Source organism: Schistocerca serialis, chromosome 7 (genome assembly GCF_023864345.2).
Source record: "Schistocerca serialis cubense isolate TAMUIC-IGC-003099 chromosome 7, iqSchSeri2.2, whole genome shotgun sequence".
NCBI lineage: Eukaryota > Metazoa > Arthropoda > Insecta > Orthoptera > Acrididae > Schistocerca > Schistocerca serialis.
The window spans coordinates 619614782-619758960 of record NC_064644.1 but is presented as its reverse complement, the minus strand read 5'-3'; the positions used below and the strand labels follow the sequence as shown (position 1 = coordinate 619758960).

Here is a 144179-nt window from a genome sequence, read left to right as displayed (position 1 = left end):
GTCTGGTGTACTTCTAAGACAAGCAAATTAATTTCTGATGTCACTGTACAAATATAGGTGTACCACATAATAAAAACAAAAACAAATGTTACCAACCATGAAAATGGGCCTTACTTTGGGCGTTTTGCTACACTTTCTGCCTCCTAAGACACATTTTCTTTCATCTAGCACCTGTGCACCTTTCCTTTCTTCCTACTGTCCCTTTCCTCCCAACAAATATGCTCTTTCGATGTATATTAAAACTAGTGATTTAAATTTAAAACATAAATGTGTAATCCATCAGCATATTATGGGTGCACTATTTTATTTTGTAGAATTTGTTACACATATTAAATAATTTATGGATTTTAGTATTAGAGCAACTGAACTCATAATTAAGTGAAACACTAGTGAACAGCAGAACTTTACAGAATTTCTTTGTCATATAGCAATCACAGAACACTTCCTAGATGAGGATCTGGTGAGACAGGCGGGGCTCAAGCATAGTACCAGGGGCCGGGTTTTGTTTCCTTGCCTGCAGCACTGGAAAGGTAATGAGTCGCTCTCTTTTATGTCTCTTTGTTGTTTGTAAGCAGTTTTATGATACGTATCTTGACCACAATGACCCTTCCAGTTCAAGTGACCTAAGATTTAATTTCTCACTCTGAACTGAGTGTATGCCAATATGAAGGTTGCTAGCAGATTAAAATTGCATGTTATACTGGGGCAAAAACATAGAAATTTTGCATTTTGTGGACAAAATGAGCTATGGTAGAACAACTCAGAAGCTTTCTTCAGTTTCAGTTCTGCCAGTACACAAAACCAGTCATAGTGTTAAATAAAATGGGCTTTAAAAAGTATTCCATTTGTTTCTGATCATACTTTAGACATTTAGATATATCTGCCCTAACAGACAAAGTAATTTCTGTAGCAGGAGAAGGAGAGAGGCTAATAAATTATGCAAGAAGAAATACTGCTGTTCAAAAGCAAGTGAGTAGCAATACAAAAGATTAAGTGACCTAGAATTTATCACACGCTTTAACTGTAAATACCATTTACTTCCGTTTCTTGCTACTTCAAAATGACTTAGTTCCATTTTTAGTCATGTAAAGTCCACAGAATCTTTGCATGAACCATAACCCAATTTGAAATATTTCTGAAAGAAATTGCAGAAAACTTCTCTCATACCATTGTCCCTGTTGGAAAAGAAACTACAAAGCCACCACTCATTCATCTGATCTATTACCATAATTGAAACTATTTCTGAAAAAGCTTTCAGAGAGCTCCTCTCACACTTCTCTCTTTTGTTACAGTGAATAGAAAGCCACCATCATCACATTCGATCCACACATCTATGTGAAATATTTATGAAAGAGGCTGCAGAAAGCTTCTCTCACACTGCTGTCTATATTTACAGTGACTAGAAATAGAAAGTCATCACATTCGATCCATTAACCAATGTGAAATATTTCTGAAAGAAGCTACAGAAAGCTCCTCTCACACTGCTCTCTGTACACAAAGAGACTAGAAATAAAAAGTAATCGCATTCAATCCATTACCGTATGTGAAATATTTCTGAAATCAGCTGCAGAGAGCGCCTCTCGTACTGCTCTCTATATTTACAGTGGCAAGAAATACAAAGTCATCACATTAGATCCAATACCCCATTAGAAATATTTCTGAAAGAAGCTGCAGAAAGCTCCTCTCACACTGCTCTCTATATTTACAGAGCCTAGAAATACAAAGTCACCGCTTTCAATTCATTCCCCCATGTGATGTATGTGGTGTATGTGGTGTCACCGCCAGACACCACACTTGCTAGGTGGTAGCTTAAATCGGCCGCGGTCCATTTAGTACATGTCGGACCCGCGTGTCGCCACTGTGTAATCGCAGACCTAGCGCCACCACCAAGGCAGGTCTCGTGATACGAGAGAGCACTCGCCCCAGTTGTACGAGAACCTAGCTACCGACCAGATGTACGAAGCCTTTCTCTCTCATTAGCCGAGAGACAGAATAGCCATCAGCTAAGTTAATGGCTACGAACTAGCAAGGCGCCATTAGCCATACAGTGATTGTACTTAAAGTCTCCTGTGTATCGTCAAGATCGATGTACTACAATGATATTAAAGATAAGTATTAATACAGCTACGTACTTTTCTTAATAACATTAATTACGTAGCCTGTTCCAGTACTTCACGCCCGTCTGCTTTAGTCTAGCGTGCATTTTCAGCCATCTCAACTTCACGGTGTTGGCCCAGCTACCGACACAACATTGGCGACGAGTTAAAGTTTTCTTTCTGATTGCTTACATTTAATTGTGTCATGGCTTCGCCACATTCTCCAGATGTACTGTCCGAATTTTATCGCTTGCAGAATCAGCAGACGCAGGCGTTACTGGATGCCCTTGGACAGCTCGTCCAGGGTCAACGTACCATTCAAACCGATGCGGCCGCCGCCGCTTCTTCGCTACCGCTGCCACTAAACGCTGTTGCACCTCCCTTTCGACCATACGTGGCAGCCGATGAGACCTGGCACGAGTGGTCTCGCCAGTTCAACTTTCATCTAGCAGCCTACAGAATTCAAGGTAATGAGCGGCAGCCGTTTTTGCTTTCTTGTGTCGGTGTGTCCACATACCGTGTGATAGTGAAATTGTTTCCCCGACGCGACGTAGCAACTCTGTCCTACGAGGAAATTTTGTCTGCATTAGATGCCTATTTCAAAGAAACAGTTAATGTGGTTGCAAAACGGTATACGTTCTTTCGTACAAAACGTACGGCCGGTCAAACTAATAGGGAGTGGGTAGCAACATTGCAAGGACTTACTAGGGACTGTGCCTTTGAATGTGACTGTGGTCTTTCTTATTCAGATACAATGGTGCGTGATGCAATTGCACAGAACGTTTCTGATGTTCGCATAAGGGAGCAAATTTTGAAACTAGTTAATCCCTCCCTTCAACAAGTGATAGACATATTGGATAGACAGGACACACTTGACTGTGCTCAGGAATCTTTTGAAACTTCGCCAGCCGTGTGTAACATTAACCGGCCCGCTGGACGCGCTGCGCGGCCCGGTAACCGGGCCTCGCGCACGTCGACACAGCGGCCGTCGCGTGCTAAGCCAGGTGTGCCGCGCCAGCACACAAATGCAGTGAAATCATGCCCGCGGTGTGCTACTAGACATTCGCGTGAACATTGCCCGTCACGCCAAGCTATTTGCTTTTTCTGCAATAAGAAAGGACATGTTCAAAGTGTTTGCCAGAAAAAGCTCAGATCAGACACTCACAATCATTCCAGGCCCTTTGCTTCGCGCCGGAATCGAACCAAGGACACTCAGGCTCGTGGACCTTCGCCTATGGACATTCATGTCGTTAATTCCACTTCGTCCAGTGACAGTTTCTCTAACGGTAACTGTGTTGGTCCCACAAAAACTGTGCGTCGACGTCGCCGGAAATCACGTCAATTAGCAAGTGATTCTGTACCAGTGTCTGTTCCAATTGCACAAAACAGTCGCTCTTGTCGTCAGCAGGACAATAAACTGTTTGTGGACTTAGACTTTGAAGGCAAAGTGATACCATTCCAGCTCGATACCGGAGCTGCAGTTTCATTGCTCAATCACGACACGTACAAACAACTGGGCAAACCTCCGTTGCGTTCCGCAAATGTTAAGCTAACTACATATTCCGGACAGAAAATTCCTGTGTTAGGACAGTGCAGCCTTCTTGCAACATACAAGGGACAAACAAAACTTGTGTCATTTTACGTTCTTCGTTCTTCTTCTGCCGTGAACTTGTTTGGTCTAGATTTATTTAAGTTGTTTAACATGTCTATTGTAAATCAGGTCCTATCAGTGAATCAGACTGTGCCTACAGACAGTGTTTCTAGTGTATGTGAAGACTTTGCAGACATTTTTGCACCGGGCTTAGGTTGCGCTAAAAACTATGAAGCACATGTGGAACTGGAAGGAAACGCGCAACCGAAATTTTTCAGAGCGCGCAATGTTCCCCACGCATTGCGTCAGGAGGTCGCAAGAACATTGAACAATGTAGAATCACAAGGTGTGAGTGAATGTGCGCAATGCCTCTTTCATTTCAGCTCCGCTTCATCGCTTACGCCGTAAAGGTGTTCCGTTCGTCTGGACGACGGAATGTGAACGCGCCTTTCGCCAGTTGAAATCGGCGTTGCTTTCTAATACTTGCCTTACGCCATTCGATCCCCAGAAACCCCTTTTGTTGATGGTAGATGCATCGGATTTCGGGATCGGTGCTGTGCTTGCGCACAAAGTTGGCTACCATGATCGCCCTATTGCCTTTGCGTCCAACTTGCTCTCGTCTGCGCAAAGAAATTATTCACAGATAGAGAAAGAAGCTTTGGCTCTCGTGTTTGGTGTTACTAAGTTCCATGATTTCTTGTATGGTCGTCACTTTACCATCATCACAGACCACTAACCTTTGACATCGCTTTTTCATCCGACCAAGCCTGTACCTCCACGTACAGCGCAGAAATTCATTCGCTGGTCTATTTTCCTCTCGCAGTACCGCTACGATATCTTGTATCGGTCCACTGCTAAGCACGGAAACGCCGATGCGTTGTCCCGTTTGCCTGTTGCTGAGGATAAAGCATTCGATTCTTCCGAACTTGCTTGCATGTTCATTGATTCGGAAACCGATGAAGTGGTCGAATCGTTTCCGATTGATTTTTCGTCGTGTCGCTACAGCCACAGCTGCTGACCCTGTCCTTGCTACTGTTTTACGTTTTGTTGCTACGCAATGGCCTTTGTCAAAGTCTCGGATCGAGGATCCGTTGGTTCGCCGATTTTTTGCTCACAAGGAGAGACTTTTTGTTCGACGTGGTGTTTTGTTGTTGCGTTCTGATAATGATCAGTCCAGAGTCGTGGTCCCACGTTCGTTACAGTCCTCTGTTTTACGGCTTCTTCACCAAGGACATTGGGGTATAGTGCGAACGAAACAACTTGCTCGTCAGCACTGTACTTGGTTCGGAATCGATGCTGCGATTACGAATATGTGTTGTTCTTGCATGGCGTGTGCCGAACAACAGTCCGCACCGCCGCGGAAAGTCTTTGCGTGGCCAAAAGCCACTTCCCCTTGGCAACGCTTGCACATTGATTTTGCTGGTCCCTTCTGGAATGCTCGATGGTTGGTTCTGGTCGACGCCTTCAGTAATTTTCCTTTTGTTGTCCGGATGTCTTCCACGACGTCCTCCGCCACCATCCAAGCGTTGTCTGCTATCTTTTGCATTGAAGGTCTTCCGCAGACTATTGTTTCCGACAATGGCCCACAATTCATGTCCGCAGAATTTCAGTCATTCTGCCAGACCAATGGTATTCAACATCTGACATCCGCGCCGTTTTCGCCTCAGTCCAACGGTGCCGCTGAACGATTGGTCCGGACTTTCAAGTCACAGATGTTGAAATTGAAAGAGTCGCATTCTCGGGAGGACGCATTGTTGCTCTTTTTGTCTTCGTATCGCTCTCAGCCCCGAGATGGTCGCTCGCCGGCTGAGTTGCTCCACGGTCGTCCTCATCGCACCTTGATGTCTTTGCTGCATCCGCCGCATCAGGTGCCTGTGCAGCGGCAGACTCCTGCTTTTGCTCCAGGCGACGTTGTATTTTATCGCAACTATCGAGGTTCACGGCGTTGGCTCGCAGGGCGCATTCTTCGCTGCCTCGGCCGCGCGATGTATTTGGTTTTGGGGGCCTCTGGTGAGGTGCGTCGGCATCTCAATCAGCTGCGCCTCTGTCGTCGCTCGGGTTCTGCCGCTCCCCGTCTGCTTTCAGCGACGGTGCCGTCCGGTCAGCGCCCTGGGGACCCATCTACTGGCTCGCCTCATCCCCAGGTGTTACCGACGATGCCTTCCATTTTGCCCCATGGCGATGCGCCGCCGCCGCCGCAGCAGCAGCAGCAGCCGCCGCCGCCGCCGCCGCCGCCGCCGCCGCCGCCGCTTGTTCTCCCGCCGGCGCCGCCCGCATTCGACGCTTCGTTGCAGCCGCCAAGCACCTCCCAGGGTCACGCGCCGCCGATCGCTTCCCGTGACCAGCTGTCCTCCGCCATGGAACTCCCGCCCGCTCCGGACCACATGACGCCATCGCGCGTCGGCTACCCCGACTCAATGGAGGTTGATCCTTCAGTCCCTCCTGTCTCTTTACGGGCGCATACACCGCATGTTGACGTGCACCCTGGACTAGTTTTTCAGGCGTTTCCTAGCTCCCCTCGGACCGAATGGCCGGGTGCGGGTGGCACAGCCTCGCCTGTTGTTAGGCTCCCCACCTCATCGCATACGTCAACATGTGGTCCTCCCCACGGCGGGCGGAAGCCTTATCACACGACCGTTCGCCGATTTGCGGGGGAGGAATGTGGTGTCACCGCCAGACACCACACTTGCTAGGTGGTAGCTTAAATCGGCCGCGGTCCATTTAGTACATGTCGGACCCGCGTGTCGCCACTGTGTAATCGCAGACCTAGAGCCACCACCAAGGCAGGTCTCGTGATACGAGAGAGCACTCGCCCCAGTTGTACGAGAACCTAGCTACCGACCAGATGTACGAAGCCTTTCTCTCTCATTAGCCGAGACACAGAATAGCCATCAGCTAAGTTAATGGCTACGAACTAGCAAGGCGCCATTAGCCATACAGTGATTGTACTTAAAGTCTCCTGTGTATCGTCAAGATCGATGTACTACAATGATATTAAAGATAAGTATTAATACAGCTACGTACTTTTCTTAATAACATTAATTACGTAGCCTGTTCCAGTACTTCACGCCCGTCTGCTTTAGTCTAGCGTGCATTTTCAGCCATCTCAACTTCACGGTGTCGGCCCAGCTACCGACACAACAATGTATTTCTGAAAGAAGCTACAGAAAGCTTCTGTCACACTGTTCTCTGGACACACAGTGACTAGAAACGCAAACTCATCACATTCGATTCATTGCCCTATGTGATATATTTCTGACAGAAGCTGCAGAAAGCTCCTCTTACACTGGCATCTGTACGCACAGCGGCTGGAAATACAAAGTCATCACATTTGATACATTACCCTATGAGAAATATTTCTGAAAGAAGCTGCAGAAAGCTCCTCTCGCATGGCTGTTCGAACCAACATGACTAGAAATACAAAGCCATCACATTCAATCCATTACCCAATAAGAAATATATAGGAAAGAAGCTGCAAAAAGCTCCTCTCACACTGCTATCTGGACACACAGTGACTAGAAATACAAAGTCACCACATTCGATTCATTACCCTATGTGATGTATTTCTGAAAGAAGCTACACAAAGCTTCTGTCACACTGCTCTCTGGATACACAGTGACTTGAAATACAAAGTCATCACATTCAACCCTTTACCATATGTGAGGTATTTCTGAAAGAAAGTACAGAAAGCTTCTGTCTCACTGCTCACTGGGCACACAGTAACTAGATATACAAAGTCATCACATTCGATCCAGTACCGTATGAGAAATATTTGTGAAAGAAGCTGCAGAAAGCTTCTCTCACACTGCTCTCTTTATTTACCATGACAAGAAATACAAAGTCATCTTATTCGATCGATTACCCTATGTGAAACATTTCTGAAGGAAGCAGGATCTTGTTCGTGTAACACAGCTCTCTATACACAGAGTGAGTAGAAATAAAAAGTCATCACCTTTGATCCATTACCCTATATGAAATATATGTGAAAGAAGCTGCAGAAAGCCCGTCTCACACTGCTATCTATGTTTAGAGTGACAAGAAATACAAAGTCATCACATTCAATCCATTACCCTATGAGAAATATTTTTTAATGAAGTCGCAATAAGCATCTCTCACACTGCCATCTGGACACACAGTGACTAGAAATACCAATTCATCACATTCGATTCATTGCCCTATGTGATACATTTCTGAAAAAAGCTGCAGAAAGCTTCCCTTCCACTGCTATCTGTACGCACAGTGGCTGGAAATACAAAGTCATCACATTCGATCCATTACCCTATGAGAAATATTTCTGAAAGAAGCTGCAGAAAGCTCTTCTCACACTGCTATCTGTACGCACAGTGGATGGAAATACAAAGTCATCACATTCGATCCATTACCCTATGAGAAATATTTCTGAAAGAAGCTGCAGAAAGCTCTTCTCACACTGCTATCTGTACGCACAGTGGATGGAAATACAAAGTCATCACATTCGATCCATTACCCTATGAGAAATATTTCTGAATGAAGTTGCAGTAAATTTCTCTCACACTGCTATCTGGACACACAGTGAGTAGAAATACAAAGTCATCATATTCGATCCATTACCCTATGAGAAATATTTCTGAAAGAAGCTGCAGAAAGCTCCTCTCACACTGCTATCTGTACACACATTGGCTGGAAATACAACGTCATCACATTCGATCCATTACCCTATGAGAAATATTTCTGAAAGAAGCTGCAGAAAGCTCTTCTCACACTGCTATCTGTACGCACAGTGGATGGAAATACAAAGTCATCACATTCGATCCATTACCCTATGAGAAATATTTCTGAATGAAGTTGCAGTAAATTTCTCTCACACTGCTATCTGGACACACAGTGAGTAGAAATACAAAGTCATCATATTCGATCCATTACCCTATGAGAAATATTTCTGAAAGAAGCTGCAGAAAGCTCCTTTCACACTGCAACCTGTACGCACAGTGGCTGGAAATAAAAAGTCATCACCTTTGATCCATTACCCTATGAGAAATATTTCTGAAAGAAGCTGCAGAAAGCTCCCCTTCAAACTAATATCTGTATGCACCGTGACTAAAAATACAAAGTCATCATATCGATCGATTACCCTATGTAATATATTTCTCAATGAATCACCAGAAAGCTCCTCTCCCAATGCTGTCTTTGTTTACAGTGACATAAAAAACAAAATCATCACATTCGATCCATTACCCAATGAGAAATATTACTGAAAGAAGCTGGAGAAAGCTCCTCTCACACTGCTATCTGTTCACACAGTTACTAAAAATACAAAGTCATCACATTCGATCGAATACACTATGTGAAATATTTCTGAATGAAGCAGCGGAAAGCTCTTCTCCACTGCTGTCTATGTATACAGTGACAAGAAATACAAAGTCATCACATTCGATACATTACCCTATGACAAATATTTCTGAATGAGGTTGCAGTAAGCTTCTCTCACACTGCTATCTGGACACACAGTGACAAGAAATACAAAGTCATCACATTCGATCCATTACCCTATGAGAAATATTTCTGAAAGAAGCCTCAGAAAGCTCCTCTCACACTGCCATCTATGATTATAGCGACAAGAAATACAAAGTCATTACATTCAGTCCATTACACTATGAGAAATATTTCTGAAAGGATCTGCAGAAAGCTCCTCTCACACTTCTATCTGTACACACATTGGCTGGAAATACAATGTCATCACATTCGATCAATTACCCTATGTGAAATATTTCTGAAAGAAACTGCAGAATGCTCCTCTCACACTGCTATCTGGACACACAGTGACTAGAAATACAAAGTCATCACATTCGTTCCATTACACTATGTGATATATTTCTGAAAGTAGCTGCAGAAAGCTCCTCTAATACTGGTATCTGTACGCACAGTGACTAGATATCCAAAGTCATCCCATTCAATCCATAACCCTATGCGATATACATGTGAAAGAAGCTGCAGAAAGCTCTTCTCACACTGCTATCTGTACGCACAGTGGATGGAAGGACAAAGTCATCACATTACCCTATGTGAAATATACCTGAAAAATTCTGCAGAAATCTCCTCTCACACTAGTAATTGGACACACAGTGACTAAAGATACAAAGTCATCATATTCGATCGAATACACTATGTGAAATATTTCTCAATGCAGCAGCGGAAAGCTTTTCTCCACTGCTGCCTATGTTTACAGCGACAAAAAATACAAAGTCATAACATTCGATACATTACCCGATGACAAATATTTCTTAATGAGTTTGCAGTAAGCTTCTCTCACACTGCTATCTGGACACACAGTGACAAGAAATACAAAGTCATCACATTCGATTCATTACCCTATGAGGGATATTTAAGAAAGAAGCTGCAGAAAGCTCCTTTCACACTGCTATCTATGTTTAGAGTAACAAGAAATACAAAGTCATCACATTCGAGCCATTACCCTTTGTGAAACATTTCCGAAAGGAACTGAAGAATACTGCTCTCACACTGCTATCTGGACGCACAGTGACTAGAAATACAAAATCATCACATTCGATCCATTAGCCTATGTGAAATGTAAGTGAAAAAAGTTGCAGACGGCTCCTCTCACACTGCTATCTATGTTTAGAGTGACAAGAAATACAAAGCCATCACATTCGATCCATTACCCTATGCGAAGTATTTCTGAATGAAGGAGCAGTAAACTACTCACCCACAGCTGTCTATGTTAACAGCGACATGAAATACAAAGTCACCACATTCGGTCCATTACCGTATGTCAAATATTTCTGAAAGAAGCTGCAGAAAGCTTCTCTCACACTGCTATCTGGACACACAGTGACTAGAAATACCAATTCATCACATTTGATCCATTACCCTATGTGAAATATATATGAAAGAAGCTGCCGAAAGCTCCTTTCACACTGCAATCTGTACGCACAGTGGCTGGAGATACAAAGTCATCGTCTTTGATCCATTACCCTATGAGAAATACTTCTGAAAGAAGCTGCAGAAAGCTCCCCACACACTGCTATCTGTACACACAGTGACTAAAAATACTAAGTCATCATATCGATCGATTACCCTATGTAAAATATTTCTCAATGAATCAGCACAAAGCTGCTCTCTGAATGCTGTCTTTGTTTACAGTGACATTATAAACAAAATCATCACTTTCGATCCATTACCCAATGAGAAATATTTCTGAAACAAGCTGGAGAAAGCTCCTCTCACACTGCTATCTGTTCACACAGTGACTAAAAATACAAAGTCATCACATTCGATAGAATACACTAAGTGAAATATTTCTGAATGAAGCAGCGGAAAGCTCTTCTCCACTGCTGTCTATGTTTACAGTCACAAGAAATACAAAGTCATCACATTCGATACATTACCCTATGACAAATATTTCTGAATGAGGTTGCAGTAAGCTTCTCTCACACTGCTATCTGGACACACAGACACAAGAAATACAAAGTCATCACATTCGATCCATTATCCAAAGAGAAATATTTCTGAAAGAAGCTGCAGAAAGCTCCTCTCACACTGCTATCTGGACACCCCGGACTAAAAATACAAAGTCACCACATTCGTTCGAATACAGTATGAGAAATATTTCTGAATGAAGCTGCATAAAGGTTCTCACCCACAGCTGTCTATGTTAACAGTGACCTGAAATACAAAGTCATCACATTCGATCTATTACCGTATGTCAATTATTTCTGAAAGAAGCTGCAGAAAGCTCCTCTCACACGGCCTCTGTACGCACCCTGGCTGGATGTACAAAGTCATCATATTTGATCTATTACCCTATGAGAAATATAACTCACAGAAGCTGCAGAAAGCTCCACTCACACTGCTATCTGAACACACAATGACTAGAAATACAAAGTCATCACATTCAATCCATTTCCCCATGTGCAATATCTCTGAAAGAAGCTGCAGAAATTTCCTCACCCACTGCTGTCTATGCTAACAGTGACATGAAATACGAAGTCATCACATTGAATCCATTGCCCTATGTGAAATATTTCTGAATGAAACAGCGGAATGTTCATCTCCCACTGCTGTATGTTTACAGTGACAAGAAATACAAAGTCATCACATTCGATCAATTACCCTGTGAGAAATATTTCTGAAAGAATCTGCAGAAAGCTCCTCTCACACTGCCATCTATGTTTAGAGAGACAAGAAATACAAACTCATTACATTCAATCCATTACCCTATGAGAAATATTTCTGAAAGGAGCTGCAGAAAGCTCCATTCACACTGCTATCTGTACACACAGTGGCTGGATAAAAAAAGTCATCATCATATGGATCGATTACCCTGTGTGCAATATTTCTCAATGAATCAGCAGAAAGCTCCTCCCCCAATGTTGTCTTTGTTTACAGTGACATGAAATACAAAGTCATCACATTCAGTCCGTTACCCGATGAGAAATTTTTCTGAAAGAAGCTGCAGAAAGCTCCTCTGACACTGCAATCTGTACGCACAGCGGCTGAAAATACAAAGTCATCATATCGATCGATTACCCTAAGTAAACTATTTCTCAATGAATCAGCACAAAGCTCCTCTCCCAATGCTGTCTTTGCTTACAGTGACATGAATATCAAAATCATCACATTCGATCCATTCCCCTATTAGAAATATTACTGAAAGAAGCTGGAGAAAGCTCCTCTCACAGTGCTATCTGTTCACACAGTTACTAAAAATACAAAGTCATCACATTCGATCGAATGCACTATGTGAAATATTTCTGAATGAAGCAGCGGAAAGCTCTTCTCCACTGCTGTCTATGTATACAGTGACAAGAAATACAAAGTCATCATATTCGATACATTACCCTATGACAAATATTTCTGAATGAGGTTGCAGTAAGCTTCTCTCACACTGCTATCTGGACACACAGTGACAAGAAATACAAAGTCATCACATTCGATCCATTACCCTATGAGAAATATTTCTGAAAGAAGCTGCAGAAAGCTCCTCTCACACTGCCATCTATGTTTAGAGAGACAAGAAATACAAAGTCATTACATTCAATCTATTACACTATGAGAAGTATTTCTGAAAGGATCTGCAGAAAGCTCCTCTCTCACTGCTATCTGTACGCACAGTGACTAAAAATCAAAATTCATCCCATTCAATCAGTAACCCTATGCGATATACATGTGAAAGAAGCTGCAGAACGCTCTTCTCACACTGCTATCTGTACGCACAGTGGATGGAAATACAAAGTCATCACATTCGTCCATTACCCTATGTGAAATATACCTGAAAAATTCTGAAGAAATCACCTCTCACACTTGTATCTGGACACACAGCGACTGGAAATACAAAGTCATCATATTGGATCCATTACCCTATTAGAAATATTTCTGAAAGAACCTGCAGAAAGCTCCTTCCACACTGCTATCTGAACACACAGTGACTAGAAATACAAAGTCACCACATTCGATTCATTACCCTATGTGATGTATTTCTGAAAGAAGCTACACAAAGCTTCTACCACACTGTTCTCTGGACACACAGTGACTTGAAATACAAAGTCATCACATTCAACCCTTTACCATATGTGAGGTATTTCTGGAAGAAGGTACAGAAAGCTTCTGTCACACTGCTCTCTGAGCACACAGTAACTAGATATACAAAGTCTTCACATTCGATCCAGTACCCTATGAGAAATATTCTGAAAGAAGCTGCAGAAAGCTTCTCTCACACTGCTCTCTTTATTTACCATGACAAGAAATACAAAGTCATCATATTCGATCGATTACCCTATGTGAAACATTTCTCAAGGAAGCTGGAGAATGTACCTGTAACAGCTCTCTATACACAGAGTGAGTAGAAATAAAAAGTCATCACCTTTGATCCATTACCCTATATGAAATACATGTGAAAGAAGCTGCAGAAAGCCCGTCTCACACTGCTATCTATGTATAGAGTGACAAGAAATACAAAGTCATCACATTCGTTCCATTACCCTACGAGAAATATTTCTGAAAGAAGCTGCAGAAAGCTTCTCTCACACTGCTATCTGGACACACAGTGACTAGAAATACCAATTCATCACATTCGATCCATTACCCTATGTGAAATATATATGAAAGAAGCTGCAGAAAACTCCTCTCACACGGCATCTGTACGCACAGTGGCTGGAAATACAAAGTCATCACATTCGATCCATTACCGTATGAGAAATATATATGAAAGAAGCTGCAGAAAGCTACTCTCAAACAGACTCTGTACCCACAGTGGCTGGAAGTACAAAGTCATCACATTCGATCCATTACCCTATGAGAAATATTTCTGAATGAAGTTGCAGTAAGCTTCTCTCACACTGCTATCTGGACACACAGTGAGTAGAAATACAAAGTCATCATATTCGATCCATTACCCTATGAGAAATATTTCTGAAAGAAGCTGCAGAAAGCTCCTTTCACACTGCAATCTGTACGCACAGTGGCTGGAAATACAAAGTCATCACATTTGATCCATCACTCGATTTGATGTATTACTGAAAGAAGCTGCAGAAAGCTCCTCTCACACAGCAGTCTGGACACACAGTTACTAAAAATACAAAGTCATCACATTCAATCCATTGCCCTAAGTGAAATATATGTGAAAGTAGCTGCAGAAATCTCCTCTCACACTGCTATCTGGACACACATTGGCTGGAAATACAACGTCATCACGTTCGTTCCATTTCACTATGTGATATATTTCTGAAAGGAGCTGCAGAAAGCTCCATTCACACTGCTATCTGTACACACAGTGGCTGGAAATAAAAAGTCATCATCATATGGATCGATTACCCTGTGTAAAATATTTCTCAATGAATCAGCAGAAAGCTCCTCCCCCAATGTTGTCTTTGTTTACAGTGACAGAAAATACAAAGTCATCACATTCAGTCCGTTACCCGATGAGAAATTTTTCTGAAAGAAGCTGCAGAAAGCTCCTCTGACACTGCAATCTGTACGCACAGCGGCTGGAAATAAAAAGTCATCATCATATGGATCGATTACCCTATGTAAAATATTTCTCAATGAATCAGCAGAAAGCTCCTCTCCCAATGCTGTCTTTGCTTACAGTGACATGAAAAACACAATCATCACATTCGATCCATTACCCAAATAGAAATATTACTGAAAGAAGCTGGAGAAAGCTCCTCTCACACTGCTATCTGTTCACACAGTTACTAAAAATACAAAGTCATCACATTCGATCGAATGCACTATGTGAAATATTTCTGAATGAAGCAGCGGAAAGCGATCCTCCACTGCTGTCTATGTATACAGTGACAAGAAATACAAAGTCATCACATTCGATACATTACCCTATGACAAATATTTCTGAATGATGTTGCAGTAAGCTTCTCTCACACTGCTATCTGGACACACAGTGACAAGAAATACAAAGTCATCACATTCGATCCATTACCCTATGAGAAATATTTCTGAAAGAAGCTGCAGAAAGCTCCTCTCACACTGCCATCTATGTTTAGAGCGACAAGAAATACAAAGTCAATACATTCAATCTATTACACTATGAGAAATATTTCAGAAGGAAGCAGCAGAAAGCTCCTCTCACACTGCTATCTGGACACACAGTGACTAAAAATACAAAGTCATCACATTCGATCGAATACACTATGAGAAATATTTCTGAATGAAGCTGCAGAAAGCTCCTCACCCACAGCTGTCTATGTTAAAAGTGATCTGAAATACAAAGTCATCACATTCGACCTATTACCGTATGTGAAATATTTCTGAAAGAAGCTGCAGAAAGCTCCTCTCACTCTACTACCTGGACACACAGTGACTACAAATACAAAGTCATCACATTCGATCCATTACTCTATGTGAAATATATATGAAAGAAGCTGCAGAAAGCTCCTCTCACACGGCCTCTGTACGCACCATGGTTGGATGTACAAAGTCATCATATTCGATCGATTACCCTATGAGAAATATAACTCACAGAAGCTGCAGAAAGCTCCACTCACACTGCTATCTGAACACACAGTGACTAGAAATACAAAGTCACCACATTCGATTCCTTACCCTATGTGATGTATTTCTGAAAGAAGCTACACAAAGCTTCTGCCACACTGTTCTCTGGACACACAGTGACATGAAATACAAAGTCATCACATTCAACCCTTTACCATATGTGAGGTATTTCTGAAAGAAGGTACAGAAAGCTTCTGTCACACTGCTCTCTGAGCACACAGTAACTAGATATACAAAGTCATCCCATTCGATCCAGTACCCTATGAGAAATATTTCTGAAAGAAGCTGCAGAAAGCTTCTCTCACACTGCTCTCTTTATTTACCATGACAAGAAATTCAAAGTCATCATATTCGATCGATTACTTTATGTGAAACATTTCTCAAGGAAGCTGGAGAATGTACCTGTAACACAGCTCTCTATACACAGAGTGAGTAGAAATAAAAGTCATCACCTTTGATCTATTACCCTATATGCAATACATGTGAAAGAAGCTGCAGAAAGCCCGTCTCACACTGCTATCTATGTATAGAGTGACAAGAAATACAAAGTCATCACATTCGATCCACTACCCTATGAGAAATATTTTTTAATGAAGTTGCAGTAAGCATCTCTCACACTGCTATATGGACACACAGTGACTAGAAATACCAATTCATCACATTCGATTCATTGCCCTATGTGATACATTTCTGAAAAAAGCAGCTGAAAGCTTCCCTTCCAATGCTATCTGTACGCACAGTGGCTGGAAATACAAAGTCATCACATTCGATCCATTACCGTATGAGAAATATATATGAAAGAAACTGCAGAAAGCTCCTCTCACACGGCCTCTGTACGCTCAGTGGCTGGAAATACAAAGTCATCACATTCGATCCATTACCGTATGAGAAATATATATGAAAGAAGCTGCAGAAATCTCCTCTCACACAGACTCTGTACCCACAGTGGCTGGAAGTACAAAGTCATCACATTCGATCCATTACCCTATGAGAAATATTTCTGAATGAAGTTGCAGTAAGCTTCTCTCTCACTGCTATCTGGACACACAGTGAGTAGAAATACAAAGTCATCATATTCGATCCATTACCCTATGAGAAATATTTCTGAAAGAAACTGCAGAAATTTCCTTTCACACTGCAATCTGTACGCACAGTGGCTGGAAATACAAAGTCATCACCTTTGATCCATTACCCTATGAGAAATACCTCTGAAAGAAGCTGCAGAAAGCTCACCTCACACTGCTATCTGTACGCACAGTGACTAAAAATACAAAGTCATCATATCGATCGATTACCCTATGTAAAATATTTCTCAATGAATCAGCAGAAAGCTGCTCTCCGAATGCTGTCTTCGTTTACAGTGACATGAAAAACAAAATCATCACATTCAATCCATTACCCAATGAGAAATATTTCTGAAAGAAGCTGGAGAAAGCTCCTCTCACACTGCTATCTGTTCACACAGTGACTAAAAATACAAAGTAATCACATTCGAACGATTACACTATGTGAAATATTTCTGAATGAAGCAGCGGAAAGCCCTTCTCCACTGCTGTCTATGTTTACAGTCACAAGAAATACAAAGTCATCACATTCGATACATTACCCTATGACAAATATTTCTGAATGAGGTTGCAGTAAGCTTCTCTCACATTGCTATCTGGACACACAGTGACAAGAAATACAAAGTCATCACATTCGATCCATTACCCAAAGATAAATATTTCTGAAAGAAGCTGCAGAAAGCTCCTCCCACACTGCCATCTATGTTTAGAGCAACCACAAATACAAAGTCACTACATTCAATCCATTACACTATGAGAAATATTTCAGAAAGAAGCTGCAGAAATTTTCTCTCACATTGCTATCTGGACACACAGTGACTATAAATACAAAGTCACCACATTCGATCGAATACACTATGAGAAATATTACTAAATGAAGCTGCAGAAAGCTTCTCACCCACAGCTGTCTATGTTAACAGTGACCTGAAATACAAAGTCATCACATTCGATCTATTACCGTATGACATATATTTCTGAAAGAAGCTGCAGAAAGCTCCTCTCACACGGCCTCTGTACGCACCCTGGCTGGATGTACAAAGTCATCATATTTGATCTATTACCCTATGAGAAATATAACTCACAGAAGCTGCAGAAAGCTCCACTCACACTGCTATCTGAACACACAATGACTAGAAATACAAAGTCATCACATTCAATCCATTTCCCCATGTGCAATATCTCTGAAAGAAGCTGCAGAAATTTCCTCACCCACTGCTGTCTATGCTAACAGTGACATGAAATACGAAGTCATCACATTGAATCCATTGCCCTATGTGAAATATTTCTGAATGAAACAGCGGAATGTTCATCTCCCACTGCTGTATGTTTACAGTGACAAGAAATTCAAAGTCATCACATTCGATCAATTACCCTATGAGAAATATTTCTGAAAGAAGCTGCAGAAAGCTGCTCTCACACTGCTATCTGCTCGCACAGTCCCTGGAAATACAAAGTCATCACATTTGATCCATCACTCGATTTGATGTATTACTGAAAGAAGCTGCAGAAAGCGACTCTCACACAGCAGTCTGGACACACAGTTACTAAAAATACAAAGTCATCACATTCAATCCATTGCCCTAAGTGAAATATATGTGAAAGTAGCTGCAGAAAGCTCCTCTCACACTGCTATCTGTACACACATTGGCTAGAAATACAACGTCATCACGTTCTATCCATTTCACTATGTGATATATTTCTGAAAGGAGCTGCAGAAAGCTCCATTCACACTGCTATCTGTACACACAGTGGCTGGAAATAAAAAGTCATCATCATATGGATCGATTACCCTGTGTAAAATATTTCTCAATGAATCAGCAGAAAGCTCCTCCCCCAATGTTGTCTTTGTTTACAGTGACATGAAATACAAAGTCATCACAATCTGTCCGTTACCCGATGAGAAATATTTCTGAAAGAAGCAGCAGAAAACTCCTCTGACACTGATATCTGTACGCACAGTGGCTGGAAAAACAAAGTCACCACGTTCGATCCATTACCGTATGTCAAATAATTCTGAAAGAAGCTGCAGAAAGCTTCTCTCACACTGCTATCTGGACACACAGTGACTAGAAATACAAATTCATCACATTCGATCCATTACCCTATGTGAAATATATATGAAAGAAGCTGCAGAAATCTCCTCTCACACGGCCTCTGTACGCACAGTGGCTGCAAATACAAAGTCATCACATTTGATCCATTACCGTATGAGAAATATATATGAAAGAAGCTGCAGAGAGCTCCTCTGACACGGCCTCTGTATGCACAGTGGCTGGAAGTACAAAGTCATCACATTCGATCCATTACCCTATGAGAAATATTTCTGAATGAAGTTGCAGTAAGCTTCTCTCACACTGCTATCTGGACACACAGTGAGTAGAAATACAAAGTCATCATATTCGATCCATTACCCTATGAGAAATATATATGAAAGAAGCTGCAGAAAGCTCCTCTCACACGGCCTCTGAACGCACAGTGGCTGGAAATAAAAAGTCATCACCTATGATCCATTACCCTATGAGAAATATTTCTGAAAGACGCTGCAGAAAGCTCCCCCTCAAACTGATATCTGTACGCACAGTGACTAAAAATACAAAGTCATCATATCGATCGATTACCCTATGTAAAATATTTCTCAATGAATCACCAGAAAGCTCCTCTCCCAATGCTGTCTTTGCTTACAGTGACATGAATAACAAAATCATCACATTCGATCCATTACCCAATTAGAAATATTACTGAAAGAAGCTGGAGAAAGCTCCTCTCACAGTGCTATCTTTTCACACAGTTACTAAAAATACAAAGTCATCACATTCGATTGAATGCACTATGTGAAATATTTCTGAATGAAGCAGCGGAAAGCTTTTCTCCACTGCTGTCTATGTATACAGTGACAAGAAATACAAAGTCATCACATTCGATCCATTACCCTATGAGAAATATTTCTGAAAGAAGCTGCAGAAAGCTCCTCTCATACTGCCATCTATGTTTAGAGAGACAAGAAATACAAAGTCATTACATTCAATCTATTACACTATGAGAAATATTTCTGAAAGGATCTGCAGAAAGCTCCTCTCACACTGCTATCTGTACGCACAGTGACTAAAAATCAAAATTCATCCCATTCAATCAGTAACCCTATGCGATATACATGTGAAAGAAGCTGCAGAACGCTCTTCTCACACTGCTATCTGTACGCACAGTGGATGGAAATACAAAGTCATCACATTTGTCCATTACCCTATGTGAAATATACCTGAAAAATTCTGCAGAAATCTCCTCTCACACTTGTATCTGGACACACAGCGACTGGAAATACATAGTCATCATATTGGATCCATTACCGTATGAGAAATATTTCTGAAAGAACCTGCAGAAAGCTCCTTCCACACTGCTATCTGAACACACAGTGACTAGAAATACAAAGTCACCACATTCGATTCATTACCCTATGTGATGTATTTCTGAAAGAAGCTACACAAAGCTTCTACCACACTGTTCTCTGGACACACAGTGACTTGAAATACAAAGTCATCACATTCAACCCTTTACCATATGTGAGGTATTTCTGGAAGAAGGTACAGAAAGCTTCTGTCACACTGCTCTCTGAGCACACAGTAACTAGATATACAAAGTCTTCACATTCGAACCAGTACCCTATGAGAAATATTTCTGAAAGAAGCTGCAGAAAGCTTCTCTCACACTGCTCTCTTTATTTACCATGACAAGAAATACAAAGTCATCATATTCGATCGATTACCCTATGTGAAACATTTCTCAAGGAAGCTGGAGAATGTACCTGTAACACAGCTCTCTATACACAGGGTGAGTAGAAATAAAAAGTCATCACCTTTGATCCATTACCCTATATGAAATACATGTGAAAGAAGCTGCAGAAAGCCCGGGTCACACTGCTATCTATGTATAGAGTGACAAGAAATACAAAGTCATCACATTCGATCCATTACCCTACGAGAAATATTTCTGAAAGAATCTGCAGAAAGCAGATCTCACACTACTATCTGCTCGCACAGTCCCGGGAAATACAAAGTCATCACATTTGATCCATCACTCGATTTGATGTATTACAGAAAGAAGCTGCAGAAAGCTCCTCTCACACAGCAGTCTGGACACACAGTTACTAAAAATACAAAGTCATCACATTCAATCCATTGCCCTAAGTGAAATATATGTGAAAGTAGCTGCAGAAATCTCCTCTCACACTGCTATCTGGACACACAGTGACAAAAAATACAAAGTCATCACATTCGATCAATTACCCTATGAGAAATATTTCTGAAAGGATCTGCAGAAAGCTCCTCTCACACTGCTATCTGTACACACATTGGCTGGAAATACAACGTCATCACGTTCGTTCCATTTCACTATGTGATATATTTCTGAAAGGAGCTGCAGAAAGCTCCATTCACACTGCTATCTGTACACACAGTGGCTGGAAATAAAAAGTCATCATCATATGGATCGATTACCCTGTGTAAAATATTTCTCAATGAATCAGCAGAAAGCTCCTCCCCCAATGTTGTCTTTGTTTACAGTGACATAAAATACAAAGACATCACATTCAGTCCGTTACCCGATGAGAAATTTTTCTGAAAGAAGCTTCAGAAAGCTCCTCTGACACTGCAATCTGTACGCACAGCAGCTGAAAATACAAAGTCATCATATCGGTCGATTACCCTATGTAAAATATTTCTCAATGAATCAGCAGAAAGCTCCTCTCCCAATGCTGTCTTTGCTTACAGTGACATGAAAAACAAAATCATCACATTCGATCCATTACCCAAATAGAAATATTACTGAAAGAAGCTGGAGAAAGCTCCTCTCACACTGCTATCTGTTCACACAGTTACTAAAAATACAAAGTCATCACATTCGATCGAATGCACTATGTGAAATATTTCTGAATGAAGCAGCGGAAAGCGATCCTCCACTGCTGTCTATGTACACAGTGACAAGAAATACAAAGTCATCACATTCGATACATTACCCTATGACAAATATTTCTGAATGATGTTGCAGTAAGCTTCTCTCACACTGCTATCTGGACACACAGTGACAAGAAATACAAAGTCTTCACATTCGATCCATTACCCTATGAGAAATATTTCTGAAAGAAGCTGCAGAAAGCTCCTCTCACACTGCCATCTATGTTTAGAGCGACAAGAAATACAAAGTCATTACATTCAATCTATTACACTATGAGAAATATTTCTGAAAGGATCTGCAGAAAGCTCTTCTCACACTGCCATCTGTACACACATTGGCTGGAAATACATTGTCATCACATTCGATTATTTACCCTATGTGAAATATTTCTGAGAGAAACTGCAGAATTCTCCTCTCACACTGCTAACTGGACACACAGCGACTAGAAATACAAAGTCTACACATTCGTTCCATTACACTATGTGATTTATTTCTGAAAGGAGCTGCAGAAAGCTCCTCTCACACTGCTATCTGTACGCACAGTGACTAAAAATCAAAATTCATCCCATTCAATCAGTAACCCTATGGGATATACATGTGAAAGAAGCTGCAGAACGCTCTTCCCACACTGCTATCTGTACGCACAGTGGATGGAAATACAAAGTCATCACATTCGTCCATTACCCTATGTGAAATATACCTGAAAAATTCTGCAGAAATCTCCTCTCACACTTGTATCTGGACACACAGCGACTGGAAATACAAAGTCATCATATTGGATCCATTACCCTATGAGAAATATTTCTGAAAGAACCTGCAGAAAGCTCCTTTCACACTGCTATCTGTACTCACAGTGGCTGGAAATGAAGAGTCATCATCATATCGATCGATTACCCTATGTAAAATATTTCTCAATGAATCAGCAGAAAGCTCCTCTCCCAATGCTGTTTTTATTTACAGTGACATGAAATACAAAGTCTTCAAATTCGATCCATTACCCAATGAGAAATATTTCTCAAAGAAGCTGCAGAAAGCTCCTTTCACACTGCAATCTGTACGCACAGTGGCTGGAAATACGAATTCATCACATTTGATCCATTACCCAATTAGAAATATTTCTGAAAGAACCTGGAGAAAGCTCCTTTCACACTGCTATCTGTTCACACAGTGACTAATAATACAAAGTCATCACATTCGATCTATCACCGTATGTCAAATATTTCTGAAAGAAGCTGCAGTAAGCTCCTCTCACACGGCCTCTGTACGCACCCTGGCTGGATGTACAAAGTCATCATATTCGATCTATTACCCTATGAGAAATATAACTCACAGAAGCTGCAGAAAGCTCCACTCACACTGCTATCTGAACACACAATGACTAGAAATACAAAGTCATCACATTCAATCCATTACCCTATGTGCAATATCTCTGAAAGAAGCTGCAGAAATTTCCTCACTCACTGCTGTCTATGTTAACAGTGACATGAAATACGAAGTCATCACATTGAATCCATTGCCCTATGTGAAATATTTCTGAATGAAACAGCGGAATGCTGATCTCCCACTGCTGTATGTTTACAGTGACAAGAAATACAAAGTCATCACAATCGATCTATTACCCTATGAGAAATATTTCTGAAAGAATCTGCAGAAAGCTCCTCTCAAGCTGCTATCTGTACGCACAGTGGCTGGAAAAACAAAATCATCATATTCGGTCGACTGCCCTATGTGAAATATTTCTGAATGAAGCAGCAGAAAGCTCCACTCCCAATGCTGTCTTTGTTTACAGTGGCTAGAAATACAAAGGCATCACATTTGTTCCGTTACCCTATGTGATATATATCTGAAAGAAGCTGCCGAAAGCTCCTCTCACATGGCTATCTGTACGCACAGACGCTGGAAATACAAAGTCATCACATTCGATCCATTACCCCATGAGAAATATTTGTGAAAGAAGCTGCAGAAAGCAGATCTCACACTGCTATCTGCTCGCACAGGTGCTGGAAATAGAAAGTCGTCACATTCGTCCATTATCCAATGTGAAATATTTCTGAATGAAGCAGCGGAAAGCTCCTCACTCACTGCTGTCCATGTTTACAGTGACAAGAAATACAATGTCATCACATATGTTCCATTACCCTATGTGATATATTTCCGAAAGCAGCTGCAAAAAGCTGCCCTCACACTGCTATCTGTTCACACAGTGACTAGAAGTACAAAATCATCACATTCAATCCATTACCCTATTTGATGTATTACTGAAAGAAGCAGTAGAAAGCTCCACTCACAGTGCTATCTGGACACACTGTGACTCAACGTACAAAGTTATCGCATTGGATCTATTACCCTATGTGAATTATTTCTGAATGAAGCAGCGGAAAGCTCCTCTCCCACTGGTGTATATGTTTACAGTAACAAGAAATACAAAGTCATCACATTCGATTCATTGCCCTATGAGGGCCGACGCTCGTTATCGATCGTAAGGGCGAAACATTCAAGAGATTTGGAAAACGGCAATGTGGACACCCCCAGCAGCAGCTGTGTGCCAAATCCGATATCTGGTCGAGGGCTGCAAGATTCAGTATGATGAAGTAACAATTTGATACAAAGTCATTACTTTTAATCCATTACCCTATGTGATAAATTACTGAAAGAAGCTGCAGAAAGCTCCTCTCACACTGCTATCTGGACACACAGTGACTAGAAATAGAAAGGCATCACATTCGATCCATTACCCCATTTGATATATTTCTGAAACAAGCTGCAGAAAGCTCCTCTCACACTGCCATCTGGACACATAGCTACTAAAAATACAAAGTCATCACATTCGATCCATTACCCTATGCGAAATATATGTGAAAGAAGCTGCAGAAAGCTCGTCTCACACTGCTATCTGTACGCACAGTGACTAGAAATACAAAGTCATCACATTTGATCCATTACCCTATGAGAAATATTTCTGAAAGATGCTGCACAAAGCTCCTCTCACACTGCTATCTGTACGTACAGTTTCTCGAAATACAAAGTCATCATATTCGTCTGATTACCCTATGTGAACTATATCAGAATGAAGCAGAAGAAAGCTCCTCTCACACTGCTATCTGTACGCACAGTGGCTGGAAATACAAAATCATCTCATTCGATCCATTATCCTATGAGAAATATTTCTGAAAGAAGCTGCAGAAAGCTCCTCTAACACTGCTATCTGTACGCACAGTGGCTGGAAATACGAAGTCATCATATCGATCGATTACCCTATGTGAAATATTTCTCAATGAAGCAGCAGAAACCTCCTCTCCCAATGCTGTCTTTGTTTCCAGTGACATGAAATACAAAGTCATAAAATTCGTTCCATCCTCCTATGTGACTTATTTCTGAAAGAAGCTGCAGAAAGCTCCCCTCACACTGCTATCAGTACGCACAGCGCCTAGAAATACAAAGACATCTCATTCACTCTGTTACCCCATGTGATATATTTCTGAAAGAAGCTGCGGTAAGCTGTTCTCACACCGCTATCTGTACGCACAGTGGCTGGAAATACAAAGTCATCTCATTCGATCCATTACCCTATGTGAAATTTACGTGAAAGAAGCTGCAGAAAGCTCATCTCACACTGCTATCTGTACACACAGTGGCTGGAAATACAAAGAAATCACATTCGATCCATTACCCTATGAGAAATATTTCTGAATGAAGCTGCAGAAAGCTCCTCTCACACTGCTATCTGTGCGCACAGTGACTAGAAATACAAAGTGATCACATTCGATACATTACCCTATGTGAAATATTTCTGAAAGAAGCTGCAGTAAGCTCCTCTCACACTGCTATCTGTACGCACAGTTGCTGGAAATACAAAGTCGTCACATTAGATCCATTACCTATGTGAAATATATCTATGAGAAGCTGCAGAAAGCTCCTCTCACACTGGTATCTCGATGCACAGTGACTAAAAATACAGAGTCATCACATTCGATCCATAACCCTATGTGATATATTTCTGAATGGAGCAGCGGAAAGCTAATATCTCACTGCTGTCTATGTTTACAGTGCCTAGAAATACAAAGTCATCACATTCGCTCCATTACCCTATGTGATATATTTCTGAAAGGAGCTGCATGAAGCTCCTCTCACACTGCTATCTATGTTTGCTGTGACAAGAAATACAAAGTCATCGCGTTCCATCCATTACCACATTGCATATATTACTGAAAGAAGCTGCAGAAAGGTCCTCTCACTCTGCTATCTGTACACACAGTGGCTGGAAATACAAAGTTATCACATTCGAACTATTACCGTATGTGAAATATTTCTGAAAGAACCTGCAGAAAGCTCCTCTCACACTGCTCACTATATTTACAGTAACAAGAATAACAATGTCATCACATTCTATCCATTAGCCCATGTGATATATATCTGAAAGAAGCTGCAGAAAGCTTCTCTTACACTGCTCTCTGTATTTACAGTGACTAGAAATACAAAGCCATCGCATTCGATCCATTACCCTATGTAAAATATTCCTGAAAGAAGCCGCAGAAGGTTCTCCTCACACTGTTCTCTACACACACAATGACTAGAAATACAAAAGTGATAACATTCGTTCCATTACCCTATGTGAAATATTTGTGAAAGAAGCTGCAGAAAGCTTCTCTCACCCTGTTCACTGTATTTACATTGACTAGGAATAGAAAGTCATCACATTCGATCCATTACCCTATATGAAATATTTCTGAAAGAATCTGCAGAAAGCTCCTCTCACACTGCTATCTCGACACACAGTGACTAGAAATACAAAGTCATCACAATAGACCCATTACCCTATGTGAAATATATAAGAAAGAAGCTGCAGAAGTCTCCTATCACACTACTATCTGTACGCACAGTGACTAGAAATACAAAGTCATCACATTCGATCCATTACCCTATGAGAAATATTTCTGAATGAAGCTGTAGAAAGCTCCTCTCACACTGCTATCTGTGCGCACAGTGACTAGAAATAAAAAGTGATCACATTCGATCCATTACCCTATGAGAAATATTTCTGAAAGAAGCTGCAGTAAGCTCCTCTCCCACTGCTATCTGTACGCACAGTTGCTGGAAATACAAAGTCGTCACATTCGATCCATTACCTATGTGAAATATATCTATGAGAAGCTGCAGAAATCTCCTCTCACACTGCTATCTGGACACTCAGTGACTAGAAGTACGAAGTCATGACATTCGTTCCATTACCCTATGTGATATATTTCTGAAAGAAGCTGCAGAAAGCTCCTCTCACACTGCTATCTATGTTTACAGTAACAAGAAGTACAAAGTCATCACATTCGATCCATTACCCTACGTGAAATATTTCTGAAAAAAGCTGCAGAATGCTGCTCTTCAAGAAGCATCTCTTACTTTATATATTTGTTACATAGACAGGCTTGTCATATTTTATCCATAACCATAGATGAAGTGTTTATGAAAGAAAGTGCTGAAAGCTTGTCTCCCACTAATGAATTTTTTATTTGGTGTAATTGCTACAATTCCATTCTCATTAAAGTACTTTATGACCACCATTTTAATAACATCTGCAGCCCCATGTAATGCAGGAGGGATTTAGCACAGTCTCATCTTGTCTAGTGTTTCTATGGGTAGGACAACACCGCGTCTTCAAAAATGCATGTTTTTCCATTTCTTAGTTGTGCATTTTCATATACTGGTATGAATTTGTGTTCTGAACAGGAATAGACTTCTCTAATGATGAATTTTTAGTGTCCCTCTTTCAGGGGTGCACAGGTGATACCCAAAAGTACCATAGAACTTCCATTAGTTTTGTATCAGCCAAATTTATTGGTATTAACTTCAGAGTCAGTTCATTATCTTGCTCCACAATTTCTCACTTTAGCTGGTGTCTGGTCTCTCAACATAGACAAAAATCCTGCTCACTAACTTTCGTAGTACAGTAGAGTGTCGATTATCGGAACGTCTGTCAACCGAACGACCGCTTAACCGAACCGTGTACTCGATTGCACCTGTTACTCTCCCACCCTACCTTCCATCTTCCCCCTCACTCCCGAACCAAGTTTCCCCACAGTAGTCTTCGCACTGGGCCACCACTCTATGCTCTGCCTATCTAATGCAAACGTCATGAGTTTGAAACAGCAAATTTTAGTGGTGATCTGCTACAAATGACCACTCTTGACAATGTACACCCAACTGACTGCTTTTATAAACTTTGCTTTGTGCCAGTGCTATATTCTGTCATCAGATCTGCTATAGGCTGCCACCTCTTTTTCTCTACACAGTGGGAAACTATGTGATCTCCAAATTTTATGAAGATGCAAGGACATGCGGCACTTCACCACCAACTCGACCACTTTCCACAGACACAACAGCAGCACACATACAGCACACGAGCTTCACTATTTATGAGAATTTGTCCCATGGGCCAGCCACAATAAACTGCTTTCTTTTGAAGTCACTTTCTCCTGACAATTTCCTTATTTGCGACCCCTTTCACCACCAGAATAATCCCTCATTCATATCTGCCATCCTTGTATACTTCCCTTGCCATATTATGCGCCAGCAATACCACCAGGCAACATTCTATGTCACTCTGGACAGTGATCATTACGTTTTGCCTTATCTGTGCACAGATAGCGGTGGACCAACAACTCTTGTGGAACTAAAGTTTAATGAAATAGTACATATTACACAATAGAGATTGCTGCAGCTACTCACCATCTGTGTTAGCTGCTCCTACGTGAGTCTGATCTGTTCAGTTGTCTCCTGGATGAGCTCTCTTTCCTTGTGGTGCTTAGCTCCAATTGTCTCAGCCCCCTGCTGCAGGGAGTCCAGTTATGCCCAAATAGTGGCCAGATCACACTTTATGCTGGACAGCGAATGCTGTAATGAGACATGTCACATGGTAATCTCAAGGTGTGTACTGAATGAAAAAGTCACTGTTTTAACTGCTCTTATTGTATCCTAAGTGTACTGAAAATCCAAATACCATAATTAATAATTAACTTGGAAATAGCAGCCCAGCTAAAGTAATTCACCTGAATACTGCCCCCTGTGAAAGTCATTTATCCTAGTGTATTTTCCCATTTGCAACCCATATCATCACTAGGGTGATCCCAGATATGCATCTGTGCCCCACTTACATACCCTTGTGAGTGTGTCGTGTGCCTGTAATGCCATCAGGTGGCATCCAACATCACGATGGGCAGTGGTCATGATGTTTTGGCTTATCAGAGTGTAGGGGGTCTATACAAGGGAGATATAATTGAGGGCAACATTATAGAAATGGAAGAAGAGACAGATGAAGATAACATGGGAGATATCCTGTGAGAAGCATTTGACTGAGCATTGAAGACCTACAATTAAACAAGGACCAAGGGTAGACAACATTCTGTCAAAACTACCAATAGCCTTTGGAGAGCCAGCAATGACAAAATTATTCCATCTGCTGTGCTAGATGTGCGAGACAGATGAAATACCCACAAATTTCACAAAGAATGTAATAGTTTCAATGCCAAACAAATCAAGTTGTTGTTGTTGTTGTTGTTGTTGTTGTTGTTGTTGTGGTCTTCAGTCCTGAGACTGGTTTGATCCAGCTCTCCATGCTACTCTATCCTGTGCAAGCTTTTTCATCTCCCAGTACCTACTGCAACCTACATCCTTCTGAATCTGCTTTGTGTATTCATCTCTTGGTCTCCCTCTACGATTTTTACCCTCCACGCTCCCCTCCAATACTAAATTGGTGATCCCTTGATGCCTCAGAACATGTCCTACCAACCGATCCCTTCTTCTGGTCAAGTTGCGCCACAAACTTCTCTTCTCCCCAATCCTATTCAATACTTCCTCATTAGTTATGTGATCTACCCATCTAATCTTCAGCATTCTTCTGTAGCACCACATTTCGAAAAATTCTATTCTCTTCTTGTCCAAACTATTTATCGTCCATGTTTCACTTCCATACATGGCTACACTCCATACAAATACTTTCAGAAATGACTTCCTGACACTTAAATCAATACTGGATGTTAACAAATTTCTCTTCTTCAGAAACGCTTTCCTTGCCATTGCCAGCCTACATTTTATATCCTCTCTACTTCGACCATCATCAGTTATTTTGCTCCCCAAATAGCAAAACTCCTTTCCTAATTTAAGTGCCTCATTTCCTAATCTAATTCCCTCAGCATCACCCGACTTAATTAGACTACATTCCATTATCCTTGTTTTGCTTTTGTTGATGTTCATCTTATATCCTCCTTTCAAGACACTGTCCATTCCATTCAACTGCTCTTCCAAGTCCTTTGCTGTCTCTGACAGAATTACAATGTCATCGGCAAACCTCCAAGTTTTTATTTCTTCTCCATGAATTTTAATACCTACTCCGAATTTTTCTTTTGTTTCCTTTACTGCTTGCTCAATATACAGATTGAACAACATCGGGGAGATGCTACAACCCTGTCTTACTCCCTTCCCAACCACTGCCTCCCTTTCATGTCCCTCGACTCTTATAACTGCCATCTGGTTTCTGTACAAATTGTAAATAGCCTTTCGCTCCCTGTATTTTACCCCTGCCACCTTCAGAATTTGAAAGAGAGTATTCCAGTCAACATTGTCAAAAGCTTTCTCTAAGTCTACAAATGCTAGAAACGTAGGTTTGCCTTTCCTTAATCTTTCTTCTAAGATAAGTCGTAAGGTCAGTATTGCCTCACGTGTTCCAGTGTTTCTACGGAATCCAAACTGATCTTCCCCGAGGTTGGCTTCTACTAGTTTTTCATTCGTCTGTAAAGAATTCGTGTTAGTATTTTGCAGCTGTGACTTATTAAGCTGATAGTTCGGTAATTTTCACATCTGTCAACACCTGCTTTCTTTGGGATTGGAATTATTATATTCTTCTTGAAGTCTGAGGGTATTTTGCCTGTCTCATACATCTTCCTCACCAGATGGTAGAGTTTTGTCAGGACTGGCTCTCCCACGGCCGTCAGTAGTTCCAATGGAATATTGTCTACTCCGGGGGCTTTGTTTCGACTCAGGTCTTTCAGTGCTCTGTCAAACTCTTCACGCAGTATCATATCTCCCATTTCATCTTCATCTACATCCTCTTCCATTTCCATAATATTGTCCTCAAGTACATCGCCCTTGTATAGACCCTCTATATACTCCTTCCACCTTTCTGCTTTCCCTTCTTTGCTTAGAACTGGGTTTCCATCTGAGCTCTTGATATTCATACAAGTCGTTCTCTTATCTCCAAAGGTCTCTTTAATTTTCCTGTAGGCGGTATCTATCTTACCCCTAGTGAGATAGGCCTCTACATCCTTACATTTGTCCTTTAGCCATCCCTGCTTAGCCATTTTGCACTTCCTGTCGATCTCATTTTTGAGACGTTTGTATTCCTTTTTGCCTGTTTCACTTATTGCATTTTTATATTTTCTCCTTTCATCAATTAAATTCAATATTTCTTCTGTTACCCAAGGATTTCTACTAGCCCTCGTCTTTTTACCTACTTGATCCTCTGCTGCCTTCACTACTTCATCCCTCAAAGCTACCCATTCTTCTTCTACTGTATTTATTTCCCCCATTCCTGTCAATTGCTCCCTTATGCTCTCCCTGAAACTCTGTACAACCTCTGGTTCTTTTAGTTTATCCAGGTCCCATCTCCTTAAATTCCCACCTTTTTGCAGTTTCTTCAGTTTTAATCTACAGGTCATAACCAATAGATTGTGGTCAGAGTCCACATCTGCCCCTGGAAATGTCTTACAATTTAAAACCTGGTTCCTAAATCTCTGTCTTACCATTATATAATCTATCTGATACCTTTTAGTATCTCCAGGGTTCTTCCATGTATACAACTTTCTTTCATGATTCTTAAACCAAGTGTTAGTTATGATTATGTTGTGCTCTGTGCAAAATTCGACCAGGCGGCTTCCTCTTTCATTTCTGTCCCCCAATCCATATTCACCTACTATGTTTCCTTCTCTCCCTTTTCCTACACTCGAATTCCAGTCACCCATGACTATTAAATTTTCGTCTCCCTTCACAATCTGAATAATTTCTTTTATTTCATCATACATTTCTTCAATTTCTTCGTCATCTGCAGAGCTAGTTGACATATAAACTTGTACTACTGTAGTAGGTGTGGGCTTCGTATCTATCTTGGCCACAATAATGCATTCACTATGCTGTTTGTAGTAGCTTACCCGCATTCCTATTTTTCTATTCATTATTAAACCTACTCCTGCATTACCCCTATTTGATTTTGTGTTTATAACCCTGTAGTCACCTGACCAGAAGTCTTGTTCCTCCTGCCACCGAACTTCACTAATTCCCACTATATCTAACTTCAACCTATCCATTTCCCTTTTTAAATTTTCTAACCTACCTGCCCGATTAAGGGATCTGACATTCCACGCTCCGATCCGTAGAACGCCAGTTTTCTTTCTCCTGATAACGACATCCTCTTGAGTAGTCCCCGCCCGGAGATCCGAATGGGGGACTATTTTACCTCCGGAATATTTTACCCAAGAGGACGCCATCATCATGTAATCATACAGTAAAGCTGCATGCCCTCGGGAAAAATTACGGCTGTAGTTTCCCATTGCTTTCAGCCGTTCGCAGTACCGGCACGGCAATGCCATTTTGGTTATTGTTACAAGGCCAGATCAGTCAATCATCCAGACTGTTGCCCTTGCAACTACTGAAAAGGCTGCTGCCCCTCTTCAGGAACCACACGTTTGTCTGGCCTCTCAACAGATACCCCTCCGTTGTGGTTGCAAGTAGTAAGAGGTGTGAATATTCCCAAACTGTTGGTTTGGGAAGTTATGGTTGCAGAATATGAACACAAATTCTCTACAGAAGGAACAAAAAACCAGCAGTAACTGACTTCAGAAAAGATAACTTTGCATTCTGGAGAAATGAAGGGACACGTGAGACAATAGTGACCCTACAACTTATCTTACAAGATGCATTAAGGAATGGTGAACCTATGTTTCTACCATTTGAAGACATAGAGAAAGCTTTTGACAATGTGGACTGGAATACTCTCAAATTCTTAAGCAGGGGTCAAATACAGGAAGAAAAAGGCTATTTACAATTTTTACAGAGCCAAATGGCAGCTGTAACAGTTGAGGGGCATGAAAGGGAAGCATTGGTTAGGAAGTGAGTGACACAGGTTTATAGCCTATCCCCCATGTTTTTCAATCTGTATATTGAGCAACCAGTGAAGGGAACAAAAGAAAAGTTCAAAATAGGAATAAAAACCTTTGAGGTTTGCTGATGACATTGTAATTCCGTCAGAGACAGCAAAGGACCTGGAAGAGAGCTGAATGGAATGGACAATGTCTTGAAACGAGGATATAAGATGACCATCAACAAAAGTAAAAAAAAGATAATGGAATGTAGTTTAATTAGGTGTTGCTGAGGGAATTAGATTAATGAATGAGACAAATAATTAGTAGACAATTTTTGCTACTTTGGCAGCAAAATCACTAATGATGGATTAAGGAGATGATATAAAATGTAGGCAGACAATGGAAAGGAAAGTGTTTCTGAAGAAGAGAAATTTTGTAACATTGAATATAAACTTAGTTTTTAGAGTAATTGCAACTTATGCAAGACACCTTTTTTGTAGCTTTGTTTTCAGTGAGATGTGTTTCAGCACTTTTTTTGCTATCTTGACATAGAACAGAAAGTGCTGGAACGGCTTTGTGTGAAAACAAAGTGACACACATGCCCGGAAAAAGGGGAAATTTCTCTCCAATTTTCTTAGACACAGAAATAAAGAGAACTGCAATATTCACAAAATGTTTACAGATTTAGGTGTTGCAAAGATTTTTCTGGAAATATTTGTATGGATTGTAGCCATATATGAAGTGAAACATGGATATCAAACAGCATAGACAGGATGAGAATAGAAGCTTCTGAAATGTGATGCTGCAGATGAATGCTGAAGATCAGATGAGTAAATGGACTTGGAGAGAAAAGAAATTTCCTGCACAAGATGACAAAAAGAAATGATTTGTTGACAGGATGCATTCCAAGACATTAAAGGATCACTAGTTCAGCAATGGACTGAGGCATGAGGTGACAGCACCCCTCCCGTATCAAGTATTAAGATCCACATAAGCCTTTTGGTAATTTTATTTTCAAAATTCTGATGAAGATGTTCATACATTAAGCGAAGTCTTATGAGTTAATAGGTATATTTGGAAGGAATTATCACTTTCAAATTAAAGTGCTATTTTTCCTCTTTTCAGTAAACATAACTATCTTAATGGATATTCATAAATTGAAGCTAAACTTGATCCACAATATTAGTGTCAGTTATAGACATATTGCTCTAAATTTCCAGGACCTGTTGATAGACTTTTGATTAATTAAAGGACACTATACTGAACGTGTTGAGGCTGCAGCATGCCAGCCGGTTGCCTGCGTTGGCAAACATGTGTGGAAGCACACTAGCGCACCACAAGCATGATGCAGTTCGCCGCCGGACGCAAGCCGAGGAGGGTTCGCGATGCAGTCACGCCCGCCGCTGCCACCGCCGTCATAGCTGCCATGGGTCACCACCTGCGCCAGGGTACGGGGTGTGGCACTCGCGCTGCCCTGCCATCTCAGCTGTCCATGCCATCACCCGCCGCCTGCTGCTGCTGCTGCTGCTGCTGCTGCTGCTGCTGCAGCCCCTGCACGTGATCAACGCACCTGCTGCCACCACTCGTCGACACTGCCGCCGTCCGTTGTCTGCATGCCACCAAATAATGTAAGTCGCTAGCAATGCTATGGTGGTGTGGATGCCCACACTATTGTAACATTCCAACCACCAGGTAGCAGTTGGAGACAGAAGCAGCCGAAGAGAATAAAGATCCCCCTCGACACTGCAGACCCAGATAAATCAATTAATTTTAACTGACGCAGAGCTTAAGCAACAGATAGATGGTCTTCAAATGGCTTCTCCACAATCTAATGTTGTTAAGCAAGTGCTGGTGGAGGAACCACCGAAGCATGTGACTCCACCACTCACTAGTGCAGAATCAGCTGTGGCAGTAGCCACCTCTACTTCGGTGCAAAGCTTTCCAGCAGTAGCGTTTATTCCGGCATTTGCTGGAAAGCCGCACGAGAATATTCAAACGCTTGTCCAGAATGTCCAGGACATCGGAAAGCTTTTTGGTTGGCCAGATGAATTTCTCTTAAACGTGATGAAAATGAAACTCACCGGCGAAGCGCAGAACTACGTGCAGTCTGTCGAGAGCTTGAAAAAAATGCCCCTACCTTCCAGTCCCTTGCAACAGGGTTGATTGAAAGATATACAGACAAACATAGTACTAGTTACTATTGTGACTTGCTTTCCAACCTTAAGCAAAAAACGGGTGAGGATTTAGAAGCATTCGCAGGCAAGATTACAAGAATCGCATGCCATACATACGCACTAAGTACCCATTCTGCTCGTAACAAGTTTCTGTTGGAAGAATCAGGATGTCGTGTGATAGACATTTTTATTCATGACATAAACCCTCAGATAGGGGTGAAATCAAGTTGCTTCCCCCTCACACCTTACAAGAAGCCATGGAATTAGTTCTCTCGAGAGAGGTGGTGAGCCAATTTGCGGCTGTCTCCATGCAGCAAAGTGAGCCCTGACGTGTCTTTTCAAACGACACCAAGTGTGGGCACTGTAATAGACAAGGACATGTGGCAGAGCAATGTCGCGTGCCATATTGTCATCGGTGCAGGAACATGGTCACCGAAGCGTGCATTGTCCAAATAGTAGGCCACAACAGCCTGCAAACTCCAGGCGAAATGCAAACCAAACGCAGAATTCGGGAAATGGCTGCGTGGCAGGAAGTGGCACTCCTCCCAGCCCCCGTTAAAAATAGTGACGCCACTAGCTTATAAGGGAATCGCACAGGTGGCAAGCGTGGTTGTCGATGGTGTTAGAGGCAACAAACCAATATGCGTGCTAATTGGCACAGGCACACAGATCAGCTTCGCATTTTTATTGAAGAGAGATAAAAGAACATTGCAACCACCATGGTACCATATCAGTGGTATTGGTCCCAGCATAGTGAAACCTGATGGCAGCAGTTGCATTGAGTTCATGTTGGACTCCACAGAATATGCTTTTATGATGGAGATTGTACGGAACATGTGCACAGATTATGACATCATCCTGGGAAGTGACTTACTGCATAATTTCCAGGGGGTTATTGACTATAGGTTAAATACCATCCAATTCGGCACCAATGTGCACTGTTTTGGACGAGACTGCACGTTGCAGGTGAGTGAAACTGGGGAAAAAAGGATCCGTTTCCCAAGTTTCAGAGTCTCCTGTAACAATGCTAAAAGCCGATAACCCCATGGAGATACCAGAAGGCACAGGAAAGATCCTTTGGGTGCCTGTCGGGGTACATGAATCTGAAGAGTTTCATTTCTTGGTAGATCCACTCTGCCAGAATGAAGCTCTTGACCAGATGCAGGTCCACGTAAAACATAGCCTGTGCAAAGCACATCAAGTACAAATAGAAAACTGTGTACCTCTGTGTTTAGACAATTTTAGTCACAAGCAAGCTTTAATACCATGTGGTACAGTATTCGCCAGCTTACAGGTTATCACAGAAGATGAGTTGCCAATGAAAACCCCTTATCTGAAAAATAAAAAGGAAAAAGACTGCTGCTGTCTCTCAACACCTTTTGACAATCACGTCACATCTGACAGGTAAGTTTAAACCTACGCTTAGTCACCTACCATTGCATGAACAAAAGCTAATAAATGAAGTATTGAATGAGTATTCATGTTTGTTTAAAGACAGGAAATATTTACCAGCAATAGATCTAATCCAACATGAGATTCCATCTGGAAATGCTAGGCCAATAGCTCAAGATGGGTACCGAATCCCCTACCATCTTCAGTCAGTGGTAGAGGAAACTATACAACAGCAACTAGAAGCAGGAATAATACAACCCTCTTCTAGTGTGTGGTCTAGCCCAATTGGAGTCGTTCCAAAGAAATCTATAGACAGAGAAAAATCCTATCGCCTCTGTGTAGACATGCAAGCAGTAAACAAGGTTACTACCCCACATCATTATCCATTACCCCGGATACATGAAACACTCAATCATCTGGGCAATTGCCGGTACTTTACAACATTAGGCATGCGCAGTGGGTATCATCAACTTTTGTAGTTCCTGGTTGCTTATATTAATTCTTAAGGATGCCTTTCAGGCTTCACAATGCGACAGCAACCTTTCAGCGACTTGCAGATCTGTTATTATGTGGGTTGAAACCTATTATGTGACTTGTGTATCTTGATGATATAATTATATTTTCTAAATCTATTGCTGAACATGCTGAACGTCTACATAGTGCACTGTTGCGATTGCAAAATGCTAATTTAAGCTTAAAATTAGAAATGTGTTCTTTTTCTCAATCACAAGTGCAGTATTTAGTTCATGTCATCAGTTCCAGCAGAGTCAAACCAGATCCACGATTAACTGAATCAGCAGACACTTGTCCTGTTCCAACAAATTTAAAGGAATTACAATCCTTCCTTGGTCTTGCAAATTATTACTGCTGTTTTGTTAAAGATTATGCTACTATTACCAAACCTCTTACTAAATTGTTGAAAAAGGATACTCCTTTTGTGTGGATGGATGAATGTTTGACCACCTTTCAAACAGTGAAAACTATTTTAACCAGTTAATCTCTACTTGTTTACCCAGACTTCACTGAACCTTTTATTTTAACTTGTGACACATCTGATTTTGCTGTAGGATGTGTTCTAAGCCAAGTGCAAGATGGTGAGGAAAAACCCATTGGGTATGCCTCTCATCAACTAAATAAAGAAGAAAGTAATTACAGTACTACAGAAAAGGAATTGCTTGCCCTTCTTTTTGGAATTAGTTATTTTAGATGTTACCTTTATGGTCACAAGTTTACAGTTCTTACCAATCACTCTGCTCTGCAGTGGTTATTGAATCTTAAGGACCCTAGCAGCAAACTTATGCACTGGGCCATGAAATTGTCAGAATATGATTTTGAAGTTGGGCACAAGCCCGGTCAGTTGCATCAAAATGCTGATGCGTCAAGTAGAAAAGTGCATGTCATTCAATCAGATGATTTATCAATTGAAGAGTTAAAAGAAGCCGAGCAGGTGGATGTTCAATGTCAAAGATACGCCTCATTGCCAGAATTTGAAGTAATAGACGACCTTTTGTATCAAAAAGCTCCCCATGGAAATCATTTGGTAATACCGGAATGCTTGCAGCAGCATATAACACGGCAATGCCATTATGCCATTATACCATTATACAATCCAAGCATATCACAGCAAAAAACGCACTACGAGCACTCAAATTGCAACACATTATTGGTGGCAATACTGACAATGTGACGTGGACAGGTATGTAAGATCTTGCCTGCCATGTGCACAACAAGAACAAAATATGAATCCGCAAGTGTCACTGCAAACACTTCCTCAGGCATCTCAACCCTTTGAAATTCTTGCTTTAGATATCCTAGTTACTTTTGCACAGTCACAACAAGGTAACAAATACATTTTGGTTCCCCTTGCCAACACGACAGCTGAAACTGTGGTGAGATAGTTTGTAAATTGTGGGATACTACCTTTTGGGAGTCCTGATGCCATTTTAACAGACCAAGAAACCAATTTCATGTCTGCTCTATTTGTACAAGTTTGTAAATAGCTAAGAATCAAAAAATGGTATACAACTCCCTTTCATCCTATAGCCAATGGTCACGTTGAATGCATACACCTTACAATTTGTAAAATGTTATCCTATTATGTTGCAAAAATGCATGCTGATTGGGACAGATATGTACTGTATATTACTTCTACATACAACACCTGAATGCATGAATCCACGGGGTATACCCCTTACAAAGCTGTGTTTGGACGGCTGAAAAATTTGCCGTTCGAAATAGACAAACTACCTCAGGGTGTAGAAATAAAGGAAGTAAAAGGTTTAGCCAGCTGGCTAAAAGTGATCTGGTATAATGAAAAGAGGAATAATATCAAAGCTTCTAATACACAGTTGCACAAGCAGAATAAAAACGCTGTTTTACCCGACTTGTCAAACAGGTGATTTAGTGTTCTTACGAAACACGGCAATCAAAAAGGGACGAACTAAAAAGTTCTCTCCCCGCTTTGAAGGCCCATATCGGATTTTATGGTTGACCTCACCAGTCAATGCAGAACTGCAATTAACCGATCGTACAGTGATAGTGCACTTTGACCACCTGAAACCTTACCACGGTAAGGCTGTGTCACCATAACAGGTCGCAGCCCTCGATCTGCCTGTGTCACCTCCACCTCAAGTGGAAAAAGATGAAAGAAAAAACGGAGGAGATTACCTCCAGAGGGTTGTCCTAGATACACTTTGCAGAATCGACACCCTTATGCTTTGAGATGGTGTGATTAATTATGCCTAATTAGTGTTTTATGTTATGTTTTATTGCAGCTTAGTTTAAGTCATTTTTTCCTGGGACTTTGAAGCAAGACATGCCTGGCCACCACGGAGTTCCCAGCCATTCTCAGTTGTCAGTTTCCGGTCTTGTCATGTATTTTTGCTCATTTTTATATGTACGATTATGTTTTATGATTTGCAAGCAATGCCACGCATTAGACGTCACACAACTGACTTGCTTCAAATGCAACCATTAAACTTGGCGTTGACAGTACCATGGCTGCTAACTCTGAATAATATTCTTCAATTTCATCTATTGCCATCTATTTGGCAAACCAGTACATGTGGAGTGTTTTTACTCCAAGTTTTTCTTAATACTTGTTACGTCGAATTCTAGTGTATTGTACTATATGTTGTAGTTATGTATTTGCTGCAGCTAACCATAAGTAATCAGAACAGAAAAAGCTAGGACTTGGAATGCATACTCATCATATGCTTTGTTTACAGGACCAGCTGTTGGCGGGGCAACACATCAGCTGTCGCCTCCCCTCCTTTCTTCAGCGTTGTCTCCTCCTTGCACCTCATTTCCCCTCTCCTCACCTACAACTGGCCAGCAGCCGTCATTGTTTCTCATCCAGTAACAGCACTCCGTGCGATGACTTATCTTATCACCATGAGCGCTGCCATCTCCAGTGTCTCGACATGCGGAGCGTCCGAGTAGTTACAAAAACAAACTGCAAATTACTGTCCTATCCTATGTGTATGACAGACTACAATGCACTTAACATCATTTTATATAACTAACAGCTTTTTTAAAACTCTTATTCTACGTGATTAGCAATTTCTAATTCACCATTGTTTGTTGTACACCCTAAGCACGTGATATTTGTCGCTTCAATAGTGGCCGGTACTACCATTCATACTATCTGTTCTGACTACTTACAGCATTGTTATTATATATCATTGTGTTTTTATTTTCCTGTCAATATATGTCATTGTGTTTAATTATGTCATTATGCTAGAGCTAGTAATTTATAGTTCACGATTGTCATTTTATGTATTGTTATGTACTGTGCGCACAAAAAGTAATGCTATTTACACATGCATGCTATTCTAGCTTCAAAGCTATTTTTATTGCTTGAACAGTCAACATCTTCCTAATACAGCAGGTCGCTAATAACACCACTGATACTTTTATTCCATGTATCACAAGAGACCCATGTGCCTGCACTGATTCTTTATTAAGTCAGATGGACGCCCTTAGGCCCGCTGAACCACGGTATCGCAGATAGCTCCAATGCACTGCCTACCCATCAGTTATTAGACAGGTTGCCTTAGCACTGTCTGCAGGTTGCTCCATTGCCCTGAAAATTATGTAATCATCAATTCAAGTCTGCAGATTGCTCTAATTCACTGCTGAACTTATTAATCGAGTCACTTGCAGGTAGCTCATTCGCACCGTGAACATGTACTTACACATCACCGAATATTAGGCTTCTCGGTTGAACATAAAACAATTCATACATCAATTACCATGAGAAAATTTTCACTCACACTATGCCTTTGGCACTTAATCACAAATGAACTGAGCCCCAGGCAATCTTATTACATTTTATACAACACCATTGTTGTCATATACACACAGTGTGGGATTCTACTGACTTAGTCCCTTATGCACTTCGTCAACTGACTAAAAACAACATCCCCTGAGGTATTTCTTATCCGATTCATAAGTTTATATTCTGGAAATATTCCATTGATTTTATTTTTTGTCAATTATTATTACTCCACTGTTATGTATTGTTGTTATCAATTTATAGTGATGATTCATCTTTTGTACACTTTATGGTTATGGGTTATTTTTGTGCCATATTCAGTATTCCCTTTTAATTTTCATTGTTTCCTCGACTGGAAATATCTCTGATAGCACCTATTGGCCTTCAATTTGTATCCGCCATCAGCTACCATTAGTCACACATTTACACAACACTTCACACACACAATAACACACTTACAACACACGCATACTGTACATATTCAAACTACCTTGGTGTAACTTGTTGATGTTACCAGACCTCTATTGTCATATACTAAGTACATGAATAAGGCTTTTATCGTTTATGCCCTTCGCTCTTCAGAAGGGGAAAGAGAAGTACGTACGTATGTACGTTATGTTCAGTAGCAGTTTCTTTTAATCAACAACGTTGAATATTCAATATCAATTTACCTGTTGAACACTTAAGTTGTTCTGTTAACATGGATTCAAACATCTTTGTGACATCAGCTATTTGTTTATTATTGTTTGCAATAAACTGTTGCTTTTAAGTTTCACTTATAATGTCTTAGCCATGGACGCAGCGCCTCTAGCACTCTCCGACGCTGTTATCTGAGCTCAGCACTGCCGGCTCAGCACTGATATAGCTGTGCTGTGCTGCCTCCACAGCTTCACGCACCAGCCTCTGTATTCACGAGCAACAGACTCGCATTCACTAACATTCATTTCTGACTTCAGTACAGTTAATCTCCCTAATGACCACTTCTGTAAGTAAAGATCCTATCATTATTGAGTTAACTTGAGGTGTCCTACCCTCATTCGGGCTTTCTACAGCTGAAAAATCACTCAATATTATTTCTGAAATTTATTAATTACTTTCCATGTCAAGCCTCAGTGGGGTGCGTGCCCCTGAGTAGTGGTCAATGCATGGGAGATGCCTTGGCTGTGCAGGGTTTAAAAAAAAAAAAAAAAAAAAAAAAAAACTTTCTTCCTACAGAACCTCAAATTAATTAACGACACTTTGCCTTCGTGCCACAGCAGGATGGAAATATTTTTCCTGCGAGTTATGCTTTTGTGTTAGCTGGTGTTAGCTGATGTTGTCTTAACATTATTAGAAAAGGAAGAGCATGCTTTATATGATAAAGCTCAGCAATTGTCAAAATATGATACCTTTTTGATGCAGATGAGGGAACACGAGTTTCTCCGATCTTTGTGGGAAGTGGCTAGAATTATTTGAACAGTATTAGGGATGCAGTACCATGGCCTCATTTCAAACGAGCCTGGTTGCCCGTTGGAGGTACATTATTAAAAACTGTCTTTGGGTCTCCTTACGAAACAGATGCAAAACGCTGGGATTTGGACACACAGCAAGCGCTTTCCGAAACACAAGTTTATCACAAAGTGTTGGTACATCAACAGGTGTGCCTGACACATCTTGAGAATAACCTGTTAGCCACAACTAGACAAATACAAGTTGTAGCTGACAGATTAACACGGCACTATGGTGCACTTCAACAATCCTTTAACCAAGAGTGGACTCATCTTCACTCAGGATTAAATAATCTGACTATCACATTGCACATTGTGAAGACCACGCAGATTCTTTTATTTAGTACACACACAGCACAGTTACATATACACACGTTACACTCAGCCATTCTACTCTGACTGCAAGGAAAACTCAGTCCACACCTGATACCCTCGGAGCCCTTCTTGCACCTCCTACACAATGTATCGTCACAAATTTTGGCCCCTAAACAAATGCTTTATGCCGTGTGGGAAAGCAACCTCACCTTTTACTATGCTGCATTGGATGTCTGACTTACCTGTAATTCGGATAGTATTCGGATGCGAATGAGGATGCCAATCAAGTGCGCAAATTGCGGATACGAGTGCTATCAAATATACACTTTTCCAGTCTCTTGCGCCACCCTTCACCACCATGTTGTTTGGCAGACTCAAGAATTTTTAATAGTTAGTCGGGATCAACAAACCCACGCCACTCTCTCTCACGCTGAATTATCCAGTTGCATCCATACAACGCATTACTTATGCTCCACACTAATTTTACACACTAACACTACTGAGTGCGAGATGTCACTGTTTTTAGCTGAAACTACTACACCTCCATGTCCTCATGTTCTAGTCTCACTTTGTCAACCAATAATTCAACCTGTTGGCAACAGTTTTCTATTCGCTGTTCCACAGACTGTCACTGCCACCTGTTGTGCCACCATTCAATGTCAGAAACTGAATTGTACCGGGTAACACTGAATAATAGTGGCCTAGTGTATAATAGTTGAAGATGTGACGTGTACGCTGCTTCTATGAGGATATCATCTCAATTGCACTCCATCTTTCATGTCACCATTCCCACATTTACCTTATACCTTCCTGAACTCTCTCTTAAACTCCATCACCATGAGAAGTGTGGTGTCACCGCCAGACACCACACTTGCTAGGTGGTAGCTTAAATCGGCCGCGGTCCATTTAGTACATGTCGGACCCGCGTGTCGCCACTGTGTAATCGCAGACCTAGCGCCACCACCAAGGCAGGTCTCGTGATACGAGAGAGCACTCGCCCCAGTTGTACGAGAACCTAGCTACCGACCAGATGTACGAAGCCTTTCTCTCTCATTAGCCGAGAGACAGAATAGCCGAGAGACAGAATAGCCATCAGCTAAGTTAATGGCTACGAACTAGCAAGGCGACATTAGCCATACAGTGATTGTACTTAAAGTCTCCTGTGTATCGTCAAGATCGATGTACCTCAATGATTAAGTAAAGTTAAGTATTAAACCTGCTCCGTACTTTTCTTCCTAACATTAATTACGTATCCTGTTCCAGTACTTCACGCCCATCTGCGTTAGTCTAGCTTGCCTTTTCAGCCATCTCAACTTCACGGTGTCGGCCCAGATACCGACACAACATTGGCGACGAGGATGGGATAAGAGTTCTTTCTGATTGCTTACATTTAATTGTGTCATGGCTTCGCCACATTCTCCAGATGTACTGTCCGAATTTTATCGCTTGCAGAATCAGCAGACGCAGGCGTTATTGGATGCCCTTGGACAGCTCGTCCAGGGTCAACGTGCGCTGCACACCGATGCGGCCGCCGCCGCTTCTTCGCTACCGCTGCCACTAAACGCTGTTGCACCTCCCTTTCGACCATACGTGGCAGCCGATGAGACCTGGCACGAGTGGTCTCGCCAGTTCAACTTTCATCTAGCAGCCTACAGAATTCAAGGTAAAGAGCGGCAGCCATTTTTGCTTTCTTGTGTCGGTGTGTCCACATACCGTGTGATAGTGAAATTGTTTCCCCGACGCGACATAGCAACTCTGTCCTACGAGGAAATTTTGTCTGCATTAGATGCCTATTTCAAAGAAACAGTTAATGTGGTTGCAAAACGGTATACGTTCTTTCGTACAAAACGTACGGCCGGTCAAACTAATAGGGAGTGGGTAGCAACATTGCAAGGACTTACTAGGGACTGTGCCTTTGAAGTGACTTTGGTCTTTCTTATTCAGATACACTCCTGGAAATTGAAATAAGAACACCGTGAATTCATTGTCCCAGGAAGGGGAAACTTTGACACATTCCTGGGGTCAGATACATCACATGATCACACTGACAGGACCACACGCACATAGACACAGGCAACAGAGCATGCACAATGTCGGCACTAGTACAGTGTATATCCACCTTTAGCAGCAATGCAGGCTGCTATTCTCCCATGGAGACGATTGTAGAGATGCTGGATGTAGTCCTGTGGAACGGCTTGCCATGCCATTTCCACCTGACGCCTAGTTGGACCAGCGTTCGTGCTGGACGTGCAGACCGCGTGAGAGGACGCTTCATCCAGTCCCAAACATGCTCAATGGGGGACAGATCCGGAGATCTTGCTGGCCAGGGTAGTTGACGTACACCTTCTAGAGCACGTTGGGTGGCATGGGATACATGCGGACGTGCATTGTCCTGTTGGAACAGCAAGTTCCCTTGCCGGTCTAGGAATGGTAGAACGATGGGTTCGATGATGGTTTGGATGTACCGTGCACTATTCAGTGTCCCCTCGACGATCACCAGTGGTGTACGGCCAGTGTAGGAGATCGCTCCCCACACCATGATGCCGGGTGTTGGCCCTGTGTGCCTCGGTCGTATGCAGTCCTGATTGTGGCGCTCACCTGCACGGCGCCAAACACGCATACGACCATCATTGGCACCAAGGCAGAAGCGACTCACATCGCTGAAGACGACACGTCTCCATTCGTCCCTCCATTCACGCCTGTCGCGACACCACTGGAGGCGGGCTGCATGATGTTGGGGCGTGAGCGGAAGACGGCCTAACGGTGTGCGGGACCGTAGCCCAGCTTCATGGAGACGGTTGCGAATGGTCCTCGCCGATACCCCAGGAGCAACAGTGTCCCTAATTTGCTGGGAAGTGGCGGTGCGGTCCCCTACGGCACTGCGTAGGATCCTACGGTCTTGGCGTGCATCCGCGCGTCGCTGCGGTCCGGTCCCAGGTCGACGGGCACGTGCACCTTCCGCCGACCACTGGCGACAACATCGATGTACTGTGGAGACCTCACGCCCCACGTGTTGAGCAATTCGGTGGTACGTCCACCCGGCCTCCCGCATGCCCACTATACGCCCTCGCTCAAAGTCCGTCAACTGCACATACGGTTCACGTTCACGCTGTCGCGGCATGCTACCAGTGTTAAAGACTGCGATGGAGCTCCGTATGCCACGGCAAACTGGCTGACACTGACGGCGGCGGTGCACAAATGCTGCGCAGCTAGCGCCATTCGACGGCCAACACCGCGGTTCCTGGTGTGTCCGCTGTGCCGTGCGTGTGATCATTGCTTGTACAGCCCTCTCGCAGTGTCCGGAGCAAGTATGGTGGGTCTGACACACCGGTGTCAATGTGTTCTTTTTTCCATTTCCAGGAGTGTACAATGGTGCGTGATGCAATTTCACAGAACGTTTCTGATGTTCGCATACGGGAGCAAATTTTGAAACTAGTTAATCCCTCCCTTCAACAAGTGATAGACATACTGGATAGACAGGACACACTTGACTGTGCTCAGGAATCTTTTGAAACTTCGCCACCCGTGTGTAACATTAACCGGCCCGCTGGACGCGCTGCGCGGCCCGGTAACCGGGCCTCGCGCACGTCCGCACAGCTGCCACCGCGCGCTAAGCCACGTGTGCCGCGCCAGCCCACAAATGTAGTGAAATCGTGCCCGCGGTGTGCTACTAGACATTCGCGTGAACATTGCCCGTCACGCCAAGCTATTTGCTTTTTCTGCAATAAGAAAGGACATGTTCAAAGTGTTTGCCAGAAAAAGCTCAGATCAGACAATCACAATCATTCCAGGCCCTTTGCTTCGCGCCGGAATCGAACCAAGGACACTCAGGCTCGTGGATCTTCGCCTATGGACATTCATGTCGTTAATTCCACTTCGTCCAGTGACACTTTCTCTAACAGTGACTGTGATCGTCCCACAAAAACTGTGCGTCGACGTCGCCGGAAATCACGTCAATTAGCAAGTGATTCTGTACCAGTGTCTGTTCCAATTGCACAAAACAGTCGCTCTTGTCGTCAGCAGGACAATAAACTTTTTGTGGACTTAGACTTTGAACGCAAAGTGATACCATTCCAGCTCGATACCAGAGCTGCGGTTTCATTGCTCAATCACGACACGTACAAACAACTGGGCAAACCTCCGTTGCGTTCCGCAAATGTTAAGCTAACTACATATTCCGGACAGACAATTCCTGTGTTAGGACAGTGCAGCCTTCTTGCAACATGCAAGGGACAAACAAAACTTGTGTCATTTTACGTTCTTCGTTCTTCTTCTGCAGTGAACTTGTTTGGTCTAGATTTGTTTCAGTTGTTTAACATGTCTATTGTAAATCAGGTGCTATCAGTGAATCAAACTGTGCCTTCAGACAGTGTTTGTAGTGTATGTGACGAATTTGCAGACATTTTTGCACCGGGCTTAGGTTGCGCTAAAAACTATGAAGCACATTTAGAACTGAAGGTAAACGCGCAACCGAAATTTTTCAGAGCGCGCAATGTTCCCCACGCATTGCGTCAGGAGGTCGCAAGAACATTGAACAATGTAGAATCACAAGGTGTGCGTGAATGTGCGCAATGCCTCTTTCATTTCAGCTCCGCTTCATCGCTTACGCCGTACAGGTGTTCCGTTTCTCTGGACGACGGAATGCGAACGCGCCTTTCGCCAGTTGAAATCGGCGTTGCTTTCTAATACTTGCCTTACGCCATTCGATCCCCAGAAACCCCTTTTGTTGATGGTAGATGCATCGGATTTCGGGATCGGTGCTGTGCTTGCGCACAAAGTTGGCTCCCATGATCGCCCTATTGCCTTTGCGTCCAAATTGCTCTCGTCTGCGCAAAGAAATTATTCACAGATAGAGAAAGAAGCTTTGGCTCTCGTGTTTGGTGTTACTAAGTTCCATGATTTCTTATATGGTCGTCACTTTACCATCATCACAGACCACAAACCTTTGACATCGCTTTTTCATCCGAACAAGCCTGTACCTCCACGTACAGCGCAGAAATTCATTCGCTGGTCTATTTTCCTCTCGCAGTACCGCTACGATATCTTGTATCGGTCCACTGCTAAGCATGGAAACGCCGATGCGTTGTCCCGTTTGCCTGTTGCTGAGGATAAAGCATTCGATTCTTCCGAACTTGCTTGCATGTTCATTGATTCGGAAACCGATGAAGTGGTCGAATCGTTTCCGATTGATTTTCGTCGTGTCGCTACAGCCACAGCTGCTGACCCTGTCCTTGCTACTGTTTTACGTTTTGTTGCTACGCAATGGCCTTTGTCAAAGTCTCGGATCGAGGATCCGTTGGTTCGCCGATTTTTTGCTCACAAGGAGAGACTTTTTGTTCGACGTGGTGTTTTGTTGTTGCGTTCTGATAATGATCAGTCCAGAGTCGTGGTCCCACGTTCGTTACAGTCCTCTGTTTTACGGCTTCTTCACCAAGGACATTGGGGTATAGTGCGAACGAAACAACTTGCTCGTCAGCACTGTACTTGGTTCGGAATCGATGCTGCGATTACGAATATGTGTTGTTCTTGCATGGCGTGTGCCGAACAACAGTCCGCACCGCCGCGGAAAGTCTTTGCGTGGCCAAAAGCCACTTCCCCTTGGCAACGCTTGCACATTGATTTTGCTGGTCCATTCTGGAATGCTCGATGGTTGGTTCTGGTCGATGCCTTCAGTAATTTTCCTTTTGTTGTCCGGATGTCTTCCACGACGTCCTCCGCCACCATCAAAGCGTTGTCTGCTATCTTTTGCATTGAAGGTCTTCCGCAGACTATTGTTTCCGACAATGGCCCACAATTCATGTCCGCAGAATTTCAGTCATTCTGCCAAGCCAATGGTATTCAACATCTGACATCCGCACCGTTTTCGCCTCAGTCCAACGGTGCCGCTGAACGATTGGTCCGGACTTTAAAGTCACAGATGTTGAAATTGAAAGAGTCGCATTCTCGGGAGGACGCATTGTTGCTCTTTTTGTCTTCGTATCGCTCTCAGCCCCGGGATGGTCGCTCGCCGGCTGAGTTGCTCCACGGTCGTCCTCATCGCACCTTGATGTCTTTGCTGCATCCGCCGCATCAGGTTCCTGTGCAGCGGCAGACTCCTGCTTTTGCTCCAGGCGCTGTTGTATTTTATCGCAACTATCGAGGTTCACGGCGTTGGCTCGCAGGGCGCATTCTTAGATGCCTCGGCCGCGCGATGTATTTGGTTTTGGGGGCCTCTGGTGAGGTGCGTCGGCATCTCAATCAGCTGCGCCTCTGTCGTCGCTCGGGTTCTGCCGCTCCCCGTCTGCTTTCAGCGACGGTGCCGTCCGGTCAGCGCCCTGGGGACCCATCTACTGGCTCGCCTCATCCCCAGGTGTTACCGACGATGCCTTCCATTTTGCCCGATGGCGACGCGCCGCCGCCGCCGCCGCAGCAGCAGCAGCCGCCGCCGCCGCCGCTTGTTCTCCCGCCGGCGGCGCCCGCATTCGACGCTTCGTTGCAGCCGCCAAGCGCCTCCCAGGGTCACGCGCCGCCGATCGCTTCCCGTGACCAGCTGTCCTCCGCCATGGAACTCCCGCCCGCTCCGGACCACATGACGTCATCGCGCGTCGGCTACCCCGACGCAATGGAGGTTGATCCTTCAGTCCCTCCTGTCTCTTTACGGGTGCATACACCGCATGTTGACGTGCACCCTGGACTAGTTTTTCAGGCGTTTCCTAGCTCCCCTCGGACCGAATGGCCGGGTGCGGGTGGCACAGCCTCGCCTGTTGTTAGGCTCCCCACCTCATCGCATACGTCAACATGTGGTCCTCCCCATGGCGGGCGGAAGCCTTATCACACGACCGTTCGCCGATTTGCGGGGGAGGAATGTGGTGTCACCGCCAGACACCACACTTGCTAGGTGGTAGCTTAAATCGGCCGCGGTCCATTTAGTACATGTCGGACCCGCGTGTCGCCACTGTGTAATCGCAGACCTAGCGCCACCACCAAGGCAGGTCTCGTGATACGAGAGAGCACTCGCCCCAGTTGTACGAGAACCTAGCTACCGACCAGATGTACGAAGCCTTTCTCTCTCATTAGCCGAGAGACAGAATAGCCATCAGCTAAGTTAATGGCTACGAACTAGCAAGGCGACATTAGCCATACAGTGATTATACTTAAAGTCTCCTGTGTATCGTCAAGATCGATGTACCTCAATGATTAAGTAAAGTTAAGTATTAAACCTGCTCCATACTTTTCTTCCTAACATTAATTACGTATCCTGTTCCAGTACTTCACGCCCGTCTGCGTTAGTCTAGCTTGCCTTTTCAGCCACCTCAACGTAACGGTGTCGGCCCAGATACCGACACAACAAGAAGCTAAAGAATTTACCAAATACCAATGATTCAGATCTACTCAAGCGATCAATCATCTCCTTACCCAGGAACATAACCAAGTTGCTCTTGACGGAGTGGCCTCACATATTGCTGATTGGCACCAAACCAAGCAACTAACCACTGTTGTATTACCCAGCGCTGGTTCGGTAGTCATCATTGTAATGATTCTGATTATAGTATCCTGGATAATCTGTAAAAGAGTGTTTGGCAAATGTTTCACTTCCTGCCGAGAAGTAGTACCACCCCCACAACCTGAAGGTGAATATCATACCTGAACCTACCTGTAAACCTTGGTGCATATGATCAGGCATGACCTCCCCCCTCCCTTAGAATTAAGTTTTAGTCTAGGTGCCAGGTCAAACCCACCCTCCCTCCCTCCCTCCCTCCCTCCCTCCCTCCCTCCCTCCCTCCCTATGTTATGGATGTTAATTTCTGTGATCCTTCATAATGATCATATTTTTTTTAATGAAATAATCAATTTTTAATGAAATAATCAATCCCCAAGAGGGATCATGGCCAATAAAATTTTATTAAATAAATTTTTCCATTCATAATGTTCGGCCATAGCAGGCTTGGGCATACTGTGGTGGAAGGTGCTGACTGGAAGACCGTGGTCAGCACGAGGGTGGCTTGGAAACCAATCCGCCCTCTCTTAGCTTCAGACCTCAGTCCCGAGTAGTCGCTCCTCTAGCCTCTGCCTCTCTCCTCAAACCTCCTGATGAACAGACGGAAACCCCTCTTGGGGCTGCTCAGCCCTACGTGGGCACCCATGTCCCATCTTTAAATGAATAAATAGTGTCCATTCCAGCTTAATTAGTTTTAATTATTGCAACACCCACAATTTCCTGCTCCCGACATCTATCCTGATGAACAGAAGTAAATTTGTAAAGATGGGTCATGACTTTTCTTGGGTATCTCTGTTGGTACACCACATGCCCACAAAAGGCAAAGGTCCAGGGTTCATGTCCTGGTGTACCACCACATAGTTTTAATCTGCCAGCAAGTTTAATATTGGATTACACTCGACTGAAGACTGAAATATTTATTATGGGGACATTTAACACTGCTTCAGTAGCCACAGGTATTTAACATTAAGGACAAACCCACAAAAAATTTCAGTCTGATCAATAATTTTTGTAAAAACCATTACATATCTCTTAACATCTATCATAAAACTGTTTAAAATCAACAAATTAGGATTGTGTCATTACCTAGCCAGTGATCGATCACGTTTCCTTGGAGAGGTAAGGCTCCTACCAATTTCTGTAAGACAAAGACATATTTTATGTAATGCTCCATTTTACTAGTATACTATTACTTAGTTGTAAGTTTATTTGTTATAAAAATAAAGCCTAAATTATTTCAGAGGTACAATAAACAATTCTGAAAAATTTAAGTAGTGGATCTGTAATACTGTTGATATATTTAACTGAAATGTGATTCAAATGGAATTGAAATTCTTATCCTGTAAGTACACTGGAGATAAAGAACTTATTGAGTTATGCCATATGTTAATATTGACTGTTTTAATTTTATTTAGTCCCATGTCTCAGTTGTTACTAGGAAAATCTGTTCTGGCATGAGGCGAAAGAGCATTAGCAGTGGTGAAAGGGGGAGGGAGTCAACCTGTAACTATCAGTCACAACAGCCATGCTTGCAGAATTCTGAACTGTCATCTCTCTTCTGTTGCTCAAGGAGGAGATGACGAGCATGAGATTCAAATGTTTTTCATTTTAGCAGCTCACAGTCTCATAACAAGATTAAAAAAACAGTGAGCAGTGTAATATGCCTCACTAACAAACTTATTTGTGGGTAAACTGTTGGTGGTATAGCTGTGTAAAAGTGCTCTGTATGAATTCTACCCCCAGAAGAACAAGATATGACATGATACTAAAGGGTGAGGGAGGGAGGGAGGGAGGGAGGGAGGGAGGGAGGGAGGGAGGGAGGGAGGGAGGGAGGGAGGGAGGGTGGGTGGGTGGGTTTGACCTGGCACCTAGACTACAACTTAATTCTAAGGGAGGGGGGAGGTCATGCCTGATCATATGCACCAAGGTTTACAGGTAGGTTCAGGTATGATATTCACCTTCAGGTTGTGGGGGTGGTACTACTTCTCGGCAGGAAGTGAAACATTTGCCAAACACTCTTTTACAGATTATCCAGGATACTATAATCAGAATCATTACAATGATGACTACCGAACCAGCGCTGGGTAATACAACAGTGGTTAGTTGCTTGGTTTGGTGCCAATCAGCAATGCGCCCTGCGAGCCAACGCCGTGAACCTCGATAGTTGCGATAAAATACAACAGCGCCTGGAGCAAAAGCAGGAGTCTGCCGCTGCACAGGAACCTGATGCGGCGGATGCAGCAAAGACATCAAGGTGCGATGAGGACGACCGTGGAGCAACTCAGCCGGCGAGCGACCATCCCGGGGCTGAGAGCGATACGAAGACAAAAAGAGCAACAATGCGTCCTCCCGAGAATGCGACTCTTTCAATTTCAACATCTGTGACTTGAAAGTCCGGACCAATCGTTCAGCGGCACCGTTGGACTGAGGCGAAAACGGTGCGGATGTCAGATGTTGAATACCATTGGCTTGGCAGAATGACTGAAATTCTGCGGACATGAATTGTGGGCCATTGTCGGAAACAATAGTCTGCGGAAGACCTTCAATGCAAAAGATAGCAGACAACGCTTGGATGGTGGCGGAGGACGTCGTGGAAGACATCCGGACAACAAAAGGAAAATTACTGAAGGCATCGACCAGAACCAACCATCGAGCATTCCAGAATGGACCAGCAAAATCAATGTGCAAGCGTTGCCAAGGGGAAGTGGCTTTTGGCCATGCAAAGACTTTCCGCGGTGGTGCGGATTGGTGTTCGGCACACGCCGGGCACGAAGAATTCGTAATCGCAGCATCGATTCCGAACCAAGTACAGTGCTGACGAGCAAGTTGTTTCGTTCGCACTATACCCCAATGTCCTTGGTGAAGAAGCCGTAAAACAGAGGACTGTAACGAACGTGGGACCACGACTCTGGACTGATCATTATCAGAACGCAACAACAAAACACCACGTCGAACAAAAAGTCTCTCCTTGTGAGCAAAAAATCGGCGAACCAACGGATCCTCGATCCGAGACTTTGACAAAGGCCATTGCGTAGCAACAAAACGTAAAACAGTAGCAAGGACAGGGTCAGCAGCTGTTGCTGTAGCGACACGACGAAAATCAATCGGAAACGATTCGACCACTTCATCGGTTTCCGAATCAATGAACATGCAAGCAAGTTCGGAAGAATCGAATGCTTTATCCTCAGCAACAGGCAAACGGGACAACGCATCGGCGTTTCCGTGCTTAGCAGTGGACCGATACAAGATATCGTAGCGGTACTGCGAGAGGAAAATAGACCAGCGAATGAATTTCTGCGCTGTACGTGGAGGTACAGGCGTGTTCGGATGAAAAAGCGATGTCAAAGGTTTGTGGTCTGTGATGATGGTAAAGTGACGACCATATAAGAAATCATGGAACTTAGTAACACCAAACACGAGAGCCAAAGCTTCTTTCTCTATCTGTGAATAATTTCTTTGCGCAGACGAGAGCAATTTGGACGCAAAGGCAATAGGGCGATCATGGGAGCCAACTTTGTGCGCAAGCACAGCACCGATCCCGAAATCCGATGCATCTACCATCAACAAAAGGGGTTTCTGGGGATCGAATGGCGTAAGGCAAGTATTAGAAAGCAACGCCGATTTCAACTGGCGAAAGGCGCGTTCGCATTCCGTCGTCCAGAGAAATGGAACACCTGTACGGCGTAAGCGATGAAGCGGAGCTGAAATGAAAGAGGCATTGCGCACATTCACGCACACCTTGTGATTCTACATTGTTCAATGTTCTTGCGACCTCCTGACGCAATGCGTGGGGAACATTGCGCGCTCTGAAAAATTTCGGTTGCGCGTTTACCTTCAGTTCTAAATGTGCTTCATAGTTTTTAGCGCAACCTAAGCCCGGTGCAAAAATGTCTGCAAATTCGTCACATACACTACAAACACTGTCTGAAGGCACAGTTTGATTCACTGATAGCACCTGATTTACAATAGACATGTTAAACAACTGAAACAAATCTAGACCAAACAAGTTCACTGCAGAAGAAGAACGAAGAACGTAAAATGACACAAGTTTTGTTTGTCCCTTGCATGTTGCAAGAAGGCTGCACTGTCCTAACACAGGAATTGTCTGTCCGGAATATGTAGTTAGCTTAACATTTGCGGAACGCAACGGAGGTTTGCCCAGTTGTTTGTACGTGTCGTGATTGAGCAATGAAACCGCAGCTCTGGTATCGAGCTGGAATGGTATCACTTTGCCTTCAAAGTCTAAGTCCACAAAAAGTTTATTGTCCTGCTGACGACAAGAGCGACTGTTTTGTGCAATTGGAACAGACACTGGTACAGAATCACTTGCTAATTGACGTGATTTCCGGCGACGTCGACGCACAGTTTTTGTGGGACGATCACAGTCACTGTTAGAGAAAGTGTCACTGGACGAAGTGGAATTAACGACATGAATGTCCATTGGCGAAGATCCACGAGCCTGAGTGTCCTTGGTTCGATTCCGGCGCGAAGCAAAGGGCCTGGAATGATTGTGATTGTCTGATCTGAGCTTTTTCTGGCAAACACTTTGAACATGTCCTTTCTTATTGCAGAAAAAGCAAATAGCTTGGCGTGACGGGCAATGTTCACGCGAATGTCTAGTAGCACACCGCGGGCACGATTTCACTACATTTGTGGGCTGGCGCGGCACACGTGGCTTAGCGCGCGGTGGCAGCTGTGCAACCGTGCGCGAGGCCCGGTTACCGGGCCGCGCAGCGCGTCCAGCGGGCCGGTTAATGTTACACACGGGTGGCGAAGTTTCAAAAGATTCCTGAGCACAGTCAAGTGTGTCCTGTCTATCCAGTATGTCTATCACTTGTTGAAGGGAGGGATTAACTAGTTTCAAAATTTGCTCCCGTATGCGAACATCAGAAACGTTCTGTGAAATTGCATCACGCACCATTGTACACTCCTGGAAATGGAAAAAAGAACACATTGACACCGGTGTGTCAGACCCACCATACTTGCTCCGGACACTGCGAGAGGGCTGCACAAGCAATGATCACACGCACGGCACAGCGGACACACCAGGAACCGCGGTGTTGGCCGTCGAATGGCGCTAGCTGCGCAGCATTTGTGCACCGCCGCCGTCAGTGTCAGCCAGTTTGCCGTGGCATACGGAGCTCCATCGCAGTCTTTAACACTGGTAGCATGCCGCGACAGCGTGAACGTGAACCGTATGTGCAGTTGACGGACTTTGAGCGAGGGCGTATAGTGGGCATGCGGGAGGCCGGGTGGACGTACCACCGAATTGCTCAACACGTGGGGCGTGAGGTCTCCACAGTACATCGATGTTGTCGCCAGTGGTCGGCGGAAGGTGCACGTGCCCATCGACCTGGGACCGGACCGCAGCGACGCGCGGATGCACGCCAAGACCGTAGGATCCTACGCAGTGCCGTATGGGACCGCACCGCCACTTCCCAGCAAATTAGGGACACTGTTGCTCCTGGGGTATCGGCGAGGACCATTCGCAACCGTCTCCATGAAGCTGGGCTACGGTCCCGCACACCGTTAGGCCGTCTTCTGCTCACGCCCCAACATCATGCAGCCCGCCTCCAGTGGTGTCGCGACAGGCGTGAATGGAGGGACGAATGGAGACGTGTCGTCTTCAGCGATGTGAGTCGCTTCTGCCTTGGTGCCAATGATGGTCGTATGCGTGTTTGGCGCCGTGCAGGTGAGCGCCACAATCAGGACTGCATACGACCGAGGCACACAGGGCCAACACCCGGCATCATGGTGTGGGGAGCGATCTCCTACACTGGCCGTACACCACTGGTGATCGTCGAGGGGACACTGAATAGTGCACGGTACATCCAAACCATCATCGAACCCATCGTTCTACCATTCCTAGACCGGCAAGGGAACTTGCTGTTCCAACAGGACAATGCACGTCCGCATGTATCCCATGCCACCCAACGTGCTCTAGAAGGTGTACGTCAACTACCCTGGCCAGCAAGATCTCCGGATCTGTCCCCCATTGAGCATGTTTGGGACTGGATGAAGCGTCCTCTCACGCGGTCTGCACGTCCAGCACGAACGCTGGTCCAACTAGGCGTCAGGTGGAAATGGCATGGCAAGCCGTTCCACAGGACTACATCCAGCATCTCTACAATCGTCTCCATGGGAGAATAGCAGCCTGCATTGCTGCTAAAGGTGGATATACACTGTACTAGTGCCGACATTGTGCATGCTCTGTTGCCTGTGTCTATGTGCGTGTGGTCCTGTCAGTGTGATCATGTGATGTATCTGACCCCAGGAATGTGTCAAAGTTTCCCCTTCCTGGGACAATGAATTCACGGTGTTCTTATTTCAATTTCCAGGAGTGTATCTGAATAAGAAAGACCAAAGTCACTTCAAAGGCACAGTCCCTAGTAAGTCCTTGCAATGTTGCTACCACTCCCTATTAGTTTGACCGGCCGTACGTTTTGTACGAAAGAACGTATACCGTTTTGCAACCACATTAACTGTTTCTTTGAAATAGGCATCTAATGCAGACAAAATTTCCTCGTAGGACAGAGTTGCTATGTCGCGTCGGGGAAACAATTTCACTATCACACGGTATGTGGACACACCGACACAAGAAAGCAAAAATGGCTGCCGCTCTTTACCTTGAATTCTGTAGGCTGCTAGATGAAAGTTGAACTGGCGAGACCACTCGTGCCAGGTCTCATCGGCTGCCACGTATGGTCGAAAGGGAGGTGCAACAGCGTTTAGTGGCAGCGGTAGCGAAGAAGCGGCGGCGGCCGCATCGGTGTGCAGCGCACGTTGACCCTGGACGAGCTGTCCAAGGGCATCCAATAACGCCTGCGTCTGCTGATTCTGCAAGCGATAAAATTCGGACAGTACATCTGGAGAATGTGGCGAAGCCATGACACAATTAAATGTAAGCAATCAGAAAGAACTCTTATCCCATCCTCGTCGCCAATGTTGTGTCGGTATCTGGGCCGACACCGTGAAGTTGAGATGGCTGAAAAGGCAAGCTAGACTAACGCAGATGGGCGTGAAGTACTGGAACAGGATACGTAATTAATGTTAGGAAGAAAAGTACGGAGCAGGTTTAATACTTAACTTTACTTAATCATTGAGGTACATCGATCTTGACGATACACAGGAGACTTTAAGTACAATCACTGTATGGCTAATGTCGCCTTGCTAGTTCGTAGCCATTAACTTAGCTGATGGCTATTCTGTCTCTCGGCTAATGAGAGAGAAAGGCTTCGTACATCTGGTCGGTAGCTAGGTTCTCGTACAACTGGGGCGAGTGCTCTCTCGTATCACGAGACCTGCCTTGGTGGTGGCGCTAGGTCTGCGATTACACAGTGGCGACACGCGGGTCCGACATGTACTAAATGGACCGCGGCCGATTTAAGCTACCACCTAGCAAGTGTGGTGTCTGGCGGTGACACCACACTTCTCATGGTGATGGAGTTTAAGAGAGAGTTCAGGAAGGTATAAGGTAAATGTGGGAATGGTGACATGAAAGATGGAGTGCAATTGAGATGATATCCTCATAGAAGCAGCGTACACGTCACATCTTCAACTATTATACACTAGGCCACTATTATTCAGTGTTACCCAGTACAATTCAGTTTCTGACATTGAATGGTGGCACAACAGGTGGCAGTGACAGTCTGTGGAACAGCGAATAGAAAACTGTTGCCAACAGGTTGAATTATTGGTTGACAAAGTGAGACTAAAACATGAGGACATGGAGGTGTAGTAGTTTCAGCTAAAAACAGTGACATCTCGCACTCAGTAGTGTTAGTGTGTCAAATTAGAGGGGGGGGGTGGTGCCGGCACAGAGAGAGAGGGGGGGGGGTGTGCCGGCACAGAGAGAGAGGGGGGGGGGGTGCCGGCAGAGAGAGAGAGAGAGAGAGAGGGGGGGTGCCGGCAGAGAGAGAGAGAGAGAGAGGGGGGGTGCCGGCAGAGAGAGAGAGAGAGAGAGAGAGAGGGGGGGTGCCGGCAGAGAGAGAGAGAGAGAGAGAGGGGGGGTGCCGGCAGAGAGAGAGAGAGAGAGAGAGAGAGGGGGGGTGCCGGCAGAGAGAGAGAGAGAGAGAGAGAGAGGGGGGTGCCGGCAGAGAGAGAGAGAGAGAGAGAGAGAGGGGGGGTGCCGGCAGAGAGAGAGAGAGAGAGAGAGAGAGGGGGGGTGCCGGCAGAGAGAGAGAGAGAGAGAGAGAGAGGGGGGGTGCCGGCAGAGAGAGAGAGGAGAGAGAGAGAGAGGGGGGGTGCCGGCAGAGAGAGAGAGAGAGAGAGAGAGAGGGGGGGGTGCCGGCAGAGAGAGAGAGAGAGAGAGAGAGGGGGGGTGCCGGCAGAGAGAGAGAGAGAGAGAGAGAGGGGGGGTGCCGGCAGAGAGAGAGAGAGAGAGAGAGAGGGGGGGTGCCGGCAGAGAGAGAGAGAGAGAGAGGGGGGGTGCCGGCAGAGAGAGAGAGAGAGAGAGGGGGGGGTGCCGGCAGAGAGAGAGAGAGAGAGAGAGGGGGGGGTGCCGGCAGAGAGAGAGAGAGAGAGAGAGGGGGGGGTGCCGGCAGAGAGAGAGAGAGAGAGAGAGGGGGGGTGCCGGCAGAGAGAGAGAGAGAGGGGGGTGCCGGCAGAGAGAGAGAGAGAGAGAGAGGGGGGGTGCCGCAGAGAGAGAGAGAGGGGGGGTGCGGCAGAGAGAGAGAGAGGGGGGGTGCCGGCAGAGAGAGAGAGAGAGAGAGAGAGAGAGAGGGGGGGTGCCGGCAGAGAGAGAGAGAGAGAGAGAGAGAGAGGGGGGGTGCCGGCAGAGAGAGAGAGAGAGAGAGAGAGAGAGGGGGGGTGCCGGCAGAGAGAGAGAGAGAGAGAGAGAGAGGGGGGGTGCCGGCAGAGAGAGAGAGAGAGAGAGAGAGAGAGGGGGGGGGTGCCGGCAGAGAGAGAGAGAGAGAGAGAGAGAGAGAGAGAGGGGGGTGCCGGCAGAGAGAGAGAGAGAGAGAGGGGGGGTGCCGGCAGAGAGCAGAGAGAGAGAGAGGGGGGGTGCCGGCAGAGAGAGAGAGAGAGAGAGGGGGGGTGCCGGCAGAGAGAGAGAGAGAGAGAGGGGGGGTGCCGGCAGAGAGAGAGAGAGAGAGAGGGGGGGTGCCGGCAGAGAGAGAGAGAGAGAGAGGGGGGGTGCCGGCAGAGAGAGAGAGAGAGAGAGGGGGGGGTGCCGGCAGAGAGAGAGAGAGAGAGAGAGGGGGGGTGCCGGCAGAGAGAGAGAGAGAGAGAGAGGGGGGGTGCGCAGAGCAGAGAGAGAGAGAGAGAGAGAGAGGGGGGGTGCCGGCAGAGAGAGAGAGAGAGAGAGGGGGGGGTGCCGGCAGAGAGAGAGAGAGAGAGAGGGGGGGTGCCGGCAGAGAGAGAGAGAGAGAGAGGGGGGGTGCCGCAGAGAGAGAGAGAGAGAGGGGGGGGGGTGCCGGCAGAGAGAGAGAGAGAGAGGGGGGGGGGGTGCCGGCAGAGAGAGAGAGAGAGAGAGAGGGGGGGTGCCGGCAGAGAGAGAGAGAGAGAGAGAGGGGGGGGTGCCGGCAGAGAGAGAGAGAGAGAGAGAGGGGGGGTGCCGGCAGAGAGAGAGAGAGAGAGAGAGGGGGGGGTGCCGGCAGAGAGAGAGAGAGAGAGAGAGGGGGGGTGCCGGCAGAGAGAGAGAGAGAGAGGGGGGGGTGCCGGCAGAGAGAGAGAGAGAGAGGGGGGGTGCCGGCAGAGAGAGAGAGAGAGAGGGGGGTGCCGGCAGAGAGAGAGAGAGAGAGGGGGGGTGCCGGCAGAGAGAGAGAGAGAGAGGGGGGGTGCCGGCAGAGAGGAGAGAGAGAGAGGGGGGGTGCCGGCAGAGAGAGAGAGAGAGGGGGGGGTGCCGGCAGAGAGAGAGAGAGAGAGGGGGGGTGCCGGCAGAGAGAGAGAGAGAGAGGGGGGGTGCCGCAGAGAGAGAGAGAGAGGGGGGGTGCCGGCAGAGAGAGAGAGAGAGGGGGGGTGCCGGCAGAGAGAGAGAGAGAGGGGGGGTGCCGGCAGAGAGAGAGAGAGAGGGGGGGTGCCGGCAGAGAGAGAGAGAGAGGGGGGGTGCCGGCAGAGAGAGAGAGAGAGGGGGGGTGCCGGCAGAGAGAGAGAGAGAGGGGGGGTGCCGGCAGAGAGAGAGAGAGAGGGGGGGTGCCGGCAGAGAGAGAGAGAGAGGGGGGGTGCCGGCAGAGAGAGAGAGAGAGGGGGGGGTGCCGGCAGAGAGAGAGAGAGAGGGGGGGGTGCCGGCAGAGAGAGAGAGAGAGGGGGGGTGCCGGCAGAGAGAGAGAGAGAGGGGGGGGTGCCGGCAGAGAGAGAGAGAGAGGGGGGGTGCGGCAGAGAGAGAGAGAGGGAGGGGGGGGTGCCGGCAGAGAGAGAGAGAGAGGGGGGGTGCCGGCAGAGAGAGAGAGAGAGGGGGGGTGCCGGCAGAGAGAGAGAGAGAGGGGGGGTGCCGGCAGAGAGAGAGAGAGAGGGGGGGTGCCGGCAGAGAGAGAGAGAGAGGGGGGGGTGCCGGCAGAGAGAGAGAGAGAGGGGGGTGCCGGCAGAGAGAGAGAGAGAGGGGGGGTGCCGGCAGAGAGAGAGAGAGAGGGGGGGTGCCGGCAGAGAGAGAGAGAGAGGGGGGGTGCCGGCAGAGAGAGAGAGAGAGGGGTGGGGTGCCGGCAGAGAGAGAGAGAGAGGGGGGTGCCGGCAGAGAGAGAGAGAGAGGGGGGGTGCCGGCAGAGAGAGAGAGAGAGGGGGGGTGCCGGCAGAGAGAGAGAGAGAGGGGGGGTGCCGGCAGAGAGAGAGAGAGAGGGGGGGGTGCCGGCAGAGAGAGAGAGAGAGGGGGGGTGCCGGCAGAGAGAGAGAGAGAGGGGGGTGCCGGCAGAGAGAGAGAGAGAGGGGGGTGCCGGCAGAGAGAGAGAGAGAGGGGGTGCCGGCAGAGAGAGAGAGAGAGGGGGGTGCCGGCAGAGAGAGAGAGAGGGGGGTGCCGGCAGAGAGAGAGAGAGGGGGTGCCGGCAGAGAGAGAGAGAGGGGGGTGCCGGCAGAGAGAGAGAGAGGGGGTGCCGGCAGAGAGAGAGAGAGGGGGTGCCGGCAGAGAGAGAGAGAGGGGGTGCCGGCAGAGAGAGAGAGAGGGGGGGTGCCGGCAGAGAGAGAGAGGGGGTGCCGGCAGAGAGAGAGAGGGGGGTGCCGCAGAAGAGAGGGGGTGCCGGCAGAGAGAGGGGGTGCCGGTAGAGAGAGGGGGGTGCCGGGTAGAGAGAGGGGGTGCCGGTAGAGAGAGGGGGTGCCGGTAGAGAGAGGGGGTGCCGGTAGAGAGAGGGGGTGCCGGTAGAGAGAGGGGGTGCCGGTAGAGAGAGGGGGTGCCGGTAGAGAGAGGGGGTGCCTATAGAGAGAGGGGGTGCCGGTAGAGAGAGGGGGTGCCGGTAGAGAGAGGGGGTGCCGGTAGAGAGAGGGGGTGCCGGTAGAGAGAGGGGGTGCCGGTAGAGAGAGGGGGTGCCGGTAGAGAGAGGGGGTGCCGGTAGAGAGAGGGGGTGCCGGTAGAGAGAGGGGGTGCCGGTAGAGAGAGGGGGTGCCGGTAGAGGATGTAGAGACTTGTGCAACAATACCATGCACTGTAGAGAATTTTTTCTAACAGTGGTTCTTAGATGCTGTACACACTTATATCACCCACTAGATGCAACAGGCACTCAGAGTAATCTAAAATTTACCGAACCCAGTCGAAAGACACAATCTGACATTGGGTCAACCTGGTCAATTTGAAATGTCAGCAAAAAATAGCACATAGGAAGGGCCTACCTGCATAATATATCTAATGTGGTCAAGAACTTCCTTTGCCACATAATTTGATTTGATGAGTAGTTCATTCCCCAGGTGTCTTCCATACAAAATGACCATTTATATACTTCATTTGATTCCCTCATGGTGTGTAGTACAAAATGTATTTCAGTGTAGAGGTTAAGTAGGTACAGAAGTGTACATACATAATCAAGCTGGGATTGCAGTCCTGGTTATGTAGTATCAAGACAGGAATTATTGTCGTTCCCCACAAGCTACATTAACGTACTTTAAAATATGTGTAAGTGATGAATAATTATTCAGCTCTTAAGCCTATTATCAAAAGTATGTCCCAGTAATATGATTACTAAAAGTTTTGTACAGGCAACTACAAGTCAGAAACAGTGGACAAATTTTTAGACACAAAAAAATAGGAACAAAATTGCTCCATTTGCAAAGCAAAGGTACATAAAGGTAATGGGATAGGTTAACTCCTAAAAAAAACAAGGATCTGTGACATTCATGTGAATGTTCCACAGTTAGATGCTAGGCTAATTGAAGGAAGTTATGATGAAAAGACGTGGATATGTTTAACAAACAGAGGCATATAATTTGAAATAATGTTCAGAAAGTGTAGCTTTAGAATACAATACCATTTCAAGGAATGCATGGAGGGTACTGCTACCAATCTCGTGTAATGTGCCCATATCAAAGGCGTTTGCCACAGCAATGGACTCACACAGAATGGTTTACACAGCTATCGATTGTAGGACAAAGACAACAAGCAAGAAGAAGAAGAAGAAGAAGAAGAAGAAGAAGAAGAAGAAAAAATCACTTTAGGTTTGCAAATGAATTTGAATTGTTATAGGGGGCAAAGTATTTGGAAGATCAGTTGAACAGAGTGGATAGTGTCTTTTAGACAGATTACCAAGTCTGAAAAGTGTAACAGGATGTCGTTTTATTGAAGATGGCGGTTCTGAGAGAATTGGATTACATAAGCAATACTTCCTACCCCCGTGAACCATGGACCTTGCCATTGGTGGGGAGGCTTGTGTGCCTCAGCAATACAGATGGCGGTACTGTAGGTGCAACCACAATGGAGGGGTATCATTTGAGAGGCCAGACAAACATATGGTTCCTGAAGAGGGGCAGCAGCCTTTTCAATAGATGCAGGGGCAACAGTCTGGATGATTGACTGATCTGGCCTTGTAACATAAAACCAAAACAGCCTTGCTTTGCTGGTACTGCGAATGGCTGAAAGTAAGGAGAAACTACAGCCGTAATTTTTCCCCAGGGCATGCAGCTTTACTGCATGGTTAAATGATGATGGCGTCCTCTTGGGTAAAATATTCCAGAGGTGAAATAGTCCCCCCATTTGGATCTCCAGGCGGGGACTACTCAAGAGGACGTCATTATCAGGAGAAAGAAAACTGGAGTTGTACGGACCAGAGCATGGAATGTCAGATCCCTTAATCGGGCAGGTAGGTTAGAAAATTTAAAAAGGGAAATGGATAGGTTGAAGTTAGATACAGTAGGAATTAGTGAAGTTTGGTGGCGGGAGGAACAAGACTTTTGGTCTGGTGAATACAGGGTTATAAATACAAAATCAAATAGGGGTAATGCAGGAGTAGGTTTAATAATGAATAAAAAAAATAGGAGTGCGGGTAAGTTACTACAAACAGCGTAGTGAATGCATTATTGTGGCCAAGATAGACATGAAGCCCATGCCTACTGCAGTAGTACAAGTTTATATGCCAACGATCTCTGCAGATGATGAAGAAATGGATGAAATGTGTGATGAAATAAAAGAAATTATTCAGGTAGTCAAGGGAGACGAAAATTTAATAGTCATGGGTGACGAATTCGAAAGTAGGAAAAGGGAGAGTAGGAAACATAGTGGGTGAATTCGGATTGGGGGAGAGAAATGAAAGAGGAAGCCGTCTGGTAGAATTTTGCACAGAGCATAACTCAATCATAGCTAACACTTGGTTCAATAAGATTTTATACATGGAAGAAGCCTGGAGATACTAGAAGGTATCAGATAGATTGTATAATGGTAAGACAGAGATTTAGGAAACAGGTTTTAAATTGTAAGACTTTCCAGGGGCAGATGTGGACTCTGACCACAATCTATTGGTTATGACCTGTAGATTAAAACTGAAGAAACTGCAAAAAGGTGGGAATTTAAGGAGATGGGACCTGGATAAACTAAAAGAACCAGAGGTTGTACAGAGTTTCAGGGAGAGCATAAGGGAACAATTGACACGAATGGGGGAAAGAAGTACACTAGAAGAAGAATGGGTAGCTCTGAGGGATGAAGTAGTGAAGGCAGCAGAGGATCAAGTAGGTAAAAAGATGAGGGCTAATAGAAATCCTTGGGTAACACAAGAAATATTGAATTTAATTGATGAAAGGAGAAAATATAAAAACGCAGCAAATGAAGCAGGCAAAAAGGAATACAAACGTCACAGAAATGAGATTGACAGGAAGTGCAAAATGGCTAAGCAGGGGAGGCTAGAGGACAAATGTAAGGATGTAGAGGCTTATCTCACTAGGGGTAAGATAGATACTGCCTACAGGAAAATTAAAGAGACCTTAAGAGAAAAGAGAACCACTTGTATGAATATGATGAGCTCAAATAAAAACCCAGTTCTAAGCGAAGGGGGGAAAGCAGAAAGGTGGAAGGAGTATATAGAGGATCAATAGAAGGGCGATGTACTTGAGGACAATATTATGGACATGGAAGAGGATGTAGATGAAGATGAAATGGGAGATACGATACTGCGTGAACAGAGCACTGAAAGACCTGAGTCAAAACAAGGCCCCCGGGAGTAGACAACATTCCATTGGAACTACAGACAGCCTTGGGAGAGCCAGTCCTGACAAAACTCTACCATCTGGTGAGCAAGATGTACGAGACATGTGAAATACCCTCAGACTTCAAGAAGAATATAATAATACCAATCCCAAAGAAAGAAGGTTTTGACAGATGAGAAAATTACCGAACTATCAGATAATAAGTCACAGCTGCAAAATACTAATGGATATTCTTTACAGACGAATGGAAAAACTTGGAGAAGCTGAGCTCGGTGAAGATCAGTTTGGATTCCACAGAAATGTTGGAACACATGAGGCAATACTGCCCCTATGACTTATCTTAGAAAATAGATTAAGGAAAGACAGACCTACATTTCTAGCATTTGTAGACTTAGAGAAAGCTTTTGACGATGTTGACTGGAATACTCTCTTTCAAATTCTGAAGGTGGCAGGTGTAAAATACAGGAAGTGAAAGGCTTTTTAAAATTTGTACAGAAACCAGATGGCAGTTAGAAGGGTCGAGGGGTATGAAATGGAAGCAGTGGTTGGGAAGGGAGTGAGACAGGGTTGTAGCCTCTCCCCGATGTTATTCAATCTGTATATTGAGCAAGCAATAAAGGAAATAAAAGAAAAGTTCAGAGTAGGTATTATAATCCATGGAGAAGAAATAAAAACTTTGAGGTTCGCCTATGACATTGTAATTCTGTCAGAGACAGCAAAGGACGTGGAAGAGCAGCTGAATGGAATGGACAGTATCTTGAAAGGAGGATATAAGATGAACATCAACAAAAGCAAAACGAGGATAATGGATTGTAGTTGAATTAAGTCGGGTGATGCTGAGGGAATTAGATTAGGAAATGAGACACTTAAAGTAGTAAAGGAGTTTTGCTATTTGGGAAGCAAAGTACCTGATGATGGTCGAAGTAGAGAGGATATAAAATGTAAACTGGTAATGGCATGGAAAGCGTTTCTGAAGAAGAGAAATTTGTTAACATCGAGTATAGATTTAAGTGTCAGGAAGTTGTTTCTGAAAGTATTTGTATGGAGTGTAGCCATGTACTCAAGTGAAACATGGATGATAAATAGTTTGGACAAGAAGAGAATAGAAGCTTTTGAAATGTGGTGCTACAGAAGAATGCTGAAGATTAGATGTGTAGATCACATAACTAATGAGGAGGTATTGAATAGAATTGGGGAGAAGAGGAGTTTGTGGCGCAACTTGACTAGGAGAAGGGACCAGTTGGTAGGACATGATCCGAGGCATCAAGGGATCACAAATTTAGCATTGGAGGGCAGCGTGGAGTGTAAAATTCGTAGAGGGAGACCAAGAGATGAATACACTAAGCAGATTCAGAAGGATGTATGTTGCAGTAAGTACTGGGAGATGGAGAAGCTTGCACAGGATAGAGTAGCATGGAGAGCTGCATCAAACCAGTCTCAGGACTGAAGACAACAACAACAACAACAACAACAACAACAACAACAACAACCTTCATGACTTAATTGTACAATAGGATGCCATAAGAATAACATGTGGTATTTTCCCTTTGATTATCTTTTAGACAACTGATTAAGGTGTTAGGTATTTTATCTAAAGGTTTACAGAACAAGACTTCTCTTATAAAATTTGTTGCACATGATTCATGAGAGTTCACAGAGAATGGTGACATTCAACGGTCTTCCAAGTCATTTCATGTAGCCCACCATGAACTCGTCTCCTCCTCCAGCAACTTCATCACAGAGTGTAACTCACCCAATTATTTTCTGGATATATTCCAATATTTGCCCTCTCCTTGAAGTTTTTACCCTCTATAGATCCCTCTAGTATGATCGAAGTTACTCATTGCTCTCTGAATACATGGCCTATCATTTTGTTCCTTCTTGTATATTTTTCTATGGTGAAACTCCTTATGACATCAGTCCACTGAATTTTCAATGGTCTTCTGTAGAATCACATTTCAAACACTTTGATCGTTTCCATTTCCGGTTTTCCCATAGTATGTATTTGACTTCTATACAATTCTGTGTTCCAAATGTGCAGTTCCCTGCCCCCTTCCAACACTGCAACCCCCTCTTCTTGTGATTTTCGGACTTACAAAAGAATTTTACATGTGCCACCGGCATTATTTGATTGCAGGTCTCCCAATAATTTGTTTAACCCTTCCCAGAGCTTCACGATATTTTGTTGAAGATGTAATCTTCAGGTCTGTGCCTACTATCTTGACATAAAATTGATCTCCTGTAGTTCCATCTTTAGCTAGACAGTTGACAAGTTCATTTCCTGGAATACTTATGGGTCTTGGTGGCCAGATAAACATCACTGTCTTTCCAGAGCTGCAGAATTGGCAAGTAGTGCCTAGATTTGGTGACCAAAGGATTCTTGGGATAGCACAGGGTTATTACCTTTAAGCAACTCTTTGAATCAATACAGATGAGAAAGTTTGTTGTGGCTTGGGATTTGATGTACTGCAAAGCCTGAGAAATAGCAACCACCTCTTCAGTGAATGCACTGCAGGCACTTGGCAGTGAGTGCATCTCATGATGATGATTATTATGATAATCACTAGTTTGTGGGGTGCTTAAATGCACAGTTATCAGCAGCTGTAGACGTTCCCAGTCATTACACTGTCCAATCCCAGCACTTTCACGAATAATGATGAATTGATGAGGGTAACACAAACACCAGTGCTTCTAATGTCCCCTCATGTGCAAAACTGATTCTGTCAAGTACTTTTGGACCATCTGTGTGGATACATATTTAATTACAATAATCATGAAAGACTGAAGGAAAAAGGTGTTTGAGAAGTGTAGGATCAGCATCCTACTTGGGGTTACAAAGGAGGACCATCCATAACACTGGACAGAATACAGGCTACAGGTGTGTTGAGAGGGAGCTCTAGGGACACTGACTAATGGATGCTGTTGGAGGTCCTTCATTACAATATCAAGTCAAAACACAGCTAACCTTCCCAGTTTTGGGTGATGCAAAAACAGTTTGGACTGCTAGTTGTGGAACAGAGTTGAGTGACCGGAGCTAGAAAATTGTCAGCAGGGCTCATACAGGAGCCCCCTAAAGCCAACCGCACAACTGTGTGTACAACAGGGTGAAGCAAGTTCAGTACAGATGGTGCTGCTCGCCCATAGGCAGCACATCTGTAGTCCAAGTGGGATAAAATCAGTACTTTGTAAAATCTCTTCAGTACTGTGCAGCCCGTGCCCCACAAAGAGAGACTACGTAAACAGAGGTCGTTCAGTTTCTTCGTGCAAGTTGCCTCAAGTCAGCAGACATGTGGCAGCCAAGTTAGCCTGTGGTGAAATAAAATACATAACAATTGGAAAGCTTCAACGACTTGAAGTAACTGGTCACCAAGGTAAATTTATGAGTGCAGGTGCCCAGACCGGAGTTGACAAAAATGAATAACTTGTTTTTTTTTTTTTTTTTTTTTTTTTTTGTGGTTTTAGGGCGCAAAACTTCTATGGTCATTAGCGCCCAGCCCGTGAGGTAGAAAACAGGGAAAAAAAAACGAAATTTAAAATCAGCAGCAATGGAAACAAAGTCAGAAAATTTGAGAAACTAAAGGCAGAAGGAATGCTTAAAAGTCCACTATAGAAAGGGGTTGGTTGTCCCCCAAAAAAAAGCTTCAAATGACTGACGTCATTTCACTGTCTCTAATAAACTGTAGAACGCGGTCAGCAGAGCGCGTGTCATCTGCTAAAATCGACGATAGATCAGGCGACAGCTGTAGACGGGAGCGTAACGGATTAAAATAGGGGCATTCAATTAAAAGGTGTCTGACGGTCCACAGCTGAGAGCAGTGGGGACAGAGTGGGGGAGGATCACCGCTTAAAAGATGTCGATGACTAAAAAGACAGTGCCCTATCCGGAGTCGGGCTAAAATTACCTCCTCCCGATGACGCATTCGGGAGGAAGAGGTCCAAGCACAAGGAACGGCTTTCACTTCCCGCAATTTATTGTGGGGAAGTGTTGACCAACGCGCATGCCATAAATGAGTAACTTGGCGACATAAACCGCTCCGCAGATCGGTAAACGGAAGAGACTGAAGAGCTGGCCGAGGAAGAGAGACTGCAGCCTTGGCCGCTATATCGGCCGCCTCATTTCCACAGATACCAGCGTGTCCCGGGAGCCAGAGGAACGCCACTGACACGCCCCCCAGGTGGAGCAAGCGCAGACAGTCCTGAATCCGGTGGACCAGAGGGTGCACAGGGTAAAGAGCTTGGAGACTGAGGAGAGAGCTGAGAGAATCTGAGCAGATTACGTACTGTATCCGCTGATGGCGGCGGATGTAGTGGACAGCCTGGAGAACAGCGTAAAGCTCCGCAGTATAAACCGAACACTGGTCGGGAAGCCGAAAGTGATTTGGGGTGTCGCCAACAATATAGGCACTCCCTACACCTAACGATGTTTTCGAGCCATCGGTGTAAATAAATGTGGCTTCCGTCATTTGTGCACATAGAGCAGCAAATGCCCGACGGTAAACAAGTGTAGGGGTACCATCCTTGGGAAATTGACATAGGTCTCTGAGCAAGTCGATCCGGGGACGGAGCCAAGGCGGTGCTGTACCCCAAGTTGTCAAGAAGGTTTTAGGAAACCGGAAGGAAAGAGAATGGAGCAGTTGACGGAAGCGGAGTCCCAGGGGTAGTAGGGAGGAGGAGCGGCCTGCATACCCGACATCAAAGGAGGCGTCGAAAAAAAGGTTATGGGCTGGATTAGCAGGCATGGAAGACAGATGGCTAGCATAACGACTCAGAAGGACTGCCCGCCGATTGGACAGCGGAGGTTCAGCAGTCTCAGCATAAAGGCTTTCCACAGGGCTGGTGTAAAAAGCTCCAGACACTAAACGTAATCCACGGTGGTGGATAGAGTCGAGACGCCGAAGAATAGACGGCCGAGCAGAGGAGTAGACTATGCTTCCATAATCCAATTTCGAGCGCACTAAGGCGCGATAGAGGCGGAGAAGGACCACCCGGTCCGCTCCCCAAGAGGTACCATTCAGGACACGGAGGGTGTTAAGGGAACGCAGACAGCGAGCCGAAAGATAGGAAACGTGGGAGGACCAGCACAGTTTTCTGTCAAACATAAGACCCAAGAATTTTGCGACATCGGAAAACGGAAGGTTGACAGGACCTAGATGTAAGGAGGGCGGAAGAAACTCCTTACGTCGCCAAAAATTAACACAAACGGTCTTACTGGGTGAGAAACGGAAGCCGGTTTCGATGCTCCACGAGTGGAGGCGATCGAGACATCCTTGAAGACGTCTTTCAAGAAGGCTGGTCCGTTGAGAGCTGTAGTAGATCGCAAAATCGTCCACAAAGAGGGAGCCCGAGACATCAGGAAGGAGACAATCCATAATTGGATTAATGGCGATGGCAAACAGTACAACACTCAGCACGGAGCCCTGGGGTACCCCGTTTTCTTGGGAGAAAGTACGGGAGAGAGTAGTGTTCACCCGCACCCTAAATGTGAGCTCTGCCATAAATTCGCGAAGAGAAAGGGGCAGCCGGCCTCTAAAGCCCCAAGAGAACAGTGTGCGGAGGATGCCTGTCCTCCAACAGGTATCGTACGCTCTCTCCAGATCAAAAAATATTGCTACCATTTGGCGTTTCCGGAGAAAATTGTTCATGATATAAGTGGAGAGAGCAACAAGGTGGTCAACAGCAGAACGATGCTTTCGGAATCCGCATTGGGCTGGTGTTAAAAGACTGCGGGACTCCAGCCACCAAGCTAAACGGTAATTCACCATACGCTCCAAAACCTTACAGACACTACTCGTGAGAGAAATGGGGCGATAGCTAGAGGGGAGATGTTTGTCCTTTCCAGGTTTCGGAACGGAAACGACAATAGCTTCCCGCCATCGCCTGGGAAAGGTACTGTCGGTCCAAATTCGATTATAAAGGCGAAGGAGGTAACGCAGGCTATGGGTTGATAAATGCAGCAACATTTGGACGTGGATACCATCCGGTCCTGGGGCGGAGGAGCGAGAAGAAGAGAGTGCATGTTGGAGTTCGCGCATGGAGAAAACAGTATTGTAGCTTTCGCGATTTTGAGAGGAGAAAGCAAGATGTCGCACTTCCGCTGCACGTTTCTTCGGGAGAAACGCTGGCGGGTAATTTGAAGAGCTCGAAATCTCAGCAAAGTGCTGACCCAATGAGTTAGAAATTGCGACGGGGTCCACTAAGGTATCATGCGCGACAGTGAGCCCAGAGACCGGGGAGAAACTAGGCGCGCCTGAGAACCGTCGAAGCCGACTCCAAACTTCCGAGGAGGGAGTGAAGTTGTTGAATGAGCTAGTAAAGAATTTCCAGCTTGCCTTCTTGCTATCGCGGATGACGCGACGGCATCGCGCACGGAGCTGCTTATATCGGATACAGTTGGACAAAGTTGGATGGTGACGGAAAATGCGAAGAGCACGTCGCCGCTCACGTATTGCGTCATGGCATGCCTCGTTCCACCAAGGAACTGGAGGGCGCCGGGGCAATTCGGAGGTGCGTGGTATTGAACGTTCCGCAGCTGTGAGAATAACGTCGGTAAAATGTGTGACCTCATCGTCGACGCTGGGAAAGCGACGGTCATCGAATGTCGCTAGAGACGAAAAAAGTGTCCAATCGGCTTGGGCAAAATTCCAGCGTCGCGAGCGCATATATGGCAGTTGAGGGTGCAGTCGAAGAACACATGGAAAGTGGTCACTCGTGTGTGTATCATCAAGGGCGAACCATTCGAAGCGCCGAGCTAGCGGAACAGTACCGACCGCAAGGTCCAAATGGGATAAATTTGCCGTGGAGGCAGACAAAAATGTGGGGACCCCAGTGTTGAGGCAGACTAGATCCGCTTGGTGGAAGACGTCTAGCAATAGTGAGCCACATGGACAAGGATGTGGAGATCCCCAAAGCGGGTGGTGGGCATTGAAGTCCCCAACCAGCAAATAGGGGGGTGGAAGCTGATCAAGAAGATGAAGGAGATCAGCTCGTGCCATTGGTGTAGATGATGGAATGTATACCGTACAAAGAGAGAACGTGTATCCAGAAAGGGAAAGACAGACGGCGACAGCTTGGAAGGAAGTGTTTAAGGGGATTGGGTGATAATGGAGAGTATCATGGAGCAGAATCATGAGTCCTCCATGGGCTGGAGTGCCTTCAACAGAGGGGAGGTCATATCGGACGGACTGAAAATGAGGGAGAACAAAGCGGTCATGGGGACGCAGCTTTGTTTCCTGAAGACAGAAGATGACCGGCGAGTAGGATCGTAAGAGGATCGACAATTCCTCCCGATTGGCGCGAATGCCGCGGATATTCCAGTGGATAATGGACATAGGGTGAACAGAAATGGAGGAACGTCACCAAGGGTGCCGTCAACTCAACGACTGCTCAGAGCTTGCGACCGACAGGATGGAATGGCATTCAGTCGAAGGCAGAAGATCCTGATCCATAGGTTGGTCAGGAGCAGCTCCTGCCACCAACGATCGGCCAGTTGACCGGCCACCAACAGTGCGCCTCGGCGACACAGAAGATGGCCGAGGGCGATTTCCGCCAGGTGGTGCTGTAGATGGGACACGCCTTGGCGGAGAAGGAGAGGAACTGTGTTTCTTCGTAGCCTTCTTGGAGGTATGTTTAGATGAAGGAGGAACCGATGGTTGTGAAGTTGCGGTACGTAAAAACTCTTCACGAGAATTCTCTTTTTTTGAAGACTTGGCGTCTGACTTTTGGGATCTAGATTTAGCAGAACCCGACGAAGGGTGAGCCAGAGAGTGGGCAGGCGAAAGAGGTGAGTTTGAACGGGCGATCTTTGCGCTGGCCGATCTGACGACCGTGGTACTAAATGTGAGGTCGCAAGTCTGCGTGGCCGCCTCCTTTGTTGGCCGAGGAGAAGCAAGTACAGCGCTGTATTTTCCTTTCTGAGGCACGGTGGGCTGTCGACTGGCGAGTAACTTTCGAGCAGCAAAGGTCGACACCTTTTCCTTCACTCTTATTTCCTGGATCAGCTTTTCGTCCTTAAAAACAGGGCAATCTCGAGAGGAAGCAGTGTGGTCACCCATACAGTTGATGCAGCGAGGGGATGGAGGTGGACAAGCACCCTCATGGGCATCCTTGCCACACACAACACATTTCGCCGGATTGGAACAGGACTGGCTAGTGTGATTGAACCGCTGACATCGATAGCAACGCGTAGGGTTTGGGACATAAGGGCGAACGGAAATTATCTCATAGCCTGCTTTGATTTTTGATGGGAGTTGAACTCTGTCAAATGTCAAGAAGACAGTGCGGGTTGGAATGATGTTCGAGTCAACCCTTTTCATAACCCGATGAACAGCCGTGACGCCTTGGTCAGACAGATAGTGCTGAATTTCTTCGTCAGACAATCCATCGAGGGAGCGTGTATAAACTACTCCACGCGAGGAATTTAAGGTACGGTGCGGTTCCACCCGGACAGGGAAGGTGTGGAGCAGAGTAGTACGCAGCAATTTTTGAGCCTGGAGGGCACTGTGTGTTTCTAACAACAGGGTGCCATTCCGTAATCTGGAACAAGACTTTACAGGACCCGCAATTGCGTCGACACCTTTCTGAATAATGAAAGGGTTGACCGTGGAAAAGTCGTGACCTTCGTCAGACCGAGAAACAACAAGGAACTGTGGCAACGATGGAAGAACCGTCTGTGGCTGAGACTCAGTGAACTTACGTTTGTGAGCAGACATAGTGGAAGGTGAGGAAACCATTGCGGAAGAATCCCCCATGATTACCGGCGTCTCCGATGGCGCGCTCCTCCCTTGTGGGGGCCCTCACCGAGGGCACACCCGCCTTAGGTGATTGTTCACACCTCAGGTCACACCTCCCGACAAACGGACGGAGGGACCAATCGGCACTTTCGGAAGGTATCAGCTCGGGTAATCACCCCTCCCTGGGCCTGGCCTTTACCAGGGGGTACGTACGTGTCCTACCTGTCTACCCGGGGCGGGGAATTACGCGTTACCCCGTCACCGGCTACGCATGGAAGTGCGTGGGTCGGCCTTCAGACACGCACAGGGAGGAAGAAAGAGACAGGGAAAGGAAAGAAGAGAGGTCTCAAACGCCGCAGCGGAGAAAAGGGTAAAGAGAAGAGGTAAAGAGAAGAGGTAAGGAATAGAGAAGGACGAAGAAAGATGAAGACATACAAGCAAGGAAGGCGAAGAGTGCGGTACATTTACAAGCGTCCGTCTCCGGACGTAGGCACAAACCATACTCCCCAGAGGGGGAGAAAGGGAAGGAAAGAGCCAGAGGTGAGGGGGGGGGGGGGCGAAGATGGGGGATGGGGAAGGATACGGAAAGGGAAGGTATGCAGCCCGGAAAGGAAGGAAGGCCACATTAGCTCGGGGTCCCGTGCTCGCTACACACGTATCCACAAAAGAGTTGTGGATCCCCTGGGGGGTGAATAACTTGTGATTTTGCAGCAGAAAATTGATAGCTGTGATTCAGGTCCCAACCATGTGCTCTCCAGACAGCCCCTGAAGGCCAAGATTGTCCACATACACTGATGCAGAGACTGTGGGGCATACTGAATTTACAATACCATTGATGAGATAGCAAACAGCATTATACTAGGAACCAATCCCTGAGGAACTCCAGTTTCCTGCACATATTGGATACTGAAGGTCTAACCTATCCAGAGCTGAAAAAATTGGAGAGATAGGAAGTTCTTGATAGAAGTGAGTAAACGGACCTGGAATCTGCACTCGTGCAGCATAGATACGATGTAATGTCACCAGATGCCTTCTGTGGGTCAAGGGACACAGCAATCTGATGATGGTCATTCACATAAGCACTGCACACTATGGATTTCAAATGAACCAGATGATCTGTGGCAGACTGGAAAGCCCAAATGCCACTTTGGAATTACAATATACACTCCTGGAAATTGAAATAAGAACACCGTGAATTCATTGTCCCAGGAAGGGGAAACTTTATTGACACATTCCTGGGGTCAGATACATCACATGATCACACTGACAGAACCACAGGCACATAGACACAGGCAACAGAGCATGCACAATGTCGGCACTAGTACAGTGTATATCCACCTTTCGCAGCAATGCAGGCTTCTATTCTCCCATGGAGACGATCGTAGAGATGCTGGATGTAGTCCTGTGGAACGGCTTGCCATGCCATTTCCACCTGGCGCCTCAGTTGGACCAGCGTTCGTGCTGGACGTGCAGACCGCGTGAGACGACGCTTCATCCAGTCCCAAACATGCCCAATGGGGGACAGATCCGGAGATCTTGCTGGCCAGGGTAGTTGACTTACACCTTCTAGAGCACATTGGGTGGCACGGGATACATGCGGACATGCATTGTCCTGTTGGAACAGCAAGTTCCCTTGCCGGTCTAGGAATGGTAGAACGATGGGTTCGATGACGGTTTGGATGTACCGTGCACTATTCAGTGTCCCCTCGACGATCACCAGTGGTGTACGGCCAGTGTAGGAGATCGCTCCCCACACCATGATGCCGGGTGTTGGCCCTGTGTGCCTCGGTCGTATGCAGTCCTGATTGTGGCGCTCACCTGCACGGCGCCAAACACACATACGACCATCATTGGCACCAAGGCAGAAGCGACTCTCATCGATGAAGACGACACGTCTCCATTCGTCCCTCCATTCACGCCTGTCGCGACACCACTGGAGGCGGGCTGCACGATGTTGGGGCGTGAGCGGAAGATGGCCTAATGGTGGGCGGGACCATAGCCCAGCTTCATGGAGACGGTTGCGAATGGTCCTCGCCGATACCCCAGGAGCAACAGTGTCCCTAATTTGATGGGAAGTGGCGGTGCGGTCCCCTACGGCACTGCGTAGGATCCTACGGTCTTGGCGTGCATCCGTGCGTCGCTGCGGTCCGGACCCAGGTCGACGGGCACGTGCACCTTCCGCCGACCACTGGCAACAACATCGATGTACTGTGGAGACCTCACGCCCCACGTGTTGTGGAATTCGGCGGTACGTCCACCCGGCCTCCCGCATGCCCACTATATGCCCTCGCTCAAAGTCCGTCAACTGCACATACGGTTCACGTCCACGCTGTCGCGGCATGCTACCAGTGTTAAAGACTGCGATGGAGCTCCGTATGCCACGGCAAACTGGCTGACACTGACGGCGGCGGTGCACAAATGCTGCGCAGCTAGCGCCATTCGACGGCCACCAACAAAATGATGGACCATTCATTCAAATAAATTGCACAGTCCATTTAACGGGGAGATTGGCCAATAGTTAGTCTTTCCTTGAAAATATGCGAGTCCATTCTTGGTTTCAGGACAGGAATAATAACACTTTTCCACCACTGAGAGGGAAATACTCCCTCCTGCCAAATCCAATTAAAAAGCCTGAAGATATGTTTCATGGTGCTCGAAAGACGATGTTTGAGAATTTGCTAATGAATTTATTCAAGTCCAGAGGCTGTATCTCTGCACACTGCCAAAGCACTGTGAAGCTCCCATTCAGTAAAGGGGACACTGTATGATAGAGATGTACTTGGAAAGATAGCAGGTGGAACTTAACAAGATGTTTCCAGGTCAGGAAATGAGGATTGTAATTACTGGAAGTGGACACTTCAGTGAAGTGTGCTGCAATACTTTTAGCAAGTACCACTGGATCCGTGCTAGTGTTACCACTGACAGACACCATGGGTGGTGGATTGCTGCATATACAGCAGAGTTTAATCCATACTTGGGACGATGGGCTGTGGGATTGCATAGTTGAGATATGTTGCTCCCAACATTGCTGCTACCTTTTCTTTATTAAAAACCATGCGTTCACCTGAAGTCTCTCAAATGCTACTAAATTATCCATAGTGGGCTGGTGCTTGTGCCACTGAAGCAGTCTGCAGCATTTCCTGATAGCTGCAGTTACATCTTCAGACCACCACAGCACTGGTGGCCATCAGGATGAGCCTGAGAAGTAGAGAGTACTGTTGCTGATGCAGCACAGGTGATAGTGTCCTATACCAATTTGTCAATATCCATCACACAATTGGCTGCAAAAGTGATTGCAGAGGAGATAGCCTGCCACTCAACTTTCCAAAATGACCAACAGTGAGAATATTCTAGATATCTGTGAGTGTAGAGGGAGAGAAATATATGAAAATGGTTGTAGTCGCAAAGATCACCATGGATGTGCCTTTGAATCAGGGTTAAGATAATTGGGCTGCATACTGAGTTCAAGAAGAGCATACTTTCCTTTAGCCAGCAGCCTGTGGCTGTTGTTTCTTGTCTTGTGAGGGTGCCACCTTCACATGTGTCAGTCAAGCAGTAGGTGCCTGTCCACTTCGGGGTACTGGGACTCCGGGCAACAGCTACTATGCCAGGTAGCCCCTGACACGGCAGAGTGGCACTCACGGGGAGAGCCTCTGATGAGAGTGAGTGGCATAGGGGTAGATAATGTAACTGACATTCTCTCCTCCAAAATGTGGGACAGTCGCTGGAATATGACCATGACAAGGAGGTGTCATCCAAGACTTTATTATGTGAGGTGTGGACATCACAGTCACAAAATTTGAAGCCATATTAGTCATATGAAGTCTTTGAAACTTTTTCCTTGTATCTTGGTAAGACAAGTGATCAATGTTTATTTTCCTCTCCCTCTCTAACAGTAACCATGATGATGAATGAGGAGGATGCAGTTCAGGACAGTTCACACACATAGAGGGTTTGTCACAATGGTTGCCCTCATGGGGCACACATCCACACACCCTACCAAACCTTTGGTATTTAAAACATTGTATTAGAGGAGGGATACAAGGCCTGACATCACACCTACAAATTGTGACCATAGACTCCTCAGGTAAAATGTTCCCATTGAAGGAAAGGATAAAAGCTCCAGTGTGCTTTATTATCCTCGGGTCCCTTCTGGATGTGGCGAACAAAATGGGCTCCGTGCCATGGCAGATTAATATGCAGCTCTTCATCAATTTGTAGTATTATGTCCGAACGGAAGTCCACATCTAGAATTCTATTGAGGTTATTACGAGGAGAAATTGTGACTGGTATCTTTCTTAACTTGACACAGGTCCTTGACTGGTTGGCAGGTGATGTTTTGATCAGCAAAGGTCAATTTCTCATCTTCTTTATTGCTACAACCTCTCCAAACCAATCTTCAATATTTTCAATGAAAAAGATTGGCCTCATCACAGGGATAGAGCTGCCATCAGTTTGTGAATGAACTGAGATCTCAGCACAATGTCCAGTTCCATTTCTCCTCGCCTGGCTCTCATCTTGAGGCTTGGTCAATGATAGAAATCCTGTAGGATTGTAAACTTCTGTAAAATCACTGTTCCTGATTGATAAGAGAGCCATGTTTGCACAAACACCATTAAGTTTGATTCATTCATTGCAGATCATCCGCCCCAATACTGCTTAATTCAGTTGGAGGCTCTCCCCACGAGTGGCAGCCCACTGAGGCAAAGGCCACCTGGCACAATAGCCGTTTCACAGAGTCTCACTACTCTGAAGTGAGCAGGCACCTACTCCTAGCCTGACATGTGGAGTTCACAGCTCAGACATCTATAGTGCAATCTCTGTGTTATCAGGGAGCTACCATTGAGAGGGTACATGACAACTGAACAATTATGAACTGGCTACCATGCTGGATTTTGGGTGCAAAGGTAGATCCACTTGATTGATAGGTACAAATGACAACAACACACAGTGGAGAGGTAATGCACCACAGTAAGGCATCCTTCCCCAAATGGCCTGCACATTTGGAAAGCACATGTCAAACCCAAAAAGGTGACCAGAATGTCAGAAACCAAAGAATGTGAGGGGGAAAAGAGATAAAAAAGGGAAAAGTGAAAAAGAGTGAAACCTTCGAATGTCTGAAGAATTGTCACATGGCCAAGGTAAAAAGTTTTACCCAATCTGAAGAAACTCCTGTTAGTTGCCTCTTATGACATACAGGGAAGGGCCATGGGTCTGACACTGATGATTAGCGAATTGTATAACAGAACTTAAATATAATACTGTACAACACAAACGGTGCTGGCTATAGGTGAATATTGAGACCTGTGTTGAAATGATGGTATGTAGTAGTTTAGTAATCTTTGTGTATGTATCACGTGATACAAAATCTTAATGTAAGCCTTACAGTGAATTGGTTATTCTATCATTTTATCACAGTGTCCTTCCCCTAGGCAGATCAAAATGAGAGAGTAATCCAGAATGTTTTGCCAATACTGAGTTCATTACAAACTGTAAATAAATGACCTTCAAAATAGCAAACACAAAAAATTAATTTAATTACCTTCATTATTTCTCCAATTATTTGTATATAACTTCCAGAATCTTGGTATTCCGAATTTAAATTTATTTTTAATTTCATTAGGCAAACCTGAAAATGTAAATAAAGACATATCAATAATTATCAACAACACTCAGAGCTTAATTACGCTTTGTGCCAGACAGACAAAAAAGAAACAAAAGGTGACAAATACTTCAAATAAAGAGTTCCCCCATTAGCAAAACAAAGAGTTGTAGCAGACAAGATATGCACAAATTAATTCAACCAGAATTTCATACTAGCCAGCCCATTCACCAGTTATGAAAATTTGTTCATAGCAGTTAAAGTGCAAGTGATCTGTATTAAATAAATGAACGAGTAATCAGTGATCTGGTGTCAAACCTTTCATTTAAAAAGTTACCCCTCTGTGATTAGTCCTCACCTGAAACAACAAAACAATCATCATGTACAACAAATGGGGAATGCTTATCAATCCTTGATACCACTGACACTAACAGGGCATTAACAAACCCAGCTTTTATATTATTGTCATTATCATCACCCTCCTCCACTTTGTAACACTGAGACTCATTTAAGTTTACATTTTGATCTTCTGTACTCATTTTGTTCACTCTTTGGTTTGAAAAAAGATTCCTGTTTTGTTAAGCTTTCTACCTTGTGTACTTAATTTTTAAAGTCAACTTCCTGCCTACATTCTCTCGTGAATGTTTTGTTTTCACTAGTGGAGGAGAAAAAATTCAGTGGATGTTTGGGTAGAAAAATTTGAACTATCATTTATGAATGAAAATGATTGCTCGAGAGAGAGAGAGAGAGAGAGAGAGAGAGAGAGAGAGAGAGAGAGAGAGAGAGAGAGAGAGAGAGAGAGAGAGAGAGAGAAGAGAGAGAGATATTTGATGATGAGAGAAGGAGAAAGAAAGAAAGAAGAAGGAAGGAGAAATAAAGAAGAAGAAGAAGAAGAAATAACACAGTACCGGCACGTAGCCTACAACTCTCCACTGACACCAACAGGACTACCAAGCATCAAGTCCCCATCTGACAGAAGGCTGTAGTCTGTCCTCACACTGTGGGAAGATCTGGAATTTAATCTGGGATAAAGATTGAAAAATTAGTGTTCAGCATCTCTTAACATGTCTTTTTCCTGGGATCTCATTGACAGGATTAGAGTTTTCTTCAGTGATGAAGTCCTGCTCTGAAGTAAGCTCTATGACCAGAGTGTCAGAGTACATTAGGAGATACAAGGTCTGGACACACTGAGTACTGTCTGTGCATCAACATAAACTGCTTCCATTATTTTGAGAAGACTTCTGTGAACGGGCCAAGAATGAATGCCATTCTATAGGTCTCAACTGTCACCTTATTCTGTTATACTGGATGGTATCTTCAGGTAAATAGATCACACAAAATCATAAAAACAGCCACAGTCTAAGTGGTATACTGGATAATCATTACAAAAATTTTACATTTAGGATCTGTCTATCCACATGGCCTATCATGGAGAAACTTACTGCACAAACCTCATTTGAAGTCCCATGTGTTTCTTGTCAAATGTAACTGCCCTGAGCTAAAGTATCAACAATGTAGGAAAAGACAGATACATGACTGCCAACTCCATCAACTACATCAACACTCTGGCCTGAGATACCCGAAGTCGGCAGTCGTGTACATGAAGTGTCCTTATTTGTGTATACTAATGATGTGTGTCTCCCTTACTGATTGAGGCTGTGGCCAAAGGGTTTATTTAAGTGCCTTTCAATTGTGCCTGTCTGCAAATTAATGTGTCTTCTTTACAGGAAGTAGCTATCTGTCTTTCCCAACACTTTAAATATTCCTCACTGGAGTTTCCATTTTGTAAGCTGAAGTACCATTTAAAACCACGTCTCACCTTTTATTTCCAAAATTAAAAAATCACTGCTTTTGCACATTCCTTAGATCCCACGAGATACAACTGTTAGTGAGATTCCATAGAAGCTTGGAGAACATGCTAAAAATCAAAAACAGATTCTGTGTAATGGTTTGAACACATTTAGGTGCATATTTGCTGTTTATTTAAAAAGAAAATGGCACCACACTAAAACTACTACTCAAATTGGCACCATTTTTTTAAGGAAATTGTTTGAAAGGTATCATGTTTTGAAATGATTTTGTCAGCCATGAGATTCTATATAATACTGATAGCTGCTATAAAAACCTATTTGTGATATTATTTTAAAATTTCTCTCTGTGAATAACACTGCAAGCAATCTGAATGCCTAAAAATACTTCAACATTGTGTGAGTAGGCACAGTCCCCTTACAGTTTTTGTTTTGTCAGCTCTAGTTATGTAATGTTGTTAACAATTAAGTTGTACCCATGGAGGACATAATGGAAGCAGACAAGTGTATCAGAAACACACATCAGATTATAGTTCTCCCTTTGCTGATTAGTCCTCCCTAAGAAATTCATCAAAGCAATATGAAACAATACCATGTTAGATATTTACCACATCCAGCTATAGTTCATCTCTCAACTTCTTGTATGTTAATATTCAATACTAATTCATACTGTGCATTGAGAGTGGTTTTATCTTTTTCTTTTTGTAGTTTAAGCTTTTTTAATAATAAAATTATAAAGGTCTCATACCTACTTGCAGCACAGCAAACATTAACCCAATCAAATGTAGCCTTGAATACCTGAGCAAGAGCAGTACAACATGTGTACTGCACATAAAGATAGTTCACAAACAACTGCTATAACTTTGCAGTTCACCCCCATCAGCACAGTTGAGGTTGACATGTCTTTTAAAAATGTTTTAGACATCCTATTGTTGGTTCAGGTATCATACTTTCTCACTGTGCTACGAAAGCAGATTATTAATTAATATGAGGAGAGCTTGTAAGACCTCAGTAAGGTTGAAGGGGACACATTAGGGTCAATACAAATATCCTAATGTCACTATACAAGTGTCACTTTAGAATATTTTATTGTATGTTAAATATATTTGAAATTATGATTAGTAGTGATTCATCTGTGATGTTTGAGGAACTATACAAGATTTCTAACTGATAAAATGTAAACTGTTTCAAAGTCATGCAGCTGACCACAGGGTAACTGTCTCTAGGATCATGGAAAACAATTAAGATGAGCTCCTTGACAACTGCACTACTGACAACACAGTGAGTATTCATTATCTCCTTACCTCCACACTGATGTGGTATGGGTAACACAAAGACAGACCGACCATCAAATGACAACAACAACTTGAAAACTTTGTCAGCTCATAATCAGCCTGTATACTGGTGATGTTGACACTTGGGGCCGAAATTTAGAAACACTTCTGCCTGGACTGAGAATCATTTGAACACAGCTCTGTCAAGGCTCAGCACTGCTCACATAACTCTCTAAAACTGCTGGTCATTTCATACTGGTATATCACAAGCAGAGTCACCAGCATCCCTATCATCCCACAAATGCTCCTCTGATGCAGTATTTCACACAGGAGAAAGTACAGTGTGGGGGAACTTAGGCAACAGCTTTAAATCTCCAATCACATCCAGCTCCTCCATCACGTGTACCTCACTACAGTGTGTTTAATTAGATAGCAATAAGCCATAGCTTAAAATTCTGCAGTTTATTGTAGCCACATGAGAAGTAGTAGAAGCAGTTGGCTTTAAGTATCTGAAGGTATGTCAGCAGGAGAGGGAGAAATGGGATATTGCTCACTAACTGAGATTCCCAACATTGCTCCTTTACATACAGGTGACAACCATCAAATAGGCCAAATTCAGGAACAGATATATGAGGACTACCCACCTCTGGGTCATCTGCCATGCAGTTGCATGGGCCTCTATAGCACAACTCTACAGAGTTGAGTGGCAACTATGAGTCATTTGGATCAGACCCAGCACTGCTGCGAGTTTTGGATTTTGTAGTTTTCTCTCTATACTCTCTGTATGCTCGTCAGTGTATAGTCTCACACCCCTACCCTTCTACATTTAACCTTCCATCAGTATAACCTCCCTTTCCCTACATAGTATATTTCACTGAAAGTAAAGCACATGCAAGACTATTACAAAAATATGAAAGAAAATCTGGCCAGCACCTACATTAAGTAGTGGTGGTATTAGTAATGCTGACAGACAAGTATTTCTGTCCTAGCTTTCTGAACTGTTACCTCTTCCCTCATGGAAGAAACTGATACAGGTTGAGGAAGGTACGAAGTGTGGATCACTGAGATGAGAATCAATTGTTGTAAGGATGAGGAGATACAAAGATGAAGAGGGTAGGGAAAGGAGGAGATGGAGAGGTTTTTTTTTGTTTTGGTTTTTTTAGGGTGCAAAACTGCTATGGTCATTAGCGCCCGGTCCATGACTTAGGAAACAGTAAAAAACCGAAAATGGAAACCAGCAGCAATGGGAACAAAGTCATAAAATTGGAGAAACTAAAAGCAGAAGGAAGGCTTAAAAATCCACTACAGAAAGGGGTTGGTTGTCCCCAAAAAAAGCTTCAAATGACTGACATCATTTCACTGGCACTAATAAACTCGAGAACACGATCAGCTGAGCGCATGTCATCTGCTAAAATTGACATTATATCAGGCGATAGCTGTAGACGGGAGCATAACGGATTACAATAGGGGCACTCAATTAGAAGGTGTTTTACCGTCCACAGCTGAGAGCAGTGGGGACAGAGTGGGGGAGGAACACCGCTTAAAAGATGTCGATGGCTGAAAAGACAGTGCCCTATCCGAAGTCTAGTTAAAATTACCTCCTCCCGACGATGCGTTCGGGAGGAAGAGGTCCAAGCGCAAGAAAGGGCTTTCACTTCCCGCAATTTATTATGGGGAAGTGTTGACCAATGCGCATGCCATAAATGAGCAACTTTGCGACATAAACTGCTCCATAGATCGGTGAAAGGAAGCGACTGAATAGCTGGCCGAGGAAGAGAGACTGCAGCCTTGGCCGCTATATCGGCCGCCTCATTCCCACAGATACCAGCGTGTCCCGGGAGCCAGAGGAACGCCACAGAGACACCCCCCAGGTGGAGCAAGCGCAGACAGTCCTGAATCCGGTGGACCAGAGGTTGCTCAGGGTAAAGAGCTTGGAGACTGAGGAGAGAGCTGAGAGAATCTGAGCAGATTACGTACTGTATCTGCTGATGGCGGTGGATGTAGTGGACAGCCTGGAGAACAGCGTATAAACCGAACACTGGTCGGGAAGCCCAAAGTGATTTGGGGTTTCGCCAACAATATAGGCACTCCCTACACCTAACGATGTTTTCGAGCCGCCGGTGTAAATAAATGTGGCGTCCATCATTTGTGCACATAGAGCAGCAAATGCCCGACGGTAAACAAGTGTAGGGGTACCATCCTTGGGAAATTGACAAAGGTCACGGAGCAAGTAGATCCGGGGATGGAGCCAAGGCGGTGCTGTACCCCAAGTGGTCAAGAAGGTTTTGGGAAAGCGGAAGGAAAGAAAATGGAGCAGTTGACGGAAGGGGACTCCCAGGGGTAGTAGGGAGGAGGAGTGCTTGCATACCCTACATCAAAGGAGGCGTCGAAAAAAAGGTCATGGGCTGGATTAGCAGGCATGGAACACAGATCGCTAGCATAACGACTCAGAAGGACTGAACGCCGATTGGACAGCGGAGGTTCAGCAGTCTCAGCATAAAGGCTTTCCACAGGGCTGGTGTAAAAAGCTCCAGACACTAAACTTAATCCACGGTGGTGGATAGAGTCGAGACGCCGAAGAATAGATGGCAGAGCAGAGGAGTAGACTATGCTTCCATAATCCAACTTCGAGCGCACTAAGGCGCGATACAGGGGGAGAAGGACCACTCGGTCTGCTCCCCAGGAGGTACCATTCAGGACACGGAGGGTGTTAAGGGAACGCAGACAGCGAGCCGAAAGATAGGAAACGTGGGAGGACCAGCACAGTTTTCTGTCAAACATAAGACCCAAGAATTTAGCGACGTCGGAAAACGGAAGGTTGACAGGACCTAGATGTAAGGAGGGCGGAAGAAACTCCTCACGTCGCCAAAAATTTACACAAACAGTCTTACTGGGTCAGAAACGGAAGCCGGTTTCGATGCTCCAAGAGTGGAGGCGATCGAGACATCCTTGAAGACGTCTTTCAAGAAGGCTGGTCCGTTGAGAGCTGTAGAAGATCGCAAAATCGTCCACAAAGAGGGAGCCCGAAACATCAGGAAGGAGACAATCCATAATTGGATTTATGGCGATGGCAAACAGTACAACACTCAGCACGGAGCCCTGGGGTACCCCGTTTTCTTGGGAGAAAGTACGGGAGAGAGTAGCGTTCACCTGCACCCTAAATGTGCGCTCTGCCATAAATTCACGAAGAAAAAGGGGCAGCCGGCCTCGAAAGCCCCAAGAGAACAGTATGCGGAGGATGCCTGTCCTCCAACAGGTATCGTGTCCTTTCCCCATATCAAAAAATATTGCTACCGTCTGGCGTTTCCGGAGAAAATTGTTGATGATATAAGTGGAGAGAGCAACAAGATGGTGAACTGCAGAACGATGCTTTCGGAATCCGCATTGGGCAGGTGCTAAAAGACTGCGGGATTCCAGCCACAAAGCTAAACGGTAATTCACCATACGCTCCAAAACCTTACAGACACTACTCGTGAGAGAAATGGGGCGATAACTAGAGGGGAGATGTTTGTCCTTTCCAGGTTTCAGAACGGGAACAACGATAGCTTCCCGCCATCGTCTGGGAAAAATACTGTCGGTCCAAATTCGATTATAAAGGCGAAGGTGCATACCATCCCGGTCCTGGGGCGGAGGAGCGAGAAGAAGAGAGTGCATGTTGGAGTTCCTGCATGGAGATAACAGTATTGTAGCTTTCGCGATTTTGAGAGGAGAAAGCTAGATGTCGCACTTCCGCTGCACGTTTCTTCGGGAGAAACGCTGGCGGGTAATTTGAAGAGCTCGAAATCTCGACAAAGTGCTGACCCAATGAGTTAGAGATTGTGACGGGGTCCACTAATGTATCATGCGCGACAGTGAGCCCAGAGACCGGGGAGAAACTAGGCACATCTGAGAACCGTCGAAGCCAACTCCAAACTTCCGAGGGGGAGTGAAGGTGTTAAATGAGCTAATAAAGAATTTCCAGCTGGCCTTCTTGCTATCGCAGATGACGAAACGGCATCGCGCACGGAACTGCTTATATCGGATACAGTTGGCCAAAGTAGGATGGTGGCGGAAAATGCGAAGAGCATGTCGCCGCTCACGTATTGCGTCATGGCATGCCTCGTTCCACCAAGGAACTGGGGGGCGCCGGGGCAATTCGGAGGTGCGTGGTATTGAATGTTCCGCAGCTGTGAGAATAACGTCGGTAATATGGGTGACCTCATCGTCGACGCTGGTAAAGCGACGGTCATCGAATGTCGCTAGGGACGAAAGAAGTGTCCAATCGGCTTGGCCAAACTTCCAGCATCGCGGGCGCATGTATGGCAGTTGAGGCTGCAGTCTAAGGACACATGGAAAGTGGTCACTCGAGTGTGTATCATCAAGGGCGAACCATTCGAAGCGCCGAGCTAGAGGAACAGTACCGACCGCAAGGTCCAAATGAGACAAATTTGTCGTGGAGGCAGACAAAAATGTGGGGAAGCCAGTGTTGAGGCAAACTAGATCCGCTTGGTGGAAGACGTCTAGCAATAGTAAGCCACGTGGACAAGGATGTGGAGATCCCCAAAGCGGGTGGTGGGCATTGAAGTCCCCATCCAGCAAATAGGGGGGTGGAAGCTGACCAAGAAGATGAAGGAGATCAGCTCGTGCCATTGGTGTGGACGATGGAATGTATACCATACAAAGAGAGAACGTGTATCCAGAAAGGGAAAGACGGACGGCGACAGCTTGGAAGGAAGTGTTTAAATGGATTGGGTGATAATGGAGAGTATCATGGAGAAGAATCAAGAGTCCTCTATGGGCTGGAGTGCCTTCAACAGAGGGGAGATCATATCGGACGGACTGAAAATGAGGGAGAACAAACGGTCATGGGGACGCAGCTTTGTTTCCTGAAGACAGAAGATGACCGGCGAGTAGGATCGTAAGAGGTTCGACAATTCATCCCGATTGGCTCGAATGCCACGGATATTCCAGTGGATAATGGACATAGGGTGAACAGAAAATGGAGGAATGTGAGCTAAGTTGCTGTCAACTCGACTGCTCAGAGCTTGCGACCGACAGCATGGAGTGGCATTCAGCTGAAGGCAGAAGATCCTGATCCATACGTTGGTCAGGAGCAGCTCCTGCCACCAGCGATCGGCCGGTTGATCGGCCACCAGCAGTGCGCCTCGGCGACACAGAAGACGGCCGAGGGCGATTACCGCCAGGAGGTGCTGTAGATGGGACACGCCTTGGTGGAGAAGGAGATGAACTGGGTTTCTTTGTAGCCTTCTTGGAATTATGATGTTTAGAAGAAGGAGGAACCGATGGTTGTGAAGTTGGGGTACGTAAAAAATCTTCACGAGTGTGCTCTTTTTTCGAAGTCTTGGTGTCTGACTTTTGGGCTCGAGATTTAGTAGAACCCGATGAAGGGTGAGCCATAGAGTGGGCAGGCGGAAGTGGTGAGGTTGAACGGGCGATCTTTGCGCTGGCTGATCTGACGACCGTGGTACTAAAGGTGAGGTCGCAAGTCTGCGTGGCCGCCTCCTTTGTTGGCCGAGGAGAGGCAAGGACAGTGCTGTATTTTCCTGTCTGAGGCACGGTGGGCTGTCGACAGGCGAATAATTTTCGAGCATCAAAGGTAGACACCTTTTCCTTCACTCTGATTTCCTGGATAAGCTTTTCGTCCTTAAAAACGGGGCAATCTCGAGAGGAAGCAGCGTGGTCACCCATACAGTTGATGCAGCGAGGGGATGGAGGTGGACAAGCACCCTCATGGGCATCCTTGCCACACACAACACATTTCGCCGGATTGGAACAGGACTGGCTAGTGTGATTGAACCGCTGACACCGATAGCAACGCGTAGGGTTTGGGACGTAAGGGCGAACGGAAATTATCTCATAGCCTGCTTTGATTTTCGATGGGTGTTGAACTTTGTCAAATGTCAAGAAGACAGTGCGGGTTGGAATGATGTTCATGTCAACCCTTTTCATAACTCTATAAACAGCCATTACGCCCTGTTCAGACAGGTAGTGCTGAATTTCTTCGTCAGACAATCCATCGAGGGAGCGTGTATAAACGACTCCACGTCATGAATTTAAAGTGCGGTGCGCTTCAACCCGGACAGGGAAGGTGTGGAGCAGTGAAGTACGCAGCAATTTTTGTGCCTGGAGGGCACTGACTGTTTCTAACAACAAGGTGCCATTCCGTAATCTGGAACAAGACTTCACAGGACCTGCAATTGCATCGACACCTTTCTGAATAATGAAAGGGTTGACCGTGGAGAAGTCGTGACCTTCGTCAGACTGAGAAACAACAAGTAACTGTGGCAACGATGGAAGAACTGACTGTGGCTGAGACTCAGTGAACTTACGTTTGTGAGCAGACATAGTGGAAGGTGAGGAAACCATTGCGGAAGAATCCCCCATGATTACCAGCGTCTCCGATGGTGCACTCCTCCCTTGTGGGGGCCCTCTCTGAGGGCACTCCCACCCTAGGTGATTGTTCACACCTCAGGTCACACCTCCTGACAAACGGACGGAGGGACCAATCGGCACTTTCGAAAGGTATCAGCTCGGGTAATCACCCCTCCCTGGGCCTGGCCATTACCAGGGGGTATGTACGTGTCCTACCTGTCTTCCCGGAGCGGGGAATTACGCGTTACCCCGTCACCGGCTACGCACAAAAAGGCGTGGGTCGGCCTTCAGACACGCACAGGGAGGAAGAAAGAGAAAGGGAAAGGAAAGAAGAGAGGTCTCAAATGCCGCAGCGGAGAAAATGGTAAAGAGAAGAGGTAAGGAAAAGAGAAGGACAAAGGAAGGATGAAGACATACAAGCAAGGAAGGCAAAGAATGCGGTACATTTACGAGCGTCCGTCTCTGGACATAGGCACAAACCATACTCTCAGAGGGGGAGAAAGGGAAGGAAAGAGCCAGAGGTGAGGGGGGGGGGGCAGCGAAGGTGGGGGATGGGGAAGGATGCTGAATGGGAAGGTATGCAGCCCGGAAAGGAAGGAAGGCCACATTAGCTCGGGGTCCCGTGCCCGCTACACACGCATTCACAAAAGAGTTGTGAACCCCCTGGGGGGGATGGATGGAGAGGGGTGTGGTCAGAGACTACATTATAGATAGTACATTGGTAAACACTGTGCCTGGCTCACTGCAGAGATGACAGGTTGATAAGTAATCATGGATTATGTGGGAGCGGCATAATAGTGTTTTTATGAGTGAGAAAAGAAAGAGACACTGGGTGGGCAGGGAGAAGAACAAAGGCAGAAAAGTAATACACTAAATAATAAGACTTGATAAAAAGGAAACATGTGTGAAACCCATTGAAATGATGATAATGAAGAATTATGGCAGGAATATGCTAACAGAGGTTAAGTACTGTAAGATATAGGTATGTAGGGATGTGTTGCAGGGTAATTTCCCAGTTCTAGAGTCCATGGAAACCTATAAGGTAGGAGGGTCTGTGTATTCCATGAGCCTCAGTGCTTGATGTAAGACATGGGCTGTTTGGATCCTCTCACTAGACAGTAGTTCTTATGGACTCCAGAGATGAGACCTTGCCTCCCACACATCTCGACATCCCTCCATTTACAAAACCCCTTTTTCACCACCACCACCACCACCACCACCACCACCACCACCACCACCACCACCACCACCACCACCACCACCACCACCACCACCACCACCACCACCACCACACCTTTCCTCCCTCTCTCTATCCAACTCTTCTCACCCACTCCCATTTTTGATTTTATTACTCATGTCTCGCCTTCCTCATATTCTTTTTTTAAGGGGTACAGCTCATGTAACAAAGTACAGAGAGTACAGACGGAAACTTACAAAATCCAAAACTCACAACAGCGGTTCTTTCGGGGGAAAATCGGACCCAATCCAGAGAATAATGAAGTGGATAATGGAGGTAGTATTTGCACTACTCACCATGAAGATGACACACTGAGCTGTAGATGATCACAATGGAGAATGTTTGCTTTCAGCCAAAGCCACCTTCAGAAAAGATAATGCACATTCACTCAAGCAAGCATACATTATTGCTGTCTCTGGCTGCTCCAGCCATAATTCAGCAGTCACATCAAGTAAAAGCAACAGGTGACAAATAGCAGCATACAGATGTGGTGAGGGAAGAGCACTGTCTGACAGAGTGTGCAGGGTCTAATTGGTAGCAGGACAAGGCTGCTGGAACAGCATCTGGAGGCTGTTGTGGAATGGGTGGGGAAGGATATGGGAGGAAAGGGAGTGGAAAAAGAAGAGGAGCAGAGAAGGGGAGAAAGACCAGTGGGTGCCTTGGCAGAGAGCAGCACACAATGAAGGTGAGGGGACATGAATAGAGGGTGATGTGGGACAGATGCAGCAGAATTTCTTGGGTAGAGTGTGTGGGAACAACAGGTAACAGAAGATTGAGGAAAGGATAATTGTGAGAGTGGATAAAGTGTTAAAAGGGTAACTACCAGTGCAGGGATGCTGGTTATGGAGAGCATGATCCTGTCGGCACAGGTTGTGAAGTAGCCACATACAGTAAATAGAGCACGTTATAGACAGCTGCATTTCATTTCACATGGTGAGCCACATATCGCTCAGCCACAGATGGGATGTGGCCATTCATTCAGGCTGACTCCTGGTCGCTAGTTCTACCAATATAAAAAGCTGTGCAATGACAACAGCAAAGCTGGTATCTGATAAGGCTGTTTCCACATGTGGCCTGTCCTCTGCTGGGGGGTCATAAGCATGTGACACGACTGGCACTGCAAGTGCTTTGTTGGTGGATTGGGCAGGTTTTGCACCTAGGTCAACCTCAGAGGTAATATATCTGCAGAAAGGAGATGGAATTGGGTGTGCTCAGGGAATGGACTACAATGTTGTGGAGATTTTGTTGGCACATAAAATCACTTTAGAAGGGTTGGGAAAAATCTGTGTTAGGATGTGTCTCATTTCACAGCACAATGATAGACAATCAAAGCCCTGTTAAAGGGGTATAGCTCTCCTCATACGCTGAAATGAGGTACTTCCTACCCAAGATGCCTCCAACCTTTCCAGAACAGTTCTCCACTGCCCACCCTACCCCTGCAACATCTTAGTGCATCCCTACACCACTTCCCAGTCCCCAACACATGCCCCCCTGTGAAAGACCTATGCGCAAAATCTGCACTATCCAACCACTGAGCACTTCCTAGTCTAGACCTGTCACAGGACTATCCCAACCCATCTGAGGACAGGCCACAAGCAGAGATAACCTTATCATATAACAGCTCTGATGCGCTCACTGCACAGCTTTTTTTGAGGGGGCACAAGAAAAAGGAATTATTTCTTAAATGCTATATAGTTTGAAATTGTTTACAAAACAACCTTATTCCTTTCAAAATACTTTCCTTTACAATTGATACATTGTCATGATGGAAGAACCAGTCTCCTGCCTGCCACAAATTGGGACAATATTGTGCAATTTTCTTAACACTTCGAAATAAAAGGTTTGATTGACAGTCTGACATTGGGGGAACAAATTCTGATTGAGCTATGGTCTTGGCATCAAAAAAGCAAATTTTCATTGTGTCAATGTTCGATTTGACTTCACTTCTTTTACTGGACAAGTTGGCGATGACTTTTTCCACTGGCTTGACTCTTGCTTTGTTTCTGGGTCATAATCGTAACACCATGATTCATCATCAGTATGATCTTTGACAGAAAATCTGTATCATTTTCAAGCTGCTGTTCCAAAACATGACATGTTTCAACTTGGCGTTCCTTTTGATTGTCAGTCAGAACCTGAGGAACAGACTTGGCAGCAACCCTTTTCATTCCCAAATCGTCCATTAAAATTCATTGAACAGAGTTCCAAGACAACCCACTAATCTCTGACAGTTGATCAATTGTCTGTCAGTGTTCTAGGAGAACAAACACTCTACCTATTTCAATATTTTTGTCAATTTGGGCAATGATGGATGTCCAGAGTGAGGTTTGTCAAGAATTGATGTCACGATTTTTAAACTGAGCAATCCAATTCTACACTTTAGTTTCTCCATAGCATCACCTCAGTAAGCCATTTTCAACATCAAAACAGTTTCAGCAGCATTTTTACTGAGTAGAAAATAAAATTACACAGCTGCGCATTGTTCATTTAAACTTGCCATCATAAAAAATGATCCAAGAACAAAACAGTGCCAGCAAAACCAGTTACTGCAGATGTACAGAACAAGCTAATTGAACAACACAAATGGCACTGAACTGGCAAAGAGTTGTGTTATGTAGTATACGTTTCTGCTGCTAGGCATATATAAGCTCAACCCACAGCAAAGTTATTTCAGTTTTTTTCTGGGTACCCCCCACATATATTGATAGGTGGTGTCAACCAGGATAAAAGGCCACCACTAAACTGTGGCCAAGAGTTATGTGGACCTCCCTGTGAAGCTACATGCAGCTTAATGTCGCTGTTTCATAACCTGGGCCACCTGGATTCTTCCCTCTATCACCAGCTTCTCTTAACTGGGCAGATGGGAATTATCTTTACAAACAATCTCCACTTCTGAAATTATCATGTCCCCTCATTCTCAGAGTGTTGTTCTCTGAAAATGTACCCACCAGTATTTTTCGCCTTCTCTGCTCCACACCTCCTCCACTAACTTTTCTCCAGGCTCCCTTCCCCACAGCTGTCTGATAGTGCACCTGGTATCCTTATTGTGCCGCCATCTAGCCTCTGCTTGCTCCACCAAATGACGATCTTCTCTCACCCCACCTGCAGACTGCTATCCCTCTCCCTATCACAGTCCACTTTGAATTGCTGTTTTCATTCAACATGATTATCACATTCTGGCCACAGCAGCCAGAGGTAGTGGTTACAACTGGGCAATATGTTCTCGCTTGTGAGAATGTGTGTTCAGTTTCTCTTCTGAAAAAGGCTTTGGCCAAAAGTTAAGTGCAACTGTAATTGTGTTGTACCTGCCTGCCACTCAATGTGTCACTTTTATGGTAAGTAGCATTGTGTCTTTTCTATAATGTTGTTTATATTCCAGCCTAGAATTTCAGTTGTCTGGGGTGGTATATTTGTCAAAGTTGACAATCAAACCTTGCCAAGTGGGAAGTGAATATGCATGCAAGATTGATTGAGCAAGACTTGGTATCTAGTGTGAGCACACACATGTAATTAGACTTTCCCGCAATCACCAAGGTACCTCATATCTAACAAAAACTTCAGAGAAAACAGTTCACTAGCACATAAATTACTCAATCACACTGTCATTGCTGGGGGAAGTTTTAAACACCCATCAGCCATTTGAGAAAATCATCATTCTGTAATATGTCAGTATGACAAAACATCCTGTTAACCACCACAAAAGCCAACTCATGATGAACATATATATTTAACTAGATGACATTACACAGTTACGATCTCTTGTCTCTACAACTGCTTCGCGTTCATGGAGTTTCAAATCCCAAATTACAAAGGTGAGCTAGAACTAGCAGGAAACACTATGTATCCAACCAACCAGATAGAGTTGCTGCCGTGTCATATCTCTAAAAGGATTTCAAAACAATTACCTCTGGGCTGGAGAATGTAGAAGGGTTGTGGATGAAGCTTAGAAGGAAAGTCAACCATTTGCTGGTTATATATGTACATAGAACCATTCCCGATGGAGGGACACTTGATGGTATTTTTTTTTTTTGTGGTTTTAGGGCGCACAACTTCAATGGTCATTAGCGCCCAGACTACGTTAAGAATGCACCGCAAGGCACAAGTTTAATCCTATGCCTGTCAGTCTGGCTTTTATCGTGTTTTCCCTTTTAGTTGCTGTTTTAAAAAAACAGCATAATCAAATGTCTTGGGAGAGGTTTGTCAAGATAAAACGAAGAACGCAAGCAGCTGCTCATGGGTCATCCGCTAAAATGGCATCTAGAGTATATGGCAGGCCAAGATCAAGACGCAGTGTGTTAAAATCCGGACAGGACGTTAAAATGTGGCGCTCAGGGAATCGGAGCAGATGACATAAGCAGAATGTCGGTAGCGGCAGATGTAAAGAACAGCCTGGTAGAGGGCAAAGAGCTCAGCTGTGAAGACAAAACAATGGCCATGGAGCCGGTATTTGAAACTTTGTGCACCGACAATGAAGGAACACTCGACCCAGTCATTGGTCTTTGAGCCATCTGTATAAATGAAGGTCATATTAATGAACTTCGAACAAAGTTCGACAAAACGGGAGTGGTAGATCGAACCGGGGGTAACCTCCTTTGGGGGCGAGCTGAGGTCAAGGTGAATCTGAACCTGAGCCTGGAGCCAAGGTGGCGTGTGGCTCTCGCCCACTCGAAAGGTTGCAGCGAGTGAAAAATTAAGGTGTTGAAGGAGGCGACGAAAGCGAACTCCAGGGGGTAGCAGGGCAGAGGGAGACATACAACCCGTATTGACGGTCGAGAGAGTCGTCAAAAAAGGAACGATAAGACAGGTTGTCGGGCATTGATAGTAGCCGACAGGCATACCGACAAAGCAGGATATTGCGCCGGTAGGTGAGTGGCAATTCACCAGCGTCAGCATGAAGACTCTCGACGGGACTAGTATAAAACGCTCCGATCGCAAGCCGTAAACCCCGATGTTGTATGGAGTTGAGGCGGCGTAAGATGGATGGCCGTGCAGAGGAATATACGAAGCCCCCATAATCCAGCTTCGAGCAGACGATCGACTGATATAGACGAAGTAGGACGGTTCGATCCACACCCCACGACATACCACTGAGAACACTGAGGACATTTAGAGAATGGGTACAACGGGCAGTCAAATATGACACATTTGGAGACCAGCTAAGTTTCCTGTCAAATGTAAGACCTAAAAATTTTGTTGTCTCCACGAATGGGAGAGCAACGGGACCAAGTCATAAGGACGGTGGGGAAAACTATTTGTAGCGCCAGAAGTTAATACAGACCGTCTTCTCGGCAGAAAAACGGAAGCCATTGGTGACACTCCAGGAGTAAAGACGGTCAAGAGAATGCTGGAGACAGTGCTCCAGGAAACATGTACGCTGCACGCTGCAATAGATGGTAAAATCGTCAACGAAAAGGGAGCCTGAGACATCAGCTGGGAGGCAATCCATTATTGGATTGATCGCTATGGCAAAGAGAGCGACGCTCAAAACTGAGCCCTGTGGCACCCCATTCTCCTGGCGAAAGGTGTCCGACAGGACAGAACCCACACGTACCCTAAACTGTCGATCCATTAAAAAGGCAAGAATAAAAAGAGGGAGGTGACCGCGAAGACCCCATGTATGCATGGTGCGGAGAATGCCCGCCCTCCAACAGGTGTCATAAGCCTTCTCCAAATCAAAGAACACAGCCGCGGTCGGGCGCTTCCGCAAGAAGTTATTAATAATGAAGGTCGACAAGGTAACCAGATGGTCAACAGCAGAGCGGTGCCTATGAAATCCACATTGTACATTGGTAAGTAGGCATCGAGACTCGAGCAGCCAAACCAAACGAGAGTTAATCATTCGCTCCATCACTTTACAGACACAGCTGGTAAGCGAGATGGGTCGATAACTGGAAGGCAAGTGCTTGTCCTTCCCTGGCTTAGGAATTGGGATAACAATAGACTCGCGCCAGCATGCGGGAACATGTCCCACAATCCAGATGCGATTGTAAGTACGAAGAAGAAAACCTTTACCCACAGGTGAAAGGTTCTTCAGCATCTGAATATGAATAGAATCAGGCCCTGGAGCAGAGGACCGTGACCAGGCAAGTGCGTTTTCGAGTTCCCGCATGGTGAATGGGGCATTATAACTTTGACGATTCGAGGAGCGGAAGTTAGGTGGCCTAGCCTCCTCTGCCTGTTTGCGGGGGAGGAAGGCAGGGTGGTAATGAGTGGAGCTTGAAACCTCTGCGAAAAAGCGGCCGAAGGCATTGGAGACATCCTCAGGGGAGACAAGGACGTCATTCGCGACCATCAAGCCAGAAACTGGTGAGTGGACCTTAGTGCCAGATAGCCGGCGCAGGCTACCCCAGACAACAGAAGAAGGAGTAAAACTGTTGTAGGTGCTTGTGAAAGCAGCCCAGCTGGCTTTCTTGCTTTCTTTAAGAATACGACGACACTGTGCACGTAATCGTTTATAAGTGATACAATTCACCACTGTAGGGTGGCGTTTAAAGGTGCGTAAAGCACGTCGACGAGCACGAAAAGCATCTCTACATGCTGCGGTACACCAGGGGACCGGTACGCGATGTGGAGAAGAAGTAGGGTGAGGGATGGAATATTCAGAAGCAGTGAGAATGACTTCCATGAGGTGTGCAACCTGACGATCGCAGCTTGTGAAGGTTTGATCCTGAAAGGTCGCCCTGGAAGAGAAGAGCCCCCAGTCCGCTTTGGAGAATGTCCAACTAGATGAGCACGGAGAGGGGGTATGCTGCAGGAGATGGATAACACACGGGAAGTGGTCGCTCGAATATGTATCAGAAAGTGCATACCACTCAAACCGGCGTGCAAGTTGGGTGGTACATATAGAGAGGTCTAAATGGGAATAGGTGTGAGATGTGTCCGAAAGAAAAGTAGGGGTGCCAGTATTGAGGCAGACAAGATTGAGCTGATTGAAAATGTCTGCTAACTGGGAGCCCCTCGGGCAGGATCCTGGAGAGCCCCAAAGGGGATGGTGGGGATTGAAGTCTCCAGTTAACAAAAATGGTGCAGGTAGCTGAGCAATAAGTTGCATCACGTCTGCCCTGGTAACGGCAGATGATGAAGGAGTGTAAACAGTACAAATGGAAAATGTAAAAGTGGGGAGAGTAATTCGGATGGCAACTGCCTGCAGGCCGGTGTGCAATGTGATGGGACCGTAGTAAATATCATCCCGGACCAGCAACATAACCCCTCCATGAGCCGGAATACCTACCACAGGGGGTAGGTCAAAATGCACAGAGGTGTAGTGTGCCAAGGCAATTTGATCGCATGGGCGTAGCTTCGTTTCCTGGAGGGCTACGACGAGCGGATGGTGCAAGCGGAGCAGCAACTTCAATTCCTCTCAGTTGGAGCGAATGCTGTGAATATTCCAGTGAATAAGTGCCATCGTAAGAAGAAAAGGAAGATGAAAGAAGGGGTAACCTCGAAGGCCGCTGAGGGCCTGGCTTCGAGCGAGCACTGCCGCCGCTATCAGTAGGTGGACAGTCATCGTCCATTGGCTCTATAGGTTCATCGGCCATCTTGGTAAGATGGCCGGGAGGGGGAGCTTCCTTCGCCGGTGAACGGCAAGATGTTCGGCTACCAGCAGTGCAGCCAAGCTTTGGATGACGGCCTGGGGTGGCAACCGCTGGGTGGCGCAGCGCAGGAGAAGAAATGCGCCGTGGCAGAGAAGGAGAACTGTGCTTCCTATGAGCCTTCTTGGAAGGTCATTTGGTGGAAGTTCTGGTCGATGGCTGGGAGGTCGAGGTACGTAGGAAGTCTGCACGGGACGGTTCCTTCTTGAAGGCCCGTGCATCTGACATCTGGGTCTTCGTCTTAGCAGAAGCTGATGAAGGGGCTTGTGTCTGTGGGGTGATGGGAGGAAGAGGCGACATCGACCGCGCGATCTTAGCACTGGCCAAACGGACGACCGTGGTGCTGAAGGTCAGATCGCATGTCTGGGTTGCCACCTCCCTGGTAGTCCGAGGGGAGGCGAGGACAGTACTGTATTTCCCCGCTGGGAGCAGCGTGGGCCTCCTACTAGCAAACAGCTTGCGAGCAGCCGAGGTGGACACTTTCTCTTTGATCCCAATTTCTTGGATACAGCGTTCTTCCTTATTTCAAGATTTTAAACATGGCTGCAGCAGCAACCGTTATAATTCTTCACAATAAAGGATGACAGCCAAAAACAGTTGCAGGATAGAATTTTTTTATTAAAATTCTTGACCAAGGTTTCGGTACATATAAGTATACCTTCATCAGAAGTAAAACTTCCTGAACAGAAAGACACATTCATTAGAAAAGCCATATCAACGAAAGTGAGGAACAGAAGCTTAAGTAACGGTGAAATTGCTAAAGTAATACAGGCACAAAATCTTTAGTACTTACTAAAGTTACACCACGCACTGGAGAATAATAAAACAATTATGCCAAAGGCGTCATCAGTAAATTAAAATATCATCTCCATTTGTACAACATGTGTAATGGGCACAGGATCAAAGCGAACAGTTTAACACCATTACTTCACCTATGAACTATTGAGACACGAGTGTGAAGGCACTAAGGCAGATTGTTTCGCCGAGAGAGGGCACTTGCATGTGCCAGACTCGCGCATATTACAACCTATAAATACATACATAAGCGCATCAAAAATTATTAAAGGTTGTGTTAATTCAAACTCTGTCTTAATAAATAAAACGTATCAGAACAATTAAAGACATTTATGTAAAATAGAAATATAGAACCAAATTTACCTATGTCCTAGTGTCAAACGGATAAAGCTTGCGCTTGGAACATCTAACGAGAGAGGGCACTAGTGTAATGCGCGAGAGTCTCGCGTAATGTAGGCAGTGAAATACATGCTAGCGAAACAACCAAAATGTTATAGTAAAACGAAACCATCTGTCATTATGAATAAAACATAGTAGTCATTTAACCACACATACACATTGAAATTCATAACTAACAAACATCACAATACGTAGAATCCCAACAAGACAGGAAAAGCGCATTTCACCGGCATCAACATGCAAGAAAATAACTCTTAGTCAGCCAGACTATATTACATTAAGGCAATGAGGGGTTTGAAACTGTCTAAAAAATTTTGTTTCGAAGCTGCACCTGTTCATTAAGAACAAAACCATCTTTTAGAGACAGATGCTTGAAAATCTCTAATTCTTCGAGCAAGTCTAATTTGTAACCTTTATTAGCTTCATGAAGCAGCTCTACATCGTCCAGTTCACTTGACGTGTGCTGTAAGAGCCATAGATGTTCAGCAAAGGTGGAATTATATACGTTTTCCCCATTTTTACCTAACCTGTGTTCTTTATACCTAACTTTAATGGGTCTACCTGTCTGCCCTATGTAATAGTTTGGGCAGTCTTTACAAGTAATTTTGTATACACCGGACTTAGTGCTGAGTTCTTCTCGTGCTAAAATATTATGAATTACTCTACATTTCAGGCTATTATTTACGGAAAAAGCAACTCTGTAACCGTATTGTTTCTGTAAAAGCCTTTTTATCTTATATGAAACGTTCCCTAAAAACGTAGAGTAATTCATAATATTGGAGCACGAGAAGAACTCAGCACTAAGTCCGGTGTATACAAAATTACTTGTAACGACTGCCCAAAGGCGGCGGCACGGAGGAGAAGGCGGCGGCACGGAGGAGAAGGCGGCGGCACGGAGGAGAAGGCGGCGGCACGGAGGAGAAGGCGGCGGCACGGAGGAGAAGGCGGCGGCACGGAGGAGAAGGCGGCGGCACGGAGGAGAAGGCGGCGGCACGGAGGAGAAGGCGGCGGCACGGAGGAGAAGGCGGCGGCACGGAGGAGAAGGCGGCGGCACGGAGGAGAAGGCGGCGGCACGGAGGAGAAGGCGGCGGCACGGAGGAGAAGGCGGCGGCACGGAGGAGAAGGCGGCGGCACGGAGGAGAAGGCGGCGGCACGGAGGAGAAGGCGGCGGCACGGAGGAGAAGGCGGCGGCACGGAGGAGAAGGCGGCGGCACGGAGGAGAAGGCGGCGGCACGGAGGAGAAGGCGGCGGCACGGAGGAGAAGGCGGCGGCACGGAGGAGAAGGCGGCGGCACGGAGGAGAAGGCGGCGGCACGGAGGAGAAGGCGGCGGCACGGAGGAGAAGGCGGCGGCACGGAGGAGAAGGCGGCGGCACGGAGGAGAAGGCGGCGGCACGGAGGAGAAGGCGGCGGCACGGAGGAGAAGGCGGCGGCACGGAGGAGAAGGCGGCGGCACGGAGGAGAAGGCGGCGGCACGGAGGAGAAGGCGGCGGCACGGAGGAGAAGGCGGCGGCACGGAGGAGAAGGCGGCGGCACGGAGGAGAAGGCGGCGGCACGGAGGAGAAGGCGGCGGCACGGAGGAGAAGGCGGCGGCACGGAGGAGAAGGCGGCGGCACGGAGGAGAAGGCGGCGGCACGGAGGAGAAGGCGGCGGCACGGAGGAGAAGGCGGCGGCACGGAGGAGAAGGCGGCGGCACGGAGGAGAAGGCGGCGGCACGGAGGAGAAGGCGGCGGCACGGAGGAGAAGGCGGCGGCACGGAGGAGAAGGCGGCGGCACGGAGGAGAAGGCGGCGGCACGGAGAAGGCGGCGGCACGGAGAAGGCGGCGGCACGGAGAAGGCGGCGGCACGGAGAAGGCGGCGGCACGGAGAAGGCGGCGGCACGGAGAAGGCGGCGGCACGGAGAAGGCGGCGGCACGGAGAAGGCGGCGGCACGGAGAAGGCGGCGGCACGGAGAAGGCGGCGGCACGGAGAAGGCGGCGGCACGGAGAAGGCGGCGGCACGGAGAAGGCGGCGGCACGGAGAAGGCGGCGGCACGGAGAAGGCGGCGGCACGGAGAAGGCGGCGGCACGGAGAAGGCGGCGGCACGGAGAAGGCGGCGGCACGGAGAAGGCGGCGGCACGGAGAAGGCGGCGGCACGGAGAAGGCGGCGGCACGGAGAAGGCGGCGGCACGGAGAAGGCGGCGGCACGGAGAAGGCGGCGGCACGGAGAAGGCGGCGGCACGGAGAAGGCGGCGGCACGGAGAAGGCGGCGGCACGGAGAAGGCGGCGGCACGGAGAAGGCGGCGGCACGGAGAAGGCGGCGGCACGGAGAAGGCGGCGGCACGGAGAAGGCGGCGGCACGGAGAAGGCGGCGGCACGGAGAAGGCGGCGGCACGGAGAAGGCGGCGGCACGGAGAAGGCGGCGGCACGGAGAAGGCGGCGGCACGGAGAAGGCGGCGGCACGGAGAAGGCGGCGGCACGGAGAAGGCGGCGGCACGGAGAAGGCGGCGGCACGGAGAAGGCGGCGGCACGGAGAAGGCGGCGGCACGGAGAAGGCGGCGGCACGGAGAAGGCGGCGGCACGGAGAAGGCGGCGGCACGGAGAAGGCGGCGGCACGGAGAAGGCGGCGGCACGGAGAAGGCGGCGGCACGGAGAAGGCGGCGGCACGGAGAAGGCGGCGGCACGGAGAAGGCGGCGGCACGGAGAAGGCGGCGGCACGGAGAAGGCGGCGGCACGGAGAAGGCGGCGGCACGGAGAAGGCGGCGGCACGGAGAAGGCGGCGGCACGGAGAAGGCGGCGGCACGGAGAAGGCGGCGGCACGGAGAAGGCGGCGGCACGGAGAAGGCGGCGGCACGGAGAAGGCGGCGGCACGGAGAAGGCGGCGGCACGGAGAAGGCGGCGGCACGGAGAAGGCGGCGGCACGGAGAAGGCGGCGGCACGGAGAAGGCGGCGGCACGGAGAAGGCGGCGGCACGGAGAAGGCGGCGGCACGGAGAAGGCGGCGGCACGGAGAAGGCGGCGGCACGGAGAAGGCGGCAAGGAGAAGGCGGCAAGGGAAAGAGTAAGGAAGAAAGTCAGATGGAGAAGAACAAAGAAAGGAACCAACCAAAGGAAGGAAGAAACGAGAAGTGAAAACCAAAAAGACCACAAATATATGTCGTGCAACCGTCCGTCTCCGGACGCAGGTGCTAACTATCCCCTTGAGGGGGATGGACTCCTTTTAGTCGCCTCTTACAACAGGCAGGAATACCTCTGGCCTATTCTAACCCCCGGACCCGCAGGGGGGACTTGATGGTATGGCGTCGCTGTGGGAAAACTTCAAAACTAACAGATTACTGCATAAAAACATGTAGAACAGAGCTTAGAGCTATAAACAGAGACATGCTGCCATCAAAAACTACCACAGTCAAACGTTATTGAAAGACTTGCCACAAAACCAATGTTAATTCTGTTCATACATGAACACTGTTAGTAGCACCAACATTAGTATCCAGAGACTTATGCATGAAAGAAATGGGAAATGCGTAGTAAACCAAACAAAACTCCAGAACTCAGTGGAATCCTTGTAAGATTTGGTACAAAATTCACAACTGAGTAAGCTCCTGTTTTAGTTGTTATATACTGTAGATCCCTTGAACAAAAAACATGTAATCAGCTAGTGAAAGAAAGGACAGGTAAAATTTGTCTTGAGAAGGGTAGCATATGCGACTTACAAAACTTATATCCAATCAACTAATACCCATCTGTTGTAGAACACTGAGATATGTCATGTTTGAGTTAAAGAGCATGAACTCAGCACCATCATTATATAGACACTGGTTGATGGGGATAACGTCAATTTCTCTTTTTGTTACATTGTGTCCTGAAAGCCTGGGACTATGGCAATTACAAGCAACTTAAATTGGAAATACCAAATAGATAATATTGTGGGGAAGGTGAAACAAAGATTCGCTTTGCTGGCAGAACACTTAGGACATGCAACAAACCTTCTTACACTTGTCCGTCCTCTGCTAGAATATTGCCGAGCAGTATGGGATCCTTACCAGGTAGGATTGATGAAAGACATCAAAAAAACACAAAGAAGGGCAGCTCGTTTTGAGTTATCATGCAAGAGTGATGAGAGTGTCACTGATATGCTATGCGAGTTGGGGTGGGAGTCACTGAAACATGGGCGGTTTTCTTTACGGCGAGATCTATTTACAAAATTTCAATTACTAACTTTCTCTTCCGAATTGTGTAAATATTTTGTTGACACCCACCTACATAGGGAGAAACAATCATCATAATAAAATAAGAGAAATCAGAGCTCTAATGGAAAGATTTATATGTTCCTTTTTCCCACGCACCATTCGAGAGTGGAATGGCAGAGAAGTAGTAAGAAAATGGTTCGATGAACCTTCTGCCAGGCACTTAAGTGTGAATTACAGAGTAACCATGTAGATGTAAATGTAGATGTAGATGCAGTGTATCTCTAGTTCTGAAAAGAATCTGACTCTCTACACCATGAATGTTTATTAATGAAAGTGTGACAGTGGGGGTTATTAAACAAAACTTGTTTCCGCATTGATGATATGTAGGTAGGAAAGAAGGAGCATGTTATGTAGAATGGAGAGTCACATCAACAGAATTATAAGGAACTTCAGGCTTTCCCCAGGGACGTGTGTTGGGTCTGTTGCTGCTTGTATTGTGTATGGATGACATGGAAGACATTAGAACCAGTAACCTGATGGTGCAGTTATCTATAAGTACTGTCCGGAGAAAGCTGCACAAATATCCAGAAATATCTAGGCAAGATTTCAGAGCATTGCAACAACAGGTAACTTGTAATGAATGTCCAGAAATGTAAAACAGTGTCCTGCACAAAACAAAATGTTGTATCCTATGACTGTGACATTCACTACAGAAAACAGCCTTCAGTTAAGTCAGACAAAATATCTGAGTGTAGCAGTTCATTGGGGATATCAAGTGGAATGGGCATTAGGCTTAATAATAAGTAAGGCACATGGTACATGTCACTTCATTGAGTGGATACTAGGAAAATGGAGTCCGTCTGCAAAAGAGAGACTGTACGATTGATGAGTTCATCTCAAGTCCAAATACTGCTCATTTTTGTGGGACTCTTACCAAATAGGATTAACATGGGATATGGAATGTATACAAAGATAATAGCAGGTATTTTTTCAGGTTAGTTTCACTTACTGGATAGCGTCACACAAATTGCTATATTCACCCCATAACTGCCTAATTATGAAGTTTTCAGGTCCAGAATTAAGTGAAGAATAGGGGGATATTCCTGATCCCTCTATGTACCACACCAGTAGATTCGAGTGCGGCTTAGATTTGAGTAAATACGGTAGTTGAATTAAATCAGGTGATGCTAATGGGAATCAGATTAGGATATGAGGCACCTATAGTACTCCATGAGTTTTACATTTTGATAGCAAAGTAACTAATGGTGGCCAAAGTAGAGAGGATACAAAATATATGAAATGTAGACTGGCAATGGCAAGAAGAGCATTTCAGAGAAATTTGTTAACATTGAACATAGCTTAAAGTGTGAGGAAGTCTTTCCTGGAACTATTTGTCTGGAGTGCAGCCATGTATGGAAGTGAAACATTGACCATCAACAGTTGGGAAAAAAAGAGAAGAGAAGCTTATGAAATGTGGTCCTACAGAAAATGTTGAAGACTACGTGGGTGGATGATGTAACTAATAAGGTGGTACTGAACATATTTGGGGAGACAAATTTGGGGCTCAACTGGACCAAAAGAAGGGATGAGTTGATAGGACACATTTGGGGTCATCAAGGTGTCTCCAGTATGGTGGGGAGGGAAGCAGGGGGGAGGGGGCTGGTAATAATCTGGGAAGGGAACCAAGAATCAAGTGATGAATACAAGCAAATTCAGAAGGATGTAGGTTGCATTAGCATTGAGAGCTGTAACAAACCAGTCTTCGGACTCAAGACAAGAACAAGAACAAGAAGAACAATGAAAACAACAACATGAGGAACTGAGATGCTTTTGAGGTACAATGAGTACGTGGTCCACTTCTTACTTAACCAAAAGGACGCAAAGTACTGTGTCAGATAGAAGATTCATCATGATAGCATCTTGAGTGGAGAGGGGACAAATTGCTACTGTTGTCCTGTAGGATTCAACTGCAGAACCACTCCTGTTCTTGTTTCATGTAACTGATCTTCCACTTTACACTGGTAAAGCAGAAAGAGTACTGTTTTTGTATGATGCAAAAGTCATAATCCAAGCTACAACACCATGTCCCATAAATGAAATGTTAAAAGGTATCACTAGCTGATTTTTAGTAAAAGTCTATCACATAGCTTATAAAAGGTACAATTCATTCTGTTATGTACAAGTTAAGAACATCATAGCAATCAAGAATATGGGACATCAGGCAAGATAACCTGCACAACCAGCTGTTGAAAATTCCTCAGTGCCCTTTTAATTTTAACTGGAAATCACATGTTACAGATGTTCAGTAACCCTCAGTTCCAGAAACTTTGCTCTCTGCATCATTTCAGACTTTTGTGAAGTAAGCTAATTTTGTGAAGCTTTCATCACCTACTTCCATTCACTGGTGTCAAGTGAAATAATTTTCTGGATCAGTTCTATGCAATACACAATGTATTTCACAGACATGTGTAGTAAGAATATTATCCGATTTATTTACCTCTGTAGACGGCTAATGCACATCTGTGTAGGAGCTCAATGCTAAGGTTTGCTGGTTTGAATCCTGGTGGTGGAGAAGAACTTCAATGTTAGTATTTGGCCAGTGAGGAGAGAAGAGGTGGAGGCATGAAGGTCTTGCAGACTTATTTGTGTGAAAGTCCTGCATTAAATTCGAAACACTACCACCATCACCTTGAACCAACACAAGCATGACAAGCTCTCGCAAAAGTTATCCACAGAACATGTAAAAAATGGAACCAAACCAAACTTTGTGACACTTTCTCCTCACAGCACAGTCCACTCAGTCTGCGATTTGAGTGAGATGCCCCGTTTTCCTCAACCTTCACTAACCAATATTTCCTACTCCAAGGAAGAAGAAATGTACAACTCAAAAACCTAGGTTCTTTTCTTTTTCTTTTTCTTTTTGCCAAGTATGGCACTATTATCAGTTTTAGTACTGCATTATGTTGTCAGAAAAGTGCACATTGGATGAGGTATCAGTAGAAACTGAACCCTAATATGTCAGCTGCCATAGGTACATTAGTAAAGATTTGTTAAGGAGCAGTATCTGACACCAGCACAGAAGAGGCAGTCATGACATTTTAATCACCACCTTGAAAAAATAAAATTACATAATAACTGTTTGATTGTTTCCAGGCAAATCTCTGCAGGCCTGATAAATTGTGTAGCATTTTCTGCATTTAAAGGAGGACAATCTTGCTACAACCCGAAATTTAGTGGAAGTGTATGACATTGTCTCATCACAGGATGCAATTATCAGATGCCACAGACACTTTCTGAGATTTTTGTTTAAAAACCTTTACAATCTGGATGACATCTGAAGCTCACTGAGGCTTTTCGCAGATGATGCTGTGGTTTATCGAGAGGTTGTAACAATGGAAAATTTTACTTAAATGCAGGAGGATCTGCAGTGAACTGATGCATGGTGCAGCGAATGGCAATTGAATCTCAATGTAGACAAGTGTAATGTGCTGCGAATACATAGAAAGAAAGAACCCTTATCATTTAGCTACAAAATAGCAGGTAACCAACTGGAGGCAGTTAATTCCATAAATTATCTGGGAGTACACATTAGGAGTGATTTAAAATGGAATGATCATATAAAGTTGATCGTCGGTAAAGCAGATGCCAGACAGACTCATTGGAAGAATCCCAAGGAAATGCAATCTGAAAACCAAGGAAGTAGGTTGCAGTACGCTTGTTTGTCCACTGCTTGAATACTACTCAGCAGTGTGGGATCCGTACCAGATAGGGTTGATAGAAGAGATAGAGAAGATCCAACTGAGAGCAGCGCGCTTCGTTACAGGATCATTTAGTAATTGTGAAAGCGTTACGGAGATGATAGATAAACTCCAGTGGAAGACTCTGCAGGAGAGACGCTCAGTAGCTCGGTACGGGCTTTTGTTGAAGTTTTGAGAACATACCGTCACCGAAGAGTCAAGCAGTATATTGCTCCCTCCTACGTATATCTCGCGAAGAGACCATGAGTATAAAATCAGAGAGATTAGAGCCCACACAGAAGCATACGGACAATCCTTCTTTCCACGAACAATACGAGACTGGAATAGAAGGGAGAACCGATAGAGGTACTCAGGGTACCCTCCGCCACACACCGTCAGGTGGCTTGCGGAGTATGGATGTGGATGTAGATGTAGACCATAGCCTTGACAAACCATGTTGAGAAATGAAACTGCTTAAGCTGTGAAACCCTTTTATTCTTAGACACTATCAGTTTCAGAACACTTCCAGCTGCATCTTCAGTGAAAAAACAACCATGTAGAAAAAAAAAATTCCAAATATAAGGTGAAACTACAATGAAACATGTACTCACTGGAGTTAAATGATCTATACAACTATTATAGGAAGATCCAGCACTCACTGTCAGTCCCATAAAATATGTTATCCCCAGAGATGTGTATGTTCTAGAAGTAATAAGACTGTGTTTTCATCCTTCTTCATTTGTTTTATGTAAGCATTCTCCACCCTAAGTAGGAATTTGCACAATGCCCTGATGAATAGGAAGGAGACTTAAGAGGCAGTTGCCAAATGTTACTGTGTAAATCAGAAAACACTATTGTATGCTACCTAGGTGACAGTCTACTGGCTACTGACTTTTGACCACTATAATACCAGTATGTCAAGGAATCTGTACTGCCATATATGGAGTCCCATTAAAACGTAGAATAAAAATTGATTCTATAAGAAACAGGTGTAATCCATGACCTGAATGGTTGGCTAGCAACAAATAACTTTCACGCAGTATGAAAATGACAATGATCTAATTACATAGATATAAATCTACTAATCAAGTGGTGGCAGAAAATGCACATAAAAGAAGGTTGTAATTAAGCAAGCTTTTGAAGCCAGTAGCTCCTCCTTCAGGCAGAACAGTTGAAGGGGAAGGAAGATGGCTTAAGGGAAAGGACTAGAGAGGTCTAGAAAGTTGGTTGGTTGGTTTGAAGATTAAAGGGACCAAACTGCAGAGGTCATCGGTCCCTTGTTTTATAAACACACAGAGCACAGGGAAACCATCCATTAGTCATTCGAAGCACAAGATAAAAATTCCAGGGGAAGAAAATCCCCAAGGTCAATAATAAAGAAACATGGAAAATGGAGCACAGCAACAAAAACAACACAGAGAAGAAAGGCAGAAGGAAGTAAAACTGTGCAGCAGAGGAATGAGGCTGGCTGATCACGAAAATAATAGGATGAGCCAGCCATACTGCAACACGTTAAAACCCCCAGCCTGAAAGTTTAGGGTGGAGTCTGATGACAACACAAAACTGAGTAAAATATACAGCTCAAAAGAGGGTGATGCAATAAAATTAGAGGGACCTATAAAAGCCATTTGCTCGAATAAAACTTGAAACACAATCTGCCATAGAGACATTGTCACCTAAAAGAGATAATAAATCACCCTGGAGATTAAATGTTCACCTGAGGGCGGTTAAAAGAGGACAGTCCAACAATATATGGACCACCGTAATATTCGCACCACAACGACAGTGAGGGGGGTCCTCTCGACGCAGCAGATGACCATGCGTCAGCCAAGAGTGGCCAATGCAGAGCCTACACAGAACAACAGAATCCCTGCGAGAGGCCTGCATGGAGGAACCCCACACAGTCGTGGTCTCCTTTACCTGCCGCAGCTTGTTGGGTGCAGACAGAGTGCGCCATTCGTCTCCCCACAACCCAAAGACCCGACGGTGCAAAACCGTTTGGAGATCAGTTGACGGGAGGCCGATTTCCAACGGCAGTTTGCGGGTAGCCTCTTTGGCTAACTTGTTGGTGAGTTCGTTTCCCCCGATCCCAACATGTCCCGGGGTCCATATGAACACCACCAAACAACCACGCTCTTCAAGAGTGTGAATGGACCCCTGGATGGCACCAACAATGGGATGGCGTGGGTAGCACTGGTCAAGAGCCTGCAGACCACTGAGCGAGTCACTGCAAATGACAAAAGACTCTCCAGTGCTGGTATGAACATGCTCAAGGGCACGAAAAAAGGCTGTCAGTTCTGCGGTGTAAACACTGCAGCCTTCCGACAAGGAACGCTGGTCGACATAGTCCGCATGAGCGTAAGCGTATCCCACACGGCCATCAACCATCAAGCCATCGGTATAGATAACCTCTGAGGCATGGTATGCGCCTAGGAGAGCAAGGAATTGGCGGCGCAAGACTGCAGGAGGAACTGAATCTTTTAGCCATCGGGAAAGTTCCAGCCGAAGCTGCGGCCGACAAATACACCAAGGTGGTGTATGTGGGCGGACCTGGAAAGCAGATGGAAGAGGCAAACACTCAAGTTCATTAAGGAGCGACCAAAAACGGATCCCAATCGTATGGCCTGATCGCAGCCGCCGGTGTGGGAGATGGACTGCCGCATTAGCGAAAAGGAGACGATAGTTATGGTGACGGGGCGAACAACGGACGTGGGCCGAATACGATGTGGAGGAACCCCAGCCTGAGCAACGAGGCTATTAACAGGGCTGGTGTGGAATGCTCCTGTCGCCTGTCGAATCCCACAGTGGTGAACTGGGTCCAGCAGTTGCAACGCTGAGGGCGACGCTGAGCCATACGCCACACTCCCATAATCCAGTCGAGACAGCACGAGGGCATTGTAGAGCTGCAGCAGCGTATTACGATCTGCACCCCACGTTGTGTTGCTGAGGCAGCAGAGGGCATTCAGATGCCGCCAGCACTGATGCTTGAGCTGACAAATATGTGGAAGCCAAGTAAGCCGGGCATACGATTTCTCATATGTTATCCAATCTATTACGTCTGGCTGTGCTTCACTTCAGGTTTACTGTTTCCCTTGGACCTTCTTATTGACGATGAAACACAGAAATTGCATCGGAATTAATCACAAAATGCACAATGCCGACTTAAGTACATGAAGACTGACTCTTCTTACTGACTATGTTTTGAACCATTCCTGTGACACTAGTTATAGATTCCGATGCTTGAATTCAGGTTTACTGTATCCCTTGGACTTTCTTATTGACGATGAAACACAGATATTGCATCGGAATTAAATAGAAAAGGCTCAATCCTGACTTAAGTACAAGAAGACCGACTCTTCTTACTGTTTATGCTTTGAACCATTCCTGTGACACTAGTTATAGATTCCGATGCTTCACTTCAGGTTTACTGATCCCTCTGACCTTCCTATTGACGATGAAACACAGAAATTGCATCGGAATTAAATACTTAAGGCACAATGCCGCCATAAGTACAAGAATAGAGACTCTTCTTACAGTCGGTGCTTTGAGCATTCCCTGTGAGACCAGTATTAGTTTCCGATACACCACTACAGGTTCAATGTATTCCTTGGACCTTCACATTGACGATGAAACACAGCAATTGCATCGGAATTAAATACAAAAGGCACAATGCCGCCTTAAATAGAAGAATAGCGACTCTTCTTACAGTCTGTGTTTGAGCATTCATTGTGAGACCAGTATTAGTTCCCGATACACCACTGTAGGTTAATGTATTCCTATGACCTTCACATTGACGATGAAACACAGCAATTGCATGGGAATTAAATACAAAAGGCACAATGCCGCCTTAAATAGAAGAATAGTGACTCTTCTTACGGGCTGTGTTTGAGCATTCATTGTGAGACCAGTATTAGTTCCCGATACACCACTGCAGGTTCAATGTACTACTAGGACCTTCACATTGACGGTGAAACACAGCAATTGCATCGGAATTAAATACAAAAGGCACAATGCAGCCGTAAGTACAAGAGTAGTGACTCTTCTTACAGTCTGTGCTTTTAGCCTTGCCTGTGAGACCAGCATTAGTTTGCGATACACCACTGGAGGTTCAATGTATTCCTTGGACCTTCACATTGACGATGAAACACAGCAATTGCATCGGAATTAAATACAAAAGGCACAATGCAGCCTTAAGTACAAGAATAGTGACTCTTCTTACAGTCTGTGCTTTTAGCCTTTCCTGTGAGACCAGTTTTAGATTCAGATGCACCACTGCAGGTTTAATGTCTCCCTGGGACCTTGAAATTGACGATGAAACACAGCAATTGCATCGGAATTAAATTCAAAAGCATGGGTTTCGATAAAGACGGTCGTGTGAAATCCAGCTCGCGCTATTCCTCCACGAGACTAATTGCATCGGAATTAAATTCAAAAGCATGGGTTTCGATAAAGACGGTCGTGTGAAATCCAGCTCGCGCTATTCCTCCACGAGACTCAGAGGGTTATAGACACGGGTTCCCAGGTAGATGCCATGTTTCTTGACCTCCGCAACTCGTTCGATACAGTTCCCCACAGTCGTTTAATGAACAAAGTAAGAGCATATGGACTCTCAGACCAACTGTGTGATTGGATTGCGGAGTTCCTAGATAACAGGACGCAGCATGTCTTTCTCAATGGAGACAAGTCTTCCGAAGTAAGAGTGATTTCAGGTGTGCCGCAGCGGAGTGTGATAGGACCGTTGCTATTCACAATTTACATAAATGTCCTGGTTGATGACATCGGAAGTTCACTTAGGTTTTTTGCAGATGCTGTGGTGTATCGAGAGGTTGTAAGAACGGAAAATTGTACTGAAATGCAGGACGATCTGCAGCGAATTGAAGCATGGTGCAGGGAATGGCAATTAAATCTCATTGTAGGCAAGTGCAATGAGCTGCGAATACATATCATTTAGCATCAAACTAGCAGGTCAGCAACTGGAAGCAGTTAATTCCATTAATTATCTGGGAGTACGCATTTGGAGTGATTTAAAATGGAATGATCATATAAAGTTGATCGCCTGTAAGGCAGATGCGAGACAGATTCATTGGAAGAATCCTATGGAAATGCAATCCGAAACCAAAGAAAGTAGGTTACAATACGTGTGTTCATCCACTGCTTGAATACTGCTCAGTAGTGTGGGATCGGTACCAGATAGGGTTGATAGAAGAGATAGAAGAAATACAACGGAGAGCAGCGCGCTTCGTTACAGGATCATTTAGTAATCGCGAAAGCGTTACTGAAATGATAGGTAAATTACCGTGGAAGACTCTGCAGGAGAGACGCTCAGTAGCTCGAACGGGCTTTTGCTGAAGTTTCGAGAACATACCTTCACCGAGGAGTCAAGCAGTATATTTCGCCCTCCTACGTATATCTCGCGAAGAGACCATGAGAATAAAATCAGAGAGATTAGAGCCCACATAGAAGCATACCAACAATCCTTCTTTCCACGAACAATACGAGACTGGAATAGAAGGGAGATCCGATAGAGGTACTCAAGGTACCCTCCGCCACACACCGTCAGGTGGCTTGCGGAGTATGGATGTAATGGAGATGAAGATGGACGGTCACCAGCGATTTTCCTTCCCGCGAACCATTCGACTGCGACAATAAAAGGAGGAAATGACACTGTTACATATAGCACCCTCAGCCACACACCGCTAAGATGGCTTGCAGGGTGTAGTTGTGGCTGTAGATGTAGAAAATGTATTTACATTTAGATGAAACACAGAAGGTGTCTCGGAATTAAATACAAAAGGCTCAATGCCAACTTAAGTACAAGGGGAGTGACTCTTCTTAGAGTCTGTGCTTTGAGCCTTTCCTGTGAGACCAGTATTAGAATCCGATGCACTACTGCAAGTTTAATGTATCTCTTGGACCTACACATTGAAGATGAAACACAGAAATGGAATCGGAATTAATTACAAAAAGGCTGAATGCCGCCTTAAGTACAAGAAGAGTGACTCCTCTTGGGGTCTGTGCTTTGAGCCTTTCCTGTGAGACCAGTATTACATTCCGCAGCACCACGGCATGTATACTGTATCCCTTGGACCTCAACATTGACGATGAAACACAGAAATTGCATGGGAATGAAATACAAAAGGCACAATGCCACCTTCAGTACAAGTAGAGTGACGCTTCTTATGGTCTGTGCTTTGAGCCTCTCCTGTGAGACCAGTATTAGATTCCGCTGCACCAGTGCAGGTATATTATATCCCTTGGACCTACACATTGACGATGAAACACAGAAATTGCATGGGAATTAAATACAAAAGGCACAATGCCGCCTTAAGTACAAGAATAGAGACTCTTCATACAGTCTGTGCTTTGAGCCTTTCGTGTGAGACCAGTATTAAATTCCATGCACAAATGAATGTTTAATGTGTAAGTAGGCTGTTTAGGTTTTATTATTGGTACCGCCACCTCTGTATAAAAATCACCGGCTGTGCTGTGTGCAGTCTGTGTCTAGTTTGCATTGTTGTCTACCATTGTTGTGTTGGGCAGCGGCAGCTGGATGGGAACAGCGCGTACCATTGCGCAGTTGGAGGTGAGCCGCCAGCAGTGGTGGATGTGGGGAGAGAGATGGCGGAGTTTTGTAATTTGTCATGAACTGCTAGATATGTGATGATATTAAGGTAAATACATTGTTTGTTCTCTATTAAAAATCTTTCATTTGCTAACTATGCCTATCAGTAGTTAGTGCCTTCCTTAGTTTGAGTCTTTTATTTAGCTGGCAGTAGTGGTGCTTGCTGTATTACAGTAGTTCGAGTAACGAAGATTTCTGTGAGGTAAGTGATTTGTGAAACGTATAGGTTAATATTAGACAGGGCCATTCTTTTGTAGGGATTATTGAAAGTCAGATTACGTTGCGCTAAAAATATTGTGTGTCAGTTAAAACACAGTCTTGTATAATTGTTCAAAGGGGACGTTTCATATGTCGACCCTTAGCCGAGGATACCTCACTGTAATCTTCTGATTTTTTTCTTGTAGTTTGTGTAATTAGTGTAGCTTTTGTTTATTGCTAGCGCGTAATTAGAGAGAGAATCTCCTTTGTAGTGGCAGTCTTTCATTGTTGTTTTTTTTTTTTTTTTTTTTTTTTTGGTAGGGTTTAAGGGCGCTCAACTGCTGAGGTCATTAGCGCCCAGTCACTGGTGTTAGAGCACAAGGAACCTGCTAAAACTCAAGGGGATGGGGGGACATCAAAAGGACCGGACAAAGAAGCAGATGAAATAAGTAAAAGGTTAAATGTCTTTGGTCAAGCCAGTTAAAGTTATAAAACGCAGAAGACGAGCAGCTGCTCGAGCGTCATCAGCTAAAACATCCGGTAAGGTAGATGGCAGGGACAGGACAACACGAAATTGACTAAAACGGGGACACGACAATAAAACATGGCGCACCGTTAATGCCTGACCACAAGGGCACTGTGGGGCTGGGTCACCAGAGAGCAGGTAGCGGTGGCTAAACCGGCAATGCCCAATCCGCAACCTGGTCAGAAGGACCTCCTCGCGCCGAGATGGTCGGGAGGAAGTTGTCCAAGCAGTTGGGAGCGGTTTTACTGCCCGGAGCTTGTTTCCTTGGAGGGATGACCAAGCATCCCACCACAAGGACACAAGCCTCCTACATACATCCCCACAAACGTCAGATGACGGGACACAATGGGAGGCTGGGCGAGGCTGGAGGACTGCAGCCTTGGCTGCAGCATCCGCAGCCTCATTCCCAGGCACTCCTACATGTCCGGGGACCCACAGAAGGCTGACAGAACCGCCATTATCAGCGAAACAATGGAGGGACTGCCGTATTCGGTGAATCAAGGGATGGACCGGATAGGGAGCCCCAAGGCTCTGAAGAGCACTGAGTGAGTCAGTGCAGAGGACATACGATGAATGGCGGTGGCGGCGGGCATACTGAATGGCCTGATGGAGAGCAAAAAGCTCGGCCGTAAAGCTGGAACATTGGTCAAGGAGCCGGTATTTAAAGGTGGCGGTCCCGACGACAAAGGCACAGCCGACACCATCGTCAGTTTTGGAGCCATCGGTGTAAATAAAGGTGTGACCAGCAAGTCGAGCACGAAGTTCGACAAACCGTGAGCAATACACAGCAGCCGGAGTACCCTCCTTCGGGAGTGAGCTGAGGTCGAGATAAATACGAACCGGAGCCTGGAGCCAAGGTGGTGTCGGGCTCTCACCCTCTCTGAAGGTGGTAGGGAGGGCAAAATCCAATTGTCGAAGCAGGCGACGAAAGCGGACTCCGGGGGGCAGCAGGGCAGACACATATAACCCGTACTGACGGTCGAGAGAATCAGCGAAGAAGGACTTGTAAGAGGGGTGGTCGGGCATAGACAACAGCCGGCAGGCATACCGACACAGCAGTATGTCGCGCCGGTAGGTCAACGGTAACTCCGCAGCTTCAGCGTAAAGACTCTCGACAGGACTAGTGTAGAAGGCTCCGGTCGCAAGACGTATCCCCCGATGGTGGATGGAGTTGAGCCGGCGTAAGAGGGATGGCCGAGCGGACGAGTAGACGAAGCTCCCATAATCCAGCTTCGATCGGACTATGGACCGATACAAGCGAAGCAGGACAGTGCGATCCGCTCCCCAAGATGAACCGCTAAGAACTCTGAGGACATTAAGGGAACGTGTACAACGGGCCGCCAAATAAGAGACATGTGGAGACCAACACAGTTTCCGGTCCAACGTGAGCCCTAGAAACTTAGTTGTGTCCACGAATGGGAGAACAACGGGACCAAGATGTAAGGATGGCGGAAGGAACGCTTTATATCGCCAAAAGTTGATACAAACCGTCTTCTCTTCAGAGAACCGGAAGCCATTTGCCACGCTCCATGAGTAGAGGCTGTCTAGACAACGCTGGAGGCAGCGCTCCAGGAGGCATGTTCTCTGGGCACTGCAGTAGATCGCGAAGTCATCGACAAAGAGAGAGCCTGAGACATTAGGTGGAATGCAATCCATAATTGGATTGATCGCGATGGCAAAAAGGGCTACGCTCAAGACGGAGCCCTGAGGCACTCCGTTCTCCTGGAGGAAGACGTCGGACAATACGGAACCCACACGTACCCTAAACTTTCGATCCGTTAAAAAGGAATCAATAAAAAGGGGCAGACGACCGCGTAGGCCCCACTTGTGCATAGTGCGGAGGATACCTCCTCTCCAACAGGTATCATAAGCCTTCTCCAAGTCGAAGAACACGGCGACCGTTTGGCGCCTTCGCAAAAAGTTGTTCATGATGAATGTCGACAAGGTCACAAGGTGGTCAACAGCGGAGCGGCGGCGACGAAAGCCGCATTGGACATTAGTAAGTAGTCGTCGAGATTCAAGAATCCAAACTAACCGAGCATTAACCATGCGCTCCATCACCTTACAGACACAGCTTGTAAGAGAAATGGGGCGGTAACTAGAAGGAAGGTGTCTATCCTTCCCGGGTTTGGGTATAGGAACAACAACGGCGTCACGCCAACGCATGGGGACCTGACCTTCGGTCCAGACGCGATTGTAGGTACGAAGAAGGAAGCTTTTGCCCGCCGGAGAAAGGTGGGCCAGCATCTGAACGTGAATGGCATCTGGCCCCGGAGCAGAGGACCGGGACAGTGCAAGCGCACGTTCGAGTTCCCGCATGGTAAAGGGGGCATTGTAAGTCTCCAGATTCAGCGAGTGGAAGGAAGGTTGCCGAGCCTCGTCTGCCTCTTTCCTGGGAAGGAAGGCAGGATGGTAATGGGCGGAGCTTGAAACCTCCGCGAAAAAGCGGCCAAAGGCGTTGGAGACAGCCACAGGATCAACAAGGACCTCATTACCTGAGGTCAGGCCAGGTACTGAGGAGTGGGCCTTAATGCCCGACAGCCGGCGCAGGCTACCCCAAACAACGGAAGAGGGAGTAAAACTGGTAAAGGAGCTCGTGAAAGAGGCCCAGCAAGCTTTTTTGCTGCCTTTGATGACTCTACGGCATTGCGCACGGAGTCGTTTGTATTCAATACAATTCGCCAACGTAGGATGGCGGCGAAAGGTGCGTAAAGCACGTCGTCGAGCACGGATAGCGTCCCTACAAGCCTCGTTCCACCAGGGGACGGAAACGCGACGGGAAGAAGAAGTAGTACGAGGTATGGAACGTTCGGCAGCATTGATGATAACAGCCGTGAGGTATTCGACCTGACTGTCACAACTGGAAAAATCGCGGTCCGGAAAGGTCGCCAGGGAGGAGTAAAGTCCCCAGTCAGCTTTCGGTATGTTCCAGCGCGAAGGACGTGGGGATGGGGTGTGGTGCAGGAGACGAACGACACAGGGGAAGTGGTCGCTCGAATAGGTGTCAGAAAGGACATACCACTCGAACCGACGGGCAAGAGTGGTAGAACAGATCGAGAGGTCCAAGTGGGAGTAGGTATGAGTAGAGTCCGAGAGGAAAGTCGGGGCGCCGGTATTGAGGCAGACAAGATTGAGATGGTTGAAGACATCCGCCAAGAGTGAGCCTCTTTGACAGGATGCAGGAGAGCCCCAAAGGGGATGATGGGCATTGAAGTCGCCAAACAATAAGAACGGCGGGGGAAGCTGATCGATCAGGGGCATCAGGTCAGCCCGACTAACAGCAGATGACGGTGGAGTGTAGACGGTACAAACGGAAAAAGTAAAAGCAGAAAGAGTAATGCGGATAGCTATTGCTTGGAGTGGGGTGGTCAATGGGATGGGATGGTAATATACATCGTCTCGAACGAGCAACATGACCCCACCATGAGCTGGGATACCGTCCACAGGGGCGAGGTCATACCGCTCCGAGGTATAGTGGGAAAAGGCAATACGGTCAGTCGGGCGCAACTTTGTTTCCTGGAGACCAAGGACGAGCGGACAGTGCAGGCGGAGGAGCAGTTGTAATTCCTCCCGATTAGATCGAATACCCCTTATGTTCCAATGAAACAACGCCATTGCTAGTCAAAAAGTTGGGGGAACGAGACGGGGAAGAGCTGGTCACCTCGACGGCCGCGGAGGGCCAGGTTGCGAGGCAACAACGCTACAACTGACGGCAGGCGGATCCGGTTCCATCGACCCGTCGCCAGCTGCGGCCGCTGTCCCTGAGTGTGTAGGAGGGGCCGCATCATGTGCCGACAAAAGGCCGGCGGAACGCCTGGCAGCAGAGCGTCCCGGCGAAACCGAGGACGGCCGGGAGCAGCGACTCACGGATGAAGCGTCAGATGAAACGCGCCGGGGTGGAGAGGGGGATAGAGATTTCTTCTTCGAGGCCTTCTTGGAAGGCCGAGGAGGTACAGGGATGGTGGGCTGGACCCGAAGAAGGTCCTCACGCGCGGGGTCCGTTTTGGAACGCCGGACCTCGGAAGCCGGGGTCCGGAACGTTTCCCCGATGGACGCCTGAGAAGAGGATCGCTTCTCAGGTGGCGTGGGGGGAGGAGGAGGAGGAAGGGTGGCCCCTGGGGCAGGGGGGGTGGGGGCCGCGGGGGAGGAGGATTTGGAAGGGAGGGATTTGGGAGGCGGAGGCAGAGCCCCCTGACGGGCGGAGGAGGCGGAGGGGGGACAGGATAGAGGTGAGGATACAGCGGAAGGAGTGGACGCAACGGAGGCAAACGAAGTGGCCAGTGACACGGGATGAAGGCGGTCATACTTCTTCCTGGCCTCAGAATAAGAGAGCCGATCCAAAGTTTTGAGGTCCTGTATCTTTTTCTCCTTCTGATAGGCGGGGCAGTCCGGGGACCTAGGCGAGTGGACGCCAGGACAATTAGGGCACCGAGGTGGTGGGGTGCAAGTATGGTCCTCACGAAGAGGACGTCCACAGTCGCCACAAAGGGGCTCAGCTTCACACCGGGACGACATGTGCCCAAATCGCAAACACCTAAAACAGCGCATAGGAGGCGGGACGTAAGGTCGCACGTCGCACCGGTAGCACATCACCTTTACCTTCTCCGGGAGAACGTCCCCCTCGAAGGCGAGGATAAAGGCCCCGGTGTCGATGCGACGGTCCTTGGGGCCGCGCTGGACTCGCCGGACGAAATGCACGCCACGGCGCTCCAAGTTGGCCCTGAGCTCCTCATCAGATTGTAGCAGGAGGTCACGATGAAAAATGACCCCCTGCGTCCTATTGAGTGCCAGATGTGGGACAATGGAGACTGGGATGTCCCCTAGGCGGTCGCACGCCTGGAGTGCCGCCGATTGTGTGGCAGAGGTGGTCTTGATAAGAACGGACCCCGATCTCATCTTGCTGAGAGCCTCGATTTCCCCGAAGACGTCCTCAATGTGTTGAACAAAGAACATGGGCTTGGAGGTGGCGAACGTCCCCCCATCTGTTCGAGAACAGACCAAATAGCGGGGGAAGTACTTCGCCCCAAGCCGGCGGGCCTGTCCCTCCTCCCATGGAGTGGCCAAGGGGGAAAGGGCAGGAGAACCAGAACTAGAAACCGTTCCTTTTCTTTTGGAAGACTCGGCCGCAGAGCGACCTGATACATGCTGACGTTTCATGTGCGAAACGTCCGCCCCGATACCACCCACTCCGACCAGGGGCTCTCCCCACGGGCGCCACCCAGCCGCAGCAAGGGCCACCTGGCAGGATGACCATTGCCGGGAGTCCTGATGCCCCAAGGAGACGGGCATCTACTCCTTGGCCAACGTGGGGAGGGTGCAGCTCAGGTATCGGCAGTACGATCCCTGTGTTGTCAGGGGGCTACAACCTAGAGGGTACATGACGACCCCACCACAACGGGCTGGCTACCGTGCTGGATTTCTGGTGCCATGGAAAGTCCATCATGATCGCTGGTGCAGATGGAGAGGCACTATGGGCGTAACGTAGACAACCCATCAGGCGTTTAGGCCCAATTTGAGGAATAATGGGTATGGTGACAACGCCGGTGCAATGCTGAGTGCCAAGGTCTTAGTGCACTTAGGACCAGTGGTACACCATGTAAGGTGTCCTTCCCCAAAAGGCTCGTACTTCTGTAGAATTTTGAAAAATGGAGGTCAAACCCCAAGGGGGACCATCACATTAAGGCCAAAACATTTGAGACTCCTTTTAGTCGCCTCTTACGACAGGCAGGAATACCGCGGGCCTATTCTAATCCCCGGACCCGCAGGGGATATTGTTGTTGTGGCATGCATGTTAATTTGCACCAAGTATTTCGCAGCTGCGCTTGCAATTAACTAGATATTATTTTCAGTGATATGTTAATGTGTTCTCTTATTTTTGCTCTTCAAATTGTGGTTTTCTGTATTATCGTGTGAAATATTGTGACAATAATGGCGTGTGAAAAACGTAACACTAGGCTCCAAAGTAAACTGAGAAATAATAGTGACGACGAGCGTAGCTTGCCAGCACCCCTGTGTAATGAATTAACAGACGTTCAAAGTAGTAATTTGGTAACTGTGCATAGGGAAATGGAGCGGGCTGCAAACAATGGCGTAGACAATGAAACAGGTAGTAAACAGGGAAGCATTATCGATCGATCGCTCGGCAACAGCTCGCCTCAGGAATCCGAAATGACAGGACACAATTTTGCAAATACAGTAGATTCAGGTTTTGCGTCCTCACCGTTTTCTCAAATGAGTCAAGACACATTTTCCGCTTGTCAAAATGTGAATGTTGCCGGTGCAAATTCACTGCCGAAAAGCACTGACGAACATGTTTCAGACACCACTGCATTGTTATTACAATTAATGCAACAAATGGGACAAAAGCTTGAAAAGTTAGACACAATGGAACAAAATCAGAGACAAACACAGCAACAGTTAGACACAATGGAACAAAATCAGAGACAAACACAGCAAAAGGTTCAAAAGTTAGACACAGTGGAACAAAATCTTAAAAAGTTAGACACAGTGGAACAAAATCTTAAAAAGTTAGACACAGTGGAACAAAATCTTAAAAAGTTAGACACAGTGGAACAAAATCTTAAAAAGTTAGACACAGTGGAACAAACTCTGGAACAAACACGTGAAGATTTAACTACTGAGTTACATAACATTGAATCGAAATGTCAAAAAGTCTGTAATGACGCAAACACTCAAATTTGTGAGCATTTTCAACCTATTTTGTCGCGGCATGAAAATGCTTTACAGAGTCACGAAGCAGCCATAAAAGAACTGCAAACTATTGTTCTTGAAAATCATGAGACCTTGCAAGCTAAATTTGACTCAGTTGCATCTACCGATTCGGTTACGCAACTTGCAAAAACTCAGGAAAACTTAAAGGACACAGTAGATACTCTGAAACTTGGTTCAGAAAAACACACTGAGGAAATAAGTACACTATCGGAGAAAGTAGCCGAACTTTCGGATCAGTTCACTAACTTATCTGCAAAGGTAGATGATCTGAATGACACAAGACCTGTAGCCATCACTGAATTTCTTAATTTGTTCATACTCTTCTGTGTCAAACAAAATCAGAATCAAATTAATACGCAATACAAAAGAGAAATCCAGGAAGTACAAGATCAGTTGGCACAAGTAATACAAAAATTACAAATTTCAGAGGATACTCGCGCTCCAATATGGGAAGAGGGACTTAGAAATACGGAAAAGCCGCAAAATAATAACACAGGGCATTTCGGAAGTTATAAAAGAAGTTGGCAATGTGCACCGAATTTTGAGATGGAACGGCTGACACGACCTAACAATGACCGATATGCGACTCGCCGACACAATGATTTTGACTATATGCTGTTCATTACTACACGTAAATTCAAAACATTTAAGAATTCTGGCAACGACATTCATCCACAAGCATGGCTTCATCAATTCTCTCATTGTTTTCCTCCCAACTGGTCATTGGAGCACAGGTTAGAATTTATGTGTGGCTACTTGGAGAATGAACCAGCTGTAAGAATGCGAACGGTCATTCACGATTGTCACAGTGAAGGAGATTTTTATGATGCCTTCTTCTCAGCATATTGGTCTCAAGCTACACAAGACCGAGTAAAACATTGTTCGAAATGTTTCATCATTATGATGCTATCTGAATTTTCCAGTCTTGTGGTATATTTTGAAGACATGTTGCACAAGAATCAGTACCTGTCAAACCCATACAGCCCCTCAGAACTCATCCGCATTTGCTTAATCAAACTGCCTGAACATTTACGACATATTATTTTGGCAGGACGTTGCAAAGACGACATTGAAGCTTTTCAGGGACTGTTACAAGAATTGGAAATTGACACTGACAATCGCGGAATGCGGAAACAGGAACACAACAATTACAGGTCACATCCGTCACAATTCCGAGATAATAACTGGACGCGACAAGGCTATTCTCACAACACAAATGGTGACCTAAACAGACACCACCCGTATGACAACCGTTGGCGGAGTAGTAATAATTACAGGGAAAGACCACCTCTCCGTGGTAATGACTATCAGAGAGACAATAAGAGAAACAGACAATATGGGAACCAAAATAAATATTATCAGGGGAGACAGAATAACTTTAGATGCAACGGTCCAGTGCACAGTTACGATTCAGGGAGAAATTCTCCACCACGTGACCGACAAGAAAGAAACTATGGAATCTACCGACATGACGACACACGATATGATCGTAACGACAGACCTGAATTGCATCAGAACTGGCGGGATTCAAACAGAGAAGGGCCCTCTCGACAAGGCGAATTAGTAGACGTTAGGTCTCCAAATCCCAATAACGACGCGCGCCAACAAAGAGACAATAGGCAATGACTCATACCGCAGGCAGCCACAAAACCTACGTATGAAACTGACGACGCAGCTGCCGTAGCTAGTAATTACGTAAAAATGGAAGACATTAGGGACATCTTACTCCAGGAACACGACGTAAAACATAACAACATTGCATATCCTGTGATTCACATTACAGTAAATGACGTAAAATTTACGGCAGTACTTGACTCTGGCATTTCAGTAATTAGTGAAACAGCCTTTAGCAAATGTAACAAATCGAACGATTGCCCCACACTTCCGTTACATAAGATTAAATTACAAGGTGCAATCTTTGGAAAAAGTGTAGATGTACGCCAACAAACCAATTTAGAATTCTTTTGTCAAAGCCGCAGCTTCTCTATAAACTTTCTTATTGTTCCATTATTGTCGACGGAAATTATATTGGGAGTAGACTTTTTGAATAAATACAAAGCAATCTTAAGCTTTCACGATGCTGAAATAAGTTTAGAAAAAGAAGGTAAGTTAGTAGCTTTGAAATTTGAAGATTGGCTCTCAAACCATGACGAATAAATTAATCGGCTTTACCTCCTGTTAGACAACAGGTTCGGAATTGTCGACGGAACTTGACACTAACAATCACTCTGCAAGTACTGACAGGGGTGATATCGACGGCGTATTTCATACTAATGAGTTAATTCAGAATAAAATTCAAACAATTGAGAATTGTAATGACAATGATAGGCAAGACCTTTTTGAGATTTTACAAGCACATTCCACAGTTTTTACTCACAAAACAGGAACAATCAAGGGATTTCAATACCAATTTCGTGTTCGTGAGCATACTAAATTTTGTGTTAGACCATATGTAATTCCGGCGCATTATAGGGACCGTGTTAGAACAGAAGTACAATCTATGCTTGACGAGGGCATTATTGAGCCTGCAGTAAGCTCATACAACAATCCATTACATGTTGTTGAGAAGAAAAATGGATCGATCAGGCTTGTCTTAGTATTGATTTGTCTCGAATCTATCTTTATTCCTGAAACAGACAGGCCGCAAACGTTGGAAGAACTTCTTCGAAATTTTAATGGTGTAAAAGTGTTGTCTTCCATTGATCTCAGATCCAGCTTTTATCAGATCGAACTTCATCCAGAATGTAGAAAATACACAGCTTTCCTTTGTTTCGGCGTTTGTTATCAGTTTCGGAAACTTCCCTTTGGTTTGAACATTTCTTCAGCAGCATTCATTCGCGGGCTAAATCCCATATTACCTGAGTTCTTAAAACGTCACATATCACCTCGTATGTGGACGATATTCTAATAGCAGAAGCTTCATGGGAACTACATAATCGCATCCTCAACAGTTTGTTACGTATTTTTGCAGAATCTTGAATTACAGTTAACTTGGAAAAGTCTGAATTCGGTAGGTCAAAAGTGAGGTTTTTGGGACATATTATTTCTTCTGAAGGCATGCAGCCGAATCCTTAAAAGTTAGAAGCAATCATAGCCATTCCAGTTCCATCCACAAAAAAACAAGTCCGCAGTTTTCTGGGTCTCGTAAATTTTTACCGTCGTTTTCTGAATAAGTAAATTCTTGTTACACCAAAACTTTGTTCTCTCACTGGAAAAAATACTATTTGGAACTGGGACGAACAAGCACAGTTGGAATTCAATTTTTTGAAAGAATCGCTACTTAACACGACAATACTAGCTCACCCAGATCTGTCACAAGATTGCTGCCTTAGCACGGATTCTTCTAAAGTCGGTCTTGGTGCCCATTTATTTCAAGAAGCCACAGAAAATGACTCTACTGTTCAGAAAACCATTGCTTTTGCTAGCCGAGTGCTAACAAAATCTGAAAAAAATTATTCCGTTACTGAATTAGAAGCTTTAGCTATCGTTTGGGCATTTAACAAATTCCGTTTCTTTCTTTCTGGTAAGCACGTAAAAGTATACAGTGATCATCGTGCATTACAATTTCTTATGTCTTCAAAATTAAATCATGACAGGCTAAAACGTTGGGCATTGTTTCTGCAAGAATTCCGCTTCACAATAGTCTACATTCCCGGCAAGGAGAACATTGTTGCGGACGCACTGTCACGCGCACCGGCTGGGCTTGAGAAAAGTAACACAGAAGGCAACCTCGAGAAAAATTAAATGACATATTATTAATGCAAATTGAATTTGAGGATAAGAGTATTCCTCATCATAGTGAATGTATCTGAGTATTAGAAAAATTCTACAACCTAAATCGTATCAGATAAACACAAAGACAGGATGAACACAAATACACAAGGGTACACAAACATATAGTGGAATAATACAAAAGGAAAGGACAGGGTTTGTTGTACTGCAGTATTCTGCAAACAAAACTTACTTTATTTCTTGTGAGTGCACAAGTGTTGGTCATGGACTTGCTATATTGTCCGCAAGACTCTTCGATGGTGATTGTGCACCTGCACATTTGCAACAGATGGCTGCTGGCCGTCTCTACAAGGACTACAGTGGGTCTACACCTTGGCTGACTCACCAATACCATTATTTCTACAAGGACTGCAGTGGGTCTGCACCTCTGGTGGCCCACCAATACCATACTCGCTACCAGGACTCCAGTGGGTCTGCTCTGTGATGACCTACCTACCAATATCCTTCAAAACTTCGACTGACTCTGCTGTGGGTTTACTCTGTTGTGGCCCATTACCTGTCAGCATGTCAAGAGTCAGCACTGTCTTTCCGTTGGAAGGACAACCCTACTTCTTCAAGACTGCATGGAAATCCACTACTTCTGTGTGCAATTTCTTTTACTAATGAGACTTTGTGAAAAAAAACTGTAATTACTATTATGCTGAGTGATCAGAACTATCTTTATGGACTGTGAGAAAATTTTAGCTTTTGACCAACATTGTATCAATAAGTGTGTGCATTTGATTCCTTTGTTATTGTAATTACGATTATGAAACATTTTAACAAATATGTATTGCCCAGTGCCCAAAACCATTTGTAAAATTTTTTGTGGGGAGCATGGGGGCTATGTAAGTAGGCTGTTTAGGTTTTTTTATCGGTAACGCCACCTCTGTATAAAAATCACTGGCTGTGCTGTGTGCAGTCTGTGTCTAGTTTGCATTGTTGTCTGCCATTGTAGTGTTGGGCAGCGGCAGCTGGATGGGAACAGCGCGTAGCGTTGCGCAGTTGGACGTGAGCCGCCAGCAGTGGTAGATGTGGTGAGAGAGATGGCGGAGTTTTGTAATTTGTCATTAACTGCTAGATATATGATGATATAAAAGTAAATACATTGTTTGTTCTCTATTAAAATCTTTCATTTGCTAACTATCCCTATCAGTAGTTAGTGCCTTCCATAGTTTGAATCTTTTATTTATCTGGCAGTAGTGGTGCACGCAGTATTGCAGTAGTTCGAGTAATGAAGATTTCTGTGAGGTAAGTGATTTCTGAAAGGTATAGTTTAACGTTACTCAGGGACATTCTTTTGCAGGGATCTTTGATAGTCAGATTGCGTTGCGCTAAAAATATTGTATGTCGGTTTAAGGACAGTCGTGTATAAGTTGTTCAAAGGGGACGCTTCAAATGTATCCCTTGCAGCTTCACATTGACGATGAAACACAGAAATTGCATTGGAATTAAATAACAAAGGCACACTGCCGCCTTAAGTACAAGAAGAGTGACTCTTCTTCGGGTCTGTGCTTTGAGCCATTTCTGTGAGACCAGTTTGAGATTTCGCTGCACCACAGCAGGTATACTGTATCACTTGGACCGAAAGATTGACGATGAAACACAGAAATTGCATGGGAATTAAATAACACAGGCACAATGCCACCTTCAGTACAAGAGGAGTGACGCTTCTTAGTGTCTGCGCTTTGAGCCTTCCCTATGAGACCAGAATTCGATTCCGATGCACCACTGCAGGTATACTGTAGCCCTTGGACCTAAACATTGTCGATGAAACACAGAAATTGCATGGGAATTAAATAGAAAAGGCACAATGCCACCATAACTACAAGCAGAGTGACGCTTTAATGGTCTGTGTTTTAAGCCTTTCCAGTGAGATCAGTATTGGATTCCGGTGCACCACTGGAGGTATACTGTATCCCTTGGACCTAAACATTGAAGATGAAACACAGAAATTGCATGGGAATTAAATACAAAGGCACAATGCCACCTTAAGTACAAGTAGAGTGACGCATCTTATTGTGGTGTCCCCGCCAGACACCACACTTGCTAGGTGGTAGTTTTAAATCGGCCGCGGTCCATTAGTACATGTCGGACCCGCATGTCGCCACTGTCAGGGATCGCAGACCAAGCGCCACCACAAGGCAGGTCTCGAGATACGGACTAGCACTCGCCCCAGTTGTACGGACGACTTTGCTAGCGACTACATGGACGAAGCATCGCTCCTTTGCCGAGCAGATAGTTAGAATAGCCTTCAGCTAAGTCAATGGCTACGACCTAGCAAGGCGCCATTAGTAGTCTCACTTGTATCGCCACAATCTCCAGATGTCCCACAAGGATGGATTAAAGTTAAGTATTCCAGCAGCTACGTACTTTTCCTTATAGCAGTCATTACGTATCCTGTTTCAGACCTCACGCACCCTGCTTTGGCTTAGCGCTTACCTTACGGCTTCCTCTCATTGTGTCTAGGCTGTCTTGTCTAGACACAACAATTTTCGGCGACGAGTCAACCGTAAGGATCTTGTTCTTTCTAATTGCTTACATTTACTTGTGTCATGGCTTCGCCAGATGTACTGTCCGAATTTTATCGCTTGCAGAATCAGCAGACGCAGGCGTTATTAGATGCCCTTGGACAGCTCGTCCAGGATCAACGTGCACTGCAAACCGATGCGACCGCGGCCGCTTCACCACTACCGCAGCCACAACATGCAGTTGCACCCCCATTTCGTCCCTACGAACCAACTAAGGAAACATGGGAGGAGTAGTCACGCCAGTTTGGATTTCATCTCGCCGCCTACAGTATTCAAGGTAACGAGCGGCAGCCTCATTTATTGGCGTGTGTAGGGGTGCAAACGTACCGTGTGATAGTGAAATTATTTCCCCGACGCGACGTAGCAACTCTGTCCTACGAAGAAATTTTGTCTGCTTTAGATGCCTATTGACCTGAGTCGAAACAAGGCCCCCGGAGTAGACAATATTCCATTGGAACTACTGACGGCCGTGGGAGAGCCAGTCCTGACAAAACTCTACCATCTGGTGAGCAAGATGTATGAAACAGGCGAAATACCCTCAGACTTCAAGAAGAATATAATAATTCCAATCCCAAAGAAAGCAGGTGTTGACAGATGTGAAAATTACCGAACTATCAGCTTAATAAGTCACAGCTGCAAAATACTAACACGAATTCTTTACAGACGAATGGAAAAACTAGTAGAAGCCAACCTCGGGGAAGATCAGTTTGGATTCCGTAGAAACACTGGAACACGTGAGGCAATACTGACCTTACGACTTATCTTAGAAGAAAGATTAAGGAAAGGCAAACCTACGTTTCTAGCATTTGTAGACTTAGAGAAAGCTTTTGACAATGTTGACTGGAATACTCTCTTTCAAATTCTAAAGGTGGCAGGGGTAAAATACAGGGAGCGAAAGGCTATTTACAATTTGTACAGAAACCAGATGGCAGTTATAAGAGTCGAGGGATATGAAAGGGTAGCAGTGGTTGGGAAGGGAGTAAGACAGGGCTGTAGCCTCTCCCCGATGTTGTTCAATCTGTATATTGAGCAAGCAGTAAAGGAAACAAAAGAAAAATTCGGAGTAGGTATTAAAATTCATGGAGAAGAAATAAAAACTTTGAGGTTCGCCGATGACATTGTAATTCTGTCAGAGACAGCAAAGGACTTGGAAGAGCAGTTGAATGGAATGGACAGTGTCTTGAAAGGAGGATATAAGATGAACATCAACAAAAGCAAAACAAGGATAATGGAATGTAGTCTAAGTCGGGTGATGCTGAGGGAATTAGATTAGGAAATGAGGCACTTAAAGTAGTAAAGGAGTTTTGCTATTTGGGGAGCAAAATAACTAATGATGGTCGAAGTAGAGAGGATATAAAATGTAGACTGGCAATGGCAAGGAAAGCGTTTCTGAAGAAGAGAAATTTGTTAACATCCAGTATTGATTTAAGTGTCAGGAAGGCATTTCTGAAAGTATTCGTATGGAGTGTATCCATGTATGGAAGTGAAACATGGACGATAAATAGTTTAGACAAGAAGAGAATAGAAGCTTTCGAAATGTGGTGCTACAGAAGAATGCTGAAGATTAGATGGGTAGATCATGTAACTAATGAGGAAGTATTGAATAGGATTGGGGAGAAGAGAAGTTTGTGGCACAACTTGACCAGAAGAAGGGATCGGTTGGTAGGGCATGTTCTGAGGCATCAAGGGATCACCAATTTAGTATTGGAGGGCAGCGTGGAGGGTAAAAATCGTAGAGGGAGACCACGAGATGAATACACTAAGCAGATTCAGAAGGATGTAGGTTGCAGTAGGTACTGGGAGATGAAAAAGCTTGCACAGGATAGAGTAGCATGGAGAGCTGCATCAAACCAGTCTCAGGACTGAAGACCACAACAACAACAACAGATGCCTATTTCAAGGAAACAGTTAATGTAGTTGCAAAAAAGTATACGTTCTTTCGTACAAAACGTGCGGCCGGTCAAATAAATAGGGAGTGGGTTGCAGCATTGCAAGGCCTTACAAGGGATTGCGCTTTTGAATGTGAATGTGGACTCCCTTATTCAGATACTATGGTACGTGATGCAATAGCACAGAATGTTTCTGATGTTCATATACGGGAACAGATTTTGAATCTAGTTAATCCCTCCCTTCAACAAGTGATAGACATATTGGATACGCAAGACACGCTTGACTTTGCTCAGGAATCATTTGCAACTTCGCCAGCCGTGTGTAACATTAACAGGCCCGCCGGGCGCGCTGCATGGCCCGGTAAACTGCCCTCGCGCACGTCCACACAGCTGCCGCCACGTTCTAAACCAGGTGTGCCGTGCCAACATACAAATGCAGTGAAATCACGCCCGCGGTGTGCTACTAGACATTCGCATGAAAATTGCCCATAACGCCACGCTATATGCTTTTTCTGTAATAAGAAAGGACATGTTCAACGTGTTTGCCAGAAAAAGCTCAGATCAGACAATCACAACCATTCGAGGCCCTTTGCTTCGCGCCGGAATCGAACCAAGAATACTCAGGCTCGTGAACCTTCGCCCATGGACATTCATGTAGTTAATTCCACTTCGTCCAGTGCCACTGTCTCTAACAGTGACTGTGTTCGTCCCACTCAAAGTGTGCGTCGACGTCGCCAGAAATCACATCAATTAGCAAGTGATGCTGTACCTGTATCAGTTCAACTTGCACGAGACATTCGCTCTTGTCGTCAGCAGGACACACTTTTTGTAGATTTGGACTTTAATAGCAAGGTAATACCATTCCAGCTCGATACCGGAGCTGCAGTTTCATTGCTCAATCATGACATGTAGAAACAACTGGGCAAACCTCCGTTGCGTGCCGCAAATGTTCAGTTAAATAGTTATTCAGGTCAGAATATCCCTGTGTTAGGACAGTGCAGCCTTCTTGCAACATATAAGGGACAAACAAAACTTGTGTCATTTTACGTGCTTCGTTGTTCTTCTGCAGTGAACTTGTTTGGTTTAGATTTATTTCAATTGTTCAACTTGTCTATTGTAAATCAGGTCCTGTCAGTGAATCAGACTGTGCCTTCCGCCAGTGTTTCTCGGCTATGTGAGGAATTTGCAGACATTTTTGCACCTGGCCTTGGTTGAACTAAGAACTATGAAGCACATTTGGAACTGAAAGTCAACGTGCAACCGAAATTTTTCAGAGCGCGCAATGTTCCTCACGCATTGCGTGATGAGGTCGCAAGAACGTTACACGATTTAGAATCACAACGTGTGAGTGAATGTGCGCAATGCCTCTTCCATTTCAGCTCCGCTTCATCGCTTACGCCGTACAGGTGTTCCGTTCGTCTCGACGACGAACTGCGACCGCGCTTTTCGCCAGTTGAAATCGGCGTTGCTTTCAGATACTTGCCTTACGCCATTCGATACCCAGAAACCCCTTTTGTTGATGGTAGATGCATCGGATTTCGGGATCAGTGCTGTGCTTGTGAACAAAGATGGATCGTATGATCGCCCTATTGCCTTTGCGTCCAAATTTCTCTCGTCTGCGCAAAGAAATTACTCGCAGATAGAGAAAGAAGCTTTGGCTCTCGTCTTTGGTGTTACAAAGTTTCATGATTTCTTGTATGGTCGTCACTTTACCGTCATCACAGACCACAAACCTTTACCATCGCTTTTTCATCCGAACAAGCCTGTACCTCCACGTACAGTGCAGAAATTAATTCGCTGGTCTATTTTCCTGTCGCAGTACCGCTACGATCTCTTGTACCGGTCCACTGCTAAGCTCGGAAACGCCGATGCGTTGTCCCGTTTGCCAGTTGCTGAGGATAGAGCATTCGATTCTTCCGAACTTGCTTGCATGTTCATTGATTCGGAAACCGATGAAGTGGTCGAATCGTTTCCGATTGATTTTCGTCGTGTAGCTACAGCCACAGCTGCTGACCCGGTCCTTGCTACTGTTTCACGTTTTGTTGCTATGCAATGGCCTTTGTCAAAGTCTCGGTTCGAGGATCTGTTGGTTCGCCGATTTTTTGCTCACAAGGAGAGACTTTTTGTTCGACGTGGTGTTTTGTTGTTGTGTTCTGATAATGATCAGTCCAGAGTCGTGGTCCCACGTTCGTTACAGTCCTCTGTTTTACGGCTTCTTCACCAAGGACATTGGGGTATAGTGCGAACGAAACAACTTGCTCGTCAGCACTGTACTTGGTTCGGAATCGATGCTGCGATTACGAACATGTGTTCTTCTTGCATGTCGTGTGCCGAACAACAATCCGCACCGCCGCGGAAAGTCTTTGCATGGCCAAAAGCCACTTCCCCTTGGCAACGCTTGCACATCGATTTTGCTGGTCCATTCTGGAATGCTCGATGGTTGGTTCTGGTAGATGCCTTCAGTAATTTTCCTTTTGTTGTCCAGATGTCTTCCACGACGTCAACTGCCACCATCCAAGCGTTGTCTGCTATCTTTTGCATTGAAGGTCTTCCACACACTATTGTTTCCGACTATGGCCCACAATTCATGTCCGCAGAATTTCAGTCATTCTGCCAGGCCAATGGTATTCAATATCTGACATCCGCGCCGTTTTCGGCTCAGTCAAACAGTGCCGCTGAACGATTGGTCCGGACTTTCAAGTCACAGATGTTGAAGTTGAAAGAGTCGCATTCTCGGGAAGAAGCGTTGTTCCTCTTTTTGTCATCGTATCGCTCTCAGCCCCGAGATGGTCGCTCGCCGGCTGAGTTGCTCCACGGTCGTCCTCATCGAACCTTGATGTCTTTGCTGCATCCGCCGCATCAGGTTCCTGTTTTTGCTCCAGGCAACGTTGTATTCTATCGCAAGTATCGAGGTTCACAGCGTTGGCTCGCAGGGCGCATTCTTCGCTGCCTCCGCCGCGCGATGTATTTGGTTTTGGGGGCCTCTGGTGCGGTGCGTCGGCATCTCAATCAGCTGCGTATCTGTCGTCGCACGGTTTCTGCCGCTCCCCGTCTGCTTTCAGCGACGGTGCCGTCCGGTCAGCGCCCTGGGGACCCATCTACTGGCTCGCCTCATCCCCAGGTGTTACCGACACTGCCTTCCATTTTGCCCCATGGCGACGCGCCGCCGCCGCCGCCGCCTCCGCCGCCTCCGCCGCCGCCTGTCCTCCAGCCGGCGCCGCCCGCAGTGGACGCTTCGCTGCAGCCGCCAAGCGCCTCCATGGGTCACGCGCCGCCGATCGCTTCCCGTGACCAGCTGTCCTCCGCCATGGAACTCTTGCCCGCTCCGGACCACATGATGTCATCGCGCGTCGGGTACCCCGACGCAATGGAGGTCGACCCTTCGGCCCCTCCTGTCTCTTTCCGGGCGCATACACCGCATGTTGACGTGCACCCTGGACTAGGTTTTCAGGCGTTTCCTAGATCCCCTCAGACCGAATGGCCGGGAGCGGATGGCACAGCCTCGCCTGTTAGGCTCCCCACCTCATGGCATACGTCAACATGGGGTACTCCCCACGGCGGGTGGAAGCCTTATAACACGACCGTTCGCCGATTTGCGAGGGAGGAATGTGGTGTCACCGCCAGACACCACACTTGCTAGGTGGTATTTTAAATCGGCCGTGGTCAATTAGTACATGTCGGACCTACGTGTCGCCACTTTCAGGGATCGCAGACCGAGCGCCACCACAAGGCAGGTCTCGAGATACGGACGAGCACTCGCCCCAGTTATACGGACGACTTTGCTAGCGACTACATGGACGAAGCATCGCTCCTTTGCCGAGCAGATAGTTAGAATAGCCTTCAGCTAACTCAATGGCTACGATCTAGCAAGGCGCCATTAGTAACATTGCATGTATCTAAAGAGTCTCACTTGTATCGCCACAATCTCCAGATGTCCCACAAGGATGGATTAAAGTTAAGTATTCCAGCAGCTACGTACTTTTCTTTATAGCAGTCATTACGTATTCTGTTTCAGACCTCACGCACCCTGCTTTTGCTTAGCGCGTGCCTTTCGGCTTCCTCTTTTTGTGTCTAGGCTGTCTTGTCTAGACACAACACTTATGGTCTGTGCTGTGAGCCTTTCCTGTGAGACCAGTATTAAATTCTGCTGCACCACTGCAGGTATACTGTATCCCTTTTACTTAAACATTGACGATGAAACACAGAAATTGCATGGGAATTAAATACAACAGAAAAATGCCACCTTAAGTACAGGTAGAGTGACGCTTCTTAGGGTCTGTGCCTTGAGCCTTTCCTATGAGACCAATATTGGATTCTCTAGTATGTTAAAAAAATTATTACTATTATTAGGTTAAATATATTTCAATTCTATCAGTTTAAATCTGTTTCATACTAGAATGCCGTGTTCCCAGTTCGGCACAGCTTTGCCACAGGAGACACGAAAGCGGTCGAAGACGTCCGTCTTCTGGTCGGCTCCTGATCGTTGTCAGAAGGAGACTAGAGTTTGATTACGCAAAGATCTCTATTACTTGGAAAAGAACAACCCGGATTTCTTTACGTAATCAGTATGAATTTTATCATTACCTAAGGGACCTATAACAATGAACAGTAATAGAAAAATGCATTTGCAAATGAAATCATTCATAAATGGGACTGCTATGAGTTGTGTAGAAGACAAGTGGCGGCCTTCTGTACACGACCAGGATGCCGCAGTATTTTCTGCTGTAGTAAGGGCTGTTTGACATTTCTAAAAATAATATGGCATGGAGGTTAAAAAAAGTATAAAGGAAAAGAATAGAATAAGAAATCTGGTAAACACTAAATATATTCTAATAATTCTCACAAGCAATTAGAGATACTTTATAGACAGCATAACTTACATAAGTAATTACCTAACTCTCTGGTGTGATCACATTTCAGCCTTTTACTAGCTCCTATGTCAGCGTTTTTGTCAAAATTTACAGTCACTTTTCTCCTTCGTTAAAGACAATACTTGCACCGTTCAACACCTCCGACAACAATAGCTTGCAGAGTTACAGTTTCGAACATAAATTACTTGAATGTTATTAATTAATAATGTTGTCTGCACGCTGGCAAGACCGCTCACTTTTTTAGCTTAAAGTCGACCTTCTTCACGCTTTCACACCACAAGCACAAGTACATTAAAAAAATCTGAAGATCTACCAAAGTTTTTCTTACTGTCATCTTTTATTTAGATCGAAGCGGAACGTCGTTCAGCTTCTGTTAAAATGTTTCTTTGACTGCGCAATCGATGTATTAGCGCATCTTTACAGTAATGTTAATTACATAAAATAAATGTCTTTCATGTTAATTATATAAAATAAATGTCTTTCAAAGAATATGTCTCATAAGTTTATCATTTAATATACAGATAGTTGAATGCCTTTCCGAGGGTCCTCAAAGTTTTCATAGGACGGAAATACCAATAATATTACATCGCTTCCCGCGTGAGGAGTAATGAGTCTGAAAGATCGTTACGACTCACGCGCAATCGTAATATTGTTGGATTCACGTACTTAGTGAATGAAGTATTTAAGGATCTCCCCATGTAGGGAGCAAAACAAACATGACATAAGGCACATAGAATTATATACGTTTCACACTAGGTCGTCAAAACTAATCACAGTTGCTTGATCATTAACAAACTTGGTTGTAGCCTGATGCCATCATAAGTGTTCAAGGATTTAACATAGGTTCCTTTTCTGCGTGTTCTCAAGAATTACTCTCATTCAGTCAATTGAACCATTGAAACACTAACATAGATACCAGTACAAATTAAATACACATACAGATACATATATACATAAATATTGACAAGAAGAAAAAAAATCCTATTACAGTATTGGTGCATTTCCGCCAATTGTGAACAGAACATAAATCTTTTATCAGTCTTTCTCGTAGCGACGCCACTCTTCACTTTGTAGTTGGGAGTATTTCCTATAACTCGGATGATTTTCACAGGGGAATTCTTTCATCGCCTGTCACTTTTCACTGCACTAAAACTGGGGATCACCTTTTCACACTCTGGTGGAAAACACTGGGGATTTCACTATGTGAAGGGGGAAGTGATATTTCTTGACTCGACGATCCATCGGGTCATGTCAGGAATCAAGAAAGTTGATGACTGGTTCAATGACGAATGAGTCAGTTTGGTGGCTGTCTTAATCTCATTCCAATTCATGTTTCAGCAAAAGAAAATACAGAAAAAAAAATCTGTATTAGGACTTGCTCATTAACTAGCATCTTAATCTAAGGGAGTACAGAGTAAGAATTTAAGACAATAAAAATTACTACATAGACTATGTACATACACATTATATATATTATTCATATTTTGTGTCTAGGTTTTATATTCTTTCGTTAGCATATATTAGCAAAACACGTTTCGTCTTGTACAGGTCTTTCTTAAGCAATGTATTTAGTAATATTGCCGTAGCAATTTTCATAGTTACGGAAAAGTCATCATTAGTGTCCTTTTAATGTAAATATAGTAAAATCGTGCGTAGTTTATCAACGTTTTATTATTTTGATGTCCATTTTCATCTCAAATCTTGAGCACGCTAGCGCCGGTTATAGAGAGGAATGCTTATTGTTGAGTGCGAGCCAGCGAGCAGTCATTGAATGTTGCCACAGTGCTTCGCAGTCACGTGGTAACGAACTGGCGGTTTGACAGCGTTGGCAGTCCGCGTCCTGCACGAGGCAGATAGTTCTGTGGCTACCAACCTTTTTTTTTGTTTTTTTTAACTTGTGCATTTTGTTGAATCGTGGGTACTGGAGCAGCTCGTCAAGGCGACATGGTCAACCTGGACGGTAAATTGTCTGCACCAGCGACGAAGAACAGTCATCGATGAAAATGACTACTGTCACCTATTGCAGTGAGTACAATAGCTTGTCTATCCTTTGACTGAAAGTCACTGTATCGTCGTTGCAACGTGAGAATACTTGTAATGCTACTTCACACGCGGAACATCACTCGTGTCCATAAGTTTATTACAGTTTTGATTCACACAAGAGATAACTAGTTTTCGTGTCCATACCTGTGTCAAATTACGATTTTACACACGTGTCCATCATTTTGTCACTGAGTCACACGCATCAATCCATATGTGTCCATTTAGGTATCTTTATACTACAGAGTAGTACAGTTAATGCTAAAATTACTTATCATGAAAGGATCATTTACAAAATATACATAGTTTTTTTTTATATTACAGTCCAAGACGTAACGAGAAAACGTGTTTGCTATTATGAATGGTGCTTCTGAAGCACGTTAGATATTATATATATTTTAAATCTGATTCTTTTCCTTTTCTTATTGTTCTATAACAGCCCCTTTTTTTCATTTATTCGGTTACATCAATCATCAGTAATATATACCCACTTTGGCGTGCCGAACAGTTCACGTTCAAAACTTCATCTAACAGAAATCGGGAAAATTATTCATATTTCCTAGGATGCTTTTGCTCACAGCAAATCAGAATAACATCACGTTTCGATAAGTAACTGCAGATACGCATTCACCAACGAGCCACGATCGTCAATACACACAATATACACACGTCAAGTCTTTTGAACAAATTTCCAAATTTCTTCCCCTACCTGGTAGGGTAGAAAGGTAAAAACGCTAAAGAAGAAAAATACAATAGGATAGTGCAAGGAAATGAAAGATACGAAGATAGATAATAGGTGAAATAATCAGTTAAGCAAATTCTTTCTTCAGCTCCACCGTTTTTAGGGTCATCCATGTGGCATAACTTGACTTCAGTATTAAAATGTCGCACAAATCCGCTTCCAAAGCATCTTCAAATATATCTCAAAATCACGGCATGCGGACATAGCAGAAGAATATAAGCAGATTATCTCAGTCCTCAACTAGGTGTCTTAATATCGAAGGTTTCTGTATAATACTCGTGACATACGAATAGTCTCTCTAAGTTTCTCCAATACAGGACCTAAATATTATTATAAATGCAAATTTCTTAACTGGTTGACTCATAGTAATAAATAAATTAAAGTTGCTCTCCAGTTGCGGGTACCATTATTCATTTCTTTGTACATTAACTGTATGTTGCTGCTTATACTCGGTGTAATCTACAGATTACAATGTATCAGTTTTGCATCGTACATGGTTCTAGCGACTTAAAATATCAATCCTTTGAAAGCTTAACTTAGGTTGATACTTCACATATACGGACATTCTGGTCTGAATGAGGGATTTAAAGAAAACCTTTACTACTTGGTAAAAAGTAGATTTGCCATAACTTAAAACTAAAGCAGCAAGGTGACACTTTGCAGTCGTTGAATTGAGTAAGGGATGTGCCAGTCTTCTATTGCTCAAGAAACTTAAAACTACCTTAAAACTAAAGCAAATCTTACTTTCCAAATACGTAGAGTACCTTCTTCAATCACTTCATATCTTTCAAGCTCCATCATTACTTTGTGTCCACCTCACTCAAATTATTACGTCACCTGCAGAATACATGTACATGTTGTTGACTCACATACTTTCTAAACAGATAACACTTGTTTCTAGTTGCAGCTTAACATAATAAACGATATTTTTTAATGTTTTTCATGGTACTTCTTTAGGTCTACATGGTGGTAAAGTCCTTTTATTCGTCCACTAACTGGATCTGCCAACACATAACAACCAATATGTGGCTTCCTGACTATAACAAACGGTCCTTCGTATAGGTGTTGCCACTTACGATTTTTACGTAAGATGAGAGATGGTTTGAAGTGTGTCCTCAGAAGAACACGCTCGTTCAAACGATACGACAGGACTTTATTGACATGCCTGTCAAATGCCTTTTTTCTTAAATTGGCATGAGTTGTGAGAGAGATCAGGGCTTGTCTTAACTTATTATCTAGGTTGACTTCTGGACCTTCTATCTTGGAGATAGGATCAGTCCATTCATTGCTTTCCCTTTGCCTGGAGATTAATTCTGAAGGTGTGAAACCGGTCGAAGTGTGCGGAAGATTATTTACAATCTCTTCAAATGGAGTAACGAAATCGACCCGCCGTGTTTGCTGGTTCGGTACATAGGTGCAAATAAAACGATTAAATTCTTTGAAGACTCGTTCTGTCGGGTTACTTTGCGGTCTAAATCTTGAGATTAGAATCTGTCTAATACCATTATTCGCAAGAAACTGTCTCCACTCCTTTCCAACGAAGTTCGAAGCATTATCAGACAACATGGTTTCCGGCTTACCAAAACGAAGAAAAGAATCCTTTTCTACTCGTCTTATTAAAGATTTTGCACTGGAAGACTTCATCACGTATAAACGCACGTGCTTAGTGAAGAGGTCTAGCAAAACAGCAAGGTACTTAGTCTCGACTATGTGGGTCCACTTCCTAGAGGAAGAGGAGGTGCTGCCTATTTGGTTAGGACGCTCAGTATATATAGGATTCAAAGGTATGACATTGGAAAGATTGAAGGGCTTTGCCTTCTGACAGATTAAACAAGTGCTTAGAAGTTTATGAATTTTCTTATGCAGATTGGGTACATAGCAATAGGCAGAAATCTTTCTTTTACACTTCTCGGGCCATAATGTCCCCAGGATAGGCGAGTCTACCATATGAGATATTCAACGTACTCCTCAGGAATATAAAACACACCATTGCTCCGTCCACATAGATGTACGATGAAATAAAACACCATTGTGTGATTTATAAAATTTCGACAAACGATGATTGGGGTTGTCTTGTAGAAGCTGTTTGACTCTCTTCCATTTCAGGTCACTTTCTTGCAGAGTACCCATCTGTCGGCAAAGACGTAGAAAATAACTACGATTCAAGGGATCTTTCATAAGAAGTATCTTGTGATTGGAAATCTGTTCTACAAGTTCCGTAGGCTCCGGCATACCTTCCGGCATGCGTGACAGTGCATCTGCATCGATGTTGTTCTTGCCTTTCACGTAAAGAATTTCGAAATTGTACTCCTGTAGAAATAGGCACCAGCGAGTAAGACTCGGATGATAGAGCTTACACGAAAGGAGAAAGCTAAGAGCTTGATGGTCGGAATACACTTTGATCGGATGGCCATAAACGTAATAATTAAAACGGCGAAACGCCCATACAACTGCCAATCCTTCTAAGTCTGTAACAGATTACGATCTCTCGCACTGTCAGCACACGACTGGCGAAACTAAGTATCCTAATCTCTTCTTTATCTCTAGTTTTCTTTAGCTGGAACAAACAAGCGCGCAAGCCTTGAAATGAGGCGTCACAAGAAAGGCAGAATTCGGATTTCATATCCGGATGACTGAGGATATTGCTATTTAGAAGAGCTTGTTTGATTTTGTCAAAGGCTTGCTGACATTCAGAGGTCCATGCCCAATGAACGTTTTTCTTTAATAGATTGTGCAACACTGGACTGTTCATGGATTGATTTGGTATAAAGCGACGAAAGAAAGACGTTAACCCTAGGAACCCTTTTAATTGTCTTTTGGTGCAGGGCACAGCGAAGTTCCTTATTGCAGACAGTTTGTTAGGATCGGGAGCGATTCCCTCAGAAGAGATAATATGACCAAGGAATTTTACTTCCTTTCTTACAAACTTTGATTTCTGTAAATTGGCAGTAACGCCAAAGTTAGCAAATTTCACGAAGATTTTCCGAATCAAGTCAAGATGTTCCTCCCATGAAGTCGAGGCTACTAAGATATCATCGACATAGACAGTTATTTTGTCCAGTAAATCGTGACCTAAGACATGGTCAAGTGCGGCAATAAAGACACCTGAACTAATATTCAAGCCAAAGGGTACGACACGAAATTGATATGACCGACCCGCAAAGATAAAGGCCGTGTACTTCCTTGAAGAAGGCGACAACGTCACCTGCCAATAGCCACTTCGAAGGTCGATGGAGGTTAGAAATTTGATACCATAAAACCTTTGCAGTTGCTCCTCCAATGCTTCCGGTCGGGTACACACAGGAACAATAATTTTGTTGATGTTCCTAGCGTCTAGAACAAGCCTAACACTTCCGTCGTGTTTAAATATAGACAATAATGGGCTCGAATATGGAGTCAGAGGGCTCAATTATTTTCCAGTTTAACATTTTTCGGATTTCCTGTCGTACAGCTTCCTTGCGGGATTGCGGAACTGCATAGGTGGTTTTACAGTAGGTGCTGTGGGGCTTAACCTTTATGTCGAATACATAGTTGACTATGATTCCCGGTTTCTTAGAAAACACATTGGTAAATTGTGTCAACAGGTCGTATAGTTCCTTTCTTTGTCGGTCACCTAAACCGTCAGATTCATTTGCCTTCGTCAGTAATTCTTCATGTGTCGGTAATAAGTCAAAGTCTTCGTCCGCATCTCCTGACTCATCTAAATAATTGAAATATTGTTGCCGAGATGTGAGCTTGCGGAGCTTTACTTTATGTTCTTGGCTGGACAACTTAACTTTGGTCCTCATAAGTCGAATCACTATACTCTTATCACTGCATCTGAAAGTACATGTACCTTCATGCAAATCTATGATGACACGATTCTTACGTAGAAACTCCATTCCTAGGAGGCAAGGTACTGACAGATTTTTAACAACTAGAGAAGTACATGCTACGGTGTCTGATGCAAATTCGTTTCTGATCATCTCTTCATGCAAAGTTAATTTGTTTGTATTATTAGCATCTTCATTGTTGCTATGGTTAAGAACACAAGATGGATGCCATAATAGCTGGATTAAGTGTCTAGTAGGTGTTTGTCACTTATTTTCAAAGTTAGGTGCCATCTTGTCTTCTACCCGGTATAGCTCTGCAATTGTCACCTACCGCGGTGTGACGTTTGACTATCAGCGCACGCATCTGACAGTTGACAATCGGCGTGGCGCGAAATATTTCTTTGAGCAGTTACGTCACGAACTTGAAAATAAACATGGCAGATGACAAAGGAAAGCCGACAAACAGTGTTGATGACGGTGATGACACGGTTGTCAAGTCATACCCACTACGTTCGCGAACGGGAACAGGCATACCCGATTCGCGAATGGAGAGAACGGCAGACGATGGTGATGTGCGTGACGTATCGTCACAGCAATCATCGTCACAGCAAGCGGGAGAAAATTTGTGGTTGAAATGATGAGAATTTTTTTTCAAGAAAGAGAACAGGAGAAACGGGAAAGGAAGCTTGTAAATTACAAAAACAACAAGAAAGGGAACAAAAAGAAAGGGAAAAGGGACGGGAGACAGAGCGAAAATGGTTTGACCTAAATACCATGATTGGTACAATGAAAAATAGGTTAGATAATATTGATGCCAACTTAGAGGCAAGAATAAGGACAGTCACGGTAGAATATATCTCGGAATTAAGTACTAAAGTTAACGAAAGGATAGAAGGTATTCTGCAGAAGGTAGATGCATGTGAGAGCACAGTAGGTAACGTGCACAAAGACATCAAAGTACAAATCGAAAGTTGCCAGGCAGTTACAACAGAAGTTTCAAAAATGTCCGTTGAGGTCGGAACTAAAGTAAACAAGCTTGCAGACCATGTCATCACTCTGCAAGGTCAGGTCAATGACCTGACACAGAGGCTATCCGAAATAAACATTGAAATGAGGGTGAATGATGCTGCGTCAAACGTACATTCCACGATAAGAAAATAATTTGTAGAATGGGTCGAGACTAAGGAACAGTACGTAGAAAACAAGGTTCAACACGACTTAAAAGAAGCCGTTAAGTCAGCCACAGTTGAAGTTTTAGCTGCTCCAGGTACAGTCTTAGACAATAAAAATGACCGCCGGCCGGCCGCCACAGGGACTAAGTCCGAGTCATTCACTTAAGTTGGCGAATAAAACTGACCGCCCCTGACAACTCTAAGTCCGGCAATCTGCACAATCTGGCAACATTGTAAGATGCGGAAGTGTCAGGAGGAAGTGTTATCTACTTCCGAGACGTTGTCTGACTACGTGAGCCCGTGGTCTAGTGGCAAGCGTCGTGCGTTCTAAACTTATTGTCGCCTGTTCGCGTGCAACTGTATTTCTTTTTTACCGCAGTCGGTCAAAAGTTATGAGTCTGACTGAACATCGAAGATAATTCGCTTAACATTCTACCCACCAGCAATAACAAGTATTCCAGAAACAATTCCGCAGGATAGCTCGTGGCTGCGCCGCGATCATACCAGCTTGCGCTCGAGCATTTCCTCGCGCTGCAGCGGCTACCGGCCACCGGCCAGACGCCACCCGCCGCCTGATATCCGGCGCCGCCCAGGTGAACGCGTCGCGACGCTGTCGGTGTGTGTCTCAACTGTCATTTTCCAATTTGAAGTTCTAGTTATCATCTGGCAGCTAAGCAATGGATTTCGCAAACTTGAAAATCATGAACTACAGTTAAGCATTGTAAAACTGGGTCGCAAGTGGAAATAGGTGTAACATCTGCAACACTACGTTTACTTTTGGCATAACAGAGGGGTGAATGCAGAGGAGGCAGCTAGAAAGATTTGAATTGTGTGTGTATGTGTTGAATGTGAATTACTTTGAACTACATGTGGCAATGACCTAAGTTAGCAGCAACTTTTCTCACTACTGCACTCCTTACCCAACACACAATTTGAAGGGTAGATTATTTAAGTGAACAAGAAGCCCTAATCAATTTCAGCAGTTCAAAAATAAAGCTCACAGTAAACGGTATCTGTGTGTTGTTAAAGAAAGCTGCATCAAACCATACTTTCGACTGAAGACAACATGGACAAAATCTGGAAACTGTGTTTTGTGACAAGATATCTCAATTATGGTCAGATTAAAATTAGGACAGCCTACATTTGTCACTTTCCGCTGCACTGCTATCACATTGTCAGCCTGCTGCTGCTCATTTATGGGCTGCACACAAAGATAGTGTGACACTTCACAAAGGCTGTTAATGTGTAACAAGAGCAATTTTCAAAATAGGCTCACACATCTTAGGCTCATGGGCAGAAATTTGTATGTCAGTGCATGTACCTTGTAAGTAAATTTTTGAATGTCTCACCTACAGTTAAGGCACATTATACAAGCAAGCTATTGCAAAGATAATATTTAAGCATTTCAAAGGTATCTACAAAAACTGGAGTATTACGACTTGAATTTTTGATCGTCATTCTTCCGTCACTGTTGGAAGGTAGAGGTGTTGCCACAGCCATACAGACCAAGTAACTGGAAATCAAAGACGAAGATTTCTAAATGAGTACGATTCAGAGATCAGTAGCCTCAGATGCCAAAAATGCACAATGACAACAATTATGGCAGTAGGTTCAGTAGAAATGGCTATGAGTAGAAAAAAATTGTCGAGATTGGATCTGCAGGATGAGGAAATAATCCTGTGGGAGACAGTACCTCATAAGAACGAAAGCAACACCACCAATGACAACAATTACAAAGATGATGACACAGGTGATAGTTGAGTCAACAGACCGGGTAGAACACATTATGATGATGATTTGTTTGTGTTGTCCTCAACTGGGCAGTTATCAGTGCCTGTACAAATCCTTAAATTTACTCTATCCAATCTCACCACTTTCATGAATGATGATGAAAACTATACAAACACAGTCCACATGTGGAGAAAATACCCAACCGGCCCAGGAATCGAACCCAGGACCCTGTAATCCAGAGGAAGCACTATAAGCCACTAGACAGGCTAAACAGAGCAGACTTTGTAGCAATCACTTTTTACATCATGATGATATATGGGGATGGTATCTGATACACGTTGTTTCATTTTGTATACATCTACACCTACATACATACTCTGCAAGACACCCAGTCTCACAAGCTATTAAAAAGATTTCTCTAATGAAATTGTGTTTTTTCAAGCTTTTCGGCACTAATATTGCAGATAGTATATTTGGTAGTAAGGGATACAATCATGACAATCTTGAAAAAAAAATTAAAATGTACAAGAGATTTTATAGCCATGGATAGTCATGAAATTATGCCAATATTTGGCATTTTGCATTTGACAAGTATAGAGAAAGGTCAGCATGTAAATGTAAAAGAATTTCGGGAGTCAGGCAGTACACATGAATATCCCGAATGCCACAATGAGCTACGAGAGATTTCTGCTTGTAATACGTTGTATGAGATTTGCTGACATTTCCACCCCAAATGAAAGGAAAAAACTTGACAGCATAACTGCTGTCAGAAAATGTCCACATTCCTTTGCAGTCAACCTGAAGTGATTCTATAATCCTGCTGATTATGTTACAGTCCATGAAATGTTGACTCTGTTTAGAGGCTGCTACTCCTGGACCCTATATATACACCACACAAACCCACAAAATATTCAATTAAAATATGTGCCATGAGTGACAAAAAGGTTTTATACCAGTAATATTGAAGTATATGTAGGAAAGCAGCTAGATGGACCATTTCTAGTAACAAACAGCCCAGCAATAATTGTAGGAAGGCTTGTCAGTGACATCAAAGATACACACAGAAATGTCATCATTGACAATTGTCACACAAACTGCTAGTAGTGGAGGACATGTTGGAGAAAAAATTGACCATTCTACGCACTCTTCACAAGAAGGAAAGGGAGATACCTCGTGAATTTTGCATCTAATAGACCAATCTGTGGAGTTTCAAAATGTAGCTTCCAAGCTAATAAATAGATTTTTTGTACCCAACCAAGAAGTAACTGTTTGCTGATACTCCTATCTACAATGCATGTCATGGATGGTACCAGCCCCAAAACAGGGATGCCAA

At 45.2% G+C, this 144179-nt stretch overlaps 1 protein-coding gene across 1 annotated transcript; it reads left to right on the top strand.

The window, feature by feature from the left end:
* The first annotated feature begins 34138 nt into the window (after positions 1-34138).
* Positions 34139-101347, top strand: LOC126413301 (spidroin-1-like). Its single transcript, XM_050083200.1, has 2 exons — positions 34139-34455; positions 99151-101347. Exons 1-2 carry the CDS (start codon positions 34139-34141, stop codon positions 101345-101347), a joined length of 2514 nt encoding a protein of 837 aa, XP_049939157.1.
* The last annotated feature ends 42832 nt before the right edge of the window (positions 101348-144179 follow it).

Bases quoted from the DNA above. Each gene is read 5' to 3' on its own strand.
- LOC126413301 (XM_050083200.1), top strand. From the start codon at position 34,139: ATGTGTGGAAGCACACTAGCGCACCACAAGCATGATGCAGTTCGCCGC. The intron at 34,456-99,150 runs GTAAGTCGCTAG...GACTGCCCAAAG, and splicing joins TCTGCATGCCACCAAATAAT to GCGGCGGCACGGAGGAGAAG.